The sequence below is a fragment of the Pituophis catenifer genome, unplaced genomic scaffold (genome assembly GCF_029215685.1).
Source record: "Pituophis catenifer annectens isolate HBS135680 unplaced genomic scaffold, rPitCat1.0.hap2 SCAF_1, whole genome shotgun sequence".
NCBI classification, from domain to species: Eukaryota; Metazoa; Chordata; class Lepidosauria; order Squamata; family Colubridae; genus Pituophis; species Pituophis catenifer.
Genome location: NW_027256881.1, coordinates 134,020,663 through 134,142,558, shown reverse-complemented (window position 1 = coordinate 134,142,558; position 121,896 = coordinate 134,020,663). Strand labels below are relative to the sequence as shown.

Sequence of the window (121,896 nt, the reverse complement as noted above, 5' to 3'; positions counted from 1 at the left end):
GAAGTGAAGAATAAGTTAACCCCTGATACCCCATTCATATACTATTTACACATTAGAGAATAAGGCATTTACATCTGACAAATTTTCTTTCCCATAATCATCCTAAGCATTACTGAGAAGGGGCTTGGCTTACTATAGTACTCTTTCCTCTTTCCGTACTCTTGCTTACTCTTTAATAAGGCATTGAGAGAAGGGTTTGGTTGACTGGGCATAACTACATTTGCTGGAGAGTTTGAGTTGAGAACATTTTCTTAGAATATGCTAATGTTTTACAGACAGTAACTTGTCAATTTCAATTTCAGCAGTCCTTAAAAACATTATGTATGACAATTGGGAATTAAACCGTATTACACAGGGGTGGTTCTAACTGGCTTTACTACCGGTTCTCTTTGTGCGCGCGCTTTGCGCGCGATCACCTCTTCGATCGGGCCGAACTGGGAGCAACCCATCACTGGTATTACAGCAAGGATGTTGAAGTTCTGTCAAGGATTTTATACAATATGCAGAGCCTAAATTCAGATTACTTGGTGGTTCTAGGTTAAGGACTGAAATGAATAGCTTAAGCTTCTCTACTTACTTAACCTTCTCCACAATCCTCCTCCAAACAAAACAGCATTTTTGGGCCACTCAGGAGATGCCTCTGGGGCCATAAAAGGGGTCCAAATAGTCACATGCAAGCTATACTTTTCACTTCCTTATATTACTGCATACTTTTCTTGTGTATTTACGTATATCTTTCTCTCTAGATAAAGGTCCCATGCAATGCAAAGTAATTTAAAGTTCTTGTTGGTTGTGTTGCATGTACATATTCTGTATGATTAAAAGGCAGGTACTTAGTCACTTTCAAAATTGTCTCAGATTTTTGTACTGGCTGCCCTTTTGTTTTAAAGGTGCCCATGTCTACTGATACCTCCTGAACGGCGACTATATTCATCTATTTTAAAACAAATCTGTCTCAAAAAATCCTGTAATATTTTATTGTGTTTGCTTGCCTGAAACTTTGGTTATGCAGGTAGTTTGAATTCTTACTTAACTATGGCAAATGATTGCTAGCTATTTGGCAAATAGTTTGTGTCAATCAGCATCAATTCCTTTAAAACACATGTTTATGGAGATTTTGCAAAATCCTTGAGAAGGAGATTAATATCAGCTAGCCAAACTTTCTGCTATCTTTACTAATGCCAGTATAAGAAAAGCCCGGAGCTAATTAACCAATCTTAAACATTTTCATATTACTGTAAAATAGCTCATAAAATTAGTGTGGGAGGAGTTTGGCTTATGTAATTTAGCACCACTGATTAGAAGTCAGACTCATTCAAATGTGTATAAAATTCTGATGCTATTTAAGGACAAAAATCTACTTTCTGTAGAGGAAGAATTGGAGAACCTTGTGGTGCATTCATGCTTGTTTAGAGTTAATTGGACCATGGTTTAAATAATGCTGAGTCAAAACTCCTAACAGTATTGCTACTTGCTAGTAGTAGTCCGTGTATGATTTGTTTGTTTGTTTATATCCCACCTTTATTATTTTTACAAGGCAGTGAATGTTAACACCACAGCTTCTGCCTCCTACTTTCCAACAACCCTGTGAGGTGTGTTGGGCTGAGAGAGAGGGACTGGCTGAAAATTACCCAGCTGTCTTTTGTGGCAAATGCAGGACTTTAAAGTCTCTTGTTTTCTAGCCTTTTGTCTTAGACCAAACTGGCTGTTTGTTTTTTTTTCTAGGACTTGAATCTAGCCTCAAAAGACTTTTTTCACTGCTAGAGTTTACATTAGATTTTTGTATATTTGATTCTATATACAAATGAAGTAATTCTAAATCATGGTTTTACAGTTAGCATTACAGATGACTCACAGGGACTATTAGTAAGTGACATAATCTAAGTCGTGCAGCCAGCTTCTGATGGTAGCAGTTAACCTTACCCTTCTTTTAACTTGTTTATAAAGTCAAGTCTCCTTCAAGGTGAGCTCACCTCCTGGGAACTTGACAAACACACCCATGTAAGCTTCTTGGCAACAGCACGAGAAATATAGAAATAATTCAACCTACCTATTTGGGGGACCTGTTTCAACTTCCCAGACAAGGCTACAGCCTTGAGATTTCTTGAGTTTGATTCTGCTTGTGCCCGCATGCCCCCGGCCCCCAGCATGCGGGGCCCCCTGCATATCCCCTCTGTGCATGTGTGGCAGAGACCCGACAACTAGTTGGCTGGCGGGAGGGACACATGCATGCATGGTGGAGCTGAACTGGGGCGATGGCTCGCGTGCCCACAGAGGGCGCTGTGTGCCACCTGTAGCATGGGTGCCATAGGTTTGCCATCATGGTACTATGATTTGTTTGGGCAAAGCATGCTAATGTGTTGCGTTAACCTGCATTTAGTACTTAAAGTTATGAACTTGGCTCCTCTATATAAAGGCCAGATATAAGCTTTTCAAAATAATTAAATTATTCGATTATTAATAATCGAAAAAACCTCCGGATTTTTCGTCGGGCCCTAAAAACTCATTTTTTTCAGCTAGCCGGTCTGTCCTGATTTTAGGGTTAGTTTTAAAATTTTAATATTTATTTTAATTGACAAGTTTTAAATTATGGGCCAAATTTATAAATTATTTTAACTTTATTTTAACTGTGATGTTTGTATAGATGTTTTTTATCTGGCTGTTCACCGCCCTGAGTCCGAAAGGAGAAGGGCGGTATAGAAATTTGAATAAATGAAATGAAAATGAAATGAATTATTCTTTCCTGGATGGACCCAATTTGGTCTGGTGGTTAAGGCTAAAAATTGGGAGACACTGAGTTCTAGTCCCAACCTAGGCACATAGGTAGGTAGGTGATTTTGGGCTAGTAAGTCCCTCTCAGCCCTAGGAAGTAGGCAAGGACAAGTCACTTCTGAAAAACGTTGACAAAAAGCTGCAGGACTAATCCAGGCAGTCACTAGGAGTCAAAAACTGACTCAAAACTGACTCGAGTGTATACACATACACTCTTTCCTTGATCTGGATGTCTCCAGAAGTTGAACTTCAGATGAGTTAAGTTATGATACCGTTGGGCAAAACTATCATTACAGCATTTTGACTCAAAAAATAAATTCTTATGATATGCCTGTTAATTTCACTGATGCTCATATTGAGGCAACTGACATACTGTCTAGACCATGATTGTCCAATCTTTTGGTTTGCCTGGGCTACGTTGAGTGAAGAGAAATTGTCTTGGGCCGTATCTATATATATAAAAGCCAAATACCACTCTCTCATCACGAAATCACCAGTACTGTAAAGCCTACAAAGTTGAAATTTGGCATGTATGTTCCACTTGGCTTCTAGGTGCTCACTAAGAAAGGATTTTTCGAAATGACCATCAGATCATTAGTATTTCATATACAGTATTATATTCATACACTCTGATGCTAAGGAGTTAGACGTTCTACTCCCCCTCCCCACCTGAAAGGAACTCTGTCCCAACTGCCAGTTGCCTTATATTAACACGCTCTGATTCTACCCCTTTGCTAAACCAGGCGTGGCCAGCGTATGACTCATCTGGCCTGCGGGCTGGGACATTTACTCCCCCTCCCTCTCTGTTCCACTGCCAGTTGCCTTGTATTAACATGCTCTGATGCTACGGAGTTACACATTGTACATTAAGTTTCACGCTTTAAGTGTCAATTTATCACGCCTGATCACATAGTTCCGTAGCGAAGCATGGGCATCCAGCTAGTATAAAATACATGCTATTCAATAGTTAAGGTGGGCAATGAGTTGGACACACCTGCTGACTATGGTATATCGGACAATTGCCAGAATATTGATCTCAGCAACTGGATTATCTCAGCAGTTATTCCAGAAGAGGATGACAAAATGGGTATGAATGTTACGTGGAGCCAATGATATTTGATAAGGCAAGGCCACTGTGTGGAAAAGGAAAAGCAGCATGAAAACTTTTTTTCCAAAGTTGCATTTGGAACAGTACCTATCTTGAACCACCAGGACAGCTGAAGGCAGGCTAGCAAAGCAAATCCTCCAAATTTGAACAGAGTTTACACATTCTTCTGAAAATTAACACACACAAGGTGAATTAGATGCTACTAACAGGATTTCAGATTTATACAGTATATGATTCTTGGGGGCAAAGGGAAAGGAACATCTCATACACTGAGTTCTCAGTTCATATTCCTGTAATCATCTTTCACAAACTATTGACATTTTCTTCCAGCTCCTTATTAAAATCCAATAATGTGGTTAATAGTTCAGGGTTAATTTGAAAAGAGTTTCCAATTACATGCAAAAGCATGTTAGGTAAACCTGAGCCTTATCGAATTACCAAATTCTATATATCCTGTTGAATCGTGTAACAGCATGCATTTAAATCTAAGCTGCCTACACATTATTGAATATCTGCATGCTCATTTTTGAAACCTGTCTATAGAGCATCCAGGTCATTATCGTCCCAAAGGTGCTTTTTCCAAAAGGCAAGTGGCCTTTCTTGGTGTTTTTTTTTTTTTTAAACGTTTCGCTTCTCATCCAAGACGCGAAACTTTTCGAAGAAAACACCAAGGAAGGCCAATTGCCTTTTAGAAAAAGCACCTTTTCGCACCTCCTTGAAACGGATTTTATTTCTGGCATTTCTAATTTTGTTTCGGCTCCACCACGGTTTACAACGCCCTCCGTATTTGTGTATCCGTGCATAGCTATAAATAACATCCGCAAGGGGAAACGCCTGATGGAGCTGAGCAGGATTTTAGGCAACCATAAACATCTCCATCTCCTTCCCTCCCCCTCCAGCCCCCCCTTCCCGATGCTGCGAGACTTATCAACGGCTTTCGATGCCGTCGTTGGGCCGTGGCAGGTCAATTAACGGTAGGAACTCATTAGCCAATTGGGAGCCGTTCGAACCTACACCCCCACTCCGTTTTTTTTAACATTCGGCTCCCGCGGAGGTCGCGAGCGCGCCATATAATAGCGAAAGGGGTGGGGGGTGGAGGTAGTGTCGGGCGGAATCCAGCTCGGCGCGTGCTCCACAACCTTGGCCTCCTTCGAGGGCGGGGGAGCAAGACGGGCGGGCACGCGCGCACGCGGCTCACGTGACCTGGCCGGCAGCTAGGCGAAGATGGCCACCGTCTCTTTGGGTTGAAGGAGACGGAGCGCTCCTCAACCGCCTTCCCACCACCACCGCTACCACTATCGTACTGCTACCACCACCACGTCAACAGCAGCAGCAGCACCAGCGCCGTCCTCCTCCTCCTCCAAACGCTCGTCCTCGTCCGCTCCATTTCGCCGGTAAAGGGCGTGCAAGCGAAGTAAACGGCGCGGCAAGGGGAGTGGGGGTTGGGGAGGGCGGTGGTCGCGGGCCGTCAGACAAAGGGAGCGGAGCTTCTCAGCCGCCTTCGTTCCCTGCCTTCATTCCCAAGCTTTTAGCCTAACGCAGGCGGTTGTGAACTGGATGGGGATTTGAAGGTGTGTGTGTGTGTGTGTGTGTGAGAAGCCGCTGCCCAGCGACCTATGAACAGGTGGTCGCCTCTTCCCCTTGCATTCCCGCACGTTTGAAATGGGTCGACGCTTTGGGTTGCGGGGCTGGGGGTGTCTGAGGAACCTGTTCATTTAGCTAGTGGCGTACAGGCGTACAAGTGCGAATGCGTACAGGGGAATAGGGGAAAAAAAAAACTGGCCGTTATCTTGGATTCCGCCGGTTCTTCCGCGAGTTGGTTGCTTTGAGTTTTCATGCCTAAGGAGGGACTGAAACTCAGGGATTTCCTGGCTATAATAACCTAATGCCTTAATAACCCCTAGAGTGACTAAACTGCGGGTGTCAGTCTCTCTCTCTCTCTCTCTCTCTCTCTCTCTCTCATGCTTGTTTTCAACTACCAAAATGCCAAACGTTCAATGAGTTTTCGCTTAAGGCAAGAACACCGAAAGACCTGGGAAGATGTCTAGGTTTGTTTGATACCCAAGGGGACAAGAGCGGAATGCTTAATGTTGATCAGTTTGGCATTTTGGTAGTTGAAAACAAGCATAGGAGAGACAGACAGATAGACAGACAGACAGACAGACAGACAGACACCCACCCGCAGTTTAGTCTAGGGGTTATTAAGGCATTAGGTATGATAACCAGGAAAAACCCTGAGTTTAAGTCCCTCCTTAGGCATGAAAACTGACTGAGGTGACCTTGGGCCAGCCACTCGCTCTCAGCCCAACCCACCCTCACAGGGTGATAGTTGGGACAATAGGAAGGGGAATGAATATTGGGTGTGTTTGCTGCCTTGACACACACACACACACACATATATATATATATATATATATATATATATATATATATATATATATATATACATACATACATATGTTAAAAAAACAACCCCCCCCATTTGTGTTTACCCAGACTTTTTTGAGGTTTAATCCAATGTTCTGAAGCAGGGATTAAATGGCATTGTAGTTACGAATCATTACGTGCTGTGTTCCACCATTTATTTATTTTTTATTTATTTTATTTATTTTTATTTATTGAATTTCTATACCACCCTTCTCCCGAAGAACTCAGGGCGGTGAACAGATTAAGATTTCATATACATATAATATTATTATTATTTTTATAAACAGTAAATGATAAATTGAGTCAACTTGGTGTATCTGCTAAGATCTTGGCATAGAATTTAGATGTTTATGCTAGCCCTGCTTGTTGAAACAGAAAAGTCTTCAGGGCACGTCGGAAAGTGCAAAGATCTGGGATTATTCGTATTCCAGGGGGTATTTTGTTCCAAAGAGTAGGTGCCCCCACAGAGAAGGCTCTCTCCCTTGGAATTACTAGAAGACATTGTTTTAATGATGGTACTATGAGTAGGCCTACTCTGTGAGAGCGTATTGGTTGGTGGGAGGTTATCGGTTGCAGCAGGTGGTCTCGTAAGTACTCAGGTCCTAAGCCATGGAGCACTTTAAAGGTAAGAACCAACACCTTGAAGCGCACTCGGAAGGCCACCGGAAGCCAATGCAGCTCACGTAGAAGAGGTGTTACATGTGAGCGCCATGTTGCTCCCATAATTACTCGCGCGGCCGCACTCTGGACCAGTTGGAGCTTCTGGGTGCACTTCAAGGGGAGCCCCATGTAGAGAGCATTGCAGTAGTCAAATCGGGAAATGACGAGGGCTTGAGTAACTGTGCATAATGAGTCCCGGTCTAGAAAGGGGACGCAATTGGCGAATCAGGCGAACCTGATAGAAAGCTCCTCTGGCCATGGCTGTTATATGATCATCTGACCTAGGCGTCTTCCTTTCTATGGATTTTGCAGTTAGTAAAATTTAATTTTCATTAAATTTGTCAACTCTTTTGCAATGTAATAACCAATTGCAACCATAACCACTGTCGGTATTTTCATTAAAATCTGATTGTGATAATAGGCTAGCATAATTTCTTGCCTTGCAGAGCACTTAGTGATAAATGCACACTGGCCACATTAGCGTGACATACTGTATATGAAACCTGGTAAGAATATATGTGGCTTCCTTTATTTTGCAAGGTGGCAGAGTTGGAATATTTGAAAAGATTTGAAACGGCATGCCATTTTGAGTTCAAATGAAGCAAAGGAGGATACACCGCATTGAGTAAATTGAAACAATGAGTAAATTGAAGGATTTGGCTACTAAACATTGGTGCGCTTGCTATCCAAACACATGTTAAAATTATTTTTGACATTTTTAAAATTGTTTGAAAGGGTTAGTATTTGCAGAGAGAGAGAGAGAGAGAGACAGACAGACAGAGAGAGAGAGAGACAGAGACAGAGACCCTTAGAGTTGCTTGCCAGATAAAGTCTTTTATTTACCAATATGGGGCCCTCCAGATGTGGGCAAGTGTCAATTTACCTGGATTTAATGATGTGTTTATTTTTACAGAACACATTTGAACCACAACTATATGTTGTTTGTGAACTCAGTGGTGTTTATGGCTCATTGTGTCTTGTAAATCAAACAAAAATCTATTAATTAAGGAACCCATGAATGAATATGTTGTGTAAATAATTAGACTGTCTGAGTAGATATTTTTCTAGCCTACTTTGTGGTTCTGTGTGATAAACAAGTGTTAATTATTGAACTTGTCTAAGTGGTAAACAAAGTGTTGTTTAAGTGTAGTAAAATTCTATATTTTTGATAAGAGAGTCTTTCCACTTGTTTGCAGAAAAGTCAAAGGTTGGTAATAGTGTAATGAGGGAAAACTTTTTGTAATTGTAGCTGTATTAATGGATAACATTGGTTTCACAGCATTTTATCTGTAAAAAATTAAAATTAGTACAGAAGACAAATGTTTCTCTTATATAAATTATTTTGTGAGAATATTGAACACTTTTGAGTCCAAAAGCTCATGAACAAAATTAATTCTGAATATTAAAAAATAAATTAGAAAGGATAAAATCTTTACTATGGAATAATAAAGAGTGTAAATTGCTTTTTAAGCAGTTGTTTCAACTGAAAGAGTTTTGGTTAGCTGCAGTACTGCATATGTTGGCAGAGCCATTGCTCATCTTAGGATATATGGATAGAGTTGCTCTAATCTTAAGCATTCTTATTTAAAACTGCTGTATTACTAAAATTGTCTACATAGGAATACATTCCATTTCTCTATGGAAGCTTTATCCCCAATTTCCTGAAGGTAGATAATACTAATACACTGTAGAAAAAATAATAAAGAACACCATGAAAAGTGACATAAACTTGAGAGTGAGTTCTTTGTGTACTATAGTAAAATACAGCCAATATAAGTAGTCTACTCTATGGTCTTTTTCTTATTTAACATTCTGCAGGCTTAAAGTCTCACTAGGTAGTAAATTTTGTCATATAAAAGCACCTTTACCTCTTGAGCCTTTAAGTTAACATACTTTATGCGAGGATACTCTTACTGTTTAAATGATAATGTTAAAGAAATTCATGAGCTTTGTCTTAATAGTAGTAACTGTGAGAGGGATCTTGGAGTCCTAGTGGACAACCATTTAAAAATGAGCCAGCCGTGTGCAGCAGCTGCCAAAAAAGCCAACACAGTTCTAGGCTGCCTAAACGGATAGAATCAAGATCATGTGAAGTGTTAATACCACTTTATAATGCCTTGGTAAGGCCACATTTGGAATACTGCATCCAGTTTTGGTCACCACGATGTAAAAAAGATGTGGAGGTTCTAGAAAGAGTGCAGAGAAGAGCAACAAAGATGATTAGGGGACTGGAGGCTAAAACATGAACGGTTGCAGGAACTGGGTATGTCTAGTTTAATGAAAAAAAGGAGTAGGGGAGAGATGACAGCAGTGTTCTAATATCTCAGGGGCTGCCACAAAGAAGGAGTCAAACTATTCTCCAAAGCACCTGAGGGTAGGACAAGAAGCAATGGGTGGGAACTAATCAAGGAGAGAAGCAACCTAGAACTAAGAAATTTCCTGACAGAACAATTAACCAGTGGAACAAGTTGCCTCCAGAAGTTACTCCAACACTGGAACCTTAAGAAGATATTGAATAACCATTTGTCTGAAGTGGTGTAGGGTTTCCTGCCTAAGCAGGGGGTTGGACTAGAAGACCTCCAAGGTCCCTTCCAACTCTGTTATTCTGTTCTGTTCTGTCTTGGCTGGAAGTTAAACTTCTAAGAAAAGTACTTTAAGTGTGCAAATCCTAAGCAAATCCTAAGAAGTAGGATCCTTAGAAGTACAGAATTCACCATGAGTTCTGCTAAATAAGTATGTTTAATTCTATTGTAGATTTTCACTGAGGTTAAAGTAGAGATCGACTGTATTTTTTTGTGAAGGCCACTTGCTTTCAAATACTTTGCAGACTGCACTGATCAACAAGGCGCTCCCATGTAACACCGCTCCTGCGCGAGTTGCACTGGCTCCCAGTGGTCTTCCGGGTGCGCTTCAAGGTGTTGGTTATCACCTTTAAAGCACTCCATGGCATCGGGCCTAGCTATCTTCGAGACCGCCTGCTGCTACCGACGACCTCCCATCATCCCGTGCGCTCCCACAGAGAGGGCCTCCTCAGGGTGCCATCAGCCAATCAATGTAGGCTGGTGACCCCCAGGGGGAGGGCCTTCTCTGTGGGGGCACCTACCCTCTGGAATCAGTTGCCCCCAGAGATAAGGAGAATCCAAGACCTTAGTGCCTTCCGCCGTGCCCTTAAAACCCACTTTTTCCAGCAAGCCGGGCTGGCTTAAGAAGAAATTTTAAATGTTTTAATTGGTTTGTATTTTTAATTTTGGGCCAAATTTATATATATTTTAATTGTTTTTTAATATTTGTATTTCATGTTTTTTAATTCTGGCTGTACACCGCTCTGAGTCCTCGGGGAGAAGGGCGGTATATAAATTTAAAAATAAAATAAAATAAACAACAGAACTGAATACTGGTGGGGAAACCCCCCTTTTTTTCTCTGCCATTTTCCTAACTTTTTTTCAGGAATAGGAAGGCGCATCTTACTAGAAACTTGAACTGAACATATGTTGTCAGCTTTTGAATATAGAATGAAAGCTACAGTTCAGTTCTTTCAATACTTGTCCTAAGGCAGTTCAGTAACCTGTGGTTTAACAATTCTAGGGAGTTTAAAGGTTGATTTTCCTTGTGTATCCTCAGCTATTTTTGTCCTACCTGACAGGTAATCTATCAGTAAAATAATGCTACAGCATATATAGCTTTTGTTTTTGACTGTCAAACTCCAGGATGTGGCATCCATACAATATAACAGAGGGCTATGACTACATGATACAGCTTGCTATCAAACTATAAAAAATGGATTTATGCATTTTTCTTAATTATAGGTTGGATCACAAGAACCTTCTTGCAAAATAACAAGCTATGATCTGTTATTTGCAGTATGTTAAAAGTTCTTGAGTAAAAAATGAGGTTATAATTATAACATATCAAATGTCCTTTGTTGTTGGCTTATAAATTTACTTTGATCTTCTAGTAGTTTAGGTTTCGTAGCTTTTTGTAAATCTTTATGATACCTACCGGTAGATGTGCATTATTGCCAGTGATCCAGGCTATTTTCTATACAGTACTTCTTTGGTGTCCCAAGCTTCAGAGAAAGGAAGAATCTGAAAGTTACATTTTAATTTTTTGAAAATATATTGGTGAAATATAATGAATAACAAAATACAATCATGATTTGTGCAGTTTAAAATGACATACATTATAGTGATTAAAATAAAAGATAAACAAAATAAAAAATAAGGCTCATGTAGTAGCATATAAAATTAATCTAATCTTTGTCTACATAGGAATGCATTTCATTTCCATTTATAGTTATTACTAAAAGTCATACAGAAACACTGTATATTACTCCATTTTCTTATTTTTAGAATGTAAAAATATTTCAAAAATTGATAAAATAAGCTTTTTTGTAGGGAATCTAGAAACTTGCTATCAACCCCTTTTTCCCCATTTCCCCCCCAACTTCATTAATTTGCTGTATCTGCAAATTTGATAGTTGTCCATGTTTTTAGGAAGTACTGTCTGCAGGAAATATTTTATTCAGTTCCTTCTTTTTTATTATTTTGAACTTCTCACTCAGAACTGATTTTTCAAAGAGTTATATTAGCATTCATTATTAATGCTAGGAGATCTAACCACTCACTTCTGTGTACATTCTGTGAGATAGTCTTACTGCAAGTACGGTAATCTATATAATTACAGGCCCAGAATTCACTTGCTTCCTCACAGTATGCAAATCAGGAGAATTTCTACGTTGAATTTTTTGAAAAAATGTGACAACAGAGTGCACTTATGTTAAAACAACATTGTAAAGTGTGGAATGCATTTTAGTTGAGAAGAAATGACAAGTTATGAAAGGAAACATGAAGGGAATATTGCTTTTCCACATGCGTCTTTTTCCCTGGTTTTTACAAAGTCTATTAGCATATCTTTATGCAATGGAAATTTTACCTCCTAACTTCAAGATGAATAATATTAAGGTATATTGAATTGGAATATAGGAGAGAATTCCAGTTTCTGTTTTATCTGTAACTAATACTACTAGTTTCCTTATTTAAATAAGTACATGGTAATAATACATTTGCACAATCTTTCAGCAGCAAAGTTTGATTAATAATGATCACTTGTTTATTCTCCTCATCGAAAGGAAACGGCAGTCAGGCATGGTATTGGACTCCTGCACAGCATAGGACCGAGTCTGCAGCCTTGAAAGACTCCACCCTCTGCTGGAGTTGCCCAGTGTTTCGACTCGGTCTATGCTGGACAGTCGTGTCTTCCTAGACCTAGTTTATTCCTCTCTTTTCTATCTTGATTGGACTTTCAAATTCTTAGATTTTTCCGGTTACGACGTTTGGACTGTTTTTCGGACTGTGTTTGTGGATTCCGGCATGAAGGGTTCTGACTTGATCCTGCCGAAGGCCGCGGAGCGGCGTGGTACTGCCGGCCGGCAGTTTCTCTCAGAGGGGCAGCGCGGTGATCAGCGCGGCTCCCCTCAGCCTCCCCTCGTCACCAGGTGAGCTCCCCTCGCGTTTTAAAGGCTTTTTCCCAGCAGCTCTATCTCCGACCGCCGAGTGTGAAGCAGCCGATTCGGGGGCGTTTTTTACTAACCGCTTTTTACTGCCTATGGCTAGCGGCTTTATCCCAATGACTTCGGAAACTTCCTTTTCTGCCTGGTTGCTCGGCTTTCGCCCAGCAGCTTTATCTCCGCCCGCCGAGAAGGAAGCAACTGATTCGGGGGCGTTTTTATACTTGCCGCTTCCTTTCCTGCCTGCAGCTAGCGGCTTTATTCCCTGGCCTCGATCCGGCTTGTTTGAGATCTCCTGCTGCGTGGGATTCAGCCGGCTGTCAGATAAGTGTTCCAGGGGCTCTTATTTTCACTGCCTCCTGCTCCCAGAGTTGCCGGCAGCCATTCCAAGATGGCAGACGCCACGAGGCAGCACCGATCAGCTCCGACTGCCAGGGGTGGGCGACGCAGACATACCAGTGATCCTGGGGAGGGCCCTTCTGTATGTCCACCCCCCCAAGAGGACCTTACCTAAGGCCGCAGTCCCTAGTGCTCCAAAGCCTTCCAAGGAGGAGCTCAGATGTCATAAAGCCTTGGAAAAGGCTATTCTTAAGGCGCAAAAACAGCCTCCAGCCACTGAGAGTAAGGCTTCGGCCTCTCATTCACCTCAGGCCACAGATCCACAACCCAGGAGGGATGTCTCTCCGGATCGCCTGATACCATGTGGCCCTCCACCACCCCCGGGCATTGAGCCTTTATTCCAGACAATGCCTGACCCCAGCGGTCTGGATTCACTGGAGGAAGAAACCCAGGAATCTGCCAGGGGTTCTCCGCCTCCACGGTTCCCCTCTCCTAGGGTGGATCCTCAGGACATTACTCCTCCAGCCTCCCTGGAGACAATCATAGCCAGGGCAATCCAACAGGGCCTGGTCCAAGGATTACAGCAGGGTCTTCTCCAGCCTTTGCCTCAACAGGTTCTGGCTCGTTCTCACCATCTCCAGTCCTCCCAGGAAGACGTTTCTGGGGGGCACTACTCTCCTGAGCAATCTGAACAGGGTTCGGTGTCGGAGGAGGAGGAAGCCAGAGAGATGGCTCTATCTGATGATGAGAGCTTGGGCCCTGACCAGCCCGCCTTCATAGGACTCTTTAAGCCCCAGCTTTTCAGGTCCTTGCTTTACAAGGCCCTTGCAGTTACAAGACTAGGCTGCTCTTCTGTGCCTGGTGGAATGACATCTGGAAATTTGGACCCTGCTACATCTTTATTTGTCGAGCCCGCTGTTGTGCCTGAGTTGGTGCCTGCTCCAAAGCTTTTCACAGATGTCATTCAGCGACAATGGTCTCTACCTGGAGCGGGTCCTGCCCCCAATGGTCTGGACAAGCGTCTTTACCAGGCTGCTCCAGCACTATCCAACATCTTGCAGGTCCCACTGGTGGATGCCCCTGTTGCTGCTCTAGCATCCTCATCCCGGGTAACGGGCTCCCCCAAGGACTATTTACGCCCAGAGGACAAACGGCTGAAAAGACATTGTTTAAAGGACACCAGGCGGCGGCTTGGGCCATCCGGACAGCTACTTTGGCTTCATTCTTCAACCGCGCATCGCTCCTTTGGCTCAAGCAACTCCAGGACAGGTTTCCTCCGTCTGATACGCGTACGCATCAGGACTTGAACAAGATTGCTGCCGCTTTGGAGTACTCGGCGGATGCCACCTTGAACTCCGCTCGGTTCACTGCCAAGACATAGGTTCTACTATTACCTCGCGGCATCTCTGGCTCTGGAATTGGCAAGCGGATGCCAGGAGCAAGTGGCAACTTGCTTCTTCACCCTGTGAATGCCCTGTTCGGACCTCCGTTAGAACCGCTCCTGGTGGAAACCAGAGACCACCGCAAGATATTGCCTTCTGTCTCTAGGCGCAGCGAATCCCAATATTCTCCTTATCCCAGGGCTCAGTCCTTTCGTGCCTCGGATTCCGGCTCCTATCAGCGGCCCTTCCAATCCCGATCTCGCCAACCTGACTCCCAGGTTAGACAGGGTAACAGGTTTCCCCCAAAGCGCCCCTTTCGGGGGGGGGGGGTAGGGGTAGGCCTTTTCGTTGGTCCAGGTGATTTGCCCTTGTCCGCTCCTATTGGCGGACGTCTGGCCCTTTTTGCTGACCAATGGAGGGTATCTTTCAGATTCATGGGTCTTACAAACTATCCAGTCCGTTCTCACTCTCGAGTTTCGCACCCTTCCCCCGACTGTTTTTCTCACTTGCCCCCTCTCTAGGGACAGGGTTAAGCGAGCCTTGGTTTCCGAGGCTATCGAGCACCTAGTCTCCATTAAAGCAGTCCAACGCGTCCCCCCCCAACGAGCGAGGTCAGGGTTTCTATTCTCGTTTGTTCATAGCGAGGAAGTCCTTGGTGGGGGTGGAGGGCCATCCTTGATCTGAAGGCTCTGAACCGGTTCTTAATTACTCACCAGTTCAAGATGCATACCCTCCATACTATCCTCGAGATTCTCAGACCGGGAGATTTCCTTTCCTCTATTGATTTGACGGAGGCTTACCTCCACGTCCCCATCCATCCTGCTTTCTGTAAGTACCTCTGTTTCCACTATCGCGGAGGGCATTACCAATATGTTGCCCTTCCCTTTGGCCTTTCCTCTGCCCCCAGGGTTTTCACCAAGATTATGGCGGCTCTTGTGGCCCATATCCGCTCCCTCCCGATTAGAATCTAGTTTTGTTTAGATGATATCCTTATACAATCTTCTTCCCTTTGGACCGCCTACCAAGACCTGGCCACTACTATCCAGGTCCTTCAGAGTCATGGCTTCTCTATTAATTGGCCTAAGAGCCACCTGACTCCCTCCACTACCCTTCAACACCTAGGGGCGGTAATTGACACCAGGGCATCCACGGTCTCCCTATCTTGCGACCGTCAGGTCAGCCTGCGCTCCCTTGCCCTTCTCAGTGTTACGGACCGGACCTCCTCGGTCCTGGGACTATCCTGCCTCCTGGGCAAAATGGTTTCAACCTATGGGATTGTGCCCTGGTCTCGCCTCCACAGCAGGGAGCTACAATGGTTCCTCCTTCCCCATCAGAAGTCTCACTCCAGCACTTCACTTTGCAGAGTATCCCTCCCTCCAGCTCTTCTCAACTCCCTCCGGTGGTGGACCTCATCGGCGCTCTCCAAGGCCTCCTACTTCCGAGAACCGACACGCCTGATCATCACCATGGATGCCAGCCTCCTGGGCTGGGGGGCCCACCTGGACCATCACATGACTCAAGGTCAGTGGTCTCCCTCTGAGCAGTGCCTTAATATCAACCTCTTAAAGTTGCGGGCCATTCGTCTGGCTCTCCTCCACTTTTGGAGCAAGGTGGAGGCTTGGGATGTCCTCATCCTCATGGATAATGTGACAGCTAAGGCCCATATAAATAGAATGGGAGGCACACATTTGAGAGCCCTTATGGACGAAACCCTTCTCCTGGGGCTCTGGGCCGAAACGAATCTTCGCTCCTTGCACGCAGACCACATCTCCGGAGTGGCAAATGCTCAGGCAGACGCCATCAGCTGACACCATCTGGATCACGTGGAGTGGAGTCTGCCCCCTCATTTGTTTCAGGAGATCGTGACTCGATTTGGCATGCCCTGCGTGGATCTGTTTGCCTCGGCCGCCAACCATCAGGTCCCGAGGTATTTCTCAAGGTACCAGGATCCCAGGGTGGAGGCCACGAATGCCCTCCGCTGCCCTTGGCCCTCGGGCCTTCTGTACGCTTTCCCTTCCCTACCTTTACTCCCCAGGGTTCTCCGGAAGGTGTTAGAAGAATGAGCGGAAATCATCCTACTGGCTCCTCGCTCGCCCCGGAGGCACTGGTACACGGACTTAGTGTCCCTATCTGTCTCGCGACCCTGAAGCATTCCCGACAACCGCATTGCCCTCAGCCAGGGGGCCCTACAACATCCGGACCTGACATGGTACCACTTGACTGGAGGTTGAGCGGCGTCTCTTGATGAATGCCAACGTACCTGCTCCTGTCATTTTCACCATCCAGGTGTCCTATAGAGCGTCAACCAACTGCATCTATAGCTACCTGGGCCTCATTCGTCTCTTGGTGTCGTCGGTCGGAAGTTCCTCCCCTGTCGGCATCAATCGTCGACGTCTTGCGGTTTCTCCAGATGGGTTTCGAGTCGGGCTTGGCCCCCAACATCCTCCGTCACCAAGTGGCCGCCATCTCCTCTGTCTTAACCTGCGGCTCTTCTCCGGTGTCCCGCCATTCCGTCATTCGTCATTTCCTGCAGGGTGCCTCCAACCTATGCCCTCCAACGGTCCATTGCTTTCCCACATGGGACCTCAATAAGGTCCTCTCAGCTCTGACAGAATCCCCCTTTGAGCCCCTTCGTGTTGTGTCTCTTCGCTTCCTTTCGTTTAAGGTTGCCTTCTTAGTTGCCATTACAATGGCCCGCCGCATCTCGGAGTTGGTGGCCCTGTCTACTTGCAGTGACCTGTGCGTTTTCCATCGGGACAGGATCGTCCTCCGCTTGGATCCTTCTTTCGTCCCAAAAGTCAATTCTCTCTTCCACCGGAGCACAAGAATTGATTCTTCCGAACTTCTGTCCTTCCCCAGTCCATCGTTTGGAACGCTCTTGGCACACCCTCGACGTACGTCGTGCGCTCAAAATCTACATCTCCCGTACTTCGACCATTCAAAAAACTGAATCTTTGTTTCTTACCAACCGACCTCTATTGGGGCCAAGGCCACATCCCCTATGCTGGGGCGGTGGATTCGAGCTATTATTTCTACGGCTTACCAGAGGCACTCCTTACCTGTTCCACGAAATATCACAGCGCATTCGACCAGGAGCGCCGCCACTTCCACAGCATGGGCTACCCAGGTTTTGGTAGAGGACATTTGCTGAGCTGCCACCTGGACGAGCTTATCGCCGTTCATCCAACACTACAAGGTGGACACCTTTGCATCAGCGGAAGCGGCATTCGGCCGTCGGGTCCTCCAGGCCATCCACGCAGTCTAACGCTACAGGGCCTCGTCTTCTCCCTCCCGACGGACATTTATCTTTGGTATGTCCCATGACTGACTGCCGTTTCCTTTCGATGAGAATGGACGTTGGTCTTACCTGATACGTCCGTTCTCTATGAGAAGGAAACGGCAGTCAGCCCCACCCTCTCTGGAGGACCCTGTAGAAGGCGGATGGGTGGTTTTGGTTTTTTTCATTCTCTCTCTTTCCAGGAAGACACGCCAGTCTGCATCAGCGCCCTCACCGAAACACTGGGCAACTCCAGCAGAGGGCGGAGCCTTTCAAGGCTGCAGACTCGGTCCTATGCTGTGCAGGAGTCCAATCCCATGCCTGACTGCCGTTTCCTTCTCATAGAGAACAGACGTATCAGGTAAGACCAATGTCCAATCTAATTGCAAGCTGTACATTAAACAGGATAAATACATTACCTAAACAATTTTGTATGCCAGTGGGAAAGTTGGAGTATAAAGGCTTCATGATGAAAATTCTGTAAAGGCTTAAACTAATTCCACTGAGCAGTGAGGCTTACTTGTGTTAGATGGTAATTATTATATTTACATATACCACTTTGCATGAAATACAGCCTCAGCAGCTGAATTATCTGTACTTGTATGCCTTTATTAATTCTTTCTACATTGCTCTACGTATCTTTATCATTTTTCCCCACGTGCTTTTTAATATGTATTCTTTCAGATAATTAAAGTATCTCAAATTGATTTTCTAAGGAAACTAAGACAGTTATAACAAATTACATAATTATACATATGCATGTTTGCTTCTGTGGTGATCATGGTCTTCAGATTGTTTGTGCACAATTGGATAGATAAAGGTGGATAGATAATCTCTTGGTTCTATCTGTCCCACTGCTGGAAATAAAAAGTTGGAAACCCAGCCTATATTTGAATAGAATAGGATAACCGAGTTGGAAAGGGACCTTGGAGGTCTTCTAGTCCAACCCCCTGCTCAGGCAGGAAACCCTATACCATTTCAGACAAATGATTGTCCAGTTTCTTCTTAAAAACCTCCAGTTGTTGGAGAATTCACAACTTCTGGAGGCAAACTGTTCCACTGGTTAATTGTTCTAACTGTCAGGAAATTTCTCCTTAGTTCTAGGTTGCTTCTCTCCTTGATTAGTTCCCACCCATTGCTTCTTGTCCTACCCTCAGGTGCTTTGGAGAATAGTTTGACTCCCTCTTCTTTGTGGCAGCCCCTGAGATATTGGAACACTGCTGTTATGTCTTCCCTACTCCTTTTTTTCATTAAACTAGACATACCCAGATCCTGCAACCGTTCTTCATGTTTTAGCCTCCAGTCCCCTAATCATCTTTTGTTGCTCTTCTCTGCACTCTTTCTAGAGTCTCAACATCTTTGTGTCTCAACATTTCTCCTAGAGAGACTAAAGGCAAACTCTTAAAAGCATGAGGGAATTGCACATTGGTTGTGGTATGCATAGATTTATTTGTTATTTCAAATATTAACAGATGACCTCTATTGAATTGTCATATTTTGAGGAAGGCCTTAGTTGAACTTTTTTTTGAAATACATATTTCTTCTTTCTAAATGATCTCTTCTAGTGTATATTTTTGAGCTATGACAATCCAAAATACTGCAGTGCTGGTAAATACATGGTTAAAGGAAATATTTATACATTTGTCATCAGTTTCTTTATTACTGTCAGATGTAAAATAAAGCTGTGGTATAAAATAAGACATTTTAAAGATAATTTGCTATTGCTGTATCAAATTACCAAATAAAAGTTTGAAATGTGCAGAACATTTTGTTTGTAATTCATTTATTTTAATAATTTCTTTATTATGACACTAAAAGGCTGAGATCTTGAACATTATCTGTATACAGATGTAACTGAAATTGTTTTTTCTAGTGATAGGCATGAAGTCATTTTGTCATCTGCCTCTTTCAGTATGTTACTGACACGTTTAAATGGTTCCTTTTGTTTATGTAGATAACTGGCATTGTGGAACCTGACCACTAAGGATGGCTAATCTGATGTCTCAGAGTTTGGTCACTTACGTGGAAGAAGAAAATGTTCCTGCTTTGAAAGCATTTCTTGAGAAGTGCAAAGATGTGGATGAAAGGGATGAGGTATGATAAACTGTGAAGTGAATACTTTGAAAACTAGCAGAGCCTGTGGGAGCATGGCATATCTCTGATGTTCATTCTGTTCATCATTTCACAGCAATTAATTTGTAATCTTTAAATGTGGGATGTTGACATGGTCAGATTACTTTTTTGCTAGTCTGTAGCTTATCCCCTTTGCCAGTCTCTGCAGAGGCCGAGAACCTTTGGTGCCCTATGAAAGATAATTCTGCCACAAGACTAGTCTGGAATCTCCAAGAAGTCCTTCTATGTTAGTTAATCCTGGTCTGTTGCTTGGTTTACTGAGGAGTCAGTAAATAAACAATGAACAGGAACTTAGGGTGCTAGTGACTCACAGTTGCTCTTACTTGGATTTCATTTGGGAAGATTCATGTAAGACAGTTGGGATAACTTCCTGCAGTGAAATCAGGTTTATGTTTCAGCTTGTATGCTCTAAGAATATCTGCAGGATTCTCGATACTATGAACACTGGTAGTCTTCGACTTATAACCACAATTCTCACCAGAATTTCTGTTGTTAAGTGAGGCAATCATTAAATGAGACACACCCAACTTTATAACCTTTTCGCTGTGGTTAATGAATCACCACATTCAATAAGGGAGTCATTCATTTGGGGCAATCTACATATCTGCCTCCCAAAATATGAAGGGGATGGGATAGAAGTGAGGAAGAAGCCACCCTTGTGTTATGGAACAAGTGTGTCTGATTCCCTCACCTCTACACTTTAGAAAGAGACCACGATGTTTCATTACTTCCTTGGGTTTGAATACTTCTGTTGGCTTTCTTCTAGTTTTAGTTGATTTAATTTAATTTAATTTAATTAATTTAATTTAATTTAATTTAATTTAATTTAATTTAATTTAATTTAATTTAATTTAATTTAATTTAATTTAATTTAATTTAATTTAATTTAATTTAATTTAATTTAATTAATTTAATTTAATTTAATTTGATTTGATTATTTAATTAATGTTTTAATTTTAATTTAATAAATTATTTCTTTATTTTTGTTTGCTTGTACACTACTGTAAGCTATCCAGAGTCTCTTGATTTGATGGAATAGAAATTATGTATTTATGTTTTAAGGCTTTAATATAAAGGGATTGCAACTGTTTAATGTTTAAATTATGAAACATTTTTAACAAGAATTTTTACAATCAATAAATAGTTGCTGCTCTGTTCTATAAGATGAATTAGAATTTCAAAACCAAATCCTTGGATTCACAAATATGACCTTTTTACAAGATACTGTATTGCCTAAACTTGTTTCTGTTAATATTTTATTGAATCCGGATAACAAGACAGTCCTCACTTAATAATCATTTATTTGGCAAATGTTTGAAGTCATGATGGCACTGAAGAAAGTGATTTATGGCCTGTCTTCACACTTAATAACAGTTGTGATGTCCCTGCAGTCATATAATCACAATTTAGGCGCTCAACAACCATTGTGCAACATTGTGTGGTCATATGATCACCATTTGTGACCTTCCCAGCCAGCTTCCAACAAGCAAAATTGTGATGAACCCAGCAGGAGGCTGTAAGTCACAATTATCTGATTGCTTGCTTAACAGCCAAAACCAGGGCTGCTGGAACTGTCATTATAAGTGGTCATTTGATGTTTTGCTTAACTTTGCTTAGTGACAAAGTTGCTGGTCCCAATTAGGGTTATTAAATGAGGACTACCTGTTGTGTTTTTTTTTTTAGTACTGTTTTAGGAGATATGCTTCAGTGTCTAAGTAAACCTTGAATACTACATGGCTTTCTGCTATAAGAATTGTTAGATATCCTCTTAATTAGCTTTTTCCTGTATGCATTTTTTATGATTGCAGAATGGTCAGACTCCTTTAATGCTAGCTGCAGAGCAAGGCAATTTAGAAATTGTCCAAGAACTGATAAAGAAAGGCGCCAATTGTAACTTGGAAGATTCAGTAAGTACTAAGAAGCTTATCCTGCTTCATACTTTATCTCTCCTCCAGCACATTTAATTTGCTATCAGCCTGTATGTATCTTGAAATCAGACCTGCGAACACAAAATATATAACAGATAAAGACTGTGCCGTTCCATCCTATTGTTCATTGTTACAGTAATAAAGTACGATGTCATGCCTGTAATTCGTTCTTTGTTAAAGCTTAATAGTTTAAGGGAGTTAATTCAGCTAGAACAATCTTTTGATTGGTGGCTTCTGCCTGTCCTAATAGATTTGGCGAAGTGGGCAATGCTCTGGGCCCCTTCAGTGAGACAATGTCATCTGATGGGTCCTTGGAAGTGTGCCTTCTCTGTCACGGCACTGGCCTTAAGAAATATCCTTGTCTTGGAGATATGGATGGTTGCAACCCTGTTATTCTTGAGAAAAGTGGTGAGGACTTGGCTTTTTCCTCAGGCATTGTGGCCAAGTTACTAATGGAGCTGGCAGGCAGATAGATGAATGCGAGTTTTATCTTTTCTCTCTCTTTTTTTATTGATTTTATTGTAATTTCTTTGATTGTTGTGAGCTGTCCAGAACCGTTGATAATCAGGTGGTATACAAATTTAATAATCTATTATTATTAAGGCCTCAACCTTACTTTAAAAAAAAAGGTGTGTTGCATTTTTATTTTGTTTACAGCTAGCTGAAAGTTCTTTCTAGTACATGAGCAGCTATATAAATTTGTTTAATAAATGAAATAAATAAAAAAACCTGTTCTTAAGTACTTATAAAACTGTGACATTTTCCTTCTTTTATTGCCTTATTGTAGGATAACTGGACAGCTCTTATCTCTGCTTCTAAAGAGGGACATATTGCTATTGTATCAGAACTCTTAGCATGCAATGTGAATATAGAACATCGAGACATGGTATATTTTTTACTTTTATAATAACATCAAAAAGTTACTTTTCCAGTATCTTTATTTGTTTTTTTTTTTTAATAAAATAATCTTTATTAAATATTTACAATAAAATGAACACACAGTAATGATTGAAAAGCAATATAGGAAACGAAATATAGAAACACAGGACTAAAACGAAACAACAAACATGACTAACCGAGAGTTAAGCTCACTCTCCAATTAATATTAACTAATATCTTTTTTTAAAAAAAAAATTTATTGAATAAACAAATATATTACAATTCAACCTTTTCGGTTTGGCAACGTGTAGTCATACTATATGCTTATAAATATGGTAGCTAATAAGTTATATAGATAATTTACAATTAGAATCGTAAGATATTTATGAAATTAATATATTATAAGTCATAATATAATAGTACATAAGTTAAGTTAATAGTTAAGCGTTGTCCCCCTTAGTAATTAACTTTTGCATTTATTTCCCAACCACCTATACCACAAATCCCATACCGTATAAAACTCTGAATCTTCCTTCTCATTTAGTACATATGTTAATCTACACATTTCTGCGCATTCCAATATTTTGTTAACTATATGCTCCTCAGTTGGACAACTTTTCTCCTTCCAATGTTGTGCATAAGAGATTCTCGTAGCTGTAATGATGTGGATAATTAGATATTTCTTCTTCTTCCCATATGCTCGTTTCAGAACTCCCAGGAGGTAAATTTCTGGTATAAGGGCAATCTCCTCCTCTATTATTTCTTGGATCCATTTTTGTATCAATTTCCAGAATTTCCTCGCTTCAGGACACGTCCACCACATATGGTAGAAAGTACCTTGCCAATGACCGCATTTCCAACACTTAGGGTTTGCGTTTGGGTATATCTTTGCAATCCTAGATGGTGCTAGATGCCACCTATACAGCATTTTATACTGATTCTCCTTGTAAGTTACCGCTCTTGTCAGCTTCAGATTATTGTTCCACACTTCTTCTCAATCATCTAGATTTATTTTTGATCCGATGTTTCTCCCCCAAGCAATCATCTGGTCCTTGAGTATTTCCCCTTCAGTTCCTCTTTATATTGTGCACAGTCGGAAGGGTCACTGCCTCTAACGGAGACACCCACTTAGGAATCTGTGTGTAAACTTGCTTCTTCACCGATTTCCCAAACCCTTAATAAAATTCCTCTAATATAATGATTAGTAATGTTTGGATTGTTTGTCTTTCTGAGACCACAAGAAGGAATGCCATCCCCGCTGCAAATCATATCCTCCAATTGCCAAAATGCGCTTTCTTGAGAGGATCACCCAATCTTTTATCCAAACCAGGGATGAAGCTTGGTAATAAAGCTCCCACATAGGGAGCCCCAAGCCACCCCTTGTTTTGTGCTCTTGCAACATTTTTCTTTTTATACGGGGTTTTTTACTCTGCCAAATAAATTTACTTAGAATTTGGTCTAATTTCCTAAAAAAAATTTTATCCAATCTTGCAGGAGCCGTTTGGAATAAAAAGATCAATTTCGGTAAAACATGGGCTTTTATCGCGGCAATTCTACCCAAAAATGAGATCTGAATATACCGCCATCTCTCCACTTCATTCGTTGTGTCTATTAATAATTTGGAATAATTGAGCTCTTTGATAGAAGAACATCTATTTGTAAGCCAAATACCTAAATATTTAAAGTTTTTGACACAATTAATCCCCATAATACTTTGAATCTGTTCCTTTTGGGCACCTGACAAATTTTTTGTTAACATTTTGGTTTTATCCTTATTGATTTTTAATCCCGCTACCTCCCCGTATTCATCTAATTTAGTAAGTAATTTTGGTCCCGTAATAAGGGGATCTTCTAATATGAAAACCAAATCGTTGGCGAATGCTTGGAGTTTGTATTCTTCCCCTTTAACTTTTAAGCCCTTAATTTCCGAATCCTGCCTTAAGAACCACTGTCTTAAGAAGTGGTTCAAGTGTTAAAATAAAAACCAGCGGTGAAAGAGAGCATCCCTGTCTAGTACCTTTATAAATCTGTATCTCATCTGATAGTGATCCATTAAACAGTAGCCTTGCCGACTGTTTAGAATAGATGGCTTGAACTGCCCTTGTAAATTGAGACCCAAAACCCATCACTTCCAATTGTTGTATTATAAAATTCCAGTTGACTCTGTCAAAAGCCTTTTGGGCATCCAGAAAAATCATTACCATTGGTTTATCAGGGTGTGACTCATAGTATTCTAAGGCGTTCAATACTACCCTTACGTTATCTCTTAGGTGCCTATGAGGCAGGAAACCATTCTGGTCTTGGTGGATAAATTGGGACAGGAACACCCAGAGTGTCTCAACTAGTATTGTCGCAAAAATCTTGTAATCCACATTCAGGAGCGAGATTGGCCTATAATTCTGGATCAGAGTTTTATCTCTATTGGGTTTCGGGATTAGGGAAATGTAGGCTTCCGTCCAGGACTGGGGTATCTTAGAGTGTAATAAAACCTCATTAAATAGATCTTTAATGTACAAACTAAGTGAGTCAAAGACTCCTTTATAAAATTCACTAGGAATCCCATCCGGTCCCGGAGTCTTGCCATTGACTTGTTTCTTGATAGCTACTGCTATTTCCCCAACTGTAATTTCTGCATTTAAAATTTCTTTACAGTAATCCGGAATCATCTCCAATTGTAGATTCTGGAGATAATTCTTGAATTTATCTTCCTGATGGATTTCTTGGCTATATAAGGAGGTATAAAAATCTTGGGCCACATTTGCTTTGTGCTCTGTAGTACCTACCAAATTTCCGATAGAGTCCTGTAAAAATTCAATCTTTCTAGATTCTGCCTCTTTTCTTAATCTATATGACAACCACCGGCCCGGCTTATTAGCATGCTCAAATTGGTTTTGTCGACATTTCCGAATTTTATTCGCCAAATCGTTTTGATCTAGGATAGATAACTGATGCCTAATCAAGTCAATTTTCTCCTTAATCAAATTATTATGCGGATCTAAATGCATCTCTCCTTCAGCTTTCTCCAATTCAGTCATTAACTCAATCCGTTTGGCCTTCTCCTTTCTCCATTTGGTAGCTGTATATTTTATTACCAATCCCCTAACTACTGCTTTGACAGTATCCCAAATATTTTGAAGGGAAGTAACTTCTCTCTTGTTTTCGGTAAAAAAATGATCTAATTCTTTTTTAATCATATTTATAAATCCCTCATCTTTCATGATCTCAGCCGTCATAGACCATCTCGCTCTTCTAGTGGACCCCTTCCATTTTATTACCAGGGGATGGTGGTCTGCCCATATATTTGTCCCTATTTCAACCGAATTTATGCCTTCTTTCAAATCTGATGTTGACCAGACCATATCTATCCTAGACCACGATCTATGCCTGGGGGAGAAATATGTAAAGTGCTTTTGCATAGGATGGCAGTCTCGCCAGACGTCTCTTAACCCTATTTCTGTTCTTAGGTTATTCTCCATAGTGTAGAAATGGGAGGTGCCAGTCTGGGTTATTCCTCTGCTCTAGCTCTATGTCCTGAGTTGAAACTTCTGAAGATCCGCCTCCCTGGTGACGTCTCTTCAGTTTGTTTCAACTCAGCACTAGCTCATGGTTGCAACCTTAAGCTCCTGAGCTTTGAGTTGGATTCATTTAATTCTAATAATTCCCTGGACTTTGTTATTTTTTTGTTTTGTTTTGTTTTGTTTTTCTCTACTAATATATTATAGCTGTGACTGGCAGAATTTGCAGGTAGGCCAGGGGGAATCTCTCCGCTTTTGGATTGAGTGTGGGGGGGGTGGCTGTTGCTCTCCTCCCAACCTCCCCTACACCTTTAATGCTCTGAGGGGGCTATCCGGCTGGCTTTCGCCCTGGACCCTTAAAATCGCCTTTTCTGCCTACAGGAGGCTGCGTTGGAAGCCAGGGGACGCGCGCGCCGTTTCGGCTTGCCGCGGCGTCCCTTTCATCACCGCTGCTCAGCTGAGAGGCGCAGCGGCTTTTTTTGCTAATTTCTCGCCGTTTTGGGGCCGTTTGCAGTCGCGCCAGCCTATTTCAGCCTGGGCGCTGCTCTTTGGTGATTATCTGTGCCTGGCTGCATTGCTACGATCGGAAGGGCGGTGCCAGGCACTTTGAGCGGGGTGTAAGTCGCGGCGGCCTTCGTTCCCGCGCAAAATTTGGCGGCCATTTGCATGGGCGACCTTATCTCCCAGGCCTTTCTGGGCACAGAGCTGGTGATTACTGATTGGCTGAGGGCATCTGGACATTGACCAGCGCAGAGGCTGTATTTGTCTGCGGGCTTGCTTAGCGGCCTGACCTGCGATCCTTTGATCACCCCTGAAGACTGTCTTCTTTGAACTGTGGCTGTTGGAGGCGGCCATTTTGACTGCAACGGCAGCCATTTTGTCAGGCCAGTATAATTCTCTTCCCTCTCCGGTTGGGAAGACTTTGCCCTTATCTGTGGATTTCTGGAAGGACAACAGATTCTAGAATTATGGGGGACTCTGATAGGCAAGCTCCCTTTTCTGCTGAGGGTTCCTGGTCTCCCCCTCTTATCAGAGGCAGAGCTGCTTCCAGGCCTCGAATGGCCAGTGTTGCTGCAGCTAACAAAATCAGGGCCAAGGCCAGGGCTCGTTCAGGGCGTTCCAAGGCTGAGGAAAAGACTGCCCAAGTTAGACAACGTGCCTTGGACAGAGAATTTGCAAAGGCTGCTGCTATCAATGCATCTACAGAATCCTCTCACGCTTCTGTGTCTGCTCAACCTCTATCTGGTCAAGATGTGGAAACTGCAGTTTCTCAGCCTGGGCTTTCTTCTGTTGTGGCTGGGCCTTCTAGTCAGTGGTCTCCAGAGATGCAGTCGGAGCCTCAGCCGATCCCGGGGCCTTCTGGGTCCAGTAGACATCCTGAAGCTACTTTTACCCCAACTGCGGCTGGCCTTCGCCAGGGTGAGGGGGGGGAACCAGATGTTTCTTCCTCTATGAAAGCTTGGGTAGAGCAGGCAATTAGACAGGGCATCGCAGAAGGCATGCAGCTCCAATCGCAGGCTTTTGCTCAAATGTACGCTTTTAGATCTGAGGCTGAGACTCAGGGTTATGATTCCCCTGAGGACTACCAGGGACTGATTTCACCTTCCCCATCTGAATTAGCTGACTATGTAGAAGACTATCTGGAGGAAGGGGAGATATCAGATGGGGATCAGGTCCAACCACCTAGGCCTGCATTCAAAGGGTTATTTAATCCAGCCCTTTTGAAGCCCCTTCTCTCAAAGGCCAGGGCCACTGCTCGCTTGGGACCTGATCCAGCTCTCTCTGGTCCTGGGGGTGCTGGAGAGCAGGATGATTATCTTTTCACTGAGCAAGCTGTGGAGGCAGATACCATTCCTATCCCGGGGATGTTTCTGGACATGATTCGTAGGCAGTGGGCGGCCCCAGCTTTACCTTCCAGGGCCTCAGGTCTCGACAACCAGATGTTTACGGTTGATGCGGACATGATTAACTTGTTGGAGGTTCCCAAGGTAGACACTCCGGTGGCGGCTCTCACCTCTTCTTCTGTTTTACCACCTGATGCAGAGGACGCCTTGAAGGCTGAAGATAGGCGAGAGGAGACGGCACTTCGTCGTGCGCACCAGGCGGATGCCTGGGCTGTGAGAGCTTCTTCTGCTGCATCTTTTCTCACCAGGGCGTCGGTCAGATGGCTTCGTCAGCTGCAGGGCCATTTGGCGCCAGATGATGTTCGGGCCCACCAAGACATTTCAAAGATTTTGGCAGCGGCTGAATATACGGCGGATGCTACCTTGGCTGCTGCCAGGTTCTCGGCCAGGGCCATGGCTTCGGCTGTAACAGCTAGACGTATGCTTTGGCTACGTCATTGGCGAATGGACGGGAAGAACAAGTGGAAGTTGGCTTCCGCTCCCTTTGAAGGGGGGTTCCTTTTTGGCCGAGTATTAGATCCCTTACTCATAGAGACGAAGGATAAGAGAAAGATTCTCCCGTCCCAGAGCAGGCGAGCGGATTTCCGTCCGTTCCCTTACTATAGGCGGCCCTCCTTCCGCCAGGGGGGAGCTGGGCCAAGCTTTCCCCGTCAGCAACGGCCTTTCCATTTCTCTAGACCTAGTTACCAGACAGACAGTTCAGCCTTCCACCGTGGTCGCCAGCAGCCGCCCAACAAGCCCTTTAGGGGCTCTGGAGGCAGAGGGGTTAGGAGGGCTAAGTGACTGTCCGTCTCTGGCCCCTATTGGGGGCAGGCTCGGCCTGTTTGCGGACCGCTGGGACGACCTGACGACAGACAATTGGGTGAGGGAGACTGTAAGAGCAGGGCTCTCCCTCGAATTCCTTTCACCTCCTCCGAGGCGTTTCCTCCCTTGCCCCGTTTCTGGAGACCCGGTCAAACGGGGCCTCATGGAATCGGCTATCCAGCATTTGTTGGATATTCGGGCCATTCAGCCGGTTCCACGGGGGCAGAGGGGGCGGGGGTTCTATTCCAACCTTTTTATCATCCCAAAGGCCTCGGGGGGGTGGAGGGCAATTCTAAATTTAAAAGGTCTGAACGAGTTCATCGTTTACCGGAGGTTCAAAATGCATTCCCTGCATTCCATCTTAGCGGGAATCAGGGAAGGAGACTTCCTAGCCTCCATAGATTTGACCGAAGCATACCTCCATATTCCAATTCGACCGGAGCATCGTCAATACCTGAGGTTTTGCTATTCAGGCCGTCACTTCCAATATCTTGCCCTGCCGTTCGGGCTGGCCTCCGCCCCCCGGACGTTTACCAAGGTTCTCTCTGTTTTGGCGGCGTATCTCAGGTCTCTCCCCATCAGAATTCAATGTTATCTCGACGATTTGCTCCTACAGGCGTCCTCCCAGCAGCGAGCGGAACAGGACTTGGCCACTACCATTCAGGTATTGAGGGACCATGGGTTCTCGGTGAATCTGACAAAGTGCCATCTGGTTCCTTCCACGAGGTTAGTTCACCTAGGGGCCCTGATCGACACACAAGCGGGGCAGGTTTTCCTGTCCCCGGACAGACAGAACAGTATAAGGGCCCTGATTCATTCCCTTCAGGGGTCCCAGACGGTTCAGGTAGACCAGCTATCCCACCTGTTGGGGAAAATGATATCTTGTCTGAACATTGTTCCCTGGGCCAGGTTCCATGCGAGACCACTACAGTGGTTCTTGCTCCCCTTTCAGACGGCAGGAACGAGCTCGTCCAAGATCAGGGTTCAGGTTCCACTGCTGGTCCTACGTTCCCTGACCTGGTGGACGTCAGAGGCCATCCAGAAAGGGTGTCACTTCAGGGAACCCCACAGGGTGGTAGTAACGTCAGATGCCAGCCTGCTAGGCTGGGGGGGTCATTGCGGATCCCAGGTGGCCCAGGGCCGCTGGTCACACCTAGAGCTGTCCCATCAGATCAATTGGCTGGAGCTCCGAGCTGCCCGTCTATCTCTCCAGGCCTTTCTTCCACAGGTGAGGGGGCGGCACGTGCTTCTTCTCACAGACAATACAACGACAAAAGCCCATGTCAACAGGCAAGGGGGGACTCGTTCCCGGACTCTAATGCGAGAGGCGGAGGCCCTTTGTCTCTGGGCAGAGACTCACCTTTTGTCACTGACAGCGGACCACATCGCAGGGACGGACAACGTCGAGGCCGACTGGCTGAGCCGAGCCACTGTGGACCCCTCGGAGTGGAGGCTCCATCCTGGCCTGTTTGCGGAGATAGTCGACCGGTTCAGTCGCCCGGTGGTGGACCTCTTCGCCTCTCCGGCGAACTCACAACTTCCTCTTTTCTTCTCCCGATTTCCTGCCCCGGGAGCGGCGGGGGTGGACGCTCTGCGGACCCCGTGGCCCAAGGGCCTCCTATACGCTTTCCCTCCCCTTCCCCTGATCCCAGCCATCATTCGGAAGTTGTTGTTGGAGGGGGCGGAGATGGTATTAGTGGCCCCGCACTGGCCCAGACGGCCTTGGTTCGCCGACCTGGTCGATCTGTCGGTTGCCAGGCCCTGGCGGATTCCCCCGGACAGAGTCGTCCTCCACCAGGGTCCGGTGCAGCACCCGGAACCGCAGAGACTGCAGTTAGCCGTGTGGAGGTTGAGCGGGGGCTCCTGAGGAGGGAGAACTTTCCGGCCAGGGTCATCCAGACTATGCAGGCGGCCAGGCGGCCCTCCACCACTCGTATCTACGAGGTCACGTGGAACAAGTTTGCAGTGTGGTGTGCCTCCAGACATTTGAGTCCAACCTCAGCATCTGTGGTGGAGGTGCTCGAGTTCCTTCAGGACGGGTTGGACATGGGACTTTCCACTAACACTCTACGACGTCAGGTGGCTGCGCTAGGCACCGTACTGTCCTTTGGTAAATGGGGCTCCCTCGCTAACCATCCGAGGGTGAAGACTTTTCTGCGTGGAGCGACTAACTTAAAGCCTCCGCCTCTTCACCGTTATCCCACTTGGGACCTCTCTAAGGTTCTTCAGGCATTAACGAAGGCACCATTTGAACCGTTGAGGGAGGCTAGTCTTCGCCTCCTCTCGTGCAAAGTAGCTTTCCTTGTGGCCGTCACGTCTGCCCGACGGATTTCGGAGCTGGCGGCCTTATCGGTGCGGAAAGACCTGTGTATTTTTCACCCCAACAGGGTGGTCCTGCGGCTGGACCCTGCCTTTCTTCCTAAGGTCAACTCCTTGTTCCACCGAGCGCAGGAGTTGGTCTTGCCAGACTTCTGCCCTGGGCCTCGGCACGCCTTGGAGCAGACCTGGCACACCCTGGATGTCAGGAGGGCCCTCCGTATTTACATTTTTAGGACCGCTTCTTTCCGAAAGACGGAGGCACTCTTTGTCTCCTTTCAGCCGTCGACTCTTGGCCACAGGGTGACCTCTTCCACGGTGGGACGCTGGCTTCGGGCGTGTATCTCGTCTGCTTATGAGCTTCAAGCGCTCCCGGTGCCGCAAGGGATTACGGCCCACTCCACCCGCAGTGCTGCCACGACTGCGGCCTGGTCTACTCAGGCATCTGTAGAAGACATCTGTCGGGCGGCCACGTGGACTTCCCCCACTCCCTTCATCCGTCACTATAGACTTGACTCTTTCGCTTCGGCGGAGGCCGCCTTTGGGAGACGAGTACTGCAGCGGGTTCTTGAAGATCCGGGGTCGTCGGCCCAGGACAGCTCCCTCCCTTAGGGCTGGTCAGTCTTTGGTATATCCCAGACTGGCACCTCCCATTTCTACACTATGGAGAAGGGACGTTGGCTTACCGTGATACGTTCCTTCTCGTAGTGTAAAATGGGAGGTGCCAGCCCCACCCTGTCTGTGGCTGCCTGGACCGGCTCCCTTGGTGGAGCATGTTATTTCTGTCTTTCAGACTGCGTATCGTTCACTTTGGCTGCGTACCATTCACCTTGGCTTCGTTGGCACAAACTGAAGAGACGTCACCAGGGAGGCGGATCTTCAGAAGTTTCAACTCAGGACATAGAGCTAGAGCAGAGGAATAACCCAGACTGGCACCTCCCATTTTACACTACGAGAAGGAACGTATCACGGTAAGCCAACGTCCCTTCCATGTTTTGGGGAGTACCTTCCTATGCCCTTTTTTATATTTAGGAGGACCCCTTCCTGGATCATAATCAATTGAAGTATCAGCAATCATGTTGAAGTCACCTACTATGCATACATGCTCGTAATTTAATTCATTAATTTTCTTATGCAAACCTTTAAAGAAACCCATTTGATTAACATTAGGGGCATATATATTTACTAACAATACTATTTTTTGGCCAATACTAATCTCTAACACCAGTATCCCACCCTCTGTATCTGCATATACTTGACGTTTCACCAGGCTTCTCCGATCGTAAACGACAACTCCCCTTTTCTTCTGGTTGGCCAAGGATACATACAACTTCCCCAGTTTGGGATAAATTAAAATCTTAGAATGGTCTTTCCTTATATGGGCCTCCTGTAAACATATAATATCATAATTATCTTTTTGAAGTTTATCCCAGACCTTTTTCCTCTTAGTGGGAGCATTCAGGCCATTGATGTTAACGGAAAACAGGTGGAATACCTCATCCATACCTCTACTTACCTGCGTTCTTGAGTTTCTGGGATCTGGTCTCGATTTGGAAATTTGTTCCTCTTTCTTCTCCAGATTGGGCTGTGTCTTTGTCATGTCCAATATGCTCTGTGGCTGTTGTTTCCTGGGCTTCCTCTTCTTGGCTCTTACCTAGGTTACCACCTTCACTCTCTTGGTCACTAAAATTGATATAGGCCTCCGCGAAGTCCTGCGCTTCCTGTACGGATTCCAATCGTAACCTCTGCTCTTGCCAGGTAAACGTCAGGCCTTCCGGTAGAAGCCAACAATAACGTATCCCTTGTTTCCTCAGCCATGTTGTCAAAAAGTCATATTTCCTCCAAATGTCTCGTACTCTTCTCGGGAGCTGGGGCAATACTGTTAGTCGGTTATCTTTGTAGGTAAAAGCTTGGTCCCTCGTTTTCCGAAACACTTCATCCCTTAGTGCTGTTCTAGTAAATCGAACATGGATCTCTTTAGGGAGCTTGTTGCGCCGAGCATAACTGGTATATACTCGGTACACATCGTCAATATTTCTTGAAACTTCTGCAAAATCTCTTCCAGTAATTCCTGCAACGATCTCTCCCATTAGTACATCCAAGCGCTCACCTTTCTCTTCAGGGACATTCTGAAACCGTAAGAAGTAGCCAGATCTATCCATTTCGAGGAAGATAATCTCTTCCTCGATTTTTTTATTAGCCAAGGCTTGCCAGTGTTCGAGCCGCTCTATCCTACAGTCACCTTCTCGGTCTTTATCTCGGAAGCTTGAATCCGTTCCTCGTGATTAGTCAAAGTATTTTGGAACTCCTCAAACTTTGCATGAAACAACCTTGTCTCAGTAGTTAACATTTCGACATTCCTCTTCAGCTCTTCCAAGGTCTTTGACGTTGAATCTTGATTTTTAATCAACGTCTCCTGTATAGACCGGAGAATATCTTGCATCGATGCTTTTCCCGGAATAGCCACATCTTCAGATGATCTTCGTAGCGTCACAGAGGTGGTGACTGGAGATGAGGCTGAAGAGGTCGTGATTGCCTTCTTCTTCAAGGTAGTAGTCGTGGTAGCCATTTTGGATATTCCTAAAAAGTCTTTCTGGGCAATCATACAACACCAAATGGTTTCACCGCCTATTATCAAAATTCACTCTTGCTTCGCTATGTCCAAACCACACTAGGGGTAAATTTACTCACTAATTCCTACTGGCTATCTAATTCCTACTGGCTATCTAAAAGAAAATATCTTTATCTTTATTTATCAATATCTTCATTTGTTAATTTATATCCTGCACTCATGCAAATCTGCACCAGGCCTCCTTCCAAGCCTTCCCCCAACTCATGCACTAGCCCTTTCAGTGCATGTCGTGGCCTCTTCAACCCCACTTGTATGCTGTAATCACTTGAGAACGGCCTGTATACTATTTAGCTCCTTTTAATTCTGATGTTAGAACTGCATTTGGGTGTGTTATAAACAGTGTTGGGTGATTGTCTTTCTTGAAGTGTAATGCCAGAAGTTCATATAGATGTTTTACATAATAGAATGTATTTGCTAATTGAGTAAGAGAATTTCAAAGGAAATTTACAAGTGCACTGTCCAACAGTAACAGCTCAAAGAATAACCCCATCAGTAAGGTGATATCTATACTTTTTGCATTTCAATTTCCTTTGCCTTATTGTTGCATGTATTCCCTTTCTGTCTTGTTTATATCAGGGTGTGTAAAAAAAAGTCACACAGTATGTAGAAAGGTCAAGACTGAGGTTGATTGGGTAGAAGTGTTGTGTACATTGGCATGTCTATATGTGCAGCTGTATTTATATAGATATCATAAGTGAGGGTAATGCTCTGCTTCAGATGAAATGGATCCCAAATCTTACACAATAAGACATTTATTATTCTTTAAGATTCTTAGGACTTTGTTTTTGTTGCAACATAACACTTTTTATGTTCCTTTGGAAATGAATATATATTGGTGTCTTGAAGATAATTCATCAATTATGTAGCTTAGTCCTTTGTTTAATTGTAGGAATGCTATGATTTTCTGTTTTATGGTTTTAGGGTGGGTGGACAGCCCTTATGTGGGCATGCTACAAAGGCTCTACTGAAGTAGCTGAACTGCTTCTCGAAAGAGGAGCAAACCCAAACATCACTGGTATAGTAAGTTCATTTTTTCCCTTTTTGCAGTCAAACATTAACATTATATCAATTTGCATTTGGAATTATCTTGAATGATATTATTCAGATATTTATAGAACGTGAGATAGAAATTCTTCTGTTGGCTATTAGTCTAGCTGTACTAGCCATTTTTAGTTTGTGTAAAATTAATATTTCCTCATAAAAGACTATAGGTAGTTCTTGTTTAATGACTACAATTGGGACTGGCAACTCCCAATTAGACAAAGTGATTGCTAAGTGAAATTGCAATTGTGTTTATGATCTTGCTTCAGCTTTCCTTTGCTTTACAGGCCTACAGGCCTGTGAAGGTTGAAAATGTAAGGATAGGTCATAAAGTTCCTTTCTCCAGCGCGCTGCTTGGAGAATCGGTCATAAAGTTCCTTTTCCTCACCATTGTAAATATGAATGATTGCCAAATGAGGCAGTTGTTAACAAGGACTACCTGTAATGCTTTTAAAAATGTCTCACTGCACTTTAAAACAATAATTTTAACTTAACATGATACAACTAATTATCTGCAGAATTAATTCAACATAATAGAAATTATTACCAATAAAAGTGAATATTTATAGATGATGGTGTTAACTAGTCTAGAAATGTCTTCAAGAAAACAACCAAGCTCATAGAGCACTGAGGACCCCTCATAATAGAAATTCTCAACCATATAAAAAGGCACACTCAGCCATGTTTTGCTTCTTTCAACAACATTAAAAGTAATGTTGGTTAAGCAGAAGAGAATTTGCTTCCATGCTCCAGAGTTCTTGTTCCATGTAGATTAACTGTTTTTTGTAGCTGTGCTTGAAAAACTTGTACTAATTTGGTTCTGTCAATAGAGACAGAATATTGCTCTTTAATTGCTATTATTGATGAAAATATATTTCTGTACTTTTTTCCTAATATCAGTTATCATGATTAAGTGAACTTTTGTTAAGAAGAAATCACTTTGTTGTTCATTTTATTTCTAATATACTGGATTGAGTCAGACTCATACCTGATAACTGAAGTGAGCCTGAAAACTGAGGTGAGCCAATAACATTTTATTCTTACTGTTTTCAATTGTTTTTCTTTTAGCAATATAGTGTGTATCCGATAATTTGGGCAGCAGGTCGAGGCCATTCTCGAATAGTGCAACTATTACTGCAACATGGAGCTAAAGTCAACTGTTCTGACAAGGTAAACTTGAAAGCATTTGCTTAAGACTGGAACTCTATCATTCATCTATCTTATTATCTATCTATCTATCTGTCTTCTATTATCTATATATGTAGATTATATATAATATAGGTATATACTATCTCTATGCTAGAGGAGAATCAGATTTGTAGTTCTTTTAGCTTCCTATAAAAATTTTGGTGGTAATGAGATTGTATGCTGCATTTTTGCATCATGTAAAGATTTTAATCTTCCTCCTAAAATCCTGCTCTTAATAACAATGTCTCATCTCTGCCCACTCACCAGTTATATATAGTTCTTATATTTGCCATCTGTTTTTGAAGCAGCATTTAGCAATCAAACTATAGTTTATCAGAGGTATAAAATATGTATTTTTTTTCTACCAGTATGGTACTACATCATTGATCTGGGCAGCAAGAAAAGGACATCTGGACTGTGTAAAGTATTTGTTGCAGATGGGAGCAGATGTAGATCAGGAAGGAGCTGTGAGTATAACTTTTATTTTTTTAAAAAAATACTAGTTGCAATATATTTCTAATCAAAAGCAACATATTTATTAATTGTATTCAGTGTATAAATTCCCTCAGTTATCCAAGTGAATCTAGATATCATGCAACACCTCAGGGAAGTAAATGCCAAGAACTGAGTAGTGGAGGTTTGATGTCCATGTCAAACACAGGCTTCTTGTTATTATTGTCTTGTCAAAATAAAGCATTTGTAAAAAAAAAAAAAGTAATAGAAAAATATATGTTTACATTTGGTATTGAAGAAATGAATACATTAGAAGAAAATATACTGATTCATGTTAGCAAGTGTTTTTTATTCTCTCACAGAATTCTATGACTGCACTTATTGTAGCAGTAAAAGGTGGCTTTACAGATTCGGTGAAAGAAATCCTGAAAAGAAATCCAAATGTGAACTTAACAGATAAAGATGGAAATACAGCTTTGATGATTGCTTCAAAGGAGGGACACACAGAAATTGTGCAAGATCTCCTAGATGCAGGAACCTATGTGAATATTCCTGATCGAGTGAGTATGTGTTTACGTGGCATAAAAGTGTTGCCTTACTTGTGTGTACCATGACACTTTGAAAGCTAATTTGGGAATATCTGAAGTAGATAGTGACTCTGTTGTGTGCTAATTTCAGAGTGGAGATACCGTGCTGATTGGGGCTGTCAGAGGTGGTCATGTTGAAATTGTGAGAGCATTGCTTCATAAATATGCTGATATAGACATTAGAGGTCAGGTAAGTAATTCTCTGTTTAATGCTTCTGAATGTGGCATTTGGAGAACATAGAAGCATCCTTTGTAGATAGAAGACATATTATCAGATAATATTTATATTCTGGAAAAAATATTCATACCAAATTGTCAAGATTTGACTCTGGCAAGTATATTTCTTAAACTTTACTGCACATTGTTTCTACATTGGAATGAGGAATAGGTACTTTCATTTCTATCTACAGTGTACAGGTAGTACTCAACTTACAACCACTCGTTCAGTGACTGAAGCTACAGTGGCACTGAAAAAAATGACTTGATACTGATCCTCACACTAAGACGGTCACAGCACCCCCACTATCACATGATCAAAATGTGCTTGGCAACTGGCTTGTATTTATGATGGCTGTAGTGTCCCAGGGTAATATGATTACCTTTTGCTTTGTTCCCAGCTGGTTTCTGACAAGCAAAGTCAACTGGGTAAGCCAGATTTGTATAATGATCACATGGTTCACTTAACAGTTGCAATGATTCACTTAACAACTGTGGTAAAAAAAGGTCATAAAATTGGCCCCAACTGACTTAACTATCTTGCTTAGCAACAGAAATCATGGTCACAATTGTGATCATAACTTGAGGACTACCTGTAATTGTTTTGACACTTAGCTGTTATGAGCTACAGGTAGTCCTCGACTTAACAACAGTTCATTTAGTGATTGTTCAAAGTTACAATGGTATTGAAAAGTGACAAGACCATTTTTCACACTTATAACCATTGCAGCATCTACCATGGTGACCTGATCAAAATTCAGATGCTTGGCAACTGGCTCATATTTAAGACGGTTGCAGTATCCTGGGGTCATATGATCACCTTTTGTGACCTTCTGACAGAAAAATCAATGGGAAAACCAGATTCACTTAACAACGTTACTAACAACTGCTGTGATTCAGTTGACAACTACGGCAAGAAAGGTCGTAAAATGGGGCAAAATTAACTTAAATGTTGCTTAGCAACAACAATTTTGGGTTAAATTGTGGACATAAGTCGAGGACAACCCTGTACTTACATCAGGTATGTGAACAATGTGTTTTAGCTGGATGCAGAAAATAATAGCATGCAATTTATTTTAATCAAGTTTAGGTTCAAAACTCTGAATAGGAGGTACTCTTACAAACTTATTTCTTAAATATAACAATAAGTATATGCATAGTAATAACAATATTATCATTTTAGGCAGACTACTTACATATACATTTCCATCCTAAATAAAAACCCACTGAGTTATTCATATTTAAATAATGCACATATAAGGTATATCTGGTTTATGAAATTAATCCAACTGGCTTTTAAAATGTTGATCGTGTGTTATTCATTTATAGGATAATAAAACAGCTTTATATTGGGCTGTTGAAAAGGGAAATGCTACCATGGTAAGAGATATTTTGCAGTGTAATCCAGACACTGAAATATGTACAAAGGTAAGTATATAATTAATAGTTTCTAAGCCTGAGTAAGCTTTATAATTGGTGGTTTTGGTTTATATTATTATTGTTTTTTATTTTTAAAAACTATAGTCCTTGAATTTTACGAATAAGCTTTATTTAATAATAAACTTGATTTTTTAAATAATCTGTTTACACAGCAATAACCTGGTTTTCTTAGAAGTATGATATGTATTTATCAAATTTATATTTACCAATAACTTTATTATATATCTCCCAATTGCTGCTTGTTACTTTTTGGAATAGTACTAGACAGTAAAATTTTTCTTATGAATGCTTTGCATTTAGACTTAACTACCAAAACCAAATCTGTTCATTGTGGCTTCCACTTTGAGAGTTGTTAGTCAAGTCTACTAACAACATATGGGTTATATGTTGTTTTGGGAGTTGATATGATTTCTTCTTTATCTTCTGTAATTTTTTTATTCTTAATTGTAGGCTGCCCAGTGTCAGCCTATACTTAAATAATTGGGAAGGATATAGCAATGATAGTATTTGGATTTAATACAGCCAGTGATCAAATAATATCAGTTAGATTTGAATATGGCACTCAGTTATAACAGCAAAGATATGACCAGAGCTTGACTATGGAATAAATGACAAACTTCTCACGTGCAAGTTCCATGTCAAGTTAAAGTAAAAGAAAGCCAAACAGTTTCCAAAATATGATCTTGAGCACATACTCAGCATTTTTATGGAGAACATAAGAAATTATTTTGAAATCCAGAAATCACAATCTCTTTGATGGAATCTGTGGAATAAAATCAAATAATTTATTGAGGATTATAGAGAGCAAGACTGTCTGAACAAATTAAAAGCATCTTCTTTCTCCCTTCTTGATCCTCCCCATTGTGAGGATGACCCAACTGCCAATCAAACAGAAGTGTTAGTCAGGAGAGAAGAAGGAGGGAAGAGAAGATGGCTACCTGAGAGCTCTGCAACCACAGGCCTCATGAAGACTGAATAAATAGAGCCCAAAATAAAAGAATGAACTAAAAGTTTGTTAGACCTGAGGAGAAGAGGCAAAAAGAAAAGAGGTAGCAGCTGAGAAAACAGGACAGAGATGTTTATTTCCTTCCTTCAGACTGGCAAGAGGTTCTTGGAGCCATTTTGCTCAGATGGAGTAAAGATTTGAAAGAGAAGAATCAAGAAATGCAGCAAAGAACAAATAAGGAAAAAAAATAAAGAAAAAGAAAAGACTTTGGCAGGACAAAAATAGAAAACAGAAAATAAACAAGATAAAAGATAAACTGTAGAAAAAGATGGCTAGCTTTATAGAGCATGACCAGAAAGATATATAGAGATTAAAAAAACAGAAATATAGAAGTTAATAATCGAAAACTATATTGGAGATACAGAACAGAAAGGTATGAAAATATAGTGAAGTTGAATTTTAAAGAAAACAGTGTAGGCAGAGCTTATATATAATGAAAATAGAAAATAGTTTTATTATTGAGAACAGGATTGTACAGACAATGATTTTTCTTGTAATACTTTATGGAAGCAAAAGTTGGGATTTTAAAGAGTAGGGTTTAAAGAGTTTTGATATTTTTAAACTTTGGTGTTGGAAAAAATTACAGAAAACAAATGGATCATAGAACAGATCTAGGAATGTCATTCAAGGTGCAAATGACTAGGTTCAAATTATCATAGTTTGTATATACTATGTGAAGACTAACTTTCTGGAGAAGTTCATAATTCTGGTAAAGGTAGAAAAAAAAGAGAATGATTAACAGGTAAGTAGATGGACTCAATTACAGTGGCATTGGCCACTGTTGGAAGATTTGAAGGGCTGGTTTGGGGACATATCATCCTGGAGAAATTCTAAGTGTTCACTAAGAGTTGACACCAACTTGATAGCATATAAATTACTAATTAATTTCAGCTGGTTTGTATATTTTCAATGATTAAAACATAGTTCAACAGCTATTGATATAATTAAAAGCTAATAAAATAATGTGGCTAAAATTATAATGCATCTCAAACCATTCTGTTGGAAAAGGTTTTTGTCATGAAATATAATTTGGCTTTTAAAAATATGTTAAATGTTCTTTATATGTTCTTCAAGTGTCTGCTATATCTTTTTCTTTTTACTATTAGGACGGTGAAACACCTCTTATAAAGGCAACCAAAATGAGAAATATTGAAATAGTTGAGCTTCTGCTGGACAAAGGAGCAAAAGTTTCTGCTGTAGATAAGGTAAAGTCTAATTATTGAGCAATGTGAAAAGCACAATTAAAAGTAAAATAGTGGCAGAGGGCTGACCCTCAATACTTTTGATAAAAGCGATCTGCTTAAAAAAATGACTTTCTAGATTTTTCTCATTTAGTAAAAATATAATAATGTGAGAAAACAAATGATTTAAAGAATATAAGTTAAATAACTTGTAAGGAATAAAGGAATGGGGGAAACATAACTTGAGCTTTTGACTATATGAGCTATGCATGTAAAACTATAGAAAGAAATCCAGATTCAAGAGAAAATTATGATTGGCACATGCATGGACACTTGTCAGGAACACTTTAAACAAAATAATAGCTGTAGAGAAGATGCGGTTGCTGTAAGATACTCTTGACAAGCGTACATCATGTTGACTGTGCTCCAAATTGCAATTTGTCCTTTATATTTCTATATAGTTCTCATATGCTTCTGCATCTATTAATTTACAACAACTCTTACAGAAAGGCGACACTCCACTTCATATTGCTATTCGTGGCAGGAGCCGTAGGCTTGCAGAATTGCTGTTACGAAATCCTAAGGATGGCAGACTACTTTATAGGCCTAATAAAGGTGGTGAAACCCCTTACAACATTGATTGCAGCCATCAGAAAAGTATTTTAACTCAAATCTTTGGTGCTAGTAAGTATTTAGGATTTTTTAAAATATAAATATTTTTGATACTTTGGAAAATACGTTTCTGGGGTGCCATAAAATATTTAATGATTAAATATGCAAAAATGTCAGCCCAGCTGTAGCTATTTTTTAATGTAATAATAAATGCTGCTTTAGAAATAAGTTAGAATAGTCTAGCCTCTTCCCGCACTTGTGCATATCTTTCTTCTTATATGTGTGGGACAATTTTAAATAGGTTTTAATCTGCTTTCTGATTTCAATCCATAGTTTGTAGATCCAAACAGTACTTTGTAAATCCAAAAGTCTATAAACTTTTCCAGGCTTCTTGGATGGAGGAAGCTAAAATTGTTCCTATCAAGCTAAACCAATTTGAAATCAAAGAAATATTAATTTAGCTTTGTTTAGACATGCTAACTTTTTTAGTTTGGTTAGTTTGTATTTGAGTCCTCTTAGATAATCTGTAATGTCATTTGTTATTTATATATCACAATTATATGACTACCCATCTCACACAAGGCAACTCCAGGTGGTGTATAACATGAATTTTCCTCCATGCTTTAAATAGCAAGAAAGTTTTCTGTATTCTGGTACTCCAGCTTTGGAAGGTCTTTCTCTTGGAAACTAGATTAGTTCCAATATTTTCTGCTTTTTAGCACCACGTAAAAATCTGGCAACCAAGAGAGGATTCATTAGCAGTAGATTGAATGTAGACAGGTGGATTGCCTGATGACCTCTAAATATTTTGGGATATTCTATATCTCTCAATTTTTTTTGCTATTAGCAGTGCTAGCTGGGGGATTGATGGGGGTTTTCACACAATCAGTTTGCCATTTCCAGTGTAGAGTAACTGGCTATAAAGTCAAGAATTACCTTTTAGGTTGATCTGTTTACTTATTCTTGGTATGGGAACGGAAAATAAACATGCAACTATTGCATTTGACTTTATAGAATAGTTACTTAAGCTGGCTGGCTGGCTATGATCTGGTATTAGTGATTAAAGAACAGGGCAAAAAAGCAGATGATTTTACAAGTTTATTTGTGTTGCAGGGCACTTGTCTCCTACTGAATCAGATGGGGATATGCTGGGTTATGATCTCTATAGCAGTGCATTAGCTGATATTCTTAGTGAACCAACAATGCAGCCACCGATTTGTGTTGGGCTGTATGCCCAGTGGGGAAGTGGCAAATCTTTCTTGCTCAAGAAACTTGAAGGTAAATATTTGATTTGAATACTTATGAATGCTAGACAAGTTGGTTATTATTATTACTATTAATATTATATTGCTTTGCTAGCCATCTCACTGTTTGAGGTAAGTTGGTTTTTATTTATTTTAAAATGTATTTATTTAAAGAATGTATACAGCCATCCATTTCAGATGTTGCAGGTGTGGGTAGCAAACAGTGAATTCAAAAACAAAAAACAACTTTCAAATAATTATTTCAAAGAAACTATTTCAATGGTAATCCAAAACATTAATAAGCAACTAGGAAATTACAATAATATCTGTTTAGATTTTGTCCTGTTCATTTGATCCAAAGTAAACAAGAATATGAAAATTGGAGAGCAATCATATCTAACATAAATTTAAAACTGCTATGGGGAAAAAAAACCTCTTTTTCCTCTAACTGTTCATAATGTTGGATAAATCTATCTTTTGTATTAAGAGAAAACCTTGCTTTTTATGTGTGCACTTATTCACATGCTTTAAATTTTCCTCAGAGAAATGATTACAATGATTTTTCCTTTTTTTAGTAGATGTGTTAAATAGAATTAGGTGTGGTTATAGTGTACATTTTTATAGTAGAATGTAACTGACAATTGTATTTTTCCTTTTCTTTTAATCTGTTTTTTTAAAACAGCCGTATATTGCACATTTTTATTACTTGTTCATTTCCAATTCAAGTGAAATGGTACATGTGTGGTTGGGATTCTTTGCTTGGCTGTGCCTTTGTTTTGATATTTTGTATAAAATGGACTGTTTGTAGGTCTAGAGAGATTATTTTAGATACTTTCCTTTTGTTTAAATTATTGTGATTAGTAAATTTTGTCACCTTGTTGTCTGTGGTAATTTCTAAATAACTGATGAACAAATATGAAAACATGAATCCAAATACAAACATTTCTGAGTTTCCACTGTGAAAACCATTTATTTATATCTCTTTTTCTTGTACTTTAATTTTTTTCATCTATAAATCTCTTTGGCTGAGTGAAATTATTAAACAGTACAGCTTGCCTCCTGAAGTCTGGATATTCAATCATTGGAGGTTTTCAAGACATGATTGGACAGCCATTTGTCTGGGATGGTATGAGGAATCCATGTACAGGGTGGCAGGTTGGTCTAGGCCAAAGTCCCTTCCAACCCTATAGTTCTATGGAAAATTCACTTCAATTTCCAAAAGACTTCAACAATATCAAATGAATCACCGTTATTTTTCAGGAAAATGGTATCTATCTTGGAAATTTTATGTTGACTAAAAATTATTTCTCTCTTTTTAGATGAAATGAAAACATTTGCAGGACAGCAGATTGAACCTTTGTTCCAATTTTCCTGGCTTATTGTGTTACTTTCACTTTCATTGTGTGGCGGCCTTGGCTTATTGCTTACATTTACCGTAGATGAAAAACTTGGAATAGCAGTGGCACTGAGTTTATTGGCACTGCTATATGTATTTTTCAGTAAGTTGTCTTTTAAGTGAAATTAATTTTTAACTTATTGCATGTTTAAAATTAAGCTGATACTTTAATTAATGCATAAATGAAGCAAAAGTCAAATCACATTATTGAAAACTATAATATTGTCGCTCGTTGGAAGATCTGTAATCTTGTGGAAATGCTTTCTAGAAAAAAGTATAGAAATTATATCTGTATCAGCTCTCCTCCCCCCATCAAAACAGTCTGTAAAATACATCACATGATAGAAAAAAACAGCGGGAAACTCTATTCATATATGTTATATTTCAAGAATGAGTGATATATTAAGATATGGTAATTTAGTGTATTTACAATAATTAGGCTTTAAATATTTCCTAAATTGGAATCAGGATCACTGTGATTCTTTTGTCTCTATCTGTCATGATAACCATACACAATAGAAATACAGCTGTAGATAAGGTGGAGAAAATGCTTTCACTGTACCTAAAGCATGAAACAAGGAATAAAATATAGTTCAGTAACACCGGTAGTACTAAAGAATAATATTTGAAAAATTTACGAGTGCATTTATTAATGCATTTGAGTTACAAAATTTGACAACATACACCAGTTTTTCCCACTGGTTCAATGTTTCACTCTTATGTGAATTCACTCTACAGTATATGAGGTTTTCAGGAAACATAATCTGAGCATAAAGCAAGAGAAGTCTGTACATGTAATCCTTGATTTACAACAGTTCATTTCGTGAGAGTTCAAAGTTACAGTGGCACTGAAAAAAGTGACTTATGACCATTTTTCACACTTATGACCTTTGTAGCATCCCCATGCTAATGTGATCAGAATTCAGCTGCTTGGCAACTGTTTCATACTTAGACCGTTGCAGTGTCCCAAGGTCATGTGATCATGTTTTGCAGCCTTTTGACAAGCAAAACCAATGGGGAACCAGATTCACTTAACAACCATGTTACTAACTTATCAACTGCAGTGATTCACTTAGCAACTGTAGCAAGAAAAGTTGTAAAACGAGGCAGAACTCACTTAACAAATGTCTCACTTAACAACAGAAATGTTGGGCTCAGTTGTAATGGTAAGTCGAGGACTACTTGTACTATGTGCAATGATTATAGTGTTGACAGCTGTTTATTATTCAGTGCTGTTTTTCAGTGCAGTTAATGACATTGTAGATAATGATATACATAGACCAAAGTGTACATATTCTTATTGTGTTTGCCAAACTTCTCCTGAGGTTTAAAAAAAAAGAGTTTTTTTAAAATCTGAAATTACAAACAGGTAGTCCTCCACTTAAAATCTCTGTTGAGCAAAGCAGTCATTTAAGCAAGTTACTCATGTGACAATTTTCGCTTAATGCCTGCAAACCTGGCTTTCACAGTTGTGGTAGTTAAGCAGATTCTCTCTCTCAAAGAGCTGCCTGCCAAATGGAATCTCAGCTCCATGGCAGGTGGTGGCAGCAACTTGCAACCATCCCCCTCTGGCTTCCTCATTGACACTCTGGGGAAGCTGGAGGGGAGATGATTGCAAATAGCATCACATGAGATCACAGGATAGCGTGGCAACTGGTTATAAGTGAACAGGTTGCCAAGGACAAAGTCTGATCATGTGACTGTAGGGGCCAGGGCCTGGCGTAACTTTATAATGGTCAGAAGTGCTTTATGGGCAGTAAAGCATCCTTTCCAAGCCATTGTACCTTTGAATGGCCATTAAATGATTGGTTGTAAATTAAGGACCACCTGTAAATGCAAAAGGATATATTGGGTAGACTTAGGAGGAGAGCCATGTTAGTTTGTGGTAGCAAATAAATAAATAAATAAAAGAATTTGATAGTACCTTTTCCAACATTGTATTAAAAAGCATAAACTTTGGAGAATTGGAATTCACTTCATCAGATGCATACAGTGACTAGACTAATCTAGTATTTAAATAGGGATAAAACAGGAAGGGAGGTGGGGAAGGCATGTGGACATGCAAGTTACATGTAAGATACTGTAGATTGCAAGTGTCTTATTAATTAACTATAATATGTTAAAACCCACTATGTTTGTTGATTTGTATGTATCATAAGAAAACATTTAATAAACCAAATTCCTTCTGTTTTATCCCCTAAAAATGCTGTGGGACTGAATGAAAATATATTATTTTCTTGTATAGCAGTGATGTAGGCTAAAGTGTATTACATAACATCTTGTAATACTTTCTATAAATGATATTAACATTTAAAATATTTAAACCATCTTGTTTTAGCTGTAATATATTTTGGAAGCCGAAGAGAAGGAGAAAATTGGAATTGGGCATGGGTGCTTAGTACAAGATTGGCAAGACATATTGGCTACATGGAATTACTTCTTAAACTCATGTTTGTGAACCCACCTGAGCTGCCAGAGCAAACTACTAAAGCCTTGCCTGTCAGGTTAGAACCATTTATAATACTGTTTTGTTACAGATAATGGCTTTTAAAAGATTTAATGTTGTAAGACCGTTTTTGCCCAAATTTGCTAGAAATACTGAGCTGCAATCTTTTAAAAAATATTACCTGATACTCTTTTAAAATGGATTATATTGTATTAGCTATGGACTCTGATGCTTTACTTGAAAATTCATAAATGGCTGCATTATGTATAAAACTTGTTATTTTCCATGTTTGTTTATTTATTTATTTGTTTGTTTGTTTGTTTCCATTTCTATACCGCCCTTCTCCAAATAGGACTCAGGGCGGTGAACAGCCAAAGTGAAAAACAGAGCATACAAAATTTAAAAACAATATTAAAATAATTAAATATTTTGGCCGTAAATTAAAACAACCCAATTTAAAATCAATTTAAAATTTAACTCAAGCCAGCCCAGCTAGTTGAAATAAATAGGTTTTCAGGGCCCGACGAAAAATCCGGAGGTCTGTTATTGTATGTAACTCTGGGGGAAGGTTGTTCCAGAGGGTGGGCGCCGCCACAGAGAAGGCTCTCCCCCTGGGGGTCGCCAGCCGACATTGTCTGGCGGACGGCACCCTGAGGAGGCCCACTCTGTGCGAGCGTACTGGCCGGTGGGAGGCTATTGGTGGCAGAAGGCGGTCTCGTAAGTACCCCGGCCCTAAGCCATGGAGCGCTTTAAAGGTAGTCACCAACACCTTGAAGCGCACCCGGAAGACCACCGGGAGCCAGTGCAGTTCGCGCAGGAGAGGTGTCACATGGGAGCGTCTCGTCGCCCCCATAATCCCCCGCGCGGCCATGTTCTGGACCAGCTGGAGCCTCCGGGTGCACCCCAGGGGGAGCCCCATGTAGAGAGCGTTGCAGTAGTCCAGGCAGGAAGTGACTAGCGCCTGAGTGACTGTGCGTAGAGAGTCCCGATCTAGAAAGGGGCACAACTGGCGTATCAGGCGAACCTGATAAAAAGCCCCCCTGGCCACGGCCGTCAAATGATCTTCTAAAGACAGCCGTGCGTCCAGGAGGACCCCCAAGTTACGAGCCCTCTCCGTGGGGGCGAATGATTCGCCCCCAATAGCCAGCGATGGCGTCAGCTGGCTATATCGGGACGCTGGAAGCCACAGCCACTCGGTCTTGGAGGGGTTGAGTCGGAGCCTGTTTCTCCCCATCCAGGCCCGCACGGCCTCCAGGCACTGGGACATCACTTCAAGGGCATCGTTGGGGTGGCCTGTGGTGGAGATGTACAGCTGGGTGTCATCAGCGTACTGATGGAACTCCACCCCAAAGCCATGGATGATCTCACCCAGAGATCTGTTGAACAGAAGGGGTGAGAGGACCGACCCTTGTGGCACCCCACAAGCAAGGTGCCTCGGGGTCGACCGCTGCCCCCCTGTCAACACAGATTGCGACCGGTCAGAGAGGTAGGAGGAGAACCACCGCAGAACGGTGCCCCCCACCCCCAACCCTGCCAACCGGTGCAACATGATACCATGGTCGATGGTATCAAAAGCCTTCCCAGGCCAGAAGCCGGACTGGAGCGGGTCTAGATAGACAGCTTCATCCAGGTACCGGGGAATCTGTTGCGCTACCACACTCTCAACAACCTTCGCAACGAAGTGAAGGTTGGAGACTGGACGATAGTTAGCCAAAACAGCCGGATCCAGAGAGGGCTTCTTGAGGAGGGGCCTCACAACCGCTTCTTTCAAAGCAGCCGGCAGGACCCCCTCACTCAAAGAAGCGTTAACAATCTTCTGGAGCCAGCCTCGTGTCACCTCCCGGGAAGCCAGTACCAACCAGGAGGGACACGGGTCCAATAAACATGTGGTCGCGTTCAGCTGTCCCAGGACCCTGTCCATGTCCTCGGGAGCCACAGGATCGAACTCCCCCCAGATAACACTCTCAAGACCTGCCTCAGTCATCCCGTCCGGACATACCCAGTCAGAGGCCAGCCCTTCCCGAATCTGAGCGATTTTGTCATACAGATACTGCACAAAGTCGTCAGCTTGGCCCTGTAAGGGGTCATCCCGCACCTCCAGATGGAGGAGGGAGCGGGTCACCCTAAACAGGGCGGCCAGGCGATTATCTGATGACGCGATAAGAGCGGCAAAATAGCTAGATTTCGCTGCTTTTATCGCCACTAGGTAGGTCTTAATATGAGACCTCACCAGTGTTCGGTCGGATTCGGAGCGGCTGGTCCTCCAACTACTCTCCAGGCGTCTTTTCCGGCGCTTCATCTCCCTGAGCTCCTCGGAGAACCAAGAAGCTAGGTGAGTTCGGTGCCGGGTCAGAGGCCGCAAAGGCACGACACGGTCCAAGGCCCCGGCAGCCGCACTATCCCAGGCGGCCACCAGGTCCTCAGCCGAGTCATGAGCCAGAGTCTCAGGAAATGGCCCAAGCTCCATCTGGAACCTATCAGGGTCCATCAGGCGCCTGGGGCGGAACCACCTGGTCGGTCCCGCCTCCCTGCGGCGGGGTGCAGCGGTTAGAAAGTCCAGTCGAAGGAGCGAGTGGTCAGACCATGACAAGGGTTCGATGACTATATCCCCTGTATCAAGACCACTCGACCACTGACCAGAGACAAAAACTAAGTCCAGAGTGTGTCCACCCGTGTGAGTAGGGTCATGAATTAACTGAGTAAGGTCCATGGCCGTCATGGAAGCCATGAACTCTCGAGCCACCTCAGACGTTTCGCCGACAGATGGCAGGTTGAAATCCCCCATGACTAAAAGTCAATGTTGGGTCTATTCATCCTGACGTAACTTTTAATAAGTAACATTATTTAATAGTCCACCAACATTGGATTGATTTCTTTGGAGGCATTGTTTTATAAACAATGTGGCTTCCGGCGTCCCGATATAGTCAGCAGGTGCCATCGCTGACTATTGGGGCTGAATTGCTGCCCCCCAGAGAGAGGGCTCACAATCTGGGTGTCCTCCTGGACGCACGGCTGTCTTTTGAAGAGCATATGACGGCCGTGGCCAGGGGGGCTTTTTATCAGGTTCGCCTGATTCGCCAGTTGCAGCCCTTTCTGGACCGGGACGCCTTGCACACGGTCACTCATGCCCTTGTCACCTCCCGGCTGGACTATTGTAATGCTTTCTACATGGGGCTCCCCTTGAAGAGCACTTGGAGGCTCCAACTGGTCCAGAATGCAGCCGCGCGGATGGTTATGGGCGCAACCCATTGTGCCCACGTGACATCCCTCCTGCACGAGCTGCACTGGCTCCCAGTGGTCTTCTGGCTACGATTCAAAGTGTTGGGTACCACCTTTAAAGCACTCCATGGCATAGGACCCGGGTACCTTCGAGACCAACTTCTGCCACCAGTAACCTCCCACTGGCCAGTTCGCTCCCACAGAGAGGGTCTCCTCACGGTGCCATTGGCCAAGTTATGTCGGCTGGTGACACCCAGGGGGAGGGCCTTCTCTGTGGGAGCCCCAGCCCTGGGAATGAACTGCCCCCGGAAATGCGTAAGATCTCCGACCTCAGGGTATTTCGCTGTGCCCTTAAGACCCTGCTGTTCTGCCAGGCCGGGCTATCAATGTAATGATTTTAAATTGGATGTTTTAAATTTTGGGGGGTTTTAATATTGAGCTGAAATTATTTAATAATTTTAAATAATTTTAATTGTTGTTTGTCTTTGTGCTTTTAATAGGCTGTACACCGCCCTGAGTCCTTCGGGAGAAGGACGGTATAGAAATAAAATAATAATAATAATAATAATAATAATAATAATAATAATAATAATTAATTATTATTATTATTATTATTATTATTATTATTATTATTATTATTATTATTATTATTATTATTATTATTATTATTATTATTATTATTATTATTATTCAGGTCATTTCAATAGTTTGATACTATGTCGTTCCCCTATTGTGTCCCTCAAGATTCTATGTTATTCCCATACATTTAATGTATACATATATTGAGGCAGCTTGCCTGGAACTCAGTGCCATTAATAGGATCTTTTTCACTCTTTCTCTTTAAATGTAAGAAAGTGGATTGAGTTCTAAATTTATTTCATTTATGTATTAAGGTTTGTATCCCTCTTGAGTCTGAAGAGACTAGTGACTTATCTTATTCTCTACAGTAAAAAGAATAAAAAAAATCAGCAATCCATAATAAAATTCCTCAATATCTGCAGAATACCACATGTCACACACAAGAAAAACTCATAGCAGGAAGCCTCACCTTTCATTATGGGTTTGTGTCTAAGACTTTCTAGAATAGGCACATTTTAATGCTTTCCAAAAATCAAGAGTATCTGATACCAGTAATGGGCAGGATGGGCAAACAAACTATAATTTAACCTAGATGAAATGGAATCTTTTGATAAGTCAGGAGACATGACAAAGAATAGGGATTCAACAAGAACTCAGTTTTTCAGTTTTGAGATATACCTAAAATTATCTCTAAACCTAGATTTCAGCAGAGGCCAAGAATACATACACTACTTGCCATTGTGCTTCTTTATGGATATTTCCAGTGCGGGCACAGTGATGGATAATTTATCTGTATTGTGTTTATATTATGCTCTGTACAATTGTTTGTAAATCTTATGATAGACATTGCAGGTGGCCTGAGTGCTAGAACCAAAATGCAGTATTGATTTCTTCTCACTACATGGAATCTGTGACTCACTGTTAACTGGTGTACTGTTTCCAAGCTCTATTTAAAAAACTTAATTCTCCCATACGGGTAGTCCTTGACTTACCACCAGTTACTTACTGAAAAAGGTATTTATGAGCTGGATTCAAAATTCCAATGGCTCCCCCCTTCGTGGTTACATGGCCGCATTTTGGGGATTCAGCACCTGGTCTGCATTTACTGCCATTTGCAGTGTCCCACAGTCATGTGACCATGATTTTCAATGTTTTTGCTGGAAATCAGCATTTACTTCTGATTTCTGGCAGAAAATGGCCCATAGCTAACAATAGATTTGCTTAATGACCACATTCGCTTTACTGCCCCTGTGTTTGCTTAATGATTGCCACAAAAAAAGGTAAAATTGGGTGTGATCAAGTGATGACCCGCTTAACAATCATCACATCCTACAAATGTAATTGTGGGCTCAATTACAGTCATAAGTCTAGGACTACTTGAATTTTTGAGAGGAACTCTTTTTTGTATCCAGCATAATTTATGTGACCATGGGAGAAGGCACCGTTTCTGTGCTCTAGAACAGTGTTTCCCAAACTTGGCTATTTTAAGATGTATGGACTTCAATTCCCAGAATTCCCCAACCAGTATGCCTGGTTGAGGAATTCTGAGAGTTGAAGTCCATACACCTTCAAAGGGTCAAGTATGGGAAACACTGCTCTAGAAAAACAATGGTGGCTGAGCAATCTACTTCTGTGATCTTTCCCCAGTAGATAATTATATTTTTATTCAGGTAATCATTTGATGTTCAGTGTAATTTGTTACTAAATTACAGTTAGAACTAATAGGCAGTTTTATTATTGGTAGAGTTTTAGGTTTTTTGTTTCTGAGTTTTATTATCTCAGAACTTAATACATTATTTGAATTTTATTGGTAGGTGCCTTGCACACTCTGCTTCCCAGGATGGAGAAATATAAATGCATTAAGGTTATTAGCCCACTATAAATTATGCAGAAAACTCTTTAGTATCATAGTGTCAATCTGGCTTGTAATAAAATTATCATTGTAGTCTACTGGTAACCAATGCAGAAATGTATTCTTAGGAAGACTTTTACCAAGTTATTTAAAAACTACCAATAACTACTGCATTTGCTCTATTTGCTCAACCTCTACAAAGATGGCATTAGGATTAAATATGTAATCAAAAATATTTCTATATTTTGTTTTAAATATCTTGCATAGTTATGAAGAATACTCTCAATAATTGTATAAATAACAGGGGAATTATTGAATGAATAAATGAATTTATCATTTCTTTAATAATAAAATAATACATTAAAATGAAAACCATGAGATTAGCAATGAAAGCTCAGCAATTTAAAAATGTCCTAATAAAAGGAAAAACTCAATTTGTACCAATGAGTAACAATCTACAATTATTTGTTGTTTAAGGTTTCTCTTTACAGATTACAATAGATTGTCCAGTGTAGGTGGAGAAACCTCAATGGCTGAAATGATTGCCACCCTTTCAGATGCCTGTGAGAGAGAATTTGGGTTTTTAGCAACACGTCTTTTTCGAGTATTCAAAACTGAAGAAACTCAAGGTATGTATGAAGTTGTTCAATTGAGCTTTTTTGTTTTACAGTGATAGCAGCACATTCCCCTCCCCCACCCCAAAATACATTTTTCTTTATGATTCAGTCAATGTGAAGTGACGAATGCATTGGATTAGGATTGGGAAGCCACAGGCTCAAGGCCAACCTTGGTTATGGAAACTTTCTTGGTGTTTTTGGTCCATTCAGTACCACCGGATTCACAGGACTGCTGCTTAACTCTTTTGTGAATTGTCTTGAGCTCTTGTAAGAAAATGCAGAATATAAATCTGCATTTAATGTTTCACATTAAAATGCAAAACTAGGACATATAAGTAATGGTTACTCTGTTCAAAATCCTAAATGATTTAGAGCCAAGTGGGAAACAGAGTTGCAAAATTTCCATGACTTAAAGGGGATGGGACATTACATCTTTTAAGCAAAAGGAATACAGAATGTTGTTGTGTAGATACTCTCTACACAGATAAGGACTCTAGAAAACTTTAAAGTAAGAATCTGCTTTTCTTGGGCTTTTACAAGGGCAACAGGAGAGTTTCACTTAAAATTATCCTAACTTATTAGGCAACCAGAATTAGGCCTTCTCTTCTATCATATCCAATTTACAGGAATAAATTTCAACCCCTGTTCTTTCTGTTTTCAGGAAAGGGTTTAAACCTTTCTATTTAGCCATGGTTTTTAATTTGATTAACAATAATAATCAATTGTTTTGTGAGTTTTAAATTTTTTTGTAGTTAGTTAACTTGGGTGCCTAGTAAGCAAGAAGGCAGAATATAAATGATGTAAAATGTATGTATTTGAAGTTATAAATTATGTATTTACCAATTGCTGCTTTGTCTCCTAGGTAAAAAGAAATGGAAAAAAACTTGTTGTCTCCCATCTTTCGTTATCTTCCTCTTTATTCTGAGCTGCATTGTTGCTGGGATCACTCTTATAGCCTATTTCAAAGTGAATCCTGAAAACATGACAGTGAATGCTATTCTGATTTCATTTTTATGCGTTGTGGGTTTGAGCTTTATCTTGAACTGTCGCACGTGGTGGCAAGTGATGGACTCCATCTTAAATTCACAGAGAAAACGGCTTCACAGTGCTGCTTCAAAACTACACAAACTGAAGAGTGAGGGGTTTATGAAAGTACGTATTATATAATATAGCAATTTTGAATTCAAAACTGAATTATGTTAGTTTTGTTTAAGGACCTGTAGAACACATAATTTAGGTATGAAATGTTCCAGAGAATGGCAGAACATTTGGTTTCCCTCTAGATCATGCTGTTATGAGGACAGTAAGGTAGTTTTCCAGAAGTAAATTCCCCAAACTGGAAGTGGTTTAAAGCATTCTGCATATATTTTTCTAAAGGAAACTGGCCCATTTCAGAGGCAGACTACTCTCAGTATGCTTTGAACCACTTCTGGTTTGTAGGATTCAGTTCTGGAAACTGTCACAAGCTTTCCTGGAATGGAAGGGGAATGGAATGTTCTAAGGCTCTTTGGAATGTTCCTGAATCAGTTTCTGAGTTTAATTTAACTTGTAATTGATCATGAAGACTCATAAAAATAAAGCATTTTATCAATTAGATCAGGGATCCCCAACCCCAGGCCACAGATCAGTACTGGTCCATGTTACTGGCCTGTTAGGAACCAGGCTGTACAGCTGGTGGTGAGCAGCAGATGAGTGAGCGAAATTGAAACCATCCCCCTCACAACCCCGGTCCTTGGAAAAATTGTTTTCCATATGAAATTAGTCCCTGTTGCCAAAAAAGTTGGGGACCGCTGAAGTAGAAAACTCAACATTATGAGTAAAATGACTCAAAAGATTTTGCTACTTTAAATACTGGGAAAAAAGCTATATCTATGGCATTTAAATTAGAAGTTTGCCTCTTAACATGTTTGTAGGATTGACGTTAAGTTTTGTGTATTTTTATTTTTGTAGGTTCTTAAATGTGAAGTGGAGCTGATGGCAAAAATGGCAAAAACTATAGATAGCTTTACTCAGAATCAAACCAGGCTTGTAGTAATTATTGATGGATTGGATGCCTGTGAACAGGATAAAGTTTTACAGATGCTTGATACGGTAAGTATTTAATTGATTCGCCTTTCAAATATGACTATGAGCCAAGACATTGGAAATGTTCTAATAATTTGCTTTAATTCATACAACTAATTAAATTCTTAAATCAATGGAACAGATTATAGCTACTTGTTTCACTGCTTTCACTGAGATTTGCAGCTCAATTCTGTGCATGTTTTTGTTGGAAATCTCTCAATAGATTCAGTGGACTTATTCCTAAATAGAAATTTATAAAATTGATTATAAACACAAACACATGCTAATTTTAAAGTGATAGTCAATTAATGTAGTGATCATGGATTAGTGGAGACACTCCTATTTCTCATTCCATGCCACAGTGCTTTGAGCCATTTCTTAAGCCATCTCAGGAACAATATGGAGACTGCATTTAGTTCAAGAAAAGCTTCATTGTCCAGGCAGTCCCTGTAATGAAAACTATATTTCATGTATATTGCCTGCCAGACATTTTATTTTTTAAGAAATATTTAAATGTTTAAGTGCTAGGCAAAATGCATGAGTTGTGATATGTACTACTTGTAATATATCTAATCAGAAGAAAACAGCAATGAAACATCTTCCATCCCAAACTACTACCTAATAATTGTGCCCTGAACTAGTTGTCATCCTCCCTCCTTCCCTCCCTCCCTCCCTCCCTTTAATTAATTTTCTTTCCTTTTCACAGGTTCGAGTCCTTTTTTCTAAAGGTCCATTTATTGCCATTTTTGCTAGTGATCCTCATATCATTATCAAGGCAATTAATCAGAATCTGAACAGTGTACTAAGAGACTCAAATATAAACGGACATGATTACATGAGGAATATAGTTCATTTACCTGTATTTCTTAATAGTCGTGGACTCAGTAGTGCTAAAAAGATGATGGTAGCTGCAACCACAAATGGAGATGTTCCATATACAGATAGTTCAGGTATGATAGCAAAATTATAAATAAGAAATAAGATTATTAGCATTAGCTGGAGAGGGAGGGAGGGAGGGAAAGAGAGAGAGAGAGAGAATGTGCATATAGAGTAGATTTATTTTCACAGGTAGTTTTTAATTTTTCTGTATTTTTTTATTGCTTTGAGCATTTTATGAATAAAACGGCAGAATTAAAAAAGGTGCTAATAATCTATAATATATTAGAATTGCATTTTAATTAGAAAATATTTTTAGGATTTCATGAAGACATTGATCGAAGAATTTCACAGAATAGCCTGGGAGATGTGACTAAGCTTGGAAGTAAAACAGCTCTCAATAGAAGGGTAAGAAATTGGCAGTTACGGAAGAAAAATCATTGAATATGTTCTACCAAACAGTTGTCCAGTAGGTTTAAGTGGGATTTGTTGGATCTAATTTAGATGTGATGAAAACCCTTCAAGCGGAGTGTTTCTACAGATTTGGCATGTAAGTGAGGAAATGGTATCTCTTACAACTTTATTGACAACTTTTATTTCCTGCTGGGTAGAAAAAGAAAAAAGAAAGGCTTCTGTATTGATGAAATTACTACTTGAAAGTGATCCTTGGGATCTGAATCTGATTTGATGCAATATTATTTAATACATTTCTATGCTGCATCATAGGTGAACTTCTGATAAGGCAAATTCCAATCAAAACATTTGGGATAAAGCAGAGTTTAATTACCATGTTTCCCCGAAAATAAGACCCTGTCTTATATTTTTTTGAACCCTGAAATAAGCGCTTGGCCTTATTGCCATGCGCTCAAAATCCCGATTGGGCTTATTATCAGGGGATGTCTTATTTTGGGGAAAACAGGGTATATAGAGCTCCAGTAATAAGTTTAATAACATTTGAGAAGTAATGAAAAGGTTTAAAGGGATTCTGAGATTTGAAAAAAAAAATTCCATGTTCCTGGCACACTGTATATGAAAATAGTATAAGTTCACCACTTTTTTTTTTAAAATTAGGATACCTACAGAAGAAGGCAGATGCAGCGTACCATTACACGTCAGATGTCTTTTGATCTGACCAAGCTATTGGTTACAGAAGACTGGTTCAGTGATATTAGTCCACAGACAATGAGGCGATTGCTTAATATTGTTTCTGTGACAGGTATGTTTACTTATCAGTGCCAAACATTTATAATCTTGGTCTTCATGCTGAAAGCAGTTAGCCTGTGTAGTATTGGGGAATAAGCATATAATTTGTTTCGAATCTTTTGCACTCTGTAATGAAATTAAGAAATATTAAAAATTACATGAATTTGGAGCTATTCACGTGACAATTTAAAATTAGAAATTTGCAAACAATACTTCTGTCTTACAAACTTTCCAAAGTATGGTAGCATTGTAGTGGCAGAGTATACTTTTGTTTAAGAAGTACACCTCTGTAAAGACTAATTTGGTGTAATTGTTCCTTAGTTAAGAATAAGGAATCAATTCAATTCTTACCAATTGAAGTCAGCTGAAAACAACACAGAATTGTTATGGATTAATTATTTGTTGGACAAACAGCCTCTTAAATTATTCTGAAAATAACCTAGATAATAAATACTCCTTTCTGTGAATGAAAGTTTATTTATGGAATAAATAAAAGCTCAGCCCATTTAAAGAGAGAGGGAGATAATTGTCATTTTCTTCTGGACTTCTTGCACATCTGTCCTTTCAGAAGGATATTAAGCTGCAATAGGGGCTATGTATATGCTCAGAAGGAATAGCTTCTCCCTTTTCCAATGAAGCTATTCCATTTATGGAAGCATGGATCTGAATGAAAAAGTAGCAGGTACAAAATGCAACATTTGGAGATTGCATTAAACTTTAGAAACAATATGCGAAATATATATATTCCCACATTTTTAAAATGTTTGGATTGTTAAACAAATCCATTAGCTTTATAGTTCAAAGATATAATTTTGACGACAAATCTCTATTATGAAATTTCAATAATTAGATTGTTAATGATTATGAGCAATGTAAAATAAAATTCCTTATTGATACACGGTCTATCATATATTTGTGCTAAAATACTTTGATTTTGGTATGTTAGAATACACAGTTAATTCAGAAGAGCATATAATGATTTAGAAGCTGAGATGTGATTCTTAGGAGATTTTGTATTAAATTGACATTTTGTAGGAATGTGAACCGTATTGCTGAGCATATATCTTTTTCAACTTTATAGGACGTTTATTGAGAGCTAATCAGATCACTTTCAACTGGGATAGGCTGGCAAGCTGGATCAACTTGACAGAGCAATGGCCATACAGAACATCCTGGCTTATATTGTATTTGGAAGAAACAGAAGGTGTTCCAGATCAACTAACTTTAAAAACAATCTATGAGAGGTAAGTGTTGTTTTAACTGTAAAATCTGCTAGGAATAGTTAGGAAGCCAACATTTAACAACGACAAGTGTCTCTACTGGCTAATCCAAATATGGAGATCCACTTTGGTATAATGGTTAAAGTGCTGGCCTAGAAACCAGGAGTTCTTGCTCTTCTTTAGGCTCTGAAACTGGCTGGGTGACTTTCAGCCAGTCACTCTCTCTCAGCCCAACTCACCTTGTTGTTGTGGGGAAAATAGAAGGAGGAAGTAGTATTAATAAGGTTTCCTACTGTAAGTTACTTATAATGTAATAAATGAGGGATTAAAATAAAAATGAAGTGAAGCTAAGATTTAATCCAAATGTATATTTTGTCAAGATGAAACAGCAACATTTTGTTTTTTTAAATGGTCTTGGAAAGGGGTGTTCCTCTTCGACAGTGGGCCAGAAATCATGCATCCTGGAAAAAGTATTACATAGTTGTTTCATGTCAAAATGTGTGCCTTAGCCTAGTAAGTTAAGCAAAGTCTTAGAATTTGCTTAACAAATGTCCAACAATTCAGATCCAGAATTATTTTAATTTCTTTTAAAATGTGTTATGTGTTGTTATTCAGTTGCTAAGTCATATATGATTCTTCCTGACCCCATGGACCATAGCATGCCAAGCCCCCCTGTCTTCCACTGTCTCCCAGAGTTTGCCCAGATTCATGTTCATTGTGCTGATGACACTATTTAACAATCTCATTCTCTGCCCTCCTCTTCTCCTTTTGCCCTCAATCTTTCCCAACATCAGCGTCTTGTCCAATGAGTTCTCTCTTCTCAAGTAGTGACCATAGAATTTGAGCTTCCACTTCAGCATCTGTCCTTCCACAGAACAGTCAGGGTTTTGCTTTAGGATTGACTGATTTGTATTATATGTTAAGAATATAAAAAGTAGTCATGCTGGTTGAAACTAAGGTTTATTTAGTCCATTTTATCAGAAGAACCTCACACTGGTACAAGAGAACCTTCCAAGCTCTATCACCTAGGAAGTGGTATTAAAAAACATATTGCTATTGAGATTAATGTATAAAATCATGCTGATAGCCACCAATACCTGGACCCCATAAAATGTTACCCAGATTGGCAACTCTTATTAAGTTTTTCAATTATTGCTTTTTGCTTTGTTGTCATTAGTCAATTTCATCGATTGATTAGATTCTGGTGGTGTAGGAAAGAAAGAATATCGTTTATTCACTTCATATCATGCATATATAATTTTATACACTTTGATTATGTCTTCACTTAGCTTTAAGGCTCACATTTAACTTTTTTTCCCCTGCCAGATAAATTGTTTTAAGTCTGTGTCCCCTTCTGCACTTTTTCTAGCTTTTTGAAGGACACAGAGATTGGGAAATGAATACTGTGATGCTTATGGAAAATAAGAAATTGTTAATCCATAGTATTAATGCAAGAAACTGTCATATTTCCAAATTAAATGTTTAACATAATTTAGTATGACTCTAAACTGGCAAAGCTTGAAAAATGTCTGTTAAAGTTTATACACATAGACAGATAGGTTGTTATATCTATTCCAACTTTATAAAAATGGGATCAGGTAATTTCTTCTTGATTTATGTACTTTAGTTGGCTCAAACGAGTTATAGGTCATTAACATGAGTTTTCTAACTGGCATTTCTTAATTATTTTGGTGGTTAACAGTTCTTTTTCTGTCAAAGGAGATATCTTTGGATGGAGCTTGTTTCCTTTCTCTAGCAGAGGTAAAAAAAAAGTGTTGACAGGTTAAGAAAATAATAATGTTGTAGATGTGGCAGTTACAGAGCTATTAAAACAAGGGTTTCCAAAATGCAACTAACAGTATTTGCTCTTTTGCGGTATGAATCCACCTCATTGCTTTCATTATTGGGAAATTGTCATTCTTGAGTAGGGTTTTTTGTAATACAGATACAGTACAGTCCTAATCATATCTGTTCAGAAGATTCCACTGAGTTGAAAGAAACTTACTTTAAAATAAATATGAATAATGAGTATCCCATGAATCTTTTAAATATTGTAACTAATTTCCTTCTTCCAGTAGATGGCACTGCTATAATTGATTATTTTTATTAAGAAGACTGATGTAATACTGTTACAAGTTTGATAGAAAATGTATGGTTAATCTCAGATCTCAAACTTTAAAAAAATAATTTTGTTGTTTTTTAATATTTTAATAATTTATTAATCCATTTCAAACAAAAATACATAAAATAAAAACAAACAGTCACTGAAGAGGAAGGAAAAATGCATAATACATAAACATAAAAAATAGGGTCTGGAACTGCGTATCTATCCCAAATTCACCTGATCTGTAAGTCTTTAAAATAGAAAAGTAAACTTCCAATATTCCCCAAACCTGTGCATTCCCCCCCCAAAGAGAACAATAATGTGACATTTTCTGATTAACAGAAAAGATATAATTTTCTCAGAATTGCTAAATCACTTCTCTGAAATACAATCCTTTATATATGGAATTGTAATATTTCCCCTCTCCAGCAGTTAATGTATAATTTGGTTCAATATGTGTACCTTTAAAAACAGTTTACTCAGCAATTATGTGAACATATTGTATACTATTTTTCCAAAAGAGGTAAAAAGAACATACCATAACATATGTGTTAGGGTGCCTTTACATTTTTTGCAACACCAACACAAATAATGATCAGTCCATTCTTTACAAAGCATCTAGAAGGTGTCAAGTAGATATGAAAAATAATATTTTGATAGATTAATTTCAACTTTAAATCACAGATCATAAACTTAGTATTCTTCAAAACTTGACTCCATTGGCTTGAAAAGATAAGTTTCCAATTCTTGATTATAAGCTTCTTGTATATTTGTTACAGATATTTTAAGCCGTTCCTTTACCATTTCTCTTTTTGACAGAAGAAAAAAATGGTTTGAATTGTATTCATAATATATCAGATATTTTAGAAGCTTTTAAAAGTATCAGGTTCATAATGAGCCATCAAAACATGGGTATATGTCCATTGTTGAATTGATGGTAAATAAAATTCTATTTGCAGAGGCTTAAAAAAATTTAATCATTAAATAAAAACTGATTTATTAATAAGATTCTGAATGAAAATTAAACCTATCACGTAATACAGCCCAAATATGTGTTACCTCTAGCAAAGTTGGGAACACTAATTTAGTGCAAGTATACTTTGTATTTAAATGACTAAATGCAATAATGGCAATTCCCCTTCCTCCCCCTATAACAATTATTACAATAAAATGTTGATTCTAAAATATAAGCTAGCAATATTTCTGAAAATCTGGAAGATCAAAATTCTTATTTGTCATAGACAAATGAATGTTAGAAAGAGAGATTCTAGGTATGATACTGCCCCAAATAAATTTTCTCAAAAGGGTGTTGTAGATGTGTCAAACATGCAGGCCGCAGGCCAGATCTGGCTTGCGATAGGCCCAGAGCTGTCCCGCGAAGCTGTCCCGAAGATGGTGAGGGACTGGCTCATGCTGTCCTTGCCCCGGCCCACCCCAGCCACGCCCACCCTGCCAGCCGCAATGACCAGGCCACGCCCACCCCAGCCTCCCAAGACCAAACAAAATCCTGATATTGCCTGCAATGGGATTGAATTTGACACCCCTGTTGTAGAGGGTTACCTTTATGGTTTAGAATTTATGAATAATTAAAAATATTGATGCTGACAGACATGTCTTATGCAGACAACTCAAGGAAACCATAAATTGAAAATCTTAAGCCAAAGGTGAACCAAGTTCATTTACAATTTGTGGAACATTCTGGACTGTTTTCTTTTTCTGTGTTAGATTCAAACAGCAGGCTGTCTGTGGCACTCCATCCAGCTGAGTGCTTACTGATGTCCAATGGTTACATTAGAAGATTTGTCAGTTTTGAGATAACTTTTGAGACATGTGATTTAGTTAACAGATGGCTAATGCGTTAATTTTATGTTGCTGGATTATTATGGCTTTTGTTACCCATCATATTTCATGAACAGCTAGGAATATATGAGACACTATTTCATTTACCAAACATTTAAATGTCATCTACATTTATCTGCATGACATTTAAGGTTTTGAGATTCTGAGCATTAGAAGCAGTTGGTGTTTTCATGTTTTCATTTCACAGATTTTTATTTTATTTATTTATGTTCTGCCTTTTATCCAAGAAACTGTGGTAGAATATATTCACATGTTAGTGGTTAGGCTGAGAGATAAAAGTTTGGCTTAGTATCCCAATAAGCTTCATGGCTGATTAAGAATTTGATTGTAGCTCCACAAATCTATTCTAATGTTGTAACAATAGCTCCATATTTGGAAAAGAAAAAAGTACAAACATATTTTGGGATGTAGAGCTTCGGGAAAGTATCAGGTTACTGGCTAACTAAAAGTTTGGTATTTGCATTATTTCTATTTGTAACAATCTGAATTTGGTACTGGAACTGTTATATTTCTCTTTATCAGTAGAAGTGAAATAATAAAGTCCAACTTGATGAATTTAGGGGTAAGCCAAAATTGAGGAAGGAGTTGTTTATGAGCCCACCTTTTGATCCTTATGAAATGAATATTTCTATGTGATTTATTTTTTTCGTAAGAAGCTTGAAGCTGTGAAAATGTTCTGCCCAGCTCCAGTGATATAGTGGCACTTGTGTTAAATATGAAGCACAAAGTTGTCCTTGGCTTCTTAGTAATATCACATAATTAAACCTTAGGGGACATCACTATTCTTGATGTTGAAACAAACACCCACTCGAAGTAATCCAGATTGAACAATTAGATTTCTGAGAAGTTGTTGATTTCTTGAAAACATTGCTTTCACAATAACAATAACAATTAAGAAGTTTGGTGCAACCTTATGATGTTTGCCATGTAATTTATCAAGAAAATGCAATGTCTTCACAGGCACATTTCCATTACAAAATGATTATATTAAAATGTTTTGATTTGTGGTTAGTTCCTTTATTTTTAACTGGCCTTCTGAAAGCTTGATCCTGAAAGACAGGATACATATGTAGGAGTGTGCGTGTGTATGTCTGTTCATGTGTATCCAAAAAAAGGTACTTGCTGTTTTTATATATGTTCCTTATGCTCTGTTAGCTATTGCATAAGGTTTTAAATTGTAATATTTCTAATTCAGATCAATCCTGTTGGTTTATTATAATCTGAAAAGGGATTGCACTAATGAGGGACAGATTAAATACATAATTTTCATTAAATATGAATCAGTACAAAACCAGAAGAATTTTTATCACCAGATTTAAAGTTCATTTTTCCATAAAAGCCTCATTTATTCTTACAGTAATTTGAGGATATATATATATGTGCCTTATTCATCTGTAAAAAAGAATGTTGGTTCTTGGTGTTTAGTGAAGTTGCTTTTGTTAAATAATTTTCTAAATTGTTCAACTTTTAACAAATGACACTGGATACTAACATTAGAAAGCAATTTCATCTAATTAAGTAGATCCTTATATAAACTATTGGAACATTAAGATGACAAACTGTTCATTTAGGGTTACTTTAATTGGGACAATTATTGTAATTTTGCTGCAATTATGTTTTCAGTTAAAAGCTTTTGTCTCATTTTTTTGCTGTTGTTAATGTATACATAACAGAAAAAGCTGAAATGAAAATTTAAGTATTTTTCTCTATTTTTGCAGTGTTGTATTTAGAAATGTAATAATTATGCATTCTATATAAACTGTTTTTTTAAAAAGATTTTTAGCATACCATTTAAAAAAAAGAACATGTGGACAAGATACTATATATCATGAGTTGCTTTCCAGTAGATGGTAGTAGTGGTTTTCTATTTTTTAGATAACTTAATTGGTTTTCTGTTTAACTATTTAACTAACTTCTGTTTAACTATTGATGGGAAAGTGCATGAATTTTATTAAAATAATTTTGATATGATTTAAACAATGTGGACACAACCTAAACTGGTTGGAATTTCTGATTATTTACTTATTTTCTATTAAGAAAAATACTTCACTTTCAGGGACAATTATTTAAGGAATGGGAAGAGTTTATTCATATGTGCCATATTTTATAACCTGATATAAAACCCAAGGGGAATTTTTTTATTAATCTTATTTTTTTTGCTCCTTGCCTTCAAGTTACTTTACAACTTATAATAAAACAGTATAGTTCCAGCTATATGTACAGTTCAGTGAAAAACTATTCAACTTTTGCATTTTTTGAATTTTGCATGTCTTTCCCACCGAATGTTTCAGGGCTTTGAGTTCTCGTGATATATAAAGCAACTCTGAATTAGATGTTTGCTTCGTTTAATCTCATAAAAAAGTAATCCAATCATGCAGTGTGCCAGTGTGGAAAAATAATCATCTCTCAATTTCAGTAACTATTTATACCACCTTTAACTGCAATAACTGCAGCCAAATACCTCCTGACTCCTCCTAATTGTAATCAGTTTCTCACATTGGTGAGCAGTCTGTCACAAATTTGGTTCTTTTCTCGATGATGAACTGCATCAACTCAGTGATAGGTAAAGTTTTTTTAGCATGAGCTGCTTATTTCAGTTCTTGCTGCAGCATTTCTGAGGGGTTTAAGCCTCAATTTTGTTTCTTGTGACCATCAGTTACATTGTACTACTTTCTCCAAATAGAAGACCTCTTGCTGCTTTTATTTAAAACTCTGGTTTGCTGTCCCATTTGTTATGTTGAAATTCTACTCTGTGTCTGAAAATTGAGACACTGATATGGATGTATACTTTTTAATTAGTCAGCTTCTTTTTTTGTTCATCACAGTCTCTTCCTCAGGTAGATCCAACATACCCAGTTTTCACGAATTGCTTAATTTAGTCACCAGAAATAATATGCATGTATATGTAATGCAAAGCAACCCAACCCAACCCAACCCAACCCAACACAACCCAACCCAACACAACCTAGCACAATACAGAAGAGCTATTTTACTCTTTCTTCTTTTTATACTCTAGTATTTTTAGTGGTATGACATGTCTCACATTAATTCCTATCTTGCAGATGTTCTGATAACTATCTAATTTACTTAATTTTTATGCTGTATTGTGTTTACTGAATTTCTAACATTGACTTCAACATCAATAATACTTTTTTCTGAACAGTATAGCACAAGATGCATTTTACTTATTTCAGTATATCCTTACTCTTTCCTTTTGGTCTACTGATACCTACTTTTTTACCTTGCAGTAACTAGCATTATTAATTTATCCATGGTTTTAGGCCCATTCTCTTATTTTCTAATATTTGATAATTGACTATAGAGTTTCTTCAACCATTATGGAAACTCTGCAGCAGAGGAGTATCCTCAATTAAATTTACCTGTAATTCCATTTTGCCTACAGTGAGTTCCTTTCACCTGTCAGATGTGTCAAGATATTTCAAGGCATTTTGGTAGGTTTTTTTTTTTTTTGCAGGTTGTAGTGTGCATTTGATGTGATGGAATATATCCATAACTGTCCAATAATTGAATTTATAGGTAGGGCATTATCTTGGATAATTTAGACAGTTTTCAGACATTGCATACTAGTTCATCTTGTATGAAGTTTGTAATTTTCTTCTTTCTTATTTTTTTATTTTCAGAAGTTTGAGGTTGGTAGATACTTAAGTAGTTCAGTTGTATTCATTCATGAAGATTCACTGCCTGAAGCAACAATATCAAGTATTTGAATTACATATAGCCAGTCGTGGGTTGCTACTGGTTCGCACCTGTTCGGGAGAACCGGTAGTAAAAATTTGTTGTCAGTCAGAGAACCGGTAGTAATGGCTGGCCGGCCATACCCCCGAACTGATCTCCCGGTTGCCGCTGCCATGTTTTTCGTGCACGTGCATCTCATTGCCTTGCAAGTCCAATGGGATGTGCATGTGTGAAGAACATGGCGACGACGGCAGCAGATTTTTCCACCGGTACTTTTCGGCAGCCTGCAGAGAAAGCGGCTGGCAAAGAAGCCTTTCCAGAGGCTTCTTTGCCAGCCGCTTTCCAGCAGCAGCGGCTGGCTGGGGGGGTGCCGAAAAGTCCAGCCTTCTGGATTCTGGACCAGCCACCATGGAAGGTAAGCAGGCGGGGAAGGGAGAGCTGGCGGAGGGGTGATACCAGCAGGTGGACTGATGCGCGCGAGGAGGGAGGGAAGCACGCGGGAGATCCTAGCTGCAGAGGCAGGGAGAAAGGCCAGTGGTGCTCACGAGTAAACTGCAGATTAGAGGCAGCAGCCGAGAGCCAGGCCCAAAGGAGGCCAAGCCTTCCCATGTTGCCCCGAGGCAGCCCTTTGGCCAAGCGGGCAGGCCCGGAGTGAGTCTCCCTCCCGTGGTATGCTGCTTTCCTCATTTAATTTTGGAGCCACCCAGGCAAGGGCAGCCTGCCACATCCAGGCCTGGCAGCACACACACCCCAGCGGTTATCCCTGTCATGCGAGCCAGCCCATGTAGCCCAAGTCCACCAGGCGGTCCTGGCCAGTCCGAAGCATTGCTTGCTTTGCTCTCCCATCTCTGCTCTTGCAAGTTCCACTGCCCTTTTTCTTGCTGCATGGCCCTACCGATCTTTGAGATTGCAGCTTCTCCCTAAATGAGGAAGCTGGCTGCAAGATGAGGGGAGCCGAGAAAAGGCAGCAGAGGCAGGTGAGCAAAGCAAGCGAGTGAACCTTTACCTGCTGGCCTCTTTATTTCCCCTCGTTCCTGAGTGAAAAGGAGGGCGGGAAAAAAAAGCGGAGAGGAGGGGGCAGGGCGCCCCTTGCGCGTGTACCTCCTGGGCTTTGTCTGTATATGCTGCCTCTAAAGCAGAGGTCTTCAAACTTAGCTATGCTGGCTGGATAATTCTGGGAGTTGAAGTCCACAAGTCTTAAAGCTGCCAAGTTTGAAGACCTCTGCTGTAAAGCGGTGAGTTAAAAAAACAAGGGGGAGGGGAGAAAAAAAAGGCGATCTGTCAGGGCAAGCCAAGCAGCTGTTGATCTGGGAGGATGTGTGCCATTTGGTCGCTTTTGCTTCCCCTCCGTTAAAGCCCGTGTCTCGGGAAAGAGAAGAGGGGGCTTCACTTGCAGGTACTGCGTGGGGAATGGCAAGCGTGTGGGGGAGGGGAAAAGAAGAAGGGTGAGACTGCAACAAGGGGGGGGAGAGGAAGGGGTAGTTGTGATGTTGGTACTTAGGGCCACGACACGGTCTCAAACCCCTTCCTGTGCCGGGGAAGTGGATGGCTCTATCCTCTATCAGGTTTGCACATACACACACATGTGCGCACACAAGTTCACACGCAAGAGAAAAGGTGGGGAGAAAGAGAGAAATGGAGAAAGAGAACAAGAGAGAAAGGGGAGAGAGAGAGGGGAGAAAGAGAGATGAGAGAGAGAGATGGAGAAAAAGAATAAGAGAAAGAGAGGGAGAAAGATGAGAGAAAGAGGGGGGAAAGAGAGATGAGAAAGAGAGAGGGAGTAGAATAGAAGAATAGAATAGAATAAAACAGAACAAAACAGAACAACAGAGTTGGAAGTGTTCTGCCCCAGCTCCAGATTCCCAAGGATTGTGACACATACCAACGGTCCTTATCAAAGTTATAATGTACCAAGAATAAACAGTCCGGCAAAGGTTGGCAATCAGCCCAGAAAACAAGATACAATAAGACACTCACTCTTCAAAAATGCTCTGTAATAATTACACGTTGTTTCCAGCAAGAAATTACTAACTGTGTGTGACTTAAATAGGCTAAGGGAGTGGCCAATTATCCTCAAGCCTTACTCTCGAGGAGATCTCCTCCTCCTGAGTAGCCACTCCTGCCTTTTGGCAGCCCTGCGTGCTCGAGCATTGAGGAGAGGCTCCTCCACTTCACTCTCTCCACTTGAAGGAGCCTCTGGAGGTTCTGAAGGCCCTGGCTGAGTCTCTGCCTCTGGCACCACATCCTCTTCAGCCTCCTTGCTGTCCGACGCGAATGCCGGCTGCTGGCGCGACCCCACACCAGCCTTCTCGTTGGGATCAGCCACGATCTGCGCAGGCCGCTGGCGGGCCACAACAGGAAGGAACCTTGGAGGTCTTCAAGTCCACCCCCTGCTGGCAGGAAATCCTACACCACTTCAGAAAAGTGGTTGTCCAACATCTTAAAAAATTCCAGTGTTGAAGCATTTACAACTTCTGGAGGCAAGTTGTTCCACTGATTAATTGTTCTAACTGTCAGGAAGTTTCTCCTTAGTTCTAAGATGCTTCTTGATTAGTTTCCACCCATTGCTTCTTGTTCTACCCTGAGGTGCTTTGGAGAATAGGTTGAATATCCCTCTTCTTTGTGGCAGCCCCTGAGATATTGGAACACTGCTATCATGTCTCCCCTAGTCCTTCTTGTCATTAAACTAGACATGTAAATTAGAACACTTGCTAAGCAGCCGGCCATTAAGCGAGGACCACTTGTATTTGGTTTGCCATAAGGGTTCAGAGCTGTATGGAATCTGGTTTTCTTTGACCCTTTGGGGGATTGCAAAAGGTCTGGATGGGGAAATCCTCGTAGGGGGAACTAGGATCATGACCACCTAGCCACGCTCACCCAGTCACATGACTGCCAAGCCACACCCACCCAGTCACATGACCAACCCACGTCTGCACAGTCACATGATCACCAAGCCATGCCCATCAAACAAGCCATGCCCACAGAACCGGTAGTAAAAAAAATTGGAACCCACCCCTGGTTGGGAGGATTGGTTTTATGTGATTAAGACTGATTTATGCCACTTTCTTTGTATAGTGAGCCCTTTGGGGCAGGCCAAGTCAAGAAATAGATACTACAGGAATCCTAGGGATGCTGCTTTGTGGTTGTAAGGTATATTAATAGCCTCTTGAAAGCTTATTCAGATTTCATTGTGCCCCGTATATTAAGCAAAATCAAGGTAGAGTTATGTTGAGTTTCTTTCTCATGTTTTCTTCAAGCCTGGTCTGTGTAATCTCCTCTCCAAGTCCTCCTTAATGGTTCTTTCCTTTCTCCCTTAACAGCTTACTCATATCTTCCCAAGGCCAGCTCTAAATCCCTTTAAGTATTCTCTTGGTTGACTATGGTACTCTTTTTTTCAGAAGTGGCCTTTATTTTTTATTTTTATTTTTACAAAAGTTTATAATTTACATTAATATCTTTTAGCAGAATAGCTTAATGTATTAAGCTCAAAAGGTTAAAATAGAGATTTTGATGTATAAACTATCCGTAGGCTATTGGCTTCTGAACAGAAGCATTGTTTGACATACGCAGAACACTATTCACATTCAGTTTTAAGCAGAGCTGGCATTAAAATTCAGCTAATTTGCTTCATGTGACTTCTCAGCTGTGGTTTTTCATTTAAAGTCTTCAGCTCCTTTTCTTTTTGGAGTCTTGTTTGACAAAAATCAGATGGTTGACACATTTAACTCTTTGTTCTCTGACTTAATTATATTTGTACTAATTTTAGGCATGATTGCATAGATGATGTAGAATTTTTTACTCTGTTTATAGGTTCAATTTATAGATAACTTGGTTTCACGTGTATAGTTGTTTATAATTTCAAATACAATTTTTAAAATATCAGGACAGAAAAACAAGAATTCTGAAATGAACTTCTTTAGCCAGATTTAAAACATAACATATATGTGTAAATTTTATTAGATAAGGCTTTCTAATCTGGAACTTCCTTTGCTTTCTTCAGAATTTCAAAGAATATTCCAACAACTAAAGATGTTGAACCTTTACTAGAAATTGATGGTGATATTCGAAATTTTGAAGTATTTTTGTCATCACGAACTCCAGTCCTTATAGCACGAGATGTAAAAACGTTTTTACCATGTACAGTGAATCTTGATCCCAAACTGCGAGAAATTATTGCAGGTAATATATCACCAATTAATTTCACAATAAATGATTTTACTATTACCAAAAAACACCCCTTTTTCTGAGTTCCCCAAAATTTACTGAAATATATCAGAGCAAATCTTTATGCAATCATTATTTGCAATTATCCTTCCAATAATTAATGATATAGGTATCTTACATTTTGGTTGTCCTCTTAGCTCCTATTACTTACTATTCACTTTGGAGAGATGCATCAGTTACTTCGTGAAGCAATTGAGAGCAATTCATACTTGCATGTAGTTCATGTAGCCCTAGTAGTTACTATATAAAATCTTACATACTGATAATGTAGAAAAATTTTTTGTAAAGAAATTGACTGTGGGTTTTCTCAAGTAAAAAATTCCTCTTAAGAATCTGCATGGTATTAAGCAATAAAACAAAAGAGATCTTTTATCTATTTGTACCTACAAATTGTTAACTGTAATTTTTCAGGAATTCTATCATTTAGTTTTAGTTTTCTATGTTAAAAATAGAATGCAAGAAATTTGATTTCAGATTAATCCATTCTTTCATTTTGTGTTTATCAGTTGATTAGTTGTACTACTCTGACAATTACACTGGTGCATTGAATATTTCAGATGTCCGGGCTGCAAGAGACCAAATTAATATTGCAGCAATTCCATATCCTGCAATGCCTATACAAGATGCAGCACCCAGAGCATCATCAGTATTTAGTCAGCCTTCGTCAGCCTGCTCTTCAACCCATTCTTTTAATGGACCTTTCAATGGAGGAGTTGTATCACCACAGCCTCATAGCAGCTACTACAGTGGAATGACAGGACCTCAGCATCCATTTTATAACAGAGTAAGAAACAATAGCAGTTTAAAATCTGCACTGTTTTGTTTAGTTTGGGTGCCATATCTGGTTAGAAATCCTATATCTTAGCAGAAGAAAGGCAGTAACGATAGCCATCTACTGATTGTATTTGGTAAATAGTGTCATAGTGCAAGCGTGTGTAGAAATTAATATTTTTATATTATCAATAGGCAGTTAAATGAACAAAAGTTTTAAGATTTGCAGATTTAATTAGCCCTGCAGAAAAGAAGTCTTTTTTATCTTAAAGTCAAGCATAGGTTAAAATGATTATTTAAACTGCCCATGTATATAATTATAGACTCATGGTACTTATTTAAGTTTCATGAGCTTTCTCAAAAGCTCAGCATGTTGTCTATGTAATACATTAAAACATTTTTTGAAAAATGGATTGAACAAAGTTATTATTTTGAACAATTCAGCTGTTCGATTAAAATGAACTAAACATTAATAAACATATAACTGCCCAATCACTCTTTTCAAGGTGTAAACAGTCAGACTAAGCAGTTTCTATAGCTTATTGTTTTATCTGACAGTAATAATCTTTTGGGCGTACCATATATTAAGTTTCAAATTATGAGATATATTTCTTTTTCAGTAATTGGCAATAATTCTGGTTTTTAATTTCATTTTGATTAATTGAAGGACTTCCTGGATTGATTGTTTATTCTCTGAAAAATTGTATGCATGGACAAAATGCTTATTTGCATTTCAACACTGAGATGCAGTGAATATATGCAAATTCATTTTTTTTATCAGTGTGTATTCTAAAGGAATCTAGTTCAACTTCTAATGCACTCTAAAATTAAAGCTGCAGTCTTGTTAGGACCAAGTAGGATTTACTGAGAGATGATATCAATAGTATCACACTTTTAAATTCAGATATTTTACTTTGTCAGTCCAAATTCAAATAATAATTTTCAAGACAGGTTAATTTTTAAAGGGATATACAATGTTTGTTGAATTTTTATCTAATAGGGAATGAGATACAGTCCTAAAATTGGTATAAAAATTAAACACAAGTTACTGCATGGATTTTCACTTTTAAGAGACCTAAAATGATTCCAAAATACTTAACCATGGTTTCAGTCAGATTTGTTTATAGAGATAATCCTAGCATTGGAAAGGAACAGAAGTGATTTACATTGTTATATTACTTTTTAGCAGTTCTAAACTGTATTAAAAGTTTTCCATTGAAGCTATGTACATGTTATCATTCATTATAAAAATGTTTCATTTTAATGTTTGTCTGTCATTGAACCTATATGAAACTTTCCTGTTGATTTCAAATGGGGTAGGTAACTATTTAGTTATTTCACATTTTGATCATTTCAAGATATGACTGCCTAATTACCCAAGGAACTAAACCTTTATGTTTTACATTTTTAAATTAGCATTTGTTGAATTAAGTTCTTTTGATTTTTGTAATGGTCCCTTTTTGTTACATGTTTCTTTCCATAGCCATTCTTTGCCCCATATGTTTACATGCCAAGGTATTACCCTGGCAGTTCTCATCTCACCTCCCGTCCATCACTAAAACCGAATTTGTCCAGGGAACAAAGCAATGGTCTAGTAAGTATCTTGTAAAGTAAATGAACATATTAATTTTCATGATAAGATTAGTAATACAAGAATAGATATGTTTAATTGTGGCACATGTATACCTAAACTATATTTTCTTTTGAAATATTATTGGAACACTTAAAATAAAAGTTAGTTAAGACAGTACAATGTATCTTGTTCCACTTTTAAAACATTTGTATCTTAGGTTTCACTTGCTATATTAAAATTGATGTATTTCTAACATAAGGAAAGAAAGGCTTACCTTTAAGTTAGTGTAAATAAATTAGTAACTGTAAAGACAAACAGCTGAGTAAACAATTGTATATTATATTTAAAATCAGATAGTGAAGTTTACTTCTAGTTTGATTCTGATTTTATGTCAGGTTAAAAATTGACCCTTACACACATTTTCATAATTGCACCATACTTTTGTACATTTAAAATCTTTTAACAGCAAATTAACTCATCAGCCTATCCCTGGCTAGTCTCTGAAATTATTAAGCAAGATCAGGCCTGAATAGTACTATTTGGATGGAAGATCCCTAGGACATCCCAGAAATGTAGATTACAATTAGAGATTAAAAACATCCCAGAAGAAGACTGTGCCAAGTTACCCTCATAATATTGACAAGCTGCAATTCAAGAAAGTAATGACTCAGAAGAGATTTTTCCTTATTCTTTATAGGAATTAATATTGAAGCAACTGATGTTCAGAAAGAAATAAGAAATATTAGGAAAAATGCAGATTTTAGAGTGAAATTATACAGACTTTTATACTTTATTTTAAAATTAATCAAAATCAGAGATAATCACCTCAAGGCTTGAGGACCACAGGTGACAGACATGTTTCTTTGGGAAGACATACAGTATTTTTCCTAACAAGGATATGATATTTTGATCATATGTGTCCCCTCTTCTTCACTTATTTATAGACAAATAGAAATTTGCACAAAATATGGGTTTCTCCAATTCAGATATAATAGAAAGTTGTGGTTTATTGTTAAATGGAGAATTGCCATGAATATAAAAAAGAGAAAGGAGAAAATATAAACAAATAAAATGATAAATATAGCTGTTCTATTTTTAACCCTGGCTTAAAAATATTTTGTGTATGGAATGATACATTCTTTGATACATCTTCATCCATTGTTTATTTTTATTTTTGTGTATGTGTCAACATTTTATCCAAGTCATAATGGTTTGTTGTTGTTGTTAGGATATTATCAAGGAGGATGTTGATGAGTGGCTACCGATACCCACAGAGCCCTCAATGGTAAAAGAGTAGTCATGTGGTGTGTGGAACTGTAGCATCTCGTTGCTTCCTCAACAATAATGAATTTGCTTTAATTATAACTGCCGTTCACTAACTCTGCATCAGTGGCTTGATGGACAAATAGTATAGATGAAGACTAATATGCATAGTTTGTGAATGAATTGGCTAATATCCTGCTTATAGAATGTATTATTTACATTTTCCATGCTACCTTTCAGTAGTCTGTCAAAAACAGTTATTTTTAGTAATATAAAGCGTGTTACATCTTCATTAGGTTTTTTTTTCAGTTCATGAAACACATTTAATATATTTAGATTTATGTTGTCAAACAATTTGTATACTGCTGAGCTTCTAACACTCTGGGCAGTTTACACTTACCATGACACACTATCGTACTGTAAAGTAAAATTGTATTAGCTATTCAGTTCTGTAGAAGTGATTAGCTGATGCCTTCTCCAAATGATTTGGTCAAATAAAACCTGTGCTTTCTCAGTTACATCCATGAAGTTGCTGCAGTTGACAAACCATAAAAGCTGATTTTAGGCAGTAGTAATGATAGACTATACTCCTGCTGAGCTTACACAGAAGGCTGGATTCACATATTTACATTATTGTCACACTGTGGTTTACAAATGTTTCCATAGGTTATATGAAACATGAGACTTGCTTCCCATATGTCAATCTTTTCTAAAAACATTAATTTGAAATCTCTTCTTTGTAGCTGTTCGTAACTACATCCTTGACATTACCTGCAAAAATGGTTGGCCATCCTTTTATTGATTTTAGCCTGTGTTTTTTTAAAACATGATTTTGATTTTATAGTTCTACGTTAAATATTACTGTTATAAAAAGAAAGTTAGTCTTTTACTACTTTGCAAACACTTCAGATAAAATGATTATATCCTGCTATACTATGCTCACGGCAATGCAGATCATGAGTCTCTGTTGGATTGTTTGCCAATATGTTTCAAAGACATATCCAGTCTGTACCATCTCCTGGTTTGCCTACTGTTCATTTGATAGCAGATTTAACCTCTTGGATTATGTTTGGTACCGTTCATAGACTGCTGCATTTCCAGGACTCTTATGAACAAGTAACAAAAAAATAAAATAAAATAGGATTATCATGCTTTAGGACGGGAAAATCTACTATTCTACATTTTAATAGATTTGTATCTGTATGGAAGGTCATGCTACTGCATAGTCAAGCATTAAACAGATGGACACCATACACATTTCTATGTATACTGTAGTGACATACAGCCTTATTGCTGTAAGTATAATGTAAGGCAGTTCATTTCTATTGAGAAGAGGCCTGCCTCTTAGATGAACTCATAGTGCTGAAAGAAATGTACTATGAGTATTCTTTCATATTTTAAGCCAAGTGATCAACACATTTGATCTAAGCATTTTGTTCCAAATGATAATTTGACAAAATGTGAGTAAATTCATTTGTCTGCTTTTTGAAGGAAGCGTGGAATTTTATTTAAATTTGTAAGGCATTATTAATGGGTTTTGAATGTGTATAGGAAATAGATTTTAAATAACCTGAAATATGTGCTTGCAATTTCTAATGGCAGCAAATCCTAGGTTCCTTTGAGCGATCCTTGAGTGAGCTTGGGTGTTTTCTTGCAGATGTTCATTACCCAAACTAGATAACATCTTCAGTGCTACTCTAGCATTACTTAGTTTGGATAATGACGTGTCTTCAAGAAAACCACCAAGATCAGGGAACGTCAAGGACTCCTCATTTCAACCCTTAGCTATTCTCCTTTATTGCTAGTATCCTTTGTTATTGCAAAACCATATAGCTTATCAATGTTGGTAACAGGAAACTGGAATAAATCAGGTTTCTCCTATATTTTCTCTTTAGAAAAAGGATGTTGATATCTAATTTTATTATCAAAATAGGTGGAGGAAAAACAAAAATGAAGGCAGGAGTGCCTAAAAAGGTTAGCACTGTATGAAAGTAAGCATTTATTCTGTATTAGAAATTAAATTTCTCAAGTAGAAACACAATAAAAATAGACATGATATTATCTTTTTGGCTTATTTTCATTGTGCATGTAACACACAAAACATTTTCTTATTATAAGTCCTGCAGAAATTATTGTAATAATAAACTGAATCACTAGGAACCATATTGCCTCCCTTTGCCTTCAACTAAGATGCAGTTTGTGCACAAACTCTTCAAAACAGTCTATTTCTATAATAATGGGAAAGGCATAGCTGCTGTGAAATATTATGCTACATGAACTGCATTGCATGCTTGCCATATGAACTCAGCCATTTTAAATGTATATATCTGTGATGGCGAACCTATGGCATATGTGCCACAGCTGGCACGCAGAGCCCTCTCTGTGGGCACACAAACTGTTGCCCAGCTCAGCTCCACATTGCATGTACACGCCTCCCGCCAGCCAGCTGATTTTTGGGATGTGGGGATGGGATGCATGCAGGAGACGCGTGTGCATGCTCAGGGGGGGTCGCACATGCATATGTGGGGGTCAGGGACAGTGTGGGGGGGCCCAGGAGGCTGCACGGAGGCCTGCTAGGCCCAAAACGGGGCGTGGGGGTGTGTGGTACCCCCATGGCCTGTTTTTGGGCCCAGGAGGCTGCAGGGAGGCCTGCTAGGCCAAAAATGGAGGGCAGGAGGTTGCATGCACAGGGGAAGGGAAGCATGGGGTCATGTGCACATGCGCATGGGAGCACGGAGGGGTTGTGCGCGCATGCACAGGGGGCGCATTGCAACATGGGTGCTGGCACGCACGCTATTGCACGCGCACATGTGCTTTCGGCACATGACGAGAAAAAGGTTAGCCATCACTGGTATATATAACATGAAAAGTTTTAACATTTTTGGAACCATACTGTATTTACATGAAAGTAACTAAATTTAAAATTACCTCCCTCATAAAAGGAAAAAGAGATGGATAGATCTACACAATAAAAATTGTGTTCATTGCCCATTTCCCTACCTTGTCAACCTGAGTTTCAGCAGAAACCAATCCTGGAAATTTCCTCCCATCTCCCAAATATTTGCCAAAGCATGTGTACGTGTACATATGTGTGTATGTGCCAGAAGCCATATTCTAAGAAAGGGCAGGATCAGGGCAAAAAAGAAATTGAATCTATAACTACAAATTACAATTAGTTGCCTGCAAAGTACATTTTAGACAGGTTCTTTATTACATTCAGTGACCTGTCCGTTAATCACATTGCCTGTAAAAGAAAATAATCCCATTTATAAAATTAAAATTACTTGGTTCTTCATTTTCAGATTTCAGTCATTCTCACACCAAGGGGAGGAAACATGCATTATATCTCCTTTGATAGCATTAGGAAGAGAAGGGAAGGAAGGTGAAAGTAATGCAAGAGAAAGTACCACACTGGATGCCAATGTGGTAATGAAAAGAGGGAACCTATTTTAGAAAAGTAATACTGGTAGTCCTCAATTTACGTCTGCCACTGAGTCCAAAATTTCTGTTGCTAAGTGAGAAATTTGTTAAGTGAGCTTTGCCCCATTTTACGACTTTTCTTGCTACATTTGTTAAACGAATCACTGCAGATGTTAAGTTAGTAACATGGTTAAGTGAATCTGGATTTCCCATTGACTTTGCTTGTCACAAAAGGGGGTCATGTGACCCTGGGACACTTCAACCGTCATAAATATGAGTCAATTGTCAAGCATCCAAATATAAATCACATGACCATGGGGATGCTGCAATGGTCACACTTGTGTGAAAAATGGTTGTAGGTCACTTTTTTCAGTGCCATTGTAACTTTGAACAGTCACTAAGTGAACTGTTGTGAGTTGAGGGCTACATGTAGTATGTGGGAATGAACTTGGGAGACAGGACGAAGAGACTGCAGTCAAGAGAATAAAAAGATAAAAGGCAGATTAGCCTGCAGCAGGAATATGGGTGGGGCAAGCAGGTCAGAAGGAACCCTATTTAGTTTTTTGTGCTGTAAATGGAAGGGGGGTGGGGGGATGTACTTCAGACTTGCAAGTTTCTGTTAATGTAACTACAACAAAGTAGGGTTAGCTCATCTGGCTGTATTTCCTACCTTGTCTATCTCATGAGGTTAACATCAATCTTGTACGCCTGAAAACAGATTTATTCCTCTTTCTGGGTCCCTTTTCTTGGGCTATTAAAGAGGGTTCCCCGTGAACCACTTGCCCCCTCTCTTCCCACATTCCTGCAGGATAAGTTGCCTATTATCTGACTATTCCTTTGGCTGCCTCTCTTTGTCCTGTCTTCCAAGTCATTCTCACATTCCATTAACTGGCATTTAAAAAGGGTGATAATTACTTTAAAAAGACTGCTCCCAAAACAGTGACTAATCCTAAATTTTTAAAGCTATGTTTGCATAATTGATTAAATTATTAAAATCTGCCCATTGTTTTGATTTCAATTGTTCCTTATTTTCTTATCAGTAAATGGATCTGCTGTAGTAAATTTTTGAAATATTTTGGTAGCCTTAGGTATAGCGTCCAATTACATCAGACCTTTTACTCCAGCAAGACACTATACCATAGAAAAATAATAGGATATTAACTTAGGATAGCAAGATATTAATTTGTAGTTGAATTCTTATCTGCATAAAAGGGCTTATGGCCCTGTAGTTGTATTTTACCTTATTTTGAACTGCAGAACATCAAATGAGAAAACACAAACTCTTTTTGAAAACCCACCAATTTTTTTTAAAAAAATCACATTTTTATTTTCAGTGTCACAAAAATCGAGAAATGTATGCTGCAAGAACTGATGTCCCCATCCCCAAATTGGAGCCAGAAAACCCCCACCCCCTCAAACATCTCACCTTTCTCATCCATACCAAAACACCGTTGTATTAATAATAAGTCACACATACATAAATGGCAGGATCCGGTCACTAATCGAGTTTTAAAAAAGAGAAAGAAAGAGAGAAAAGAGGGAGAGAAAAGTTCTCCATTTTGCAAATCTTTTACAATCCAAAGGAGTTCTCGCTAAAAAAATGACTTTTTTTTAAAAAAAAAATTGATTTATATGCCGCCCTTCTCCGGAGACTCAGGGCGGCTTACAATGCGTTAAGCAATAGCCTTCATACTTTTGTATATTTATACAAAGTCAGCTTATTGCCCCCACAAACTGGGTCCTCAATTTACCTACCTTAGAAAGGATGGAAGGCTGACTCAACCTTGAGCCTGGTGAGATTCGAATTTACAGTAATTGCAGACAGCTGGTGTTAATCGCAATGCTATCAGTCTGCTGAGCCACCAGGCCCTGTAGACTCCATCCAAAAGGACCTATGTTGAGAATCACAAATCTCATGGTGCTCCCGAGGTAAGGAGGGTGGGGAAACCCAACAATTTTCATAGAGCGTGGGACACAAAATGTTCTTGGATATAGTTTATGAGGATCTAGTTATATACGTAGTTCTTGGATCAGGGCATTTTAATTAGAATACATTAATTTTTAGCTGGTTTTTTTTACCACTTCAAAGAGGAAATTTAAATAACCGTCCTAGCTTATTTTTTTATAGCTACTGCCTTACTCATTTATGTTAAGTTGTGCCCTTTTGTTTTTGTTTTAAAGCTATGTAAAACTGGGTTTAAAAGACAAAGACAGGTACAGCAACTTCCTAAACAACGGTCACATGTTTTTCTGTTATGATGGAATGCCATGCTGGCTGTCTTTACTAATGCACTTTTTTTGGGGGGGGGGCGCTTGCTTTTGATGTTCTGCTTCTTAGGTTTTGCATGACAAAAATGTAGCAGAATTCTGCTGTCTCAACACATTTGAAAAACACTGTAACAGAAAAGAATGTTTGTATGATTGTAACACTCATATGTTACCTCTAAGATCCACTTCCACTGCTTTTTGCTGCTTTTCTTAAAAAAAATAAGTGTTCTGGATTCCAGTGAATCTCTGTCATCCTGTGAATACACTCACACAGAGAATTTGTTTAATGTAAATTTTCTAAGGTTATCTTACACTGCATGAAGAAACTATTTTTGTCAATAATTATTAGCATCAGTATTATCTTTTAGATTGTTATTCTTTTCTTATATGATGTAAATATTAGTGTGGTTGGAATGCAGTTAAATCACAAAAGCAGAATTCTCGATACAGTGTGCTTGAAAAACACAGTAGATGTGTGCAAAATGTTTGAAATTTAAGTGTTTCACGTTCAAAATTGAATGTTTTGACAATTTTGAAGTTACCATGGGTTTGAAACAGCTGCTTGCCTCTTACCGACATCCAAAATGATGGAAACAGCCTGCTTTCAACTCAAAACAACGCTTTTAGATGAGAAGCAGATTAATTTGAATTTGAAACAGTTCAAATTGGATACATTCCTCAGCAGAGATATAATATAGACTTTATTTAATGTGGTTGTTCTAGTACAGCTAGCTTTATGCAAAGCCTTATGCAAATAAGGTTTTTTGTACCAAAAAAACCCTTCCTTTCTGAAATAGTGAACTATGTAGATTGATACAGGCCTGTTTGATTTCTGTTCCTACATATTGAACAATAATTGTAGAAATCCTTCAGTCTGTCCCTATTTAATACATACGTAGAAGGGTTTCTTTTATTCCATTGAACTTTATAAATGTAAAGCTGCTTGCTCTCTTAAAGCCTTCTTGGATTTAATTCCAAAGCATAGTAGCATGTTCAACTTTTTTTTACATTTGATTGGATTATCAATACAAATAGATTGTGAAAAATGTATGGTGTTTGACAATTTAAAAAACCCCTTTTGCTAATGTTGCATTGATGTTAACATGCATGAAATTATCAATTTACTCTTTTAAATACTTCTCTAGACAATTGTAAATAATTGATACTCATTGCTCCTCATCTGTTTTTGGAATTTGAAGGGATGAATGCAACATCTTGTAGAAATTTATTTTAGAAGAGTATTCTTGAACCTAGGGTATGTAAAAGTGGGCCATATTAGCCAGGCATTTTTTTTAATTGTCTCTAGAAAGATACCTTTCAACTTCTGACATATTGAATTTAATTATATGAGTGAGCAAGCATTTCTACTAGTGCCTCCCCCCTCTTTTGCTTTATTTCTGACTTGACTCAGGCAGAATTGCCCACCATTCTTCCCACTTTTTTTCTGGTACTTGTTTTTGGTACCATAACATTAGTTTCAATTAATTACTTTGTGTTTTTTTTTTTTTACTCAAATCTGCCAACTGATCTTGAAAATCAATTGCATATAATAGTCCCAGGAATACATTCATAGAAAATATGAGGCAACAGAATACAATTTTCCCAGTTACAGCTTTTTATTAACTATATTAGCTTTTATCAGGATTTATGAGTTCATGAAAATAGCAAGTTGGTTGTTAAATCAGAGATTATTATTCAAATTGAGTGAGGTACTTTCTACTCTTCTTTTTTAAAAAAACAAACTTTATTTGGAATATAGAAAGTGAATGCAGCCTGCTAGGCTTTAGTGCTAAGACTGTACATATACCATGAAAAATATATTACATGCACAATAAAAATATGACACGCTCTTACACGGCATTATTGCTAATATTGCATGTCTATACAGAAGTGATACTCCTTCTCCTTTTTAACTGACTTAAATGTATGCAGATTAAGCCAATATCTGATTCCAGGACTACTTCATCTTTTGTTATACTCTAAAACTGGCAGGTGCCTTTGAGACAAATTTACATATTTTAAACCTAGCCATGATTATTTTGCTTTTGATCAATATGCTCCATCCACTAAATTCTGCTGTGAATGAACTAGGTACTGAAAGAGTAGAATACATTGGAAAGGTCCACCAAGATTTTCCTTATTTTTGTGCTAGGAGTAATTTCTTTAAAAATTCATTTTCCATCTTTTAAGAACCTTCAGGGAAAGTTCTTGCCTATGACACTATATAATGGTGTATACTTCAATCAGCGAGTCCTCTGATGGTATGTCAGTATTCCCAATTACTGATACTGTTAATAGTGACTCAAAACATGTTAGCTGTTGTTTGTGTTTGCAAAGGAATCACAATAAACATTTAAATATATTACCTATTGCACTTCTCCTTTGCATAGGGGACAGTCCCTGGATCAGGAGCATCCCATGTTCCTTTGAGCTCAATGAATGTAGATGCCGTGTGTGAGAAGCTGAAACAAATAGAAGGACTAGATCAGACTATGCTGGCTCAGTATTCTGCAACTATAAAGAAGGTATGTTTCTGCATTCATAAATGGTGCATCTTCTCCTTAGTCTGTAAAAATCTGTTGGAGAATAAAAATGGATAATTATCTTTCAGTAGATTGGATATGCAGAGAATATGTTTAAGTTTGTTTTACTGCCAAAATACCATTAATGAATTAAGGATAGATAAGACTATAGAAAGGTAAATCATATTTAAAATAAAGTATTATATATGTGTAAAGTGGGCCTGAGATTTTTTTGTTTAAAAGGGTTAGGGTATTAATATGAGCCGCTGTGGTGCAGTGGTTAGAGTGCAGTACTGCAGGCTACTTCTGCTGATCACCAGCTGCCAGCAGTTTGGCAGATCGAATCTCACCAGGCTCAAGGTTGACTCAGCCTTCCATCCTTCCGAGGTCGGTAAAATGAGGACCCAGATTGTTGGGGGCAATATGCTGACTCTGTAAACCGCTTAGAGAGGGCTGTAAAGCACTGTGAAGCGGTATATAAGTCTAAGTGCTATTGCTATTGCTATTGCTAATATAATTTTCCCTTTAGGGAAGGCTTTATTTTTCCTTTTTTGTATTTGAAAATAAGCAAGTCTGGGTAGTAGACCTGCCGTTCTCCTAAATGAGGAATGAGCAACTTCAATTATTAATTTTTTTTCCCAAAATGTTTTTTATTTTATTCAAACGTTAAAATATAAAACTCCAAACAAGGTGAAAAAAATCACAGACTCAAACAAACAACAAATAACAAATGAGCAAAACATTAAAAAGGTGCATTAAAAAAACACAAACACATATTCAAATATTACCCTCCCCCAGTTGAATACTGATAAATATATTACAACATATTAAGTTTCCCACCTCTTGCGAAACAGGCCTCATTTTTTTTTTCAAATTTCTAATTCTACTTACCGTACAAATTATTAACCTGTCATCTGTCTATTATATTAATAGACAAATAGTTAACAGGTAGAACAGCAAACAAACAAAAACCAAAACTAAAAAATCAAAACCCTCTGTTAACAAACTATTATTTTCTTCAACTTGTAGAAAATATACCATGGCTTCTTATCTATCCCAAGTCATCCCAACAGTTAGCTCTGATTCATCCTGTATCAAATATCCACGATTGTGGATAAAACCTTAATAAGAACATTGATAGCGTAATACCTAGGACAGCTTGGAATATTTAGCCTGCAGGCTCATTTGTACATCACACAATTGTTTCAATCTCCCAACAAAATGGATACTACAAGAGGAATAAGTACTTCCTCCTGTAGTCCTTCTCCCATTTCCCAAATCAGTTGAAATTTGCAATTTTGAAATACTGTATCTGAAACTTCTGTCAAGTTCCTCCTAGAAAAGACTTTAATTCAATTTGGCCTTTATTTAATCTGACACAGTGTGGGGTAACCTATAGTATCTACGCTGTCAATTTATAACTTAGTTTTGGAGAGCTCACATGAAGACTGGGCATTACTCATAATATAAACATATAATACAGAAACTTCCTAAAGTTATTATAAAAAATACATTATATAATGTATCCTAAATGATAATATTTTCCTTTGAAATATAGCATGCACTATCCTTGTATGCATTATAGATGCACTTGTACATGAATTACTTTTGAAATGATTAAAGTTTACTTTTCTACTACTGTTTATAAATAATACCTATGTTATGTTTCTATAATTTGTTTAGGCTAATATAAACGGTCGTGTTTTAGCACAGTGTAACATTGATGAACTAAAACGTGAGATGAACATGAATTTTGGGGACTGGCATCTCTTCAGGAGTGCAGTAAGACTTATTATTACATAAAATATTAGTATTAATAATTAGGACTGCTGGGTGGTGGAACTTACATTTGCCTTTCTGCATATATTTACTTTGAAGCATATTACATACTTAGTTTCAGTGAAATTCAATGTTATATTTGCATAAGATTTCATTCTACGAATGGTTTACTTTACCTTACCCGATTTTTGTTAACAATTTCTACACAATTTGTAGTTTCATATTTAAAGTGGCAGGAACTGTGCCTGGAAACATTGCTTTCCATCAGGCTGGAGTCCTTGCATCCTTGCATAGTTGTTTGCTTCGGTGCCATCAACAGGAATATAATATTAGGTTTCTATAAGAGGAAGGGGATAAGAAAGTGGTGCTTGATATTTATTAAAGAATTGTTATTGGCATCTATGTGATTAATTAAAATATCCATTTAAACCATTTTTGGGTATATTTAAATATTCAAGGTTAGGCCTTGCATAAATAATACGTGTTTTAGCATGAAATATGGATACAATACAAGATGAGATCCAAAGAACTCCTTATAAGTGCATCTGAATGTGCTTTAAAACAGTGTTTCACAACTGCTAACTAGATATGTAGACTTTAATTGCCTAAATTATTCCCCTGTCAGTGTAGCCATTGCTGGAGCTGAGGTTTCCAAGGTTGTGAAATACTGCTTTAGACTGAGTGAATCATGTAAAGCTTGAGGTTGTCACAGAGAGTGTGCTTCATAGTCCTTTGCTAAAATAAGACCATGTTTTAGTTGTGCTGTTATGTTCAACTTGAACTCTAATATCTTTTTTTTGTTAGGTACTTGATATGAGAAATGCAGAAAGTCAAGCTGTCCATGAAGATTCTCGAACAGTGAATGAGCATGCCAACACAATTCCTCATAATGATCTCACTCGGCGTCCAACTCTAAACAATGAATTACCCCATACGGAACTTACTGGTCTTCCAGGTCAAGCTCCTTATGCCCTCAATTTTAGCTTTGAAGAGCTGAACAATATTGGCCTAGAGGAAGCCCCTCCACGTCATAGCAATCTAAGCTGGCAGGTAATTTCACTTCAGATTAGATATAATTTAGTCAATGCCTTCTGTTTTAATCATAACTATTATTCACATACAAGAGTAAAGCTCCTTAAAAGAGTTTTAAAAAGAGTATATGTAGCACATCAGAAATAACTATAAAAAGTAAAAGTTACTACATTTGTTTCTAGTTCGGGTTCTGTAAGTACCATTCTAATTATGCAGTTATATGGTCCATTTCAGTTACACAAGAGTTATATATAGACTTTTCTGGACAAATTTACCTTTTCCTAATACAAAAAGTGTTGTATTGGAAAAGGCTGTTGGTTTTAACAGAAAATTGTTACAATTTTTCCTTTTATTCTAAATATTGTTAAAGTTAGGAACTTAAACTGAGAAATGTAAAATTTCCAGCATGAAACCATTTATATGATAAATGAATTTGCTGAATTTAATTCTCACAAAACCCTACCCTCACAGGACCAATCTCAACACATGCTAGTTACATATTGTACCATTGACGTAGTGCCCCTTTCTGAAATATCAAGCAGTTTTTATTCATAACTATTACTTAAGGTTCAATTTTATTCATTTGTGCCTATTTAGATGTATTATGGATATAAATCAGACAATATTTTAATATGTTTTCTTTGTCTTTAAACAGTCACAAGCCCGCCGGACTCCAAGTCTTTCAAGTCTCAATTCTCAAGATTCTAGTATTGAAATTTCAAAGCTTACTGATAAGGTACAAGCAGAATATAGAGATGCATATAGAGAATATATTGCTCAAATGTCACAGTTAGAAGGAGGTGCAAGTTCTAGTACAGTTAGTGGTAGATCTTCACCACATAGTTCAGCAGCATTTTACATGGGCCAGAGTACATCCACAGGTTCTCTTCATTCCAGTATGGAACAAGATAAGGGAAAGGATGCTGAACAGAAACAAGATGATGGAAGGAAATCCTTCCTGATGAAGCGGAATGATGTTGTAGATTACAGTAGTTCAGTATCTACTAATGATGCATCTCCATTAGATCCCATTACTGAAGAAGATGAAAAATCAGATCAGTCTGGATCCAAGCTTCTTTCTGGGAAGAAATCTTCAGAAAGAACTAGCATTTTCCAAGCTGCAGACCTGAAGTTGAAAGGAGTAGCTCTACGTTATCAGAAACTTCCAAGTGATGAAGATGAGTCTGGAACAGAAGAATCTGATAATACACCTCTCCTCAAGGAAGGTAAAGACCGGAAAATAGAAGGAAAAGTAGAGAAACAGTCCAAATCTCCAGAACATGGCTCTGAGCCCATCAGAACCTTGATTAAAGCAAAGGAGTATTTGACAGATGCTCTTCTAGACAAAAAGGATTCCTCTGATTCTGGAGTAAGATCCAATGAAAGCTCTCCAAATCATTCTCTCCATAATGATGGAGATGACTCACAGCTTGAAAAAGTAAATCTTATTGAGCTGGAAGATGATGGCCGCAGTGGAAAAAGGGGAATTCCCCATAGCTTGAGTGGCCTTCAAGATCCAACAATTGCACGTATGTCAATTTGTTCAGAAGATAAGAAAAGTCCTTCAGACAGCAGCTTAATAGCAAGCAGTCCGGAAGAGAATTGGCCAGCATGTCAAAAAGTCTACAATTTAAATAGGACGCCTAGCACAGTCACCCTGAATAATAACAGTGCACCAACCAATAGACCCAATCAGAATTTTGAGGAGACTGACGGTATCATAGTAGAACCTCCTCAAATCATTCTGGGTCCTGGATCGAGTTCTAACTCGGTGGCAGTTCAGAATGATAATATTAAAGGTGTGACCCATAAGCGTAGTCAGCGTTCAAGTTATTCAAGGCTTTCAAAAGATTCTTCTGAGCTTCTGACCGTTACTGGTTCTGATGCTGCAGGCTTTGGAGAAGAGAGAGAGAGTATTCTTTGAAAGTAATCCAAGTTACCACATTGCCCCGATCTACCTGATTTATTTATTTTTATTTTTTTATACAGCCTCCTTTTCTTAGTTCCTCATCAGATTTACACATTTCTTCATCATTCCAGTCTGCAGCTTGCTTCTCTGTCCTCTGCTCGTGTTTGCTCTTCTCCTAAAAAAATAGGGTTGTAATCCAGTCAAAATCTCATGGTTTAGAATAGAAAAAATACATAATATATTGAAAATTAGTTGAATAATGGCCAGCATAAATGAACAGCCATTGATCAGGTAAAGATGGTGTTCAATTTTTCTAGGGCAAGTATACATGTTTTGGTCTGCATGTTGAAAAGTGATGCTGAGATAAAAATGAATATCGTATATCTATGTACCAATCAATGTACCAATTTGATTTAACATTTTTAATTATCAAATAAAGGAACTGGCTAGAGGTCTACAAATTTGATATCTATGATTTTATACTTTTCAGTCCTGTGACACTTTAAAAAGTATTGATGTTTAAATCACTGGAATTGAAATATTAAAACTCATTTTTTGCTGATTTAAATGATTTTGTCTTTGGGAATGCTATATTTGTGATTGCAAATTTGAGGAAAGAATACTGCATGTTTGAAATGATAATTGTACTCAAGATTTAAGAATAAATTGTCTGAATTTTTTTGTTTACCATAGACTATAGTATAACAATAGTTCTAAAGTAATTGTGAAGAGTAACTGTGATTGTGGTGTTCTGTAGTATTATTTTCAAGGGAGTGCTTTCATGTAATCTTTTGAAAGTATTTCTAATTTTTAAACAATAGTGGCCTTTGATTAATGTGTTTTACTTGATTGTGGAGAGCAAACAGAATTGGTGGCTTTCATGGCCTTAGTACTTACCAAAAATGTAATGTTTGCCTTTATGTAGCAATGTAGCGTATAATTATGTCCATTCTGTTTTTAGCATTGTGGATAAAGTATCAGTACTTTATATGCAAATGAAAATGCATGATTTTAAATAGGATTTGTAAATTGTATACATTCCACTACAATGGAGATAATAATAAAGTCACAGGCATGCTTCTTTTGTGTTGGATGTTTTCTTTAATTTTAATAAACATTTTTTCAGTTGTTTGATAGGATTAAACAGTTGAGTTTTTAAAAAGGGGGATTATGGTAGAATTAATCTTACTGTGAATTCAGCACTTGTGTCTCCATTAACTTTGGTGGGAATTGTTAAGTGCTCTGTAAAGAGCATGAATTCACCATCTTTTGTATCTCTGAGCTAAAATCATCTGTTGATCTCTTCATCATCTCTGCTGTGTAAATACTTTTGTAGTGAGAAGCTGAATCATTTATTTTTATCATTTTCCTAACTGCTTAAAGAATCTTACCGTGTTGCTCAAATGTTGATGTGCAATATGGGTTTTCCCAGAGAATGAAATTCAGCTATTTTCTGTTTCACAGTATATGGGAAATAGCTAAAAACACAATAAAACCCATCCAGTTTGTTGAAGGAAAGAAATTAGATGGATTCTGCCTAGAGCTTTTCCTTTTTTAAATAGAGTGCTGTCTAGTTCTATGTACATACTAGAATTCTTTGAAACGGATAGACTGTTGAATCAAAACCCTTGGCGTTAAACTTGTTTTCATGTAAAACCTCAAAATTCCAACAAAGCTTTACCATGTCTGGGGGCTTTTCATTTCAATATATAGTTTGCATTAGGTCGTAATAGTTTGTATTAGGTTCAATATATAGTTTGTATTTAATTCTGCAGTGTGGGAGATATTTTTAATGTTAAATACAACAGTTGCTGCTATACTTTCAATATACTTTTTAAAAGAACTGGGTATATTTTTTATTGAAAGTCTTTATTGATATTTACAGGCAGAATACTTACAAAAATAGAGAGGGAAGGATATCCTCATAATGAGAATGGGGGAAATTATAGAAGACAGTGGCTGAAGAGAGAAAGAGAGCTATCAAATGCACAAGAGAAAAGATATCAGGTCTGACATAGCTCACAATGGATATTTAACCTTTCTTTTTCTCCCCCTCCCCCTCAAAAGTATTAAATGATAATGATATAATATATAAAATATTCTTTTGAAAAGGCTGTTACATTTCCTAGTGATGGAACTCTTTCATAATACCATGAGAATCATAGAGGCCTACAAAGTTAGAAGTTAAGAAAGTTCTGTAGAAGTTGCAGAAGGAATTTTTAATGTTGCAATTCTCAGAAGCCAGTCTCATTTATTTCAGTATATCTAGCTAAATTAATGTTGGATTACATCCTTAAACTCATCATTTGTCATACTTCATGTTAATTTTTGAAACTAGGATGAGTCCTCAGATAGAAAATAAAAAATGTGAACTAATTCCAAATGGTTATTAAATATTTTAGATATTAAGAATATAAACCAATTATCCACTTTTATTTTGAATTGTTCAAGTACAATTCATGAAATATATAGAAGAAAAGCTTGGTTAGAAAAAGAATGAAAATGAATAAGAAAGTGTATATACTTTGGTTTTATTAAGAAAATTGTATTGTATGATAATCTTATCATACATGAGGACTTCATTACCCTAAACCATGATTTATTAAATAAATTGCAGTCAGCTGGATTTATGTAACATGCTAAGCCAAAACCAAGTAATAGATCTGGACTAGTGGTGTGCAAAACATTTTGAATTTGAACAGCTATTCCCATCTTACTTCCCTTTAAGCAACTGCAATTCCCGGTTAGGTCTTGTAAACTACTTGTTTTAATTGATACTGACTTATTCCCATATGAGAACTCAAATTAATCACCTTTTCCCCTAAATCAAATATAGCAGAGCTGTAGTAAAGGGAAGCAAATGCTTTTATTTCCCTTTTCTACCATATACTTGTATTTGATGGAGGCCGCATAAACAAATTGCTTACAATTTGCAAACATTAGATTTCAGAACATCAAGAGCAGAGACCTAAACTGAAAAAGCTCAAATATTTGAATTATAGATGTCTTAATTTCTTTGTGTTACATTTATATCACTGCTGAAACTTTATTTATAGGCCATCAAGTTGATGTTGACTTTTAGCAAGCAGATAGATCTCCAGGATGAGCTGAGACAGTCCATAAATTTTATAGCTAAAACAAGATTAGCTTGTTAAAGTTTATGTATGAAACTTCTTGAAGCCATGTATGGAATCTGCACTTTTCTTTATTGACTATACAGTATATTGAGCTTCAATCTTGAACAAAGAAATATATGAAATTACTGTACACCGTGACAACAATAAATTTAAATTTTCTTGGAATATTAAGAGGACTAAGTGACTTATTTGCCAATAAGGCAGGTGCTCCATTGTGCCTAGAGCTTTATTGGATAGCAATTTTTGGTTTTTATTAAATCTCTCCAGGTTTGAATACTATCAGTTGGTTTCCCTTCCATCTCTATCAGGAAACATGGTCTCGGGATTCTCCTCTTTGCAGTTACTCATGTAAAGAGGAACAAAAATTATTTTGATACTAGTGTTTCCTAGTGTTTCCTTTCTATTTTCAGCTTTACATACATTTCTGGATGGCATGATTATTTTGCTTCAATGAGATCCTCCCCCAATTTGGCTTGGGCTGAAAAGTCTGAACTAGAGAGGCAATAGATATTTCCATTTTTACCAGCTTTGAAGGCACCCATCTGCCGAAGTTGAGCACAGAATGATAGAAAATGGTTTTCTTCTATAAAACAGCTGTGACCAGTCCCCTCCCATTCATCTGAAGAGAAAATTCAGGTTGAATAATCTAGTTCCACTGCATCCAATTCATAGGCATCTGTTGTCTCTATGTAGAGGCACAGGCCAACAGCCAAATGTATGGACTTGATGATAGTTGTTGGTAGCAAGTCAAGGTTTTTTATATTGGTTACTTCTTTAAAAAGGATTAGACTTTTATTATGTTGTATGTACACCACCACCCCATTACCTGATTAGACTAGTGTTTCTAGAAAATGTGCTTTGATAGACTTTCACAGACCTACACTTAGATTTACATCTGACACTCAATAAATATTTCAAAACCTCTGCTCATGTCCTGCTCTTTTTGATGACAGGAAGTTTACTTAAATAAAAATGTTCTTAAACTACATAGATATGTGCATGGTTTCTGTTGCTATTGATTTGAATCTGATTCAACAGAAGAGTAGCTACTCAAATGTTTGGCTTTTTCACATTTATTCTGAATTTTTTTGTCTTGGTCAACCTGGGTATTGAGAGTGGTATTGTTGAGGATATAAGTGTCTCAAAGTAAATTTCCACCATAACCCTACTAATTTCTGCACTTACTCAGAGGTAAGAAAAAAACACTTCACTTGCTTAAATTGCTATCTGTAATTAAAAACAACAGGCTCAATATGGAAGTGGAACAAAGGAACTTTAGAACCAGAATAAAACTGATGATGAAGAGCTGCCTTTCTGATTTTTAGAAATGTGAGTGGATGGCTGCATTTCTGGATGTAAAATTCTGCATTCTTTTTTATTTTACAAATTTATAATTCAGGCATAAATTAATGTATTGGGCAATTCTCTAGAATCTGTTTTTTAAAGAAACTTTCATTTCCTAACATTGGTATTGCTAATGTTGCAGTTCAGAAAAAGTCTTAAATAATTCTAGCCAGGTGCATCTGAGAAAGCATGGCCTTCTTTAGGGATCCCTTCTTTGTCCCTCAACTCTCCTCTGATCTCCGCTGAGATCTCTGGAATAAAATAGTGCTGTATAAACTACAGTAACGTATATGAACTGGTCAAATATAACAATGGCATAGGACTAATGGTATTGGCTTTAAGAGTTAATAAACATGAATTGATACAACAGGAGCATTTACTTATTAGATTAGATTCAGGTGGTTTTAACATACATGATATAACACACCAAAATTGCAGAGGTTAAGAAATGATGGGATAAATTCAGTGATGTGAGCCAAATTACAAATTCTACATGAACAAATGTAGTGGACTTTGTTTTCGAACAAAACAAATGTATACCACTAGGCTAATACAAATAGATGAGACACTTTTCCTACTGCCTGCATTTTTATCTCCAGTTGAAAGAAGCAGTAAAAATAGTAAGAGTATTTGCTGAAATTACATTTTCCTTCAAGAGTGATGCATGAATTGTTCATTACAGTATGTATGTTCTTGAGTCTTTAAGGCAGCTAATAACACCGGAACAGCATTAACTGTAAATTGAGGTCAATCAGAATAAAACATCAAGTAAAGGTAAAGCTACTGAAAGTCTGATCACGCACTCAGAGCTTACTAGTATACAGAAATCTTCGCAGAGAAGCAAAAAGCAAAGTATTAATAAGAAAACTTGTGTTGGTGGACATCGTTGGCTTAAAGATTCTTAAATGTCTTCAATGATGCTACACTGAATTGAGTATCTTTTCTTTTATGTACACAGAGCATATGCACCAAGACAAATTCCTTGTGTGTCCAATCACTTGGCCAGTAAAAAATTCTATGCTATGCTATGCTATGCTATGCTATGCTATGCTATGCTATGCTATGCTATTCTAAAGATCTTTTCTGAACTCAATATTTCAAATCCCTGCTTTGATACATTATTAAAAATCTAGATGACCATACTGAATGTTTTAATCTACTTATTCTAACAATGATTCTAGAGCAACAAAAACGTGTATAGTTAACTATTATTTTTAAGATAATGATTTTAGAAGTCAGGTTTTCTGTTGTGAGATGCGGGGGGTTACCATCCCATCCCTCACTACTACATCCATTTAATGCATTCTGTGGATGGTTGGTTCTCTCTTGCTGTCGGATCACTTCCTTGTGAAAACATCCTATATTTATTTACTGACTTGATTTATATTGATTATATTTCTTCCCTATCGGCTAAATTAAAATTTTAATTTAAAAATTGAATAGAAGAAATTAAGCACAAAAAGTGCTAAAATCAATAATTAAAAGTTTTTTGAAAAGGGATGCAACTATTTCTTAGTCTGAGAAAGGGTCCAAATGCAGTTTCCAAGTGAAGTAGCGCAGGAGAAATTCCAGTGTTGTGTTTTGCAGTAAAGCTGTCAGTCAACTCTTTATTACAGTCAAATATCAGCATAAGGAAGGTGGGGTACAGTTAATTATAAACATAGAAACTACATCTAAAAATATGAAAAGTTAAAAGATATAAAACAGTATAAATAAAAAAAGCAAAGGAATTAAAAATAGGTGTTAGTATGTGGCAGACTGTCATGGTACAAAGCATAGTATGTCAAACTAGATGCTTATGAAGTATTTCTATGTGTGTTTACAGCATAGGTTATCTGCTGGACCTGGAAACACATGTTTAGCATGGTTAGTATCTGAAAGCAGCAGGAACATGTAGAATCATCCAGTGCACACTGGATATTTATGCAATAATGGGGAGATGAGGCTGGTACAAATGTCCAGTGATGTGCATTCTTTCTCCAGAATAGAATCTTCCTATATCGGCCTTCAAGCATAGCTGAGGACATGACAGATAGTCCTCAACTTATGACCAGTCATCTAGCGAACATTCAAAGTTACTGCAGAAAAGCTATTTATGATCTGGTTTTGAAGTTATGGCCACTGCAGCATTCCCATAGTCATTCACCCAACCAAATCCCACATCCTCCTCTCCACCCTGCCCTCCCATTGTCCATCATGCACTTAACTTTTAAAGGTCTCCAGAGCACACCAGAGATTCTGTTAGAGAAGTAGAGCCATCTGCTCCACTTTTCTGCATGTACCTGTATTTGGGTAGGGTACATTACTTATACTTTGCTAACCAAAAGCTAGTCAGCAAAAACGCATAACAATAACATTTCTCTAGAAGGGTTGTGTGTGTAATTGTCAGTGTTCCGAGACTGTAAATCCCAGCTTTTCATGGAGAAGCACACTCAAATGCCAAAGGATTCTATTTTAAGAGTGATAGGTTGCTCTTCATACTATACTTAAATGTTGAACCTACTTTCCAAACATAAATCCTTATGTAGCCCAAATGCTAGGATCTATTTTCAAGTGAGAAATAGAACAACCAAAATAGTCCCCAAATTGTGATGGGGAGACGAGAGGTAATGTGATGGACTACGGTAATGCAGCAGGTTCCCATGAAGAAATGCCCAAGACAAAAGGCAGCACAGTCCAGAGCTGGAGTCAGAGGAAAAAAATTAGGATGTCCACTCCCTAGAATCTTCCAGGGCACATCCATCAGGGTAAGAGCTGTATCAGTTTAATCTGGCAAGGTTCTGTCTATATCGGGGGTGTCAAACTGGCGGCCCGCGGGCCGGATGCGTCACATGCAGGCCAGCTCCATGAAGAAAAACTTCACAATACATCACATGATGGCAACGTGCTTCTGCGAGCTTGACACCTGTGGTCTATATGATTTAAGCAAATGAACTGAACTTTGGCTAGATTGTGTTGTATCATTCTTGGGCTAGGACTGACACAACTGTTTGCCTCTCAGTTTTTCTCACTTTGCCAAGTGCTAAAATATCACGGAAGATGGCATTGCTGATTGGAACCACGTAAGAACTAGAGAAGTTTGTTCTTTTAATGGCATTTTTTTCACTGCTCCTAAAGCCATTTGTAGATGAAAAAGTGTTGGATTCCCCCCCCCTTTTTTTTTATTTTAGTGAACATGTCTTGGGCACTTTCCAATAATTCAGAGTAACTCAATCTGTTATCAAAGTCCTTACCTTACTAATAACGAATAAAAAGAAAGTAAGCAAACTTGGGTACCAAATAAAAAATGTACAGATTTTATAATTCTATAATTTTACTGGAATGATGACTTATGGACTTATATATTGTGATATTAGAGAATAAGAACCAAATATATTGTGACATCTTTCCTAGATATACAGCTAGATAGAAAGCCATAAGCCAAGCCTCTTTATATGGTGGATAAACAGTGAACAGGTTTAGTGAAGAATTTAAATTAGAAACTTTCTTTTTAGCTGTGCCTTATCTGGAAGAAGGCAACAAATGTTCTGTATTCTTATATATCCTAGTTGAGAATTTTTATTTCATAATTCTATTTAAATGCACGAATTCCTTTTTTTCACTTGAAAATGGCATTAAATATCATTTTAAATAATATAAATGCTATTTATTTTTAAACGTATTTAAAAACATTTGACAATAAAGCTAATCCAAAAGTGGAATTCTTTCAATAAGTGAAAATTTATTGACAGTCTAGGACCAAACACGATTTTTTAAATATTGGGATCATTTTAATAACTAATTTTGCCTTAATTTAAACCTTTGAAGATGACAGTTTTGTTTTAAAATGCAAACATACTCTTATTTTTAATGAAGTTTTTTGATGGTAAATGACTTCTATGCATAGGCCAGAAGGTGGCACTCGTCTTCCACATATGTTAACTATGGGATCTTAAGAGGTTAGCATGAATGGAATGTTGCTCAAAAATATAAATATTAAATATTTGCATATATTTTCTCAAATACGCATCAAAGATACGATTATTTTATTTCTTCAGTTTTATGTGTAGGAATCCTCCTAAAGACAATTTTATGTTATCCCCTCTGAAAGGCATTCGCAAATTCTTAATAACTAAAATTTTATGATTGGCTAGTTTCATCAAATTTTGTTGCAGTTTGTATTTTAGAACGCACACTCAAACATACAGGTAAAATTTATGAGACTGGAATTCCTTTCAGCTAACGCCCATCTCCCAATATTATCCAGATCCACTTTCTGCTTGCTGTTGAATCTGTAAAATTTAATTGGTACTAGTACTTGGCTATCTTAGGCTAGAATCCAGAAATTGGCATATTGTTCTTTCAAATATGTGTTGGCTCTCACAATTGCTTAATAAACTTAAATGAATTCTTATCACACTTTTATATTCAGAATAGGGATTATTACGATAAATTACTAGGGTGTTTCTCTCTTTTAATACTTTTAAGTTTAATAAATTTGCTTTAGTGTTTTAGATAATCTTTTTGATATACAAAGATTGATCAGAACATCCTCTTTTCCTCATGCTGTTGTTCCCATACAACTCTAGAAATTATCTATAGAAATCTTGAGTTTCAATAGAGGCCTAGCCTAAATCTCCTTGAATTTAATTCCTTCTATAAGCTAAGTTAGTGGCAGTCACATCTTGTAATTACTTAGTAATACAAATTAATATACTAAGTATAGGTTAAAAATACTGTATTGATTAATATGTATTTCTAATTGTCTCGGTAATTAAGGTAACATACAAATAGATACATAAAAATACTTGGTATCTTTTACCTTATAAAAATAATATATTTCTCTTATACGGAAGCACACCTAAACTTTCCACAATTCCTCTATGTTCCTTTTTAAGTGCAAAAGTATACAGTACTTTTAAATTACCGCATGCAATTAAGAGTTGTCTGCATAAATTAAGAATGTACTCACAGATCAGATATTCAAAAAATTAAAAAAAATACTAAGTTACCAGCATGTAAATTCTTGACTGTGAGGTTATTAATCCTTACCCTCTCCTTCCCCATCCAGCTTTTTATAAGCTAATACATATAAATCATGTGCATTGTTTTATCACTTTATAAAATAAAGTACACTGAATAACCAAATGATTAAGAATGAAATCTCAAATATTGCAAATACGCAATAAAACTAGAGATCCTAATGTGTTTAGATTGTGATATAATAAAATCTTAAAGTATGCAAAAATAAGTTATCAATTTATTTTAGCCAGGCTGGGTATAAAATAATTTCCCATTCTCTCTCCAACTACTAACAGTGCAACTATTAATAAGTGTCTGAAAAATCAATATAATTTATTACCTGAAATAACAATTATGTTTTAGACTGGCATGACTAATCCAAAATTAAGTAGTGAAAATCTGATCATTAAAAAGTTTGTTCTGCCTTTGTTAATGAGCATGCATTCAAAATGCAACATGAAATGCAACATCTTTTCGAAAGGAGAGAAACAAGCAAGTGACTCATAAATTGTTGAGGCTGCTCTGGAGCAATTACTCTATACAGAATGGAGAAAAGATCACTAATCTCATTTAGTCTTGAAGATTTTGCTTTTGAAAGTATTATGCTGCATGGCAGTCTCTTGAAAGAATATTTACAGGTAGTCCTTGACTTACAACAATTTATTTAGTGACCGTTCAAAATTACAACAGCACTGAAAAATAACATGACCATTTTTCACACTTATGACCATTTCAGCATCCCTAGTCACGTGATTTACATTCAGACGCTTGACAACTGACTCACATTTATAACGGTTGCAGTATCCCAATCATGATCCCCTTTTGTGACCTTTTGACAAATAGTCAATGGGGAAACCAGTCACTTAACCAGGTTAGTAAGATCTGCAGTGATTCATTTAACAAATGTGGTGAGAAGTCATAAATTGGAGCCCACTCACTTAATTTCTCACTTAGCAACATTAATTGTGGGCACAACTGTGGTCATAAGTTGAGGACTACCTGTATTTACTGCAGAGTTTACGGCTTTCAAATCCACCCCCTTTTAACAGAAATGAGGAAGCATCTGAGTTGGCACAGAGTTACACCTTCCGAAAAACCTGCATAGCATATTGCTTTTCTGTTCAGAACAAGACCAGCCGTCCATCCCCCCCCTCCCCCCTAGTAACTCTGCATAGATCTGATATTGAGGGAAAAAAAAAAAAAAGACAGCTGCACGGAACTGCACAGCACCACCCACACACCTGTTCATTTTGGTGCAAATGTTATACAGGCCTCAGGTGGAGCTTCTGCCTTTTCCCGTAAGATTCTCCAGAGCACACCCAGGTGCCCAGTTTCACACTGCTTGGCAAACTATTTTTTTTTTGCAATGGATTTTAACTACTTGCTTCGAACTGCTTTTGCTGAGTATGCCTGCAAGTTGGCTGAAGTGGGAAATTAAAACATCATTCCGATCTGCAAAGGGACTGAGCACATCTCCATTATCTTACAGTAGAGCAAGTTTAGGATGACTGCTACAAAGAGTATAATTAGGAAATTAGGGTTATAGTAGGACAAGATTGAAAAAAAGGAGTTAGTTGTGTAGTGATGAGAACTGACAGAAGAGCAGCAATTCTGCATATGCTTATAATTTAAATCCTGCTGAAGTCCATCTTACTCTTATAGTTGGCATTGCAACCTTAAGAGAATACTAGAAAATGACATTTAATTCTTTTTAGGATAGGTTGATGCTTAGAGTAGCCAAAGTTTAATCAATAACATGAGAGTGACTTTCATTTCTCAGCAGCTTAGTCATATGGAGCTGCTGCTGCAACTTATTAACTAATACCCTTTTTCATGAAATATTGCACAGATTCATATAAACTTTCCAGTGTACATACATCATTAGCTCTTACATGAAAGTTTTTTTACATGAAAGTTTTTTTTTTTTTACAGGAAGTTAACAGTTGGGGAAATTATTAGCCCCATTCTTAATTTCTGCATAATCAAAAGCAAGTTCATCAGAGGTGGGGTAGTTGCTTTTAGAAGTTCACATAGCCAATCAACAGGGTGAAGAGAAAACAGGCAAAGGAATTATTTGTGCACAACTTAAGTTTTTGCTTCTAAAGTTCAAACTTCTCAAGGTAATGAACAACTTAAAGTTTCTCTTCACAAACAGCTTTGGACTTTTTTTTTTAAACAAGCAACTTTCAAACACAATTCCTCAGAGAAAATAAAGAACTTCCAGGACAATCTACATAGAATGTAACTGGTATGTTGCCAATTCAGCTGCTCTGCCACAAAACAGCTGGCACTTACAAAGAAGGCAAACAAGCTATTCAATGAACACACAATTTATTTTGATTCTGTATAAAAAGGTTAAGTTTACAACTAAACTTTTATAAAAAGTTCAGCATGATTAGGTACATCATAACATTTTTTTTGCAGAAATATACATTTCTGCTACTATACAAGAAAACTCTAATTAAAGAGTTCAAAGTTTCATTCCCATATTTATATATAAATATGTACACAGCATTCAGTCCTATACGCATGTCAAAAAAAAGCTAATTTTTGACCAAGACTTCACAGAAAACTGAACACTCAATCTTCTAATACTCACGCTCCACCTTTTGGAGGAAAAAAAGGCAAAGTCTGCTTTAAAAGGGAAAATTCCTTAAAGAGGGCTTTTTAAAAAAAGTTTCATTTTGCTCCCTACTGTGGGGATAGCATATAAATGAAGCCTTTCCAGCTAGGGAAAGGGCATTTTAGAAGTCTCTTCATAAATAATTAAGATTAGTCCAAGATGAAGAACAGTGGAAGATGATATCCATTAATTTTTCTTTAAAAGGTTCATTTAACTGAATATGGATTTCCCCCCTTCCAGATATAGCCGGGGAAACAGAGTTGCCGTGGGAGGGCGGGGAATGTATCTTCTTGTGCAAAAATTCAGCAAACACCTGCAAAACATTGAAGAGAAGCATATTTAGAAGAATGCTAACAGGGCAGAGATCCGGACAGACTGGCGCCAGAGAGGAAACCACAGTTTGAGCATTTAGCCAAACACTCAAAGATTGGGCAAACCCTGGCGTCCAGATGCAGCATGTGCATGCAAATGCGTGCTCCCTTTCACACACACCCAATGAAATGAGCATATTCATGAGACGACATGATCTGAAAGTGGCTCCTCTTGCTTCAACTCTTAGAGGGACAAGAGACGGGGCGGCATAACAGTTAAAGCAACAATTTAATTAGAAGCTGTCCAATTGATCCCATGAGTGATCCTGGGCTACACCGCAAGTTTCACTTAGATTAAAATATTAAGAGAACTGTGCCTGGATTTATGCAGAGTCCTCAAAAGACAACAAAATGCCTCAGTTGCCACATAACAGCCCTCTCCCTTTCATGTACAAAGTATTTTAAAAAAACAGGAATTGAGCACTTACCAAATACATTTAGCCACAAAGTGCTTTGCTCTCATTTGACATTAACTCTGAGGGAAATTCAGCTGCCTGCAAAGGGGAGGGGGGGGAGAGGAGAGAAAGAGAAGGGGTTAAAAACCCTAAACATTTCAAGGAAGCTTGCAAACAACTCGGGGTTACTTCGAACGTGACCAACAAATAGCGATTATTGCTAATAAGACGACACCGCCAAAGAGCCGCAGGTACCTTATAATTGATTTTGTTTCCCAATTTTTTTAAGGCCAATCACAGCCCTGAAAAGGCAACCCTGATCAAACCCGGTAAACTGATTTAGAACAATGCCGTTAATCTAATCCCGTTTAAAGGAGCAACAAGCCAAGGAAGGAGTCGAGCGCGGGCGGGGGAAGCAGCTCACCTGTAGTGACAAGATGCTGATGTCTGTGTTCAAGGTGGTCAGAGGAGTTCTGGAGGAAGGGTTCTGTCCCGGTCTCTGGTGATGGAGGGTGACGATGCTGGGGTGCGTGTCGAGAGCGATCTGCAGGTCCAGGATGTAGTCAATAACGTGTTGCAGGATTTCCATCTTGCTGACTTTCTTGTTCTGAGGAATGCTGGGCACCAGCTCTTTCAGCTTCGAGTAGCAGTCGTTCATGTTGTAGAGCAAACTCATAGGGTCATCCACTGGGGTTTTACTTCGGGATATCCCCAGACTGTGTTCCGAAAGGCTGTTTTTCCGGACGGATCGCACCGGACTAAAGGCTTTCATGCTGCAGAAGACGGAAGAGCCGGCCGGCTTTGCTTGCTTTTAAGCCCACCGCACACTCCGGAACGGAGAATTATTATGTCGCCTTCAGCCCTGCCTGCCTGCCTGCTTCTCTCCTTCCTCCCTGCGGCTTCCCACTCTACAGTCAGAATGAAGTTAAGCCCCCCTGCTCTTGCTTTTATAGCCCTCGTCTCTCAGCTGACAAATCCGGGTTGCATTCGTTGCTATTGGAGGAAGGACACACGTCCGTCAAGAGTCAAGGCGCTTCTCATTGGTACAAGTATCACCCAAGAGGCGGTCCGGACCTTCCGCGTTTGGAGCCAATCCTTGGCCAAGGAGGCGTGCCCAAAGCACAGCTGTGGCTAGTAAATATACAGTACGCTGGCGCCGGGAAAGGCGGCGGTGTGTATGTGTGGGGGGGAAGGATCTGCTGAGCCTCGGTTCAACCCGAGGCAATCTCGAAAGGACTGGAAGAACGAAAGGGAGCGAAGTGGTCATTTGTTTACAAATTTATTCAATCAATTCCACGCGGGAAATCCAGGTCGGGGCATTCTGCACCTCTGGCTGGCATTCTTCCCAACCATAGCCAGGGTAGAGTGTGGGTTGAAATAACCTTGCTTTTAAGACTCAGATCTGCAGGCATGGCTTTTCCGATGCATTGTGTGCCAAAAGAGAAAGGAGACAACAGACGAAGTATTGTCAGAACAGGAAAGAACAGTGGCTGCTTACAATACTGTCAATCTTGTTCATTGCCATGTATGAAAATGCAGGGCGCTCCGGATTCTGCGATGCCAGCTAGCACCTTCGGAGGCAGGCGGAGTGACAACTGTGGGAACTGCTCCAGAATAAAAGGCCTGTCCGTTCCCAGGACAAGGCAGTCATTGAATTTCACAAGTATGCTAAAGTAGTCGTACGGTTAATTGGGAGACCGCGCATTGAATACCTATACTATAAGTATGTATATAATATGAGGTGCTATCAGCGCCTTCTTTCAGGCGTGTAGAGCAATTATATAGGCATACAGTACATACAGTACGATCACCACAGCCAGAAACATTTCAAACAAGAATGCAAGTTTGTTTTTCAAGGTACTTAATCCCTAAACATCACTAGAACATTCCTATGTAATCATGACATTTAATTACAAGATGACAGTTCATTAACAGTCCCCTACTAAATTCTAACATTAAGTTGCATATTTGCAATACTCGCAAATTGCATCCCACCACATTGCTAGCTTTGAGAGAACGATCATGTGTATTTGCAAGTTTATATGCTTCCTTGCCTTTTGCCTTGTCTGTTCTACCAAAAGAAAGTTCCACATCACTTTGTCATCTCTGGATTCAAGATCTGGTCAGGCACAGCAACTGAGGCATTTTTTCCCAAATGATTACAAAGTACATTCAAATATACTTTTTATTGTAGTTTGACTTACACCCACCTGCCACAAATAAAATCTTGTTCTTTAGTAGATGGGCATTAATGACAGTGATACTCATCCAATTGAGATAGGGAGGGGGGAAGAGGAGGAATCAATTTGCTTGGCTGTTATTGTATGTTGTGCAAATCCAGATGTTATGGTTCCTACAATATTAAGTTGAACTTGTTGGCTAACGCAACTAGTTTGAAATTTATTGAATAAACATACTTAAGCAAATGGAAGCTATTCACTTTCTCTTCAACCTTTGAAATGAAAAAAGTAATCACCCAGGTTGGGATTTAGTGATTGGGATTAATTGGGGAGTGTTTTGGCTTCTGTGTTTCTGGAACCTGAAAACTTTATTCTTTTTCCCCACATCTTGTTCTTTTTTCCACTAGTATGTCATTATTTCAGTGGATTGAATGTAGGCTTGAGAGCATACCCATTAGCACTGACTGGACAAGTTAAATCATAACTAAGGTCCTACTTAGTTAAATAAAGTCTGGAATATTATGATAGAGTATACTCCATGTGCAATAAGACCGAGAGTTCACCTACAGTACCTCTTAGTGGGTGCCACAAAACACTGTTCTCTTTAAAGTTCTGAGAACTGGTAATTCAGTTTACTTTCATTCTCACCCAGTAATACTAAAATGGCTGTGATGAAAATTCTCTAGTTCATCTCATTGAGAGGAAGTTGAGCTAAGAGAACCAATATTTGAAAAGATACACAAGAGTTCTTGTATTTACAATATTTTATTCATCCATTTACTTGTATTTTATAAAGTAGATTACTAGAATATATGTAATATAATTTTACATATATTACAAGGAATATCCAAATAATAGAGCATGCAGTATAAGAAAGTACAACATAGGGCTAGGATCCAACTGAAGACTGAGTGTGGTCCTAGGTAAGTTTATTTAGAAGTTCACTGAACTTCTCTGTGAAATATTTTTTGGATGCTTGATCAGAACCAGCTGAGCATTTACTGCCAAAGAATGTTCCACTATGACAAATATTGCTTAAATACTTACAATACTTACAATACTTACAAAAGATCATTCCCATAGACTTGAACACATTTATCTTAAGTAGTTTACCTTATTTGTTCAATTATTTAGACATGTATTTAAAAACTGCCCAACTGCCAGCAGATCTATTAAGACTCTGAATTACTACCCTCTCGAATCAGGCTTGTAATTTCATTGTTTTTAATTTGGCGTGCCCTAATACAATAACAAATTGCAGTGATAATTATGTCCAGAGGCTATGAGTGAATTTTAAATCAGAATTGGACATATTCATAGATACCATGCTATCTCCCAGAATACAGTTATCATTTTGAAGTATAGTAGTCATAACGGACGGAGAGAATTAAACCAGTAGGAACAACATTTTCAACTTTACACTTTTGATAACGTTTGTTACCTTTTCTACTATGTACTAGCAATGTCACCTTTGCAGTTACAATTATACTTACCCTAATAAGGTTGATAGAATTACAATACAATTTAAGTTTATACAGTACTGCAATATAGGGCGGGATAGTCTTTCTTTGTGGCCCCCGTTTTCAAGAACAAGTAAAAATCGTTATTTTAATGCTCCAAACCAAGTATTTAACAGACGCAAAGGTGGGCATGGCATTCATTTTATCGCGTTGTGTGCAAAACTCAATCCATATGGTTAATGTAAGATCCAAACAAATCATATCAAGTCGGAAAACTGGGCCGAGCCAAACACGGTAAAACCATGTTGCAAATGCAGAAAAAACGACTCTTGCTCAACTTCTCCCTCACACCCCTTGCCCAAAGCAACGCAATCTACTTTTTCCTCCTGCGTGTGTGCTCTGCTGACTTGGGAAACTTGAAGTGGGTTACAATTCTTTCCTTTCGGGTTGCAGGGAAGTAAGACCTTCCTAACACGGCTTGAAGGAACAAACAACCCAAGGCAAATCCTGTAAGCCTTTCGAGAGCGGGATAAAGATGCAGGCAGGGCATCCCTGGGCTAACCCTTTTAAACAGGAACGCCTAGCCCTAGGCGTTTGTTTACTACAGGAAGGTGGCGGGAAGGAGGTTGCCCAGGGATGCCGTACCTGGGAAGAAGGAATAACTTTGCAAGTATGCTCCCATTTCCCGCCACTGTGGGGGTGGGGGTAGGGTATGGTATTTGGTTTCGCGCCTCAGAGATGCGTCCGCTCGCTCCGTCCAAGGACGCGCAGGCTTCCCGGCGCAGGAAGGGAAAGAAAGCGAAGCCCCACGCCCCACGGCAGGCTCACGCAACCCCCGGCCGTCCGCCCTCTAGCGCGCACACGCGCGCTCGCCTCCCGCGCGCCCGGCTCCTGCACCTGGTTGGCGCGGCCCGCGGCTTGAGCAGCTTTCCCGGAGTCAGCGCGAGGGCACCGGCGCCTCTTCCCTTTGCAGCTCAAGGCCGCCCCCGCCCACCTCCTTCCCTCCCTTTCCAGAGGCCGGGCCCGACTCCTCGGCGCCAGCGCCGTGACGTCACCCCCCGCTGCCTCGCCTCCCTCCCGGTTCGGGCCGGCGGCGCCTCTCAGGCGGTTGCCATGGAGACCGGGGCTCGGCCCTGGGTTGTGGGAGGCTGCTGCAGGGCTCGGCTTGGCGGCGGGAGCAGCAGCGGTGGTGGCGGCGGGTCTTTTTTCCCGGGCCGCACCTGCACCGGAGCTGGCTAGGTCTGGCAACGAGCTCGCGGGGCAGCGAACCCGGGATTCTCCTGGCCTGTCTTCGGTGGCTGCTTTTAAGAGCGCACCTACCTGAAGGAGGGACGTACTCCGACGCCTATTATTAACTGTCTTGCCGCTACTCCATTGTAATTCTGGCACCAGATCATTCCAACCACGAGGGAAAATTGCAGGAGATTTGGGCTGCAAATATCCGGACTACCACGAGGTGGCAGCAAAAACCATATTCTGTTTCTCCTTCCTACCATCTCTTGACTGTCCGGATTCTGCAACTCAAGATTTGGTTGAGTTGGCGGATTTCATTGCATCTGTGTGGTCGAGTCGAAAAAACGACAGGATGACACATAAATAGATAATTAGATTACATTCCCCGGTGCAACCCATACTTGCGCAAATGCCTGAGAGATAAGGGTAGGGGGCATCGTGCGCCTACTTTCTTTGGGAAAGGAAACGTGTGAAATTTCTTAGGGGTGTGTGTGTTCGAGTGAGCTAAAGATCGATTTACAGCCCCGTATAAATTAAATGTAATCGGTGGCCTTTCATGTTTCTTACACATGATCTTAAGTTTGTCAACAATTCAGAGTGCTGTTTGGATTGATAGATATTGAAAACACTTCAAAATAAACGTTGGGAGATTGCGGTCCCCTTCATCTGGGGAGCAGTCCCGCTGACCTCTACGTGATTTACCGACAGATGGAACGAGAGAACAAAACGATAGCGACCAACTATTTGCTTCAAAAAGATATCTGAAGCCCCCCTCACGTTTACCTGTCATTTTGCCTCCTTTAATAAGAGATCGCAACAATTTTGTTTATTCGGCATATCCAACGCCTCGTAGAATGCTTTCTCCAGGCACGAATTCAAACGTGGGATTATTGACGGACGTAAATTTGTCCTTTGATCCTATGCCGAGTCATTAATAGAAAAATCCTACGTAGGTCAATTCAGAATTGGGTTCTTCGTAAACTAGATTGCAACTCCATGCCACCAACAAATCGGCTTGCAGTAATGCCGTGGGAACATTTCTCTAGTTCACTGAATGATTTTCAACTCCCCCCCCCCGAAAATTATAGAAAGCTTGGGAGGGGGAGTTAAAACAATATATGGAAACAGTGTTACAGAAATCTGTGAAGTGCACTGATCTCAAACAGGTTTTTTTTTTGCTTTCCCAAATGGTTTTCCTGTTACTTTTGTTCCGGTCACAAAATTAGAGCAAGCCAGCGAGCGAAAGAAATTAACTAGGGAGAGATAAGGTCTGCAAAACAATCTGGAATTGCCAGTGTTGGTGGGAGCTCTACAGGGCTGGCGTCAGAAAGTCTGCGCCGCCTTCTATTACTGTTGATCCAGCTTTGTGCAGCTGCACTCCGTACAATTAGCTTGTAGAAACAATCCTGCTGTAGGCAGCCTTTCCCCTTCAAAGCGCTTGTCTGTACTGACCTCCCCCCCCACGCCCCCCCTTTTCCACACACCACATCATGATGCTGGAAATCAAGTCACAAGCCGATCACTGTTTGGGCAACATCATCTGTGGGAATTCACTAACCCCCCCCTCCCTATCCCAGACATGCAACAAGAGATTGTTTGTCCAGAACTAAATTTACAGCTTAATATTTCGATGTAACCCATACAGAAAAAAAAGGAAAGAAAAAAAAAAAGCCCGACCCCATAACAAGAAACATATTGTGTGCGCTCTTTCTCTTGGGAGGGAAAAAAAATAGAAAGCGGGTAGGGTGCCGTGGAGTGAAAAGCGGGGGTAGCTGGCTTTGAAAACTTCGCTTGTCAACATGCTGTTTTAAAGGGAGGCTGCGTGTGTGTATGATTCTAGGACGTCTTCTGCAGAGCCCGAAGAAGTGGCATTTCTCCTTTGATAAGAGGATATAGGTTTGTCAGTTGCAAATTTGCCTGCGTGACCCCCCCCCGAAGTTCAAATTGGCAATGCTTCAAACGCATTTCCTTTCCTTTTTTTTTTTTTTCTTACACGGTGCACTCCTCACCTCGAGATATTTAGGGCAGATTGCACCTAGGGGGAGGGGGGAGGGAAAGCCAGACCGTGCAGAGAAACCGCCTCCCGAAGCCCCTTGGCTTTTGCTTGACTCTTGCCCAGCTACGACTTCCAAATACAAGCCCGCCGCCCCAGTTGTATTCCCCTCCATGCCCGCCCCTGCGCCCGTTTCTGCAGAACGCCAGGCGCCGCTGTTGCAAACTATCGGCCTCACGCCTGTCGCGTGCTGCTGTGCGTAAACATTGCCGGTGGCTCCCAGTTGCAGGACGGGGAGGGGGAGGCAGCAGCAGCGCAGGCGTGCCTTTCCCGGGAAGCAGCCACCCGTGTCCAGTTCCCGCCAGACGGCTAGCCGGGAGAGCCTCTTGTGGGCTGCTCCCGGGGACCCTTTAAGAGGACGCGGGCGAAGGACAAACTCAAGCCTGACGGGCAGAGAGAGAGAGAGAGAGAGAGAGAGAGAGAGAGAGGTGAGGGGAACAAAGCCCGTAGCAGCAACTTTGTCAAGACCCCTAGAGTTGCTACAGGTGGCCCTTGGTTTACGACCACCATTGAGCCCAAAATTTATGTTGCTAAGTGAGACCTTTGTTAAGTGAGTTTTGCCTCATTTTACGACCTTCCTTAACACAGTTGTTAAGTGAATCACTGCAATTGTTAAATTAGTAACGCGGTTGTTAAGCAAATCTGGCTTCCCCGTTGACTTTGCTTGTCTGAAGGTCGCAAAAAAAGGGATCACATGATACCGGGACACCGCAACCGTCATAAATATGAGTCAGTTGACAAGCATCTGAATTTTTATCACATGATGCTGGAGTTGCTGCCATGGTGTGAAAAATGGTCATAAGTCATGGAAGCTTACAAACTTGTGGAATTCACTTCTTAACACATACAGGGAAATCATGGAGCCTGCAATTGTTTACATCAATACATGGGTCTTAATAGATTGCTCACTAGGTTTCACACCAGGTTGGGTCAAAACTACCATCAATTGACAGATCACATTTCTCACCACCAAACCAATAAAAGTTCTCATAAATTTTGGGAGACGTGTAAAAAGGACCAAAACATGGTTCCTTTTGAATATTACATGCACTTTAGATGCATATATAGGTGGTAAGACATGGAAGTCCATTTAGACTGCAACAGATATGTGTTTAGCAAAGAATTGCACCTAGTCAAGAAACAGTAGGTCAAAGTACAAATTCAAAGTCTTTGAGGTCATAGTCTTTCCACGTTAATGCCTTCCATAAGCATAGAGCTTTCCCCAAATACCCATGTATTTCCAGTCCAATGTCCATTTCAGTTCTTTTCAGTAGGAAAAAGGATAAAAAGCAAAACTTGGATCAATGAAATCAAAATACGAATTCTGTTGATTTCATATGATTTACATGTGACTTATCTGAAAGCACCATCACATAATAGGCTGTCAGTATGGAATACACCTAAACACCACGCTGCAAGAACATTGATGTAAGTCACACGATTTCTTGATTTTACATTATTTTTACATGGGAGCCACATGGAAGCACTATCAAATCTATTTTGATATCACAACTATCAAATATAGCCCAGTGGTGAAATCTGAATCGGTTTAGTACCGGTTCACTGGCTGCACATGCGCAGTTCGTGACACCAAATGCGAGGTGCGTGCACGCAGTGCATGCCAAAAGGAGGCATGTGGTAAGTAGAACAGCGCGTGGGGGGGGGGTTGATCAGCTGTGGCACGCAATCTTTTTTTTTACTTTTAAAAGCATTGCTTTTAAAAGTAAAAAAAAAGTATCTGACGATCGTGCTGCTCAGCTGTGATTGTCAGAGGCTCTTTTTTTACCTTTTAAAAGCATTTTTTCTACAACCTTGTAAAAAAAAAAGCCTCTGATGATCGCCCAGTTCAGCTGGGCATGGGGAGGAGGGATTGTTGCTACTGGTTTTCCGAACCACCCGTGCCATTGCTACCGGATTGGGCGATCTGGTCCCAACCAGGAGCATTTCACCCCTGAAATAGCCCCAATACAACAAAAGCATGGCTCTCAATCACAGATTCTCTTGATTTCACACATGAAGTCATCATCAAATAATATATGTGTTGATCTAAAGAGCATGAATCTGACCATGTGTTGCCACATTGCAAAAATATGATTTTAAGATAGTTTTATCCCACCATTATTATTTTTATAAGTAACTCAAGGCAACAAACATTTAATTCTTCCTCCTGTTTTCCCCACAACACTAACCTTGTCAGTTGGATTTTGATGAAATAGAATGACTGGCCTGAAGTTACCCAGCCGGTTTTTTATGCCTAAAGCAAGATTAAAACTCAGTGTTTTGGTTTTTAGCTCTCATAATTATACATGATTTTATATAACATTTGCATGAAACCATCACAAAGTAGATCATATCAGTCCTCCTGCAAATAGCAATCACAATAACGAATCTAACAAATTTTAAAACTGCTATGAGCAGAAACAAGAATCTAAATCATGGATTGTCATAAATCCACAGTTTTTACATGGGATCAATACAGAAACACCATTAAAATACGCATTATATCCATATGCATTAGAGTTGAGCAGTGCATCAGACTTGAGATTGAAAAGGTGCTGTGGAGCATGTGGGAGTGCAAAGGCAGCATCAATCAATTTATTAAAGCAGCTGCATCAACTGTGTCATCCTGAAAACAGCTGTTCCTGTCTATTTTGAAGTCTTTCTCTTTAATAATCAAGATCCAAAGCATTTTACAGCTCCTATCTTCATGCAGTGAGCCATTATTAACCAAGCCCTAGCATCTTTTTTACCCCTGCTTGTAGTGCAAAAGTACCCTTTTGGTTTTGCATGCTTTTTACAATGGAACACCACAGCATCAGAGATAATTTCTGTCAGCATCAGAGATAATTTCTGTCAGCATATAGTAAGCCACCTCAATCATGAATATGAAGGTTTCGGGCCTCACCATGGTATACATCCATAAATCTGACATCAGGTAGCAGACTTATTGGTTTATGTGCACTGAGCCCAAACAATTGTAGTCCAAATTTCTTTAAAACCAAGGATTCTCTCTTAAATTTTAGATATGTATGATATGTACTGTACATATCATACATATCATACATATGTACTGTATATTGATGAGACATTACAATTGCAGATTCATCTATTTTTGTGTTGTTTTGGTTCAAAAATAGGATCTGATACATGGATCCTAAGGGAACCATATTGTTACTTTATGGGATCTACATGAAACTATCACATTATAGTTTACATCCATTTGGAAGCAATGAGCCATCATAGTCATTTTTTGCACTCCTGTGATGGAAAAAACCCACAACATACATTAGAAGCTTGTATTTTTTTTTATGTGAGCCAAAATTATTGTCAATATAAAGTTCGTTACAAGTAGCCTAGACCGCAGTGATGATGTTCCTTTAAAAATGTCATCTTATCACTATTGAATGGACTCTACTCTGATTAACTGGAGTGATCAGAACATATTTCCTCAGCACTCCCATGTTTCACCTAGTACTTCCTTATTTGTACTGACTATCTTTCATATATGAAGATCTAATTTCTTATAGAAGCACACTGGACAACATGAAGGTTGCAAGCAAGCAAAACGATAAGCAAGCGGATAGAACTACAGGGATAATTCCATCTGATACTGGTTTTATGATTATCTCATGTAAAAATCATATTATGCAAGAACCATGTTCCTCATTTTGTGTCACTACTGTGTGAAAAATGATTGATTCCATCATTACGATAGTTTTCTTTCATGCAAAAAAGCATGTTATCCATATCATCAAGCCAAGTATTAGCATAACAACAGCATCAAAAAGTGTTGCGTCTATGATTGTAATTGGTCACTGCATGTAGATAGCTATGCTCTGTGGTTTGATGATGGTTTCATGTAGAGTTGATTGTAAAATCATGTGAAGCCAGGAAGCTCATATCTTGAATCCACATTTTTATAGAATGGTGATGCCAGAAACAGGCATTAAACTGTTTAGGTTCAGCATATGCAGGCCAACAGTTATTTTGTGTGGATCTACAATATCATAAAATAATGCAAAATCAAAAGGATTGTGCTTCAGAATCATATTTTTATACCATGCAAGTACCAAAACTTGTTAATTATGTGATCCTGATGACTAACTCTATGCGTGTAGATGTAGCTGGAGATTTGTTTATGAGATTTGTTTATATTCATATCACAAAAAGTCAGGGTTGGAATGAGAAAGGAGTTGTAGAATGCTGCAAATTTCTCTCAGAAGTGATGGAGAGCAGGAACCTATTAATGCTAATTATAACATTTGACCATCTTAAATTTAACATAATAGCTGCTCACATATCAACAATCACTTAGTCATTTCATTTCAAGGACATTGAACTTGGTATCTTTGAAACCTCTTGTTGTTGAAAAGTGGAGTACTGGTACTACATGTATGTGAACTGTATTGTATGTATGTATTGTATGCTGGGTGTATAGGGAAGCATTGGAGTTTCATCATTTTGTGTATTTATTTCAGTTTGTAAAATGCCCTAAACCAATATCTATATTTCAAACAAACTAAACTGAGTTTTAAGATGTACATTTTGGGGGATACCTGTCTTGAAAAGAATAATGTGTTTCTTTTAAAAGGCCCCTTCTGATCTACTTACACACAGCCTTATGTTGAATTTTGAAGACTCCAGTGAATAAAGATTCTTAAACGCAATTTTAAGTGTGTTGAAGGGATTTGGGGTGGTGAATGAGGAAATCAGATTAGCAGGAATATCCTGAAAATGTTTTCCAGGTGCCTCTGTTGAGATGGAGAAGGAGTTGACCTTTATTACTGAGTCTTGGGGGCAGGTGATTGATGTAGAATTGGATATACTGCCATACAATTTGTGTTGTGTAGCATAACAATTTAAAGGTTTAGGGACAGTTTAAGATTCCAGATTATGTCTGAGTTAACAGATAGAGATTTTGGAAGCTCGCTGTACTGGTATTGCCTTACTTTTCCTTTTGACTCACCAGGTCAGGAATGGCGAGTAACATAAAACAGATGCTTTTAAGCAGAATGACTATTGCTATTACTAGTATTAAGGGAATATCTCCGGTGTTTTTACTATGTAGTAAATTTCAAATGCACTATGCTTTGGAACCCGCAATGATCCATATAATTATAAATTTCTTCAGACCTCTTCATGACAAATGGATTTGCACAATTCAGGAATAAATTGGTAGGAAAATATTTTTCAAACAATATTAAAATTAAGAGTACAAATTTGAAATAATTAATGGTTTGGAGATATGAATTATTCACAGGAATAGAACAATGCAGTTTTCAGTATGCATTTTTTTGATGTTTGGACTTTCCAGACAAGGTCAGCTGAAGCTGAAATAAATTCAGTATGTAGAATACTGAGACCCGCAAAATTTTAAATTTTTTTCTAAACTTCACGTGGAGTGATTGCAACAAATATGCAGCCATTGTTAGCAACTTAATGCATGCTTTAGTGGGAAGAAATTATTTTCCATAAACAAAGTGGGTTAAAAGATTGATTTGTGCTTTTAGTGTCATCCTGTTGTCATTTCTGGTTAACACGGTTCACTTTTGGGTTTCTTGGAGAGGAAGTGTATTGTGTCAAAATTCTGGCAACACTTTTTGATCAAAGATCAAAGTGAGACAATATATTTATAGAGTTTTACTCTATAGCAACCACTGAGTTTCTTAAAGCACCTTAACTACAATTGCCACCCAAGTAAATATATCTCGGGCAATCAGTCAATTTAGCCAAAATTATTTTAAATGGCATTAGTTTGTCAAACTAGATAATGGGATTCTAATGGAAAACAGAAAAAAGAAAGGACTATGACAGATAGACAAATGAGAAAATAAATACAGTAATATCCCTTCGCTTCAAATATAACACATAAGTTATTAAATGTTAAGCTTCAATAACACACTACAGCAACACATGATATTTTGATGTTGGTTCTTCACTGTTAAATCTTATAAGCCATTTTAAACTATTTAGGAAAGATAGCGAGTACATTTTAATTAGTTAATTGTGAAAAACATATTGCTTCAGATGAATCTGCTTAATGCTAAGGCTGATTTTCAGTTGAGAATAAATCCTAAAGATGAAATAGATGACAAATGTTTTTAAATCCAGATTCAGTTAAGTCCTCATGATATGCTGAACTTTGCATATTCTTGTGACTTTTTCCAGCTGACTGGATACAGCCATATTGCAAAAGTTGATGATATATGCAGAATAAGCTATTAAAATAATTATATTATAAAAAATTAAAATTATTGTTTTATACAAGCATGAATAGAGCTTTGTCAGACAAGTTAGGAAACATCAGAACAGTAGAATATTTTTTAAAAACTACACAGGGACAAACAAACTCAGTCTGTTGGATTTAGCTACTTAGTGAATTTTTACTAGGGATCCTTAACATTTTGGGGCAGGTGGGCATACTGGGAAATAGTGAAAATATTTAAATATTCTTGCAAAATATATTTTGTGACTGGAAAGTTGTGCCAGATTAATTTTTGTCTCAGGCAGCTGATATTACCCTGTTTCCCCCAAAATAAGACATCCCCTGATAATAAGTCCAATCAGGCTTTTGAACACATGGCAATAAGGCCAAGCACTTATTTCAGGGTTCAAAAAAATATAAGACAGGGTCTTATTTTCAGGGAAACACGGTACTTGAAAACTGAGTAGTGCTTAGTGGTTAATACATGGATGGTAGCAGTATTATGCAAATATTGTACCTATTTGCATCTTCATGTTTCTGTGAAATTATCATGCACTTTTAATTATCCCACTCCCTATTCCAGAATGGTAGACCTCCACAGAATACTAGGGCTGTAGGCTATATAAGAAAGTGGAACAAATCACCTGATTATCAATGCAATTGGATTTCATTCGGCTGTTGTATAAAAGTTAATACAACATTTATCCATGTTTATGCTCCAACCACTGGGGCAGAAGAAAAGGAATCTGACAACGTTTATGGACTAGTCCTCTTTGAAATCAACAAAACATGCAAGTAAGATATCCTGCCTATGATTGTAGAATGGAATGTCAAAGTTGGAAATATTAAAAAGGAAAAAGTAGTTGGACTGCTTGGCCTAGGAAACTAAAATTAAATAGAATGACTTATCAGTTTCTGCCAGTCCAGAAATTTCTTCATTGCTAACAGTCTTCCAATAACTAAACCAATGCCTGGTGATACATGGCTATCACTAGATGAGTACATAGAAATCAGACTCACTATATTATTGGCTGTTGTTGTTCAATCACTAAGTTGTATCTGATTTTTTGCAACCCCATGGATCATAGAAAGTAAGTCCTCCACTGTCTCCTGGAGTTTGCCCAAATTCATGTTCACTGCATCGATTACGCCATCTAGCTATCTCATCCTCTGCCATCTCCTTTTCCTTTTGTCTTCAGTCTTTCCCAAATGTTTTTAGTATAAGGAGATAGAAGAACTCGATTATAATAGCAAAAAGGTAGCCAGGAGTTGATTGTGGAACAGATCATGAATACCCATGTATAAGTTCCATGTCAGGTTAAAGCTGAAGAAAAAAGCACAGGTCTCCACAATAGGATTTTAGGCATAAACTATATATCCATCCTTTCAGGGACAACATCAGTAATCATTTTGAGGTTCTGAATCTGGTTGATAGAGAATCAGAACTGGAATGAAATAAAATAAGTTGTTAAGGATGACCCCGCCAAAGATCAAAAAACAGAACAAGGTACAGGAAGACCTTACTTAATGACCATAATTAAGCCCAGAATTTTGGTCATAGGTTGTTACAGTCATTAAACAAGTCAGCATATAATAACAATAATGGTATAACAGAGTTGGAATGGACCTTGGAGGTCTTGTAGTTTGACCCCCTCCTCAAGCAAGAGACCAAATACCATTCTGGACAAATGGCTGTCTAATCTCTTCTTAAAAACCTCTGGTAATGGAGCACGCACAACTTCTGGAGCCAAACTTTTTCAATGATTAATTGTTCTGTCAGGAAATTTCTCTTTAGTTCTAGGTTGGAGCTTTTGGATGAGTTTCCAAACATTACTTCTTGTCTGGCCCTCAGGTGCTTTGGAGAATTGTTCAACCCTTCTCCTCTCTGTCACAGCCCTTCAAATATTGGAAGCCTGCTATCAATTAATCCCCAGTCCTTATTTTCATTAGACTAGACCCGTGATGGTGAACCTATGGCACGCATGCTAGAGGTGGCACACAGCGCCCTCTCTGATGGCACGCGAGCCATCGTCCCAGCTCAGCTCTACTGCGCATGCGCGTGTGCCTCCTGCTGGCCAGCTGATTTTCATGTCTCTGCCGTGCATGCGCAGGGGCGGGGCACATGCAGGGGGTTGCGTGAGCATGCACAGGAGCATGGGGCAGTGTGCGCATGCGCAGGGGGGTGGGGGAGCACAGAGGGTCATGCATGCATGCGCAGGGGGGTGGCGGGAGTGCGAGGGGCGGGGTATGTGCGGTGGGTCATGAGCACATTGCATTATTTTGGCACGCAATGACAAAAAGGTTCGCCATCACTGGACTAGAAAAACCCAGTTCCTGCAATGATTCATTATATGTTTTATTACCCTCCAGTCTCCTAATCATCTTTGTTGCTCTTTTCTGCATTCTTTCTGGAGTGTCAACATCATTTTTGCATCATGGTGACCAAAACTGGATGCAGTATTCCAAGTGTGGTCTTACCAGTGCAGTATAAAGTGGTACTAATGTTTCACATGATCTTGATATTATCCTTCTGTTAATACAGCCTAGGGCTGAATTGGCTTTTTTGGCAGCACATGAGTAGCAACACATTGCTACTCATACAGTACCTAAATGGTTATTCACTAGGGCTCCTAGTTCCCTCTCCACTGTTGTGTCGGGTATCACCTATTCTGTACCTGTGCATTTGTATTTTCCTTGCCTAGGTCTAAAACCTTATTTTTCTCACTGCTGAACTGTATTGTGTTGGAATTGACTTGATTTTATGACCATTTTTACAATGGTTGTGAAGCAAATCACATGGTTGTGAAGTGAAATACATGGTTGTGAAGTAAACCACATGGTCGCTGAGTGAATCCATGGTTGTTAAGCAGTAAAGCCTGGTTTTCTGCAGAAACATTGCAGATCATGGTCACGTGACTGCAGGACACTGCAAATGGTCATAAATGCAAGCTGATAGCTGCTAACTCAAAATGTGGTTATGTGACTGTGGCGGGGTAGGGTGGTGACTTTTGGAACTTTGGAATCGATTCATGAGTACCTATTGGGGTGGGGGTCTGTCCGTCATGGCTTTGAATGAGTGCTAAGCATTAAGGATATGTACAATATTTTAATTTCACACACTGGCAAAATAATACTTAAGGCATTGCACCATTGGAAGGCTTGAAAAACCAGGTTAGGGACAGCACTTCTATGTTGATCTATGTTGATCTTGTGGTGGACCAAAGAGACACCTTTCTGGTAAGGACACACCTCCTGTGAAATGATCTTGCTAATAAATAGCCATCTTCAGCAAACAAGATGGTCATAACAATAGTATGCAGGAACATTATGACTTAAATGCCATCCTTACATTTCAACTTCTCAATTAAATGCATTGGTCACATTTTTTGCTTGCTTTGTCATTTGCCCTCCCTCCTTTGATGAATATTTCATGGTACTTCATGGGGCTTGATTGATTAATAGATTGAAGTTATATCTTGCTCATTATTTTGTTGTTTTAGATGTTTTGTAGTATTTGTATATTTATACCTTAGTAATTTGCCCTAGGAATGTTAATTTGGCATTGAAATACCAAGTCTACATTTCAGAATTAAAAGATACTGAATAGAAAACTTTCGGTCTTCTGAAGAAATATAATTTATTGTAGTACACAAAGGAATGTGCCACAGCCAGCAACTCATGCCAACAATTCCATAAATTGTGGTAAAGGAATTTTCTATGCTAATTAATACATTTGCATAACATTTACATACTTTGCATATTTGTTACTTGTTATATGTAGATTGTTATGGTTTTATTTGATGATTTGCAATTAGTTGAGTTTTTCTTTTTGATATTTCATACAGGATAAGCTAGACAACCAAATTAAGATCAATAGATACAATAGATTCTTTCTTTCTTTCTTTCTTTCTTTCTTTCTTTCTTTCTTTCTTTCTTTCTTTCTTTCTTTCTTTCTCTCTCTCTCTCTCTCTCTCTCTCTCTCTCTCTCTCTCTCTCTCTTTTCCTTCCTTCCTTCCTTCCTTTGACTGTAAGATCCCTATGTATAGAAGAAAAAGCCTTGGATAATTTCACACACACACCTTTTAACAATGATTTTTAATTGTTCCTATCTCCAGTTTTCAAACAGAACTGATGTTAACAGATAACCATCAATCTTGTCCAAGTAATCGCTCTGGATCCCACTTCAATCAACTGAGTTTTCTAGATATCCTTTGCACATTTTCAATGTTTTTTTTAACAGCTTTAGCATTGTGTGCATATGGAATTGGAAGTAATGCAACAAAACCTTTGATTCAGGAGTGAAATTCAGCCAGTTCTATCCGGCTCGGGCAAACCGGTAGCGACAGCTGCGGGAGGCTCCGCCCACCCACAGGGATGTCATGACATTCCTTTTTTGCGACGATTTCAGCCTCTACGGATGTGCAGAAGGCTTTGCGCATGCACGGATAACAGCGCGAGCGCGCGCATGGTGCACGCACATTTGCACACTGGTAGGAAAGGTAAGTGAATTTCACCCCTGCTTTGATTGATAGAATGTAATTTGTCAATTTATACGTATATCACTTTCACGAAACAAAGCTGATTTTATCATTAGGTAGAATGAAGTACTTGCCTCATCGGGTGGAATTCGTTGGGGCAGGGAGAAAGAGCAGTGGCAAAATTGGCCTGATTTATGGTGGGGGGGTGCATTGAAATAATGTAACAGTGAAATTACAGCATAGATTCTTCTTTTCATGCCATCCAGCAAATGCATTGAGCTGGTCCTGTACTGAATTGTGATTCAAATTTGTAAAGAATTTCTGTGCAAAATCCCACCTTCACCGAATATCAGAAAATAAATTATTTTTGTTTTCATCCATCGGGTGCCTTATTCTGCTTTTGTATATTGAAACAGGTTATTGTTTCATATGAATGGCTTTTGCATATGCAGCTACTAATCCAACTGGCAACAGATACTTCCACAAGCCAATCACTGGAAAACAGGGCAATTATCGGTGTGCATTTGATTTGCACATGGTGTGTTAGAAAAAAAAGTGGATCGCTTACATAGGAGCCCTATTAACCAGTGCAAAGAACAGTCCTCATCCAGAGGCAAAAACCCAATTCACAAAGGTTAGAAATCATTTTGGAGGATGGAGGGACTGGTGTATTAATGAGAGGAATACCTATGGAGGCCTTTTCTGTGAGCAGAACCATTACTTCATTACCATGTCAATTCTGGGAAAGGCCTCTGATTTAACACAGCAGTTGGCTGAATCCATATGGAGCTGATGAACCTTTGAATGAATAGTGAATGGAAAAACTGCTGGAATCTGCTTTCAGTTTTTGTTCCCAGGATGACCAATGTAATAGACCTAAGAGCTATACAGCACAGATGGTGTAAAGAAAAAAGAAATTTACAGGCTTTAAATTTAGTTTCTTCTTCTGCACTGTTTCCCCCCCCCCCCACCCCTTTTCTCCTCTGTGTGCTTCAGCTGAAATGCCTTTTCCAAAGTTCCTCTTCCCCCAATTTCTGGAGGTTACAGACAATCATTTTACCATCCTGTTTATATCCAAAGCCTACAAAGGTAATGTGATTAATTAGGGTTCACCGTGTGGTATTTGGTAGGTTAAAGGCTTGATAAATGATCATCCACACCTACCCTGGTTTGCAAGAAAAAAAAAGAGGATGTTTACCTACCTTATAAATGATAAAGCCAAACTCTGATCAGCAAGTGTTGATTTTGTTTTTAATTTTTAAAACAACAACTCTATATTGGAATGCAGCATTATTTCAGGGTAAAAAATTATTTTGGCTTTTAGTGGATTGGAACAACCATGATACAAAGCAGGGAGGGAATTCTGTAACTTTCTTCCATTCTCCCTACCGTATAAAATGTGCAGATGTCTCCCATTTCCACCAGGGTTACATGCTTTTAAGTTTGGCACTTCATTGCGAATGCCAATCGAGTAAATCAAAAGGCCATCTGATCTTATCTGGTTTCTTTTCTGCCTTGGAAATTTAGAAGAGAGATCACAAGAGATGACAAAACGGGTATTGCCCAGGAAGAGGAAATTTTCTTGCTGCTGTTCACGAAGATTGCTTTGAAATGCTAATATACCTTGTTTGTGTGGCTCCCATGGATACAAACAGCCCTCATCCCCGAAAAAGAGAGGGGAAAGAGCCAGGGGTGAAATGTACTTACTTTTCCTACTGGTTTGCTAATGTGCGCGTGCCGTAATTTGTGCATGCGCAAAGCCTTCTGTGCATGTGCAGATGGTCAAAACCAGGATGTGACGACATCCCGGTTTGGGGTGGGTGGGTCGGAGCCTCCCACCGCCGGTGCTACCAGTTCTCCGAACTACCTGCCGCTATCGCTACTGGCTCCCATGAGCTGGATAGAACCGGCAGCATTTCACCCCTGTGAAATGCTGCATACATTATGGATCAAAGAAATATATTTCTTCAGCAGCAAAGCCTGAAATGATACGGAAATCTCTGTGGTAACCTGCTGTGGAGATTGAAGAAAGAATAAAAACAACCAATAATTTTGATACAATGTGGCATGTATTACAAGGCCACTCTATTGAATTAAGGTAAAATTAGAATTCTAGTTTACCTTCTTGTCACAATTCTTCATATTGGATATGGTGCAATTTTATTTCTTTTCTTTCAAAATGTAGGATTGAAAAAACCCAAATTGAAGGGAGAGGGTTCTATTCTTCCTTTTAAGTCAGGACGAATGGAGCAGTGGTCTTTTTTATTTTGTTGATGGAACCTATTTGAACAATGGATCCTATTGCTCCTATTCAGTGTATCTCTGTTCTCTGGTTTCAAAGCGTGAGCCTGAGAATGGATGCTTTATTACAGATTTCAGAGACAGCAAGCTTGATTTCTTATCTTGCTACCTTCGCTTAAGGTGCATCCATATTATTGCACACATTATACTAAGAATTAATTTGAACTGGAAATGTTTGGTGGCAGAATTTCTAAAGCCACAGGGGAAACACGAGGGTGGGAAATAAATTAAGGCTGCAACACATATTTGATTTCCCATCCCACAAATTATTTTAATAATGCACAACATAATTCTTCTTTGTCCTTCCACCTTTGCCTCTAAAAGTTTGAATTTACCCCATAAGAATTCAAACTGTATATGCTTGGATTCTGTCTGTGAATCACATGAAAAATCCTTGTTCTTTTTAGGACTGTACAGAGTAATCATTTCTGTGAAGTGGGAATGGCCTGGAATTTTATTTCAGCAAATCGGGACTGTTGAATTTCCTTGATACTACTAAGGCTAATATTACACTTAAAATCACTTGAAAAAGATTTTGCCCCATTTTGTGTCTTGGTCCACTGCCTTCAAAATATCTAGAATAGATGATGATTTCCCCTCGAGCACAAGTATGTGCTATCTGTCATAACATTCGAGGTTATGAAAAACAATTGCACAAAGCACAATAGCACAAAGAAGGACACCCCTGGTTGGACTCTTGCTTCTGAATAGACATGTCTAGGATTTCATTGAGCCGAGGTGGCGCAGTGGTTAGAGTGCAGTACTGCAGCTACTTCAGCTGACTGCTAGTTCAGCAGATCAGCAGATCAAATCTCACCAGCTCAAGGTTGACTCAGCCTTCCATCCTTCCGAGGTGGGTAATATGCTATTTAGTGTACTGTCTTTGGTGTAAGCCACCCAGAGTCCTCGGAGAGTGGGCGGCATAGAAATATGACAAATAAATAAATAAATAAATAAATAAATAAATAAATAAATAAATAAATAAATAAATAAATAAATAAATAAATAAATAAATTGTTGGAAATTTAGTGATTTTGCTCTATGGTTTTAACTGCCTGCCTGGCGAGAGAAATTCTGGAAGTAAGATTCCTCTTCTTCCCTCACAAGTTTAAATAAGGTGTGCTACTTATGCTCCTAATTATTACATTCCTGATCAAACTTAATAGCACTTTTACAAAAGAACACCACCTGGATAGGAAAGTGGATAAAACTTGTGAATGGATGAGCAGAGGAAATGTGTGTGTGTATGTTTATGATTGGGAAATCAATTGGTATTTCACTGTACATGTATAAATTGTGTATATATGGAGGGGGAGCAAAAGGGGATATTTATTTTGTCCACCTCTAATCCAGCCCTGGTGATCCCAGCCAACTTTTCCTTGAGAGCAAGATGGCGGAGGGGCAAGGAGGCTAAAAAACCCCTTACCCCGTATTACTACTCATATCTCATGCCTAATAGCACTTACCCTGTTGGAAGAGCTAATTATATTACACAAATTCATACTAAATGCTGTCCTGTGAGAATATTCATACCTGGAATATATTTGGAAACCTCTAAAAACAGCAGTTTTGCTATTTAGTGGTCACTGGAGGTCCTGGATATGCTTTTTGCAATGCAGTGCTGTGAATGCAGAGTGCTTGCAGGAGATAGGCCCTTTGGGGTCTGAGCTCCATTTTAAGGGTGCCTTGCTTAAAACAAAGAAGACAGCCAACAGAAAGGAAAATGTATTAACACAGGCCAGCACAGAAATTTTTAGAAGCTCAACCATATAAAGCTTGAAGGTTAGTAACTCGGTTTCAGGCTGACATGTTTTATTAAAAGGCATAAGTTTTCATGAATTGTAACTGACTTCATCAGATAAATGGCATTAAACAGATGTAGGATTTTGTGAGCCCACAGTTCATGAAAGCTTATGCCTTTTAATAAAACATATTGGTCTGAGTGGGTGCTACAATACCAACCATCTGATTTGCAGCTACAGTATACTCGCTTCCTTCTCTAGTGTGCAAAACCAATTTAGTACGGACTCCCCTCTCCTTGCACCTCTCATGGCTAAAAGATAGTAACTTACAATGGGTTGTAAGTTGTGGGTTGTATATAAGTTCCTCAAGTATTCTCGAAGCTCATCTGTGCAAACCTTGGTGGCTAAAGATACTAAAATTGTACAGAGTAAGCTCTCACTGGGTCCTCTGCCTTCAAGCACGTATATAAATAAATGTTCAAGTGGCTTGCTAGATTAGATTGGCAAATTGCAGAACTGTTCTCCTGAGTTGACAGTTTAAAAGAAAAAAAAAAAGCCCAGTTTAAGAAGCTGATAGCAGCTGTGGTTAAATTTTCTAAGAAGATCTGCGGAGGTGTTTCGACAGAAGAGAAAAATGGCTTCATGCACATTCTTTATTAGGAAGTGGTAAGTATATTTGTCTCAGTGTAAACCTATTTCTGGAAATGTTGGTTTAATACTTTTTCCTCTGGCAGCTAAAGTATTTCATTCTGAAGATGTTCTTAGTTTTATCAGAGAAATTAATCTCGTTTTTTAAATTAGGTTTATATTTTCCTCTCCCTCTTTTTTTTTTTTTAATTTTGCTCATTCTTTTGAATATTGAAAGAATCAAGCTATTGGATTGGCTTGTTTACCTCTACGTGGGAAGTTTTGGTGATTACATTGCCCTTA

At 39.1% G+C, this 121,896-nt stretch overlaps 2 protein-coding genes across 9 annotated transcripts; one reads left to right on the top strand and one right to left on the bottom strand.

Annotated features, from left to right (window-relative positions):
- The first annotated feature begins 5,095 nt into the window (after positions 1–5,095).
- Positions 5,096–87,523, top strand: KIDINS220 (kinase D interacting substrate 220). 8 transcript variants are annotated; one of them, XM_070932971.1, is made up of 31 exons: positions 5,096–5,274; positions 19,426–19,565; positions 21,413–21,511; positions 22,320–22,418; positions 34,504–34,602; positions 35,692–35,793; positions 36,180–36,278; positions 36,627–36,824; positions 36,943–37,041; positions 38,397–38,495; positions 40,620–40,718; positions 41,201–41,378; positions 42,420–42,584; positions 43,870–44,049; positions 46,285–46,450; positions 52,520–52,671; positions 53,522–53,811; positions 54,610–54,750; positions 55,430–55,673; positions 55,919–56,007; positions 56,671–56,815; positions 57,884–58,046; positions 69,683–69,861; positions 70,464–70,690; positions 72,161–72,271; positions 73,479–73,535; positions 79,115–79,147; positions 81,592–81,726; positions 83,407–83,505; positions 84,307–84,552; positions 85,190–87,523. In XM_070932971.1, the coding sequence occupies exons 2-31, from the start codon at positions 19,458–19,460 to the stop codon at positions 86,456–86,458; spliced, it is 5,370 nt and encodes a 1,789-aa protein (XP_070789072.1). In that variant the 5' UTR covers positions 5,096–5,274; positions 19,426–19,457; the 3' UTR covers positions 86,459–87,523. The 8 variants fall into 8 exon arrangements, 7 of the variants coding, with proteins under 7 accessions (XP_070789072.1, XP_070789074.1, XP_070789073.1 ...); XM_070932973.1 differs by lacking the exon at positions 73,479–73,535; XM_070932972.1 differs by lacking the exon at positions 79,115–79,147.
- Positions 87,524–98,239: 10,716 nt separating this feature from the next.
- On the bottom strand, positions 98,240–100,228 carry ID2 (inhibitor of DNA binding 2). The gene is made up of 3 exons (XM_070955268.1): positions 99,739–100,228; positions 99,348–99,413; positions 98,240–98,861 (listed from the first exon to the last, which is right to left on the bottom strand). Exons 1-2 carry the CDS (start codon positions 100,084–100,086, stop codon positions 99,357–99,359), a joined length of 405 nt encoding a protein of 134 aa, XP_070811369.1. The 5' UTR covers positions 100,087–100,228; the 3' UTR covers positions 98,240–98,861; positions 99,348–99,356.
- Positions 100,229–121,896: the final 21,668 nt, after the last annotated feature.

Coding starts and splice junctions, on each gene's coding strand:
- ID2 (XM_070955268.1), bottom strand. CDS start 100,086: ATGAAAGCCTTTAGTCCGGTGCGATCCGTCCGGAAAAACAGCCTTTCG. Junction 99,414..99,738: donor TCAGCATCTTGTCACTACAG/GTGAGCTGCTTC, acceptor TCCCCTTTGCAG/GCAGCTGAATTTCCCTCAGA.
- KIDINS220 (XM_070932971.1), top strand. CDS start 19,458: ATGGCTAATCTGATGTCTCAGAGTTTGGTCACTTACGTGGAAGAAGAA. Junction 42,585..43,869: donor CTTGCTCAAGAAACTTGAAG/GTAAATATTTGA, acceptor CTCTCTTTTTAG/ATGAAATGAAAACATTTGCA. Junction 46,451..52,519: donor ACTAAAGCCTTGCCTGTCAG/GTTAGAACCATT, acceptor TTGTTGTTTAAG/GTTTCTCTTTACAGATTACA.